At 41.2% G+C, this 144,179-nt stretch overlaps 1 protein-coding gene across 2 annotated transcripts; it reads right to left on the bottom strand.

The window, feature by feature from the left end:
• Positions 1-27,986: 27,986 nt before the first annotated feature.
• Positions 27,987-138,974, bottom strand: LOC134542714 (PI-PLC X domain-containing protein 2). 2 transcript variants are annotated; one of them, XM_063387187.1, is made up of 7 exons: positions 138,859-138,974; positions 120,997-121,084; positions 115,799-115,920; positions 93,929-94,103; positions 65,935-66,223; positions 51,862-52,049; positions 27,987-28,787 (listed from the first exon to the last, which is right to left on the bottom strand). In XM_063387187.1, the coding sequence occupies exons 3-7, from the start codon at positions 115,905-115,907 to the stop codon at positions 28,580-28,582; spliced, it is 969 nt and encodes a 322-aa protein (XP_063243257.1). In that variant the 5' UTR covers positions 115,908-115,920; positions 120,997-121,084; positions 138,859-138,974; the 3' UTR covers positions 27,987-28,579. The 2 variants fall into 2 exon arrangements, with proteins under 2 accessions (XP_063243257.1, XP_063243258.1); XM_063387188.1 differs by lacking the exon at positions 27,987-28,787 and adding an exon at positions 49,942-50,405 and having other exon boundaries at positions 138,859-138,961.
• Positions 138,975-144,179: the final 5,205 nt, after the last annotated feature.

Raw genomic sequence — 144,179 nt, 5'->3', positions numbered from 1 at the left:
ACGGATAAATAATCGAATCAACCATTATTTATTTTACATACTATTTTTTGATGATTTTTGGAATTTTCCCTGAATTGATAGGTTTTAATTACGAATTGCCAAGAAGGCAGCCATGATGGTATCGGTGGCGTACTGACGGCTGGTGGATGAGATATTTATGCCGTTTTTAGGATGTTTCGACATATTTTATTAAATAAATATTTTTTTACCTGAAATTATAAATTTACATTGAGCAAGGATTGAACCTAGGACATAAATAAATCTAATCAATAATTATTTCAATAAGAGATTTTTTTACGATTTTATTTCCGAATTTCTAGCTAAATAATTATAGATTTAAAAAAATGTGCATTCCAAGATGGCGTATGTGGCGTTTTCAAAAATGACCACCGAGGTCCTGATTTTTTTTTTTCCTAGCCTAAGTTAATTCTAAGTGTGTAGGGGAGGGTCCACGTTAGGGGAGGACCTAAGTGTGTCTCAGGCCGAAGCCTATACACTCTACCATGCGGGTTTTTAACCATGCAGGACAAGGGCGCGTGCATCATGTGCTTATTGGGGTTTATTGGCCAGCCATGGCTGCGATTGGCGCCATGACTGACGCCCCATTGGTCGCCTAGCTTAAAAGCTAGCTAAGTGTGACCCAGGTAAAACCTGCATAGACACAGGGAAAACCCTGGGCCGGTTCATGCGGGGATCAATTAACATGCATTAAGCAAGCAGGTAACTACTGGACAAGAGGAAGAAGGGTCCAGGTAAGAAGAGTTGGAGGGGCTGAAAATCAACCTTGGTGGAGTTGGGTGCTTGGGCCTTGCGGCCCGCATTTAAAGTTGGGAGCTCCTGGGTTATTATTAGCCAGGGGCGCATGCGCCCCCAGGGGCGGGCGACTTCACGTCAGCCCAGCCACAGCTGCCCAGGCAGCCACAGTTAAGACAGAAGCGGGCAGACGAGCCAGTAAACCGGCTCGAACTGCTGGCTCTCGGAGCGAAAGGCAGCCTGACGTTGCGCCATCTTCATCTTCCTTCTTCAGGTCAACAGCAGTACTTTTCAAGCCAGGGTGGGGGGAGGGAACCAACCTCGCCACCCAAAATCCCCGAGACGGTTGAAGGTCGCGCCGCTCGAGGCTACTGCTGCCACACCTACAGCAGCCCCAGCTGAAGGTTCCTGATGTCTTCCTTCAGAGTTCCGATGCATTTCAATTCCGTTGCGCGCGCAGCAGTTCACAGCTCCGCAAGTTCCAGCCCGCAGTTCGTCTACACTTCGCATTTTTTCAGCACATCGAGCTCCCCTGCGGTGCCTTCGCCGACGAAGCTGCTCCCTGCCACGCGCCGAGCTGCATTCAGGCTACCTTTCTCCCCGACAGCCGTGATAACGACTCCACAGGCCGGCCATTGGTCCGCGGACTGCTATTGGTTATTCACAGCCACCCCAGCGAGATTGCAACTCTCGGGCTGGTCTCCCGTATCCGCCACCCGCGGGACGCGGTCGGTAGCAGTTGGCGCTGCTAGGCCGCCCCCAGCACGCACACAAAACCCACACACACTGCCAGCCTTCGGTTACCCAATAGGGCGCAGGGAACTCCCAGCCAACAGCCCGCGAGAGAGATGCGCACGCCCCGAGAGACGACCACCGACCCGAGGTCCTGATCGTAAACCACGAGTGGCGGACATGCCCGAACATGGCCGATTCCTCACGATTGGTAGGCCACAACTGAATAAGCCACCAAGAAATACATTGCGCCAGAATGCTCATTTATATACTACTTGTAACTAACATTTTTTTAACCCGGTGAGAAAAAGAAACCAGCTTATTTCACATAATAAATTTAAATCTAAAGTAAAGGAAAACCATCTCGTATTTTCATTTAAGCTAACAGGTACGTGTATCTATGAAGTGTTTGTTTATTCATTAATAATTTATGGACCGTCGTTTCCAAATAAACATTGGAGTTTTAATTACATAGTCATTTTTTGTTTAAATTACTTGTGAAAATACAGTTTATTTTTATTTTAAGTAAAAATTCAAACAAAAATACCATTACTCAGTCAGATAATAATAAGCTCTGAGACATCTGAGAAGCACTAACAGGAAGGACGAACTTCCTTCTCCTTGGAGTCTAGCGAAGCCATCCTTCTTTTGCGATCGTTAGTGAGCATCCCGCATCTCACATAAACGAACTAAGTAATATTTACCTGCAAGCCAAACATGGCGTCATCCGTTGACAAGAAGCGACACTACTTGCAGCAAGTTTTTGTATGAGATAAATTAACTCTCACTGACGAAATATTAAAAAAAAATATTTAAGTAATGGTTCCAATTTAAAACTCTCAGTAAACATATGATATTATTCTCAGTTACTAACATGGATCCTTGTTCGATGTCTGCAGTTGTATCGAAAGGATACATGTGTAAGTTTTGCAGTAAGGAATTTATCTTGAGAAAGAATGGTAGACAACTGAGAAGTATGATTGTGTTAAAAATCCGCTACACAAAATGATAAGTTGTGATTTGTGTAGCAAGTCGTTTACACGAAGAGAGAGCTTAAAAATACACGCTAGAACTTGTAAAGCCAAGCCTGCATACAACCTGGAGGACAACGATGGATCTACAAGAGTAGTATATAATAGGGCATACTGGCACTGGCGCTGGCGCGTGGAGCCTGAGCCGGTGTCCGCCATATTGGATTGTGACGTCACGGCGACCATCATGGATGAGTGTAACGGGACACAGCGTAACGGGACAAGTTTGACCTTGACCTTTGACCCTCAAAATTCGCCAAAATTGGGCAAAAATTGCCCAGAATTACTCAAAATTCGTCAAAATTTACATTTCTGTGAAAAAAATTCCGCCAAAAAAAATCTCAAAAAATTCCTCAATTCAAAAATTAGGATTTCGAAAATCCTCAAAAGTCATTTTGTCTTAGAAAAAACCCAAATTCCTAAAAGAGGCTTAAGCATCCTTGTTTACAGCCTCCGATAAGCCTCTTACGTCATCTAGGATTACGACCGCCATCTTGGATTATGTCGTCACCGTTGCAGTTTCCGTTACGTCCGCCATCTTGAAAATCTTTATTTATTATCCGATTTTAATGAAAAAAAATTTTAAATTTATAAAAAAATTCACTTAACAAAAATTTTATGAAAAATATTTAAAAAACAAACATTAACGACACGGAGTACGGAGTCCTCGGTTCGAACCCGACGAGTGCAAAAAAAATTTAAAATGGCGACAGGCTCCTTCCCTCACAGTGGACGCAGGCAGACTGACTCCCACCACATGTTTCATAGCATATATATCGTCACCTAGTATGACGTCATGTACGCCATCTTGAAATTTGGACGCCATCTTGAAAATCTTTATTTATAATCCGATTTTAATGAAACAAATTCCAAAATTCATCAAAAAATTAACGTATTTGAATTCTGTTTGATTATATCGATGCACGTCCTTGGTTCGATTCCCGACGAGAGTAAACAGTCGATCCTTCCTCCATGAAAGCTACCTAGACTGATCTTCCACCACCAATACCAAGGTATATATCGTCAACTGGTATGACATCATGTCCGCCATCTTGTCTTCATCCGCTGGAGACCACCATCTTGTTTTCGTCTGCTAGAGTGTGCCGATACCATGTAGTATAATTATTTGGTCACCATACTTTTGTCCTCAACTGTTGACCTTGAAATTTGACCTTGACCTTGACCTTGAAACTTGACCTTGACCTTGAACTTTGACCTTGAAACTGGACCTTGACCTTGAAATTTGACCTTGACCTTGAAATTTGACCTTGACCTTGAAATTTGACCTTGACCTTGAAATTTGACCTTGACCTTGAAATTTGACTTTGTCCTTGTCGACCATCACGGACCCGACATTTTACGTTCAGTAGATGCTACCAGGAGCTACCACCTGCTGGAGTACGCCATCTTGTGTGTGTACTTGTATTATAGAGTACATTTCCATCTGGATAATTTTATTCTAACCCGCTACAGTGCAGTAATCATTTATTACTGTGACACTCGCCATCTTGAAAATCCGTAATTTTAATGCTAGAGATTCGGGAAAAAGTTCAAAATTCATTAAATAATTCACTCATTAAAGTAATGATTGATTGGATCGACTAAGGTCCTTGGTTCGATCCCTGGCCGGTACAAAACAACTTCAATTAAAAAAAATACTAAAAAAGCGACAGGTTTGAGAAAATAAAAACACCACAAGTTCTTTTAAAACAATTTTATTACATAAATTCAATACACTACTACAAGTACAATAGAACACTGACAAATTACCAAAGCCTTTTGGATTCCTCGATTCAAACAGTCTTCTTATTGTACGGACTAAGCCTTTTACATGACTTTAAATGTCTATCCGATCCGTCCATCACCAGAGCCAGAGACGGACTGAAGTTCATAGCACTTATATATATGGTCTCATTAGCCGGTACAACACATGAGTCAAATCAATAACCATGTTCATTATACGTCTCGGAGCATTTTTTATAATGGCGATGTAAGCTATCGAGACGTGAAATTAGTTTATTGCACTTATTGCACTGAAATTGTATTCTTTGAACATTATTAGAACAACCGCTTCTTTCATGTCTGCGAGCATTTGAGGTGATAGTAAATGATGCACCACAGTATTTGCACTGATGCGAAGTACGCTTTTCATTAGCGGAAGAATCCATTGCTGATGAAACTTCGGATGATGGTGGTATCACATCTGTTGAAATCTCCTCCAATGTTGACGTCGTCGTTGCCAACGGGATCTGCTCCAACATCGTCGGCGCCGACGTCATGGTTCCCGTAGTCGATGGTACATCCTCCATCGAGTACGACGGTACATCCTCCATCGAGTACGACGTTAAAGACGGTAAAGATGCCATCGAGGTCTCAAGAACAGCTAATTGACACGACTTATGCACCAGAAGAAACAAACTAGGTGATCCTTACACCGCCGACGTCAGTAACAAACTGAGCGTCCTGCTGTCTAGGACTCGCTTATATACATGCACCGTATGGAATAATACGCTAGTCAAATCAAGAACCATTTACAATAATACTAGAGTCAAATCTACAAATTAAAAAAGAGGTTCATTTGATCGAAAAAAAAATTCGATCTCTCCAATATACGCCAGGCTCCAAGAGCTACAATTAACGACATCAGATCCATCTACATTTTGCTCCTATGCTTCAATTGACCATTAGCTGCAAGTGCTCCAACAGCTCCATCAGCTCCAACACGTAATGTACGCAATGTACGCACAATACATAAAATTTACATGCAATAAATGTAATGATCACACAATACACACAGGAAACGGAACGCACACACAGTACACACAGGAAACGGAACGTACACACAGTACACACAGGAAACTGAACGTACACACAGTACACACAGGAAACTGAACGTACACACAGTACACACAGGAAACTAAACGTACACACAGTACACACAGGAAACTAAACGTACACACAGTACACACAGGAAACGGAACGTACAAACAGTACACACAGTAAACGGAACGTACACACAGTGCACACAGGAAACTGAACGTACACACAGTACACACAGGAAACTGAACGTACACACAGTACACACAGGAAACTAAACGTACACACAGTACACACAGGAAACTAAACGTACACACAGTACACACAGGAAACGAAACGTACAAACAGTACACACAGTAAACGGAACGTACACACAGTGCACACAGGAAACTGAACGTACACACAGTACACACAGGAAACGGAACGTACACACAGTACACACAGGAAACGGAACGTACACACAGTACACACAGAAAACGGAACATACACACAGTACACACAGGAAACGGAACGTACACACAGTACACACAGGAAACGGAACGTACACACAGTACACACAGGAAACGTAATGATCACACATACAGTAGCGGAAACACACACAGGCTTAGTTGGAAATCAGAATACAAGAAATAAAAACATTAAATTTTTACTTTCAATATTTTATTACTTCTCAACATTACACAAATACAAGTAAAAGAAGCCATTATTGTATGTAGCCAGCTTTCCTCAGTTCTTTGAGTATGAAGGTTATTTCTTTGATGCACGGATAGTTTCCTGCACAAAGCGAGCCATGTAGAAGTCTTAGCCGGTCAACCAATATGTTTGGATCTTTCCATGATGTGTAATCAATCTCTTCTACCACCATCTTACTTGCTTGTTTATTATAAATACTTTTAATATCACAATCATCCCAGTGATCATAATAAGCATTATCAGATTTATTTATTATAACACGACGTTTCCATCGTTTCGGTCTCAGGACATCGCCACATTCTTCGATCTTGTCAGCTCTAGGTGCTTCATCACAGTCTATGCCTTTGTCAACAGCCTCAGAGTCACTGTAACAATCACTGTAGAAGACATCCTCTTCACCCAGATTACCGTATGAATTCGCTATCGATGATGTCGAAGTGTCTTCATCGTCTTCATGCTTCCTTTTTAGGAGTCCATCATTTTTACAAAGAATGGAGGATCTACTGAATATAGGCTTGAATGTATTCTCACTTTTCACGGTGTTGATACTTCCATTAGTTTCAGTCTTCCCGAAGCCATTAGCATCCTTCAATTTATGTTCTTCCTCACGATCGGGTGAGCTAATACCATCACGCTCAGGACAAGGAAAATTATTGTCATAATGCAGATCACTCTTTTTTAGTCTAGTGGATCCATCGGTGTCCTCTATGCCGTAAGTAGTCTTGACTTTACATGTTCTACCATGTCTTTTTAAGCTGTCAATTCGTGTTAACAACCTGCTACAACGATTACAGCTTAACATGTTGCGTAGTGGGTTTCTAGCACAATCATTCTTCTCATGACGTCTAAAATTCCTTCTCATGACAAAATCCTTGCCACAGTATCTACAGCGGCTTCCTTCCGATTCAGCTATAGATAACAAACCACGATCCATGGTAGCTTCTGTGACTAATGTTAGATACAAACTGTCAGTTTTCTCCAATTGGAACCATTTCTTAAATAGAGTTTTTGAAATATTTCATCAGCGAGAGTTAAGTTATCTAATGCAAAGCAAATTGATGCAAGTAGTTCCGGCTGTCGTCAACAGATGGCGCCACGTGTTGCTTGCAGGTAAATAATATATATTTCATTAATGTGGGATGCGGAACGCTCACTATCGATCGCAAAGGGAGGTTGGCTTCGATAGTATCCAAGGAGAAAAAAGTTCGTCCTTCCTGCTAGTGCTTCTCAGATTTCTCACGGTCCGCAATCTTGGATTACGACGTCACGGCGACCATATTGGATGGGTGTGACCTTGACCTTTGACCGAAACCGCAGGAATGATCGCAAGCACACGGATTAACCATCAAAATATTGATAAGAATAATCAGGAGCACACAGAGAAAACCATCATAATATTGGCAAGAATAATCAGGAGCACACGGAGAAAACCGCCACAAGTTTTCTTTGATATCATTAAAATTTAAAAAAAAATTAATAAAAAATAAAAAATAAAAACGAAAAAAAAATTCAAACATTCTGGCTTGTACTAGAACTCTATCTTTGCTCAACAATGAGAAGTTCACAAGCTAGCAGAATGTTTGAATTTTTTTTTCGTTTTTATTTTTTATTTTTTATTAATTTTTTTTTTAAATTTTAATGATATCAAAGAAAACTTGTGGCGGTTTTCTCCGTGTGCTCCTGATTATTCTTGCCAATATTATGATGGTTTTCTCTGTGTGCTCCTGATTATTCTTATCAATATTTTGATGGTTAATCCGTGTGCTTGCGATCATTCCTGCGGTTTCGGTCAAAGGTCAAGGTCACACCCATCCAATATGGTCGCCGTGACGTCGTAATCCAAGATTGCGGACCGTGAGAAATCTGAGAAGCACTAGCAGGAAGGACGAACTTTTTTCTCCTTGGATACTATCGAAGCCAACCTCCCTTTGCGATCGATAGTGAGCGTTCCGCATCCCACATTAATGAAATATATATTATTTACCTGCAAGCAACACGTGGCGCCATCTGTTGACGACAGCCGGAACTACTTGCATCAATTTGCTTTGCATTAGATAACTTAACTCTCGCTGATGAAATATTTCAAAAACTCTATTTAAGAAATGGTTCCAATTGGAGAAAACTGACAGTTTGTATCTAACATTAGTCACAGAAGCTACCATGGATCGTGGTTTGTTATCTATAGCTGAATCGGAAGGAAGCCGCTGTAGATACTGTGGCAAGGATTTTGTCATGAGAAGGAATTTTAGACGTCATGAGAAGAATGATTGTGCTAGAAACCCACTACGCAACATGTTAAGCTGTAATCGTTGTAGCAGGTTGTTAACACGAATTGACAGCTTAAAAAGACATGGTAGAACATGTAAAGTCAAGACTACTTACGGCATAGAGGACACCGATGGATCCACTAGACTAAAAAAGAGTGATCTGCATTATGACAATAATTTTCCTTGTCCTGAGCGTGATGGTATTAGCTCACCCGATCGTGAGGAAGAACATAAATTGAAGGATGCTAATGGCTTCGGGAAGACTGAAACTAATGGAAGTATCAACACCGTGAAAAGTGAGAATACATTCAAGCCTATATTCAGTAGATCCTCCATTCTTTGTAAAAATGATGGACTCCTAAAAAGGAAGCATGAAGACGATGAAGACACTTCGACATCATCGATAGCGAATTCATACGGTAATCTGGGTGAAGAGGATGTCTTCTACAGTGATTGTTACAGTGACTCTGAGGCTGTTGACAAAGGCATAGACTGTGATGAAGCACCTAGAGCTGACAAGATCGAAGAATGTGGCGATGTCCTGAGACCGAAACGATGGAAACGTCGTGTTATAATAAATAAATCTGATAATGCTTATTATGATCACTGGGATGATTGTGATATTAAAAGTATTTATAATAAACAAGCAAGTAAGATGGTGGTAGAAGAGATTGATTACACATCATGGAAAGATCCAAACATATTGGTTGACCGGCTAAGACTTCTACATGGCTCGCTTTGTGCAGGAAACTATCCGTGCATCAAAGAAATAACCTTCATACTCAAAGAACTGAGGAAAGCTGGCTACATACAATAATGGCTTCTTTTACTTGTATTTGTGTAATGTTGAGAAGTAATAAAATATTGAAAGTAAAAATTTAATGTTTTTATTTCTTGTATTCTGATTTCCAACTAAGCCTGTGTGTGTTTCCGCTACTGTATGTGTGATCATTACGTTTCCTGTGTGTACTGTGTGTACGTTCCGTTTCCTGTGTGTACTGTGTGTACGTTCCGTTTCCTGTGTGTACTGTGTGTATGTTCCGTTTTCTGTGTGTACTGTGTGTACGTTCCGTTTCCTGTGTGTACTGTGTGTACGTTCCGTTTCCTGTGTGTACTGTGTGTACGTTCAGTTTCCTGTGTGCACTGTGTGTACGTTCCGTTTACTGTGTGTACTGTTTGTACGTTTCGTTTCCTGTGTGTACTGTGTGTACGTTTAGTTTCCTGTGTGTACTGTGTGTACGTTTAGTTTCCTGTGTGTACTGTGTGTACGTTCAGTTTCCTGTGTGTACTGTGTGTACGTTCAGTTTCCTGTGTGCACTGTGTGTACGTTCCGTTTACTGTGTGTACTGTTTGTACGTTCCGTTTCCTGTGTGTACTGTGTGTACGTTTAGTTTCCTGTGTGTACTGTGTGTACGTTTAGTTTCCTGTGTGTACGTTCAGTTTCCTGTGTGTACTGTGTGTACGTTCAGTTTCCTGTGTGTACTGTGTGTACGTTCCGTTTCCTGTGTGTACTGTGTGTGCGTTCCGTTTCCTGTGTGTATTGTGTGATCATTACATTTATTGCATGTAAATTTTATGTATTGTGCGTACATTGCGTACATTACGTGTTGGAGCTGATGGAGCTGTTGGAGCACTTGCAGCTAATGGTCAATTGAAGCATAGGAGCAAAATGTAGATGGATCTGATGTCGTTAATTGTAGCTCTTGGAGCCTGGCGTATATTGGAGAGATCGAATTTTTTTTCGATCAAATGAACCTCTTTTTTAATTTGTAGATTTGACTCTAGTATTATTGTAAATGGTTCTTGATTTGACTAGCGTATTATTCCATACGGTGCATGTATATAAGCGAGTCCTAGACAGCAGGACGCTCAGTTTGTTACTGACGTCGGCGGTGTAAGGATCACCTAGTTTGTTTCTTCTGGTGCATAAGTCGTGTCAATTAGCTGTTCTTGAGACCTCGATGGCATCTTTACCGTCTTTAACGTCGTACTCGATGGAGGATGTACCGTCGTACTCGATGGAGGATGTACCATCGACTACGGGAACCATGACGTCGGCGCCGACGATGTTGGAGCAGATCCCGTTGGCAACGACGACGTCAACATTGGAGGAGATTTCAACAGATGTGATACCACCATCATCCGAAGTTTCATCAGCAATGGATTCTTCCGCTAATGAAAAGCGTACTTCGCATCAGTGCAAATACTGTGGTGCATCATTTACTATCACCTCAAATGCTCGCAGACATGAAAGAAGCGGTTGTTCTAATAATGTTCAAAGAATACAATTTCAGTGCAATAAGTGCAATAAACTAATTTCACGTCTCGATAGCTTACATCGCCATTATAAAAAATGCTCCGAGACGTATAATGAACATGGTTATTGATTTGACTCATGTGTTGTACCGGCTAATGAGACCATATATATAAGTGCTATGAACTTCAGTCCGTCTCTGGCTCTGGTGATGGACGGATCGGATAGACATTTAAAGTCATGTAAAAGGCTTAGTCCGTACAATAAGAAGACTGTTTGAATCGAGGAATCCAAAAGGCTTTGGTAATTTGTCAGTGTTCTATTGTACTTGTAGTAGTGTATTGAATTTATGTAATAAAATTGTTTTAAAAGAACTTGTGGTGTTTTTATTTTCTCAAACCTGTCGCTTTTTTAGTATTTTTTTTAATTGAAGTTGTTTTGTATCGGCCAGGGATCGAACCAAGGACCTTAGTCGATCCAATCAATCATTACTTTAATGAGTGAATTATTTAATGAATTTTGAACTTTTTCCCGAATCTCTAGCATTAAAATTACGGATTTTCAAGATGGCGAGTGTCACAGTAATAAATGATTACTGCACTGTAGCGGGTTAGAATAAAATTATCCAGATGGAAATGTACTCTATAATACAAGTACACACACAAGATGACATACTCCAGCAGGTGGTAGCTCCTGGTAGCATCTACTGAACGTAAAATGTCGGGTCCGTGATGGTCAACAAGGACAAAGTCAAATTTCAAGGTCAAGGTCAAATTTCAAGGTCAAGGTCAAATTTCAAGGTCAAGGTCAAATTTCAAGGTCAAGGTCAAATTTCAAGGTCAAGGTCAAATTTCAAGGTCAAGGTCAAGTTTCAAGGTCAATGTCAAAGTTCAAGGTCAAGGTCAAGTTTCAAGGTCAAGGTCAAGGTCAAGGTCAAATTTCAAGGTCAACAGTTGAGGACAAAAGTATGGTGACCAAATAATTATACTACATGGTATCGGCACACTCTAGCAGACGAAAACAAGATGGTGGTCTCCAGCGGTTGAAGACAAGATGGCGGACATGATGTCATACCAGTTGACGATATATACCTTGGTATTGGTGGTGGAAGATCAGTCTAGGTAGCTTTCATGGAGGAAGGATCGACTGTTTACTCTCGTCGGAAATCGAACCAAGGACGTGCATCGATATAATCAAACAGAATTCAAATACGTTAATTTTTTGATGAATTTTGGAATTTGTTTCATTAAAATCGGATTATAAATAAAGATTTTCAAGATGGCGTCCAAATTTCAAGATGGCGTACATGACGTCATACTAGGTGACGATATATATGCTATGAAACATGTGGTGGGAGTCAGTCTGCCTGCGTCCACTGTGAGGGAAGGAGCCTGTCGCCATTTTAAATTTTTTTTGCACTCGTCGGGTTCGAACCGAGGACTCCGTACTCCGTGTCGTTAATGTTTGTTTTTTAAATATTTTTCATAAAATTTTTGTTAAGTGAATTTTTTTATAAATTTAAAATTTTTTTTCATTAAAATCGGATAATAAATAAAGATTTTCAAGATGGCGGACGTAACGGAAACTGCAACGGTGACGACATAATCCAAGATGGCGGTCGTAATCCTAGATGACGTAAGAGGCTTATCGGAGGCTGTAAACAAGGATGCTTAAGCCTCTTTTAGGAATTTGGGTTTTTTCTAAGACAAAATGACTTTTGAGGATTTTCGAAATCCTAATTTTTGAATTGAGGAATTTTTTGAGATTTTTTTTGGCGGAATTTTTTTCACAGAAATGTAAATTTTGACGAATTTTGAGGAATTCTGGGCAATTTTTGCCCAATTTTGGCGAATTTTGAGGGTCAAAGGTCAAGGTCAAACTTGTCCCGTTACGCTGTGTCCCGTTACACTCATCCATGATGGTCGCCGTGACGTCACAATCCAATATGGCGGACACCGGCTCAGGCTCCACGCGCCAGCGCCAGTGCCAGTATGCCCTATTATATACTACTTACAAGTCTAAAGAGTGGTCTGCATTACGACAATAATTTTCCTTGTCTTGAACGAGATTATGTTCCTAGCTCTTCCGATCTCGTCAAAAAACTTAAATTGAAGGGCGATGATGATTTATGGAAGAATTAAGACAATGGAAGAATCCTTAAAATGAAAAGTAAGAATACATTCAAGCCGAATTCAAGTAGGTACTCCGTACATTGTAAAAAATATGGACTCTTAAAACGGAAGCTTGAGGACGACGAAGAAGCTTTGAAATCAACGATTTCGAATTCTTACAGTAATCCAGGTGAAGACATTGACTTCTACGATAATGGCGACAGTGACTCTGAGGCTGGTGACCAACCAACGGCTGTGAAGGAAAGCTGACAGGATCGAAAGCTGTGATGAAGCTCTGAGACCGAAACGGTGGAAACATCGTGATAAAATAAATAATTCTGATCAAGCTTATGATGAACACTGGGATCATAAAGCTCTTTAAAAAAATTAAGAACCGACATTCCAGGAAAATGGTGACAGCAGAAGAGATTGATTAGTACTTATATTGTAGTATATTAGTATATTGATTAGTATATGTCATGTGAAGATACTAACATATTAGTTGATCGCCTGAGACTGTTGGTAACATCTGTTCGTAGAGGAAACTACTCGCATATTGAGGAAGTATCGTCCATACTTAAAGAACTGAGGAAAGCTGGCTACATACAATAATCACTTGTTTAACTGTCATGTGAGTATTATTGAAATATAAATAAATTTTTTAGATTTAAAAAAATATGTTTTATTGCTTGGCAACTGATTTTAACTAAGACTGAGATCTCGTAATACTGCTACCTCTTCGTTTATTGTGCTTCCAATTATATTCTCTTTGTCAAATGTGCTTCTGATTGTGCTTCCTTTACATTTATTGTGCTTCTTTTTCGTTGATTATGCTTCCAAATGTGCTTCCATTTTGTTGATTGTGCTTCTAAATATAATTTCCTTTTTGTTGATTTTGCTTCTAAAATATGCTCCTTTTTGATTGATTGTGCTTCATTTTCGTTTATGGTGCTTCCAAAATGCTTCCATATCGTTGATGGTGCTTCCATATGTGTTATCTTTAAAAGATTTGTGCAATGGGAGTGCATGACTTGATGTAAGTTTTTGGACATACGCCATTGCTAAGAACTGCGACTGAGTCGCACCTGTGTTTCCGTACCATGTGCGTCTCTGCCTGAGGACGGGAGCAGATAGCAGTTCCCGAAACGTCGCTTGTTTCTGTTCAGGTAAAACTATTGTATTTGTTTGTTTTTTCGCTTTGTCATGTTTTTTGTCTCGCTTCAACTGTTGTGCTGAATTATTTTGGGTTTCAATATTTTTGTGTTGTCATCATTTGTCGGGATTTTTTCGTTCTCTTAGTACTTTTTTCTTTGTTTTTTTTCTTTGCTTGCTGTCCATATTCCTGTTTCGGAATATTTTGTGGTGTTCATATCCTTGTTGACAACAGCAATTGTTTGCTTAATTTTGTGTGTTTTTTGTATCTTTTTTTGAGTATTTTTATTTTTATTTATTTATTTATTAGTTTTTCTTCAACAGAAAAAGTTCTTAGCAATGGCGTATGTCCAAAAACTTACATCAAGGCTTCCATATGTGCTTCCTTTTTGTTGATTGTGCTTCCAAAAGTGCTTTATTTTAGTTGCTTGTGCTTCGTTTACGTTGATTGTGCTTCCTTTTCGATGATTGTGCTTTCTTTTCGTGTTTACAAATGTGCTTCCTTTATGTTTATGATGCTTTCAAATAATGTGCTTCCTTTATGTTTATGATGCTTTCAAATATGCTTCCTTTTTTGGAGAGTTTGCTTGCAAATGTGCTTCCTTTTTTGATTGTGCTTTCTTTTCGTCGATGGTGCTTTCAAATGAGCTTCCTTTTTGTTGATGGTGCTTTCAAATTTGCTTCCTTTTTGTTGATTGTCCTTCCTTTAAGTTGATGGTGCTTCCAAATGTGTTTCATTTTTGTTATTGTACTTCCAAATGTGCTTCTTTTTTGTTGATTGTGCTTTTCTAAATTATGCTTACTTTTTGTTGATTGTGCTTCCTGTTCGTTGATGGTGCTTCCAAATCTTCATTTTTTGTTGATTGTGGTTTAAATTTGCTTCCTTATTTTTGTAGATTGTGCTTCCAAATGTGCTTCATTTTTTTTATTGTGCTTTAAACGAGCTTCCTTATTTTTGTAGATTGTGCTTCCAAATGTGCATCATTTTCGTTGATTGTGCTTCGTAATGTGCTTCCTTTCGTTGATTGTGCTTCTGATTGTGCTTCCCTTTCGTTGATTGTGCTTCCTTTTCGTTGATTGTCGATCATTAAGTCTGAACTCAGGACATTATTTGTCTCATGATTCGGAAATGTCTGGTCTATACGTCTGACATTGTTCATGAGTCGGTCTTGTGGTCCAAAGATGCTTGGTTTATATGTATAGCATTTTACATGAACTGTTCAGGATGTATTCTAAGGATTGAAAATATAATAAGACTTCCATGTTAGGCATAGCGACATCGTATTTAATTCGTTGGACAGTTATTTTGTCTAGTGATGATTTTCGTAGAGTGAATGATTAATAAACTCCTCTAAAGGGAATGGGAAACAGAATACAACATTTATTTTAAGCTTTAGTTATTCTTATCACTGGCCTAGATTTAAACCATGGACGAAAATCTATCGCACCAATTATTATTTCAATAAATGAATTTTTTGATGAATTTTGGAACTTTTCCCAAATATCTAGGTTAATTATTACGAATTTCCAAGATGGCACCTAAATGTCAAGATGGTGGGCACCACAGTTATAAAAAATGATTACTGCACTCTAGTGGCTAAGAATTAACCTAACATGATGGTAACACACTCTAGTAGATGGTGTGTGTACAATGTGACACTAGTGATCCTTGTATCGGTTACTGAAAACAAGATGGTGGCAATGTCTTCTACCAGGCGATGTATGTTAACCAGCACTCCATGTACCGAGTACTCAACACAAGATGGAGGATCCAAGACGGTCACCATATACAAAGTTACAGGTCAAAGTCAAATTTCAGGGTAAGGTCAAAGAACAAGGTCAAAGTTCAATGCCAACAGTCGAGGTCAAAGGTATGGTGAACAAAAAATTAAACTAACATGGCGGCAGCGGACTCTAGATAATGTAAAAAAGATGTCAGACTCCAGCAGACGAAACCAGATGGCAGACATTACGTCATACTAGCTAACTGGCGTAGCCAGGATTTGTGTAAGGGGGGTGTTATGTTGCATGCCCCCCCCCCCCCCCCCCAACACGCCCCGTGTTTAAGCGGGTGGCCGGGGGTCATCCCCCGGGGAAATTTGAATTTTAAGGTGTAAAATAGTGCTATTTTAGCAGTTTTCGGTACTTAAATTTAAATATTGTAATGGTAAAATTTTTATTAATTTTAATATGAAATTTGTTTCAGTGATGAATAAGAAATTAATTAAAGATTTGATGCTAGGGGGGGGGGGGGGTTGAACCCCTAAACCCCCCCCCCCCCTGGCTACACCCCTGCTAGCTGATGATATATACCTTGGCATTAGAGGTGTGACGTCAGTCTGCTGGTGGCTTCCATGGAGGAAGGATCTATCGACATTTTTTTTTACCTCACCGTGTTCGAACCGAGGACATAGGTGCGTTTTTATTAAATTGTTGTTATAATTTGATTGATTTTTTCATATTTTGAATTTTGTCCCGAATTTCTAACTAAATAAGTAATTACGAACTTCCAAGATTGCGTCTATAACGGAAATTGCATCGTTACAGAATGCAATACATGGAGGACATAACGTAAAGTGTAACGATAACGCCATACACATCCAAGATGGCGGGGCGTAACGAAAAGTACAACGGCATTTTAAATATTTTTTATTAAAATTTGATTAGTTAAACGTTTTTACAAATTTTAATTTTTTCCATTAAAATCGGATAAATAAAGATTTTCAAGATGGCGGCCATAACGGTAATTGCAACAGATACGTCATAATATGAGATGGTAGTTCTTTGTTCCTACAGAGTGCCAACATCACCCTGTATCATCACATAAGGTCGATGTTCCATTACCTACCAGAGCTAATATGGTCCATATCGACATGTTAAATTTAATATTTTATGCAAAATACATTGGAAACGCTGTGATTCAAAAATCGCAGGATGTTCTAACAGAACTTGTTTGATTGTTCTTTTGAATACCTATAGATAAATCGGTTATATTTGTGACATTTTGTGGCAATAACGACAAGCCACAGCCCGGCACAGCTCCTGCACCAGTCAGACCACGGCAGTAGCCTCGCAGCTGGGCAGCTGGTCGTAGAGAGCGCCACGACCCGTGGCCAGACAACAGGCGGGGAACCCGACCACACTCGGCCCTGGTCGCTGGTTGGTTCGCAGCCACAGCCCGGCACAGCTCCTGCACCAGTCAGACCGGGCAGTAGCCTCGCAGCTGGGCAGCTGGGCAGCTGGTCGTAGAGAGCGCCACGACCCATGGCCAGGCAACAGGCGGGGAACCCGACCACACTCGGCCCTGGTCGCTGGTTGGTTCGCGGGAAGCCTACAACTCACGTAGTTTCGGTTCCCTGCAAGAATTTTCGAAGATTTCCGAAGTTTTGCGTTTTGGTATTAACGCCACTTCAGCCACTAAATCAGAAGTTTCCAATGAAAACAAGCATGTTGTGACTGACCTAACCTAACCTAACCCTTCGAATTTTTTAATTTCAATTTTTGAGAGAAATCCGAAGTTGCACGAACGTGGTAGGGAACCGAAACTACGTGAGTTGTAGGCTTCCTGTTGGTTCGCAGCCCTCAGCCCAGCGATGTGGTGACGAGGAAAACACAATACCACCCTCCAGTATCACAGCAGACCCGAGCACATCGAAACTATCGTACCACCAATTGTAGTACGACCATTAACAGAGAAATTAAGTTAAAAAAGCAAGTTTTAAGCAAAACTTAGTACAACAAATAAAGTAAACATTAACACTAGAAAATAAACATTATGGAAAAGGCTTTAACCAGTTAAGCCAATAGACACTAAATTAAATGTCTTTTTTTTTTAAGTCTTTGAGTCATCAAACTAATAAGACGGGACCAAACGCCTCAACATATATATATGTAGACACACACACACACACACACACAAGTGCTCTAACAGGATATCAGATGCGAACGAACAATCACTAGAACTAAACTTGAATAGAGGAGAAAGCCATAGAACACCAAATGCAACAAGTAGCAATCGCTGACTACCAATCATTAGGTTGACGGATCAAATCCCAGTGGCTGAAATTTTTTTTGTACTTGTAAAAATAAATACGGCACGCACGACACTTCAAAAGTAATAAATATATTAGAATTAATGAATGCAAATAAAAGTAAATTTATCAATTAAACTGTAGATTTCATTTCACTCCTTCTTTGTATCCATACAAAATAGTGATAATTCAATAGCAATGATTCAATTTTATTCATAAAAGTATGCAGAGGTAGATTTTATCATACAAAAGATAGAAAAATTTAAAAAAAAATTCTTTCTCAAAGAATATATTTTTAATGCCTAAATGGTTTGGTTGCAAAAAACCAACATTTCATCAATGTTTTGTTATGACGTTGTCACGTTAAACTATCGTGCGTAAACCGACTTTACAGAAAACCAATTTTTTAAATATATTTTTGGACCAAACTTAGCAGAGCACATAATTTCTTGTTTCTGTCCATGGCTGCTACCGATGAAATCCTGGACCAATATGGTATACCGTAGTGTGAAAGTGAAAAAGTAATTTTCTTAGTCGGGCAATATTGCAATACGGGATCTGGACAGAAAAAAAATGGATAATGGGAAAGGAGCCATAGATGCTCGAAACTCCCTAAACATCCCAGGAAAATCAGCTGGACTGAACATCAGCTGGACTGAACTTCATTCCCTCATGAAAACTCATACTGAAGGCAAGGTAAAGGAAACTCAAAAGACTCATCCCAGCTCCTGTGATCCGTTTGATGACACCCTTGATATACTGCTCTACTTCTTGCATCCCTGGCCAGTAGAAGAACATACCATCATGTTAGTATTTCAAAATGATGTCCCAAACTTACCTGGACACATATATACCATTCCTCTTTTCCTCCTGTCAAAAATTCAAACTGTCTCCACAAACCTGAAAACTCTTAAGGTCGTCTTCTCACACTTTTCTCATCATTTCTTGAGCTTCGGAATCATTTGACAACCACACTGAATAAATAACTCGGGCTCCACACTAAACACATTACAACTGTACTTTGCCTAAATTCTTGTTCAGCAAACATATGCAAGAATGCATCAGTTACCACAATGTTTTTCCTTATTGCATGCGTGATGTTAATTCTGAATCGATTCAATCTCACAATTCACCATCGAATTTTACCCAATTGACGGGTATGAGCAAACAACCATGTGAGGGCCTGGTTGTTGCTTCAGAGATCAAATTTGTTGTGTACAAGAAAACACACACACTTGAGTGATTGGAATAAAGATATGAAGAAAAATAACAATTTAATAAAGCATGCCTAGACCTCCTCATAATAACTATACTCTTGCTTGTAGGGTTACTGAGACCTACTGGCATACATAATGAGCTGTAAGCCTGCACAAACACTGCTACTAACACAATGCTAGAGGAGCCCGCTTGCACCACAAACTTAAGTTCAAAATCTGGCAGTGCTAACACTGGGGGGAGGGAAAGGGCTCATTTTAATCCCTCAAAGGCTTTCCTTTATCACCCCCCCCCCCCAACTAAAACTTTAACACCATTTTTTTAAAAAATAATTCAAGGGTAGACATATCTGGGCATAGTTATCGATGAATCTACTGATGTACCCCAACATCCCCAAAAACTGCATCACTACTTTGGAGTTTTTGGGTTCAGGGAAGTTGATGATAGCCACTATTTTATCCTCAATCACTAACATTTTCTCATTTCCAATTATAAAGCCTAGAAACTTGATTTCCTTACAAGCCCAACACAACTTCTTGTGGTTTACTGCTATCCCAGATTTTGCAATAATAACCCATTTCATTTCACATGAACCTCAAAATTGGTGGAGTAGACATAGATGTCATTGTGGAAGTACATCATACAAGATGGCCGACATTAAAGATGGTGGACAACAACACACAAGTGACACCTACCTCCCAACTTGTCGACTTAGTTCAGAAGATAAAAAGGATTTGTATGTAGAGAGGTGGGTGATGGGGGAGGGGGTGTACACCTGCGAGATACAACAATCAAAAACATAACATTGAATTAATAAAAATTAATAATAATATTTCAGGACAGGTGAAAGAGGGTATTGTGGGAGAGCAATGAAAAAATAGGTTTGTTGATAAGAGGCCAGGAGGAGCAGAGGGGGTGTCAGTGATTGATTGCCCTAATTTGTATATTCATTGTGTGGTCCAGAACTGCCCTACTAATCCTACTATGGTCATTTGCCTTAAAGGCTTAGGCTCGTCATTACGTAATTGCACGGTGATCTTCGGTGGGTTCTCTAGGCGTCCCACACGCCTCGGTCCCTGTACAGGGGTACACATGGTTAGTAGACAAAATACGCATGATTTTGTGATAAGATCATTTTATTATAGCAGCTCATTGATCAATAGAACAATTAATACAAACAACATACATATTTAACTGTAAAAACACCAACGGGAATCCATGAGGCTTAGGTGTGGACCAAGACACCACGTGACCTGGTCTAAAATATGAGTCGCGTCGTTAATTCGAAACTTAGACTTAAGAGTGGTATTTGTGGAGTGGCCGGCCACCTCTTCATGATGCTTCTCGAAAGGCGGAGTTTTCGATCACCACCCTGTGGAGATTTGTTACGCAGTTTCGCACTGCGTAACTTTGATGAATTTCAAGACTTATTATTGAACTCAATATTCAAGACTCAATTATTGAAATTATTGATTTTCCTGGCAGTATCAGTTGGCATGTCTGCGGGCAGTGGTTTTTTTTCCATCACCACATCACAACACAGGTTTACATAATGAACCCGGGCAGCCGAGGGAACAGCACGTTCCAACGACTGTGCTTTGGCGCGCTTACAGAGAGCTAAACACAGAACACACAGTTAACAGGGTAAGAACAATACATAGACATAAGAATGTTAGGAAAAGTTATAATACATACAAACAACCTACTGTACAGCAAAATTTACAAAACAGCAAGAGTACAAAAAAAGATACACGCCTAAATGCAAGGTCAATAAACGGGGTTAAAAAACATGGCAAACATCAGGAGGAGCTAAAAAACAGGCAGGCAGGAAAACAGGTAGAGGCAAGGACCCGAAAAGCCAGGGCAGACAGACAGGAGGCATCAGCGTAGATTACAGGTCCCCACAAGGTCAGAGCTCAGCACTAGGGAGGCTCCCGAAGCAAGAAGTCGCGGATCCGGTAGTGGGGGTGTGCAGCCGCCGGATCGTAGACAGCGATGCCCTGGATCACCGGGTTGAGATGGCGCCTGCACTGGTAGAAGAAAGAGGCCACGATCCGTCACACAATAACTGCAGAGGGCTCCACACCGGCCAGCTGGTAGAGCAGGTCGACCGCGGTGCGGTGAGGGCAGGCAACCATACGCCGCAAACACCAGTTGTAGGCAGCGCGAAACGGCCGAAAGATGAAAGGCGGCACATAAGCCCATACGGCGACACTGTACAGCAGGATCGGCAGCACAAGGGACTGCCACAGGCGGACCTGCAGCGCCAGGGGCAGTGGACTGCGGTACGACAGGACCGCCTAAAGAGCCTGCATCGCCGTGCGGGTGTGCACGTGGTCGGTCCAAAGCAGAGTCGGGTCGAGTTGGACACCCAAATACTTCGCCAACGACGCCCAGGGGATAACGATGCCAAGCAGAGACAGAGGAGAAGGGGGCCTGCGGCATCGCTTCGTAAAGAAGAGCACTACCATCTTTCGCGGGTTGGGCATGAGGCCCCAGGACTGCAAGTAGGAGCTGAGAGCCCGGAGGCCGTGCTGCGCCCAGGCCCCGAGCGAAAGAGCGTCTGGGCCAGACAGCAGGAGCGCGGTGTCCTCAGCATACTGGAGCACCCTGGTGGACGGGGCGTCGAGATGTCCGCTACGAACAGGCTAAACAGCAGAGGACTGAGCAAGGCTCCCTGTGGCATGCCGGCAGCAACGGGGCGCAAGGCCGACAGGGACGCGTCCACGCGAATGCGAAAAGTCCGACCAGAGAGAAAACTGCCTAAAACACCCAGGAAATACTCCGGGAAACCGTAAGAGCGGAGTTTGCGAAGAAGGAACAAGTGATGGAGGCAGTCGAACGCCCGCGAGAGGTCGAGAAGAACAAGGACGGAGTGCTCCCACCAGTTGAAAGCCACGGTGATGTCATCGGCAACCACAGACATTGGATGGAGAGCGGAGTGCCGCTGGCGGAAACCAAACTGCGTCGGCGGTAGGAGCTGCAGCCTGCCCATGATGAGGTGCAACCGCGAGAGCAAGACCCGTTCGGCGACCTTCGACATCATCGGGAGAAGCGAGATTGGACGATAAGCAGTGGGCAAGTGTCCAGGTTTGCCGGGCTTGGGAATCGGCACAACCACGGCGGTCTTCCATGGGAGAGGGAAGTGTTGCAGCAGGACGGCATTGACGAGCTGGGTCAGGAAGACGACCCCTTTCCGCGACAGCTGGCGGAGAAGCTGTGCCTGCACACCATCGTACTCAGGTGCTGTCCCGCTGCGGAGGCGCCCCAGGGCCCGCTGCACGTCCCGAGGAGTGGCCAAGAGACGGTGGAGACCGGGCGTCACGTCCACAGGAGGCGGGTCAGGCAAACACGGAGGACGATGGCCAGGGGGCAGATAGTGGTGCTGGAATGTCCTGTGGAACACATCGGCTAACGCCTCGGCCTTAACGACTGGGTCCTCCAGGGGCCGGCCGTCCTGGCGCAGCGGCGGCATGGGAGAGTGGTTGGCCCACAGCTGACCAAGAAACGTCCACACCATGCCCCGCGTCAAGGAGAGTGACAGAATGCGGGTCAGCTGGACATGTGTCTGCCAGGCGGCAATCTCACGACGCGCCTCAGACTGGAGGGCCGGGTTTATCCAACAGGAGAGGGGCAGTACAGCATGCTGCCACTGGCCGCATGCCCCATTCCAGAGCATGAGGAGACTGCGAATGTTTACTGGCAGAGGCGGGCCACGCCGAGACGCCCGACGGACAGGAATGCCGACAGCGGCCGACATGGTGACAAGGGACGTGAAGCCCTCGACAGCGACATCCAAGGCCTGGGGCGAACGAGGCACAGCCGACAGGTCCAAGTGTGAATCCAGGTGGCGTCGGTAGGATCGCCAGTCAGTGCACCGAAAGACGAGACGCTCTGGAACACCCCCAAAATCAGGCTGCAGCTGGAGAGAGCAAAAGACAGGGAGGTGATCGGAGGCCAAGACCAGCGTCGTCTCGACGTTCGCGACAGGCAGCCCCGTGGTGAGGAAGAAGTCGAGCACATAAGGGCGCTTGGCAGCCCGCACCGGGAAGTAGGTCGGCGTGGGAGGCACGTAGATCCCAAGGCAAGCAGCGCAAGACAAGCGATAAAGGTCGCGGCCACGAGAGTCTGTGGTCGTGCAGTCCCAATGGACGTGACGACAGTTGTATTCGCCGGCAAAGACACAATGGCTGTCCAGCTGCATGAATGCCGCGAGCAGCACTGTGGGGAAGGCGACGTGAGGAGCAAGGTAGAGGGCGAAGAACGTGAAAGGGGTCATCACACCAGAGACCTTGATGGCGACCGCCTCGACAGATGGAGCAGGAGGCAGAACACGACGATGGTAGCGAAGATCGGCACGGACCAGCACAGCGACGCCTCCCCGAGGCCCAGGGACACAATCGGACCGGTGAGCAATGTAGCTAGGGACCTGGAGCCGGACACCGGGCGCGAGCTACGTCTCGTGACACTGACGATGGCAGGAAGGTACGTGCACAGAACCGCAAGAAACTCCGGGACATGAGAGACCAGAGAGTGGGCATTCCATATCAACAGCAGGTCACCCATGGACAGAAAAAGGGATTGTCGAGGAAGACGTCAGGAAAGAGGAGCACAGATCAGCAGCAGCTGCCAGCAGGACGTCCAGACGCACCGTCCAGGCATTGGCCGGGTGGTCGCCACAGCAATTGCAGCAGGTGGTAGGCTCGGACACAGGCCGAAGGCATTGCTGCGAGGTGTGGGCCTCCCCGCAGCGAACACAACGCGAAGCCTCGTGGGAAGTGTGCCCGAACTCCTGGCAGCAGAAACACTGAACCAGCTTCCCAACACCCGGAAACGGCTCAACCACAACACCAACACTGCATAGGTTGGTCAGCTGAAGGGCCAAGTGGAGAGAAGAAGTACCCTGAAGCACCACAATAAAGAGAGGCAGCGGCCCTGGAAACTCCTGACGAGACTGCAAGCGGACAATAGATGACTGCAGTATGCCGCGCTCCGTGAGAGCCTCAGAAATATCCTCAGTGGAGGTGTCAATATGCAGATGCCATAAGGACGATACGTACATTGCGGTCCTCAGCGCTCTTCCAGGAGCGGAACTGCACGCCAGCTGCACAAAGATGCTGGACCATGCGAAAGTGGTCCTCGCGATTCGCCATCTGGTAAGTGGAAGTGCGGCTGTAGTGCGTCGCCTTGAAGTCGGCTGTGAACAGTGAGCGCAGCGCAGCCATGTCCTTAATCGCCGACGGAGAAAGATCCCCTTTGCACACAATCAGCGACTGCTTCCTCGGCTTAGCCTGCGTGAGTGGCGGAGCCGCGGACGGCTAAGACGGCCACGGCGGGCGGCGCGCGCGATGGGCCAGCAGACTGGGAGGAGCGACGTCCACTGCGCTATGGGACAGATCTCCGAGGCTGGCGCACCACCCCACAAGACCAGGACGACACAGAGCGAGCAGGAGAAGCGTCAGCACTGCGGCCTCTGGATTCATCACTATACTGTAACGATGAAGACCGAGAGGCCCCAGAGGAATTCACATGCTGGTGTTTGGGACGCGCACCATCCGTCCACTCATCAGAGTCATTGTACCATGCGGTGACCACCGCACGCTTGCCAAGACGTCCCTTGGTGGCCTCCATCAGATCAGCAGAACCGTCCGCCATGCCAGATGGAGATGGGCATGGGAGGCCAACCAGGGCATTGGTGCAACGGTAGGCCGGCACTGGGGGCGGAGCCATGGCAGCCGCAGACGACTGGAGCGAAGGCGGCGGCGCAGACAAAGCAGACGGCACCACCACGGGAGCTGGAGCCGCAGCGACAGCAGCAGGGCAGGCAGCTGGGCGAGGAGGCGACAAGCACGGCGACACAGAGACAGCCGGCGATGGCGCCACAGACAAGGTAGGAGAGGTGCCAGTCGGGGTCAACAAGGACAGACTCGGACCAGGAAGGCCATGAGACTCGGCAGGTAAGACAGGACCAGACAAGGCAAGGGGCACGGTAGGCGCCAACTGAGAGACTGGCAGGTCAGGAAAGGTGGGGGCAGCACTGAACAGCGATGGACCGGGCCCAGATGGTCGACTGAGGCCAGAAGCAGCAGCAGAGGCCGACATGCGCGACGAGAACACAGTGGTTGTGATAGTGCAGGTCGTCAGGGTGATGGTCGGCGAGGAGGCGGGAAGACCAACCACAGCAGGCGGATCCCCCAGCACGGAGGAAGAGGAGCCGCCAGAAGCACGACTGGCCGCCGAACGAGGCAGCAGCGGAACCATCACAGGGCGAGTCGGGCGGTGGCCCTGGCCAGCTGCGGCTAAATAATCCAGATCAGAGTGTGCCTCTTGCAAGCGCGACAGCCTGCGGCCTCGGCGAGCAGCGCGCGAGCGCCGCGAGTTTTGCCATGACAGCGAATCGTCGTCAGAAAGCACCGCAAACCTATTACTGGTAGGCAGCAAAAACAAGGCATCAGAGTCGGGAATCGACTCAGGCACACGAACAGCAGGAGAAAAGGTGCGGCGGCCATCAGCCATAACGAAGCAGCAAAAAGGTCAGACGAAAAGCACACAGTAACAAGCGCGAAAACAGAGCAGCAACAAGCAAGGCAAAAAAGGGACAAAAATCACAAGCAGAAACAGCAATCACGAAAATCGCGTAAAGACAGGCACGAAAAAACAGAAACAGCCAGCAAAGGCAGTCCAAAGCACAGCAAAAACTGCACAAAGAACAAGACCAGAGAATCCGCAACAAAAAACCAAAACAGCAAACGAAAGAGACAGCAAAAACATCAGAAATACAGCAAAAGAAGCAGCAAAACCGACCGACGAGAAAACTTGCAGACAGCAGGCGAAACAGCGCGCAGGGAGTCCCTGCACGCCCGCAGAGACGGCAGCACAGTCGGCGGGCAGCGTGACGGAGGAGTTCGTTGGTGCGGGTCGTGGTCACCGCAAGTTAACGCAGCTGGGGTGAGACAGGGACTGACTGACAATCCACTGGAGTGGGCCGTATTTATAGTCCGCTGGGCCCTCACCGATCACACGGAAGAACAGTCCGGAAGCCCGCGGCGGAAGTTCGGCTCGTCGGTAGTTCCGGCGCCAAGCCCGCGAAGCATATCTGAGTCGAAAGGACCCGAGCGGGCCCGATGGCTTGCTGTCAGGCGCGCAGAATTCGAACAGTGCGCGCCCTTGTGCTGCGGTTGGTATCCAGGCGACAGGCAAGGGCGCAGTCTTGAAATTCATCAAAGTTACGCAGTGCGAAACTGCGTAACACCCTGAAAAGAACTAAAATTATTAAGTTAAACAATCTGCCACCCAGAGCAGCCTCTAAAGAAAAAACGGGGGTTGTCTGTAAAGTCGGTTTACAGACGATAATTTTACGTGATTACGTCATAAGAAAACAATGATGAAGAATTGCATACTTTATAATTTTCAAATATTATTTACAGTTTTTGCAAATTTAATTTAAACAATTTGTTTAAATATATTCAACGAACAATTGGTTATATAAATAAACTAAATTCAAATCAATATTAATAAATTGTTAATTTGAAATGAGGAAATTGGACAAATAAATCCAATTTTTTAAATTGCTGCTTTCAAAAAGCCCGCCTTAACCTGTTTTGATATTATAGAAGATTTTCTCGCACGGTGGTTGGCCGGTTCTCGCACGCTCGGCTCAGATGGAACATGACAATGAGTCATGCTTTTTCGTGCGTGCAGCCGGCGTTCATCAATTTATAAGACGTTATCACGTCAAAAAGGTTTAAAAATAAAGACAGAAGATGCTAATAGATTGGTCAATGCAACACGGCGAAGTCCTCGAGGTGCGGTGGCTGTTTCCTACTCCGGAAGGCTGGGCAGTGGTCAGGGTGTGTTGGCAACAGGAAGCCTCGGAATTACTGTTAGGCGTCGAACAATTATGTGAATAACAAGAAACATACCAGAACCCTTCAGGCTCCTAATAATAATTTGTCAGCATTTATGCTGAATTAAAATTATTTATATAGCTAGTAATTTATTCCTTAAATTCAAATGCACATAGTCAGCGTGGGAGTGCTTCCAAAGGTTTGTGCATGGTGCTGCTTCATCCTTACATACTATCCTGAAGACACATACATTTGAGGGATTTGAATAAAGATATAAAGAAAAATGACAGTTTAATAATTTACATGCTTTAAACATTAAGGGTGTGTGGCACAGACTCTAGTGAGCCTGTTGCAGGACTGTTGGCGGGAAGTTTGAAATGCGCTGAGGCCCTAGAGGGCGACCATATCGAGCTTGAGAGAGGCTGAAGCATGGGTCGACGTCAACGTAAAGTGAGTAAATCATCTCATGTAGGTACCAGGTGCCTTTGGCCTACGGACCATAGCATGTAAACTAACTGTATCTGTCAAGGCATGTGTTTTCACTCGTGCAACAGTTCTTTGCTGTAATGCAGCACATTTGTCGTTTGTCAAAACAAGTTTAGTGCATGTAAAAAAAGACTTTAACCTTTTCTTGTGTATTTAATTGTTTGTTTACTCTGTAGAATTCGCATGGTGTATCCTAGTTTGGTTTTTGAATTTAACTTTCAATGAAATGTGTAATTTACCCGGGCAAGCCAAACAAATGCCAGAGGATTCGGTTCTTTAAATATTTATGTAAATGTTCGTCTTGACATGCCATTTAATGTTGCTTTCCCTCTCTCCCTTCATGAAATAAATACTTGCTCTCAGGCACGACAGCAGCAACATTTAGCTATGTATTAATGACCTTGGTTGGATATCTGTGAACTATGTCATGAGTCACGTTAATCTGGTGCATCACACGTAAAGCATGGCGACAGCTACAACTGCAGCACAAAGTGCACATTTCTGATAAAGTGAATGGATTGAAACCAACTTCTGACACACATTACCGTCAACAAATAAATAATATATCATTTCAATACAACCAGTCTTAAATCTGTCTCAAGTTACAACACATCACGACAAGTAGTTTTATTTTTCAACACCTCATCAACTGAAATAAACCACTTAGCAAGAACTCCAAGTGTTCAGAATGGCTGGAGGGCTCTGTAATAAACCTTGTCACATTCACTGCTTGCACTACAGGACAGCACTGCAAATATACACCTCGACTAACACAGATTTACATGCTGCAGTGTACACTTTTCATTAATTGTAAATTATTTCAATTGCTATCTTGGATGGAGATTCACCATGTCAGGTACATACTAAAATAAATAATAAATTTAGTTACGATTTCACAAACACATTTTCAATGGAGAACATGACACTCTCCAGAAAACTAGCATTCAAAACTGAACATCCCCCCCCCCCCCCCCACAAACAACCATTGGCTAAGTTAGTGAAAATCACTGGTTGAAGATTCAGTATTATTATGTCATTACTTTAGAAAGCTGCGCATTGAGATCATTGGGAAAACTATTCCATCACATTCAATTTCAAAGGGGAAGTCTGAAATTGAAGACTGACTGCAAAAGGAATGCTTGCGAGAGCAGTGCACGGAAAGCACGCCGAGAAGAGAAGCAGACATGTGTTCACGAGGCAGGCGAGGCAGGTGAGGCAGGCCGGTTGAGGCTGATGACGGCGCGCGCGAGGCAGCAGGCGGAGCCCACAAAGTCGTAGATGACTACGTTGACGCCCTTGGGGCCCGGACGCAGCTGACGCAGCCAGGGCAGGATGGCCGCGTCGCAGCGCTGCGCCAGGCTGCGCTGCAGGTCTGACCACAGATGCAGCAGCACGAACCTGCAGTCAGTGCTCCTCCACGTCACTGACATACTCACAGTCTCAGTCATCACCACGCACACTAGTGTAGGCCTACATTACAACAAGTTCATTTCAAATTGAATACATAATATAAACATATCGTATGTTCATAATTAATGTCACACAAATGAAAATAATACATATAACTCGTACATATTTAACCATTTATTAAACTGACAATTTAAGACTCCACACACAACGTGTAAAAATTAGTGAAATAAAAAATGTGGTTAGTAATCAATAGTTTACACATTTCAAAAATATGTGACAAGATCTTTTTTTCTGAGTGTTTTAAAACTAACTTAAAAAAAAAATAACATGCAAATAACAACCCCAAATAAATCTGTTTTAAGAACTGTCAGCAATTTTTATGTAAGCACTTTCTCATTATTTAAATTCGACAGAATTAGCTACCATGAATATTTATATTGTCAAGGAGTAGACATATATAGTGTTGTAGAGTTGTTCAGTGCCGTGCTGCGACACAAGCCAGCCTGCGCGCGAGGCTAGGTGACGTCACGGCCTTCCCGGGAGGCGCGGCCTGACTTGGTCTGAGCGCAGTTGGCAGTACTGCGCCACGCGCGCAGAGCTCATTGCGAGCGACCGTTAGGACCGCTGGCTTTGCAGGTTGCTGGAGCGGGGGTAGCGGGAGGAGCAGTTGGTTCGTGTAGATCTGCTGCGGTTGTTAATGTCCCGCGAGGTCATGAATTAGCTTCCCAGGGAAGGGCAGGGTACTTGCCTGGCGGCCATGAAGCTGTGTACCCAGACGGGAGAGGTAAGCAATGGCGGCTGTAAAGGTAACATAGAGTTTAAGAGGACCTCGACTTGTTTTCCTTGTGTGAGAATGTGTAGAATCTATATATATAAAAATGAAACCCGTTTTCCTTGGTCACGGCATCACGCGTGAACGGCTGGACCGATTTCACTAATTTTTTTTGTTGTGTTTGCTATGGTCAGGAGAAGGTTCTTATGAAAGAAAAAATTAAGAAAATTGTGCGGAAAATTAGAAAATTTAAGAATAATGTATTCCTATTTCCCTTGGTCACGCCATCACGCGTAAATGACTGAACCGATTTCACTAATTCTTTTTTTGTTGTGTTTGTTATTGTCACGAGAAGGTTCTTATGAAAGAAAAAATTTCACGGAAAATTAGAAAATTTAAGAATACTGAATCACCATATATAAAATTATTTCCAAACTAACCCAACACTTTGTACAATATTGTCGCGTGGCTCAAAATTATCATTAATTTATTTAATTAGTTTATTTGTGGAAAATACAATTTTAAATTCTTTTCGATAGTTCAGGACTTGGTTTCCCTCACGCTAAGATGGGGTAACACCTTTGTTTGATTTGGGTCTCCGCGGGGCTGGAAGAGTGCGAGTCTTGCACGTCTTTGTCTGGGAACGCAGGCGTGACCGCGTTTCAGCCAGGCCAGCTGACACGTTGTTTGCTGCAATTCCAGAGAAACGCGGCGCAACTTGTTTACCGTTTTTTTTTTTAGGCCAGCTGGGAACGAGGTTGTGCGCACGCGCTTCGCGCAGGGCGAGTGTTGCAACCTGGTGGCCGGTTTTCTGACTACGTGGACAACCCGGCGCGGCCGACAGCGCGGCCGGCTTGTTGTAATAACTTTACGTGTTTGTAAAACACAGGAAAACTTCCCGTCAGGATGTTTTCCCCGTAGGGGTTTTGCAGCCAAGCAAATGGCTTAAAAGAGGTGTAAAATGTTTTCGCGGGGCTGTAATCCTGTGGAAGGCTGTCATGCTGCCCGGCCGCGCGGCGACTTGGTAATGGTTAGGTGAGTGCTATCGGAAATGGCGTCTGTGATGCCTGACTCTTAGTCTTCCACACCTTCATGTTTCTTCGTAGTTAACTTTAAATTTCTCGTCTGGTGTATTATTTGATCTTATAAATACTTAATTTGTTTGTAGAAACTTAGTGTTTTAACGTGTAATGAGTTGAGCTCTACCGTTTCCTTTTTATTTTCAAATATAACTCGGTAATTCGTTTGTATCCCGATCCTTCTCTTTTCATGTTTTTGATGACGTTATAGACTTAATCTAAATAATTTTTAAAATCAGTTTCGAGGTAGTAGATGTTCTTAATAAGTTTTAAAAATGAAGTTGTGGAAGAACTAATGAAGTTTGGTATCATTGGGTGGCCTGGAGGAAAGTATTAGGATAATGTTAATGTGTTAGTACTACTAACAAAATCTTATAGGGTTTATTGTTTTTTTATGTCGGAATAGTTGAGGTTTATAGCGGACATGGAAGGTGCCACCTCATTTGTCAGTTCTATTTAATTGTTATAAATAAATGTGATTGTTCTATTGTTTTTAGGTTTCTCTTATTTTTTTCTCAGTATCCTGATTTTCTATTCTTGTATAAGAATACACCTACTAAGATTCAATCCTCAGTGAAATGCTCTATGTCTAGTTACTGTTTTGAGTTTATAATTTATCTGAGCTACATTTTTGAAGAATTGAACCCCCCTCTGAAAGTGACACGTGACAGAAATGGTGGAGATCGCCGGTTAGTAGGTATAAAGAATGTTGGGATACTGAAAAATAAATTAAGATAAGAGTGTTATGTGTGGTCTAACATTTTGATTTATTTCAGTGAAGAAGAGCATGCAGTGCAGCTGGTGTATTAAGATAGATGTGTTTATAGGATTAATTGTTTAATGATAATAAAATTTATTTTAGGTTATTTCAGGAAACCAGTGGGAGACCAGGGATGGCTGTATTTGTCTAACAATAATTATTTTAAGGTGAAATGTGAAATGTATGCTTAAGTTAAGGACTAATGAAAATAATTTAAGGTGGAGTCTATTAGGAACATGAATTTTGTGTTAACAAGGGATGGCTAGTAAATACACAATTGAAATATTGGATGACAAAGTAAAAAACCCTGAGGACAGTGATAGTAGTTCTTCGTCAGATGATGAATCATTGAAAGCATTAAAAGATAAATTAAGCGACATAAAACCAGAATTAAAAGATCAGAATTTAAACATGGAGACAGGCAGATGTTTTGTGGACCCGGGATATTTTTTTAGAAAGAGATGTGAGGAGGTTGAGGAATTTTTAAAACAGTTTCGCAGAGCAGTGGAAGCAGTGTCGTGTGGGAGCACGAGGCGGACGTGTTGCGTTGTGCTTCACGTATTTTTATTAGTAATGTTACTATTGTTTTGTTTAAATTTTATGAATAAAAAGTTTTTGGTTTAGTCAAGTTAGTCACTCAGTCAGTCATGAGTTTTTTTTTGATCATGTCACCTATTAAGTGTTATTAATTTTAGCATTACGTAAATTTTAATTCCGGTTTAATGATTAATTAATTTTTTTTATTAAGTCACCATTAAATTTTTTTTGTAATGAATCTAAGAGTTTGTGTGGAATTTTTGGTTCAGGAACGATGTTAAAACTTGTATTATTAAGTAATGTTGTAGTCAGTGCTTGTTGCGGGCGAGGAAAGTCATGTGTCGTGGAGCTGGCGTACGATGACGAACGCGACGCTCAGCTGTGCCCTGACCTTGAGCGGCGCGACACGGCCCGGCAAGACTCGTTCCGGCCCGGTGTTTACCGGCCGGCTGGACGTCAGACAGATAAGAGTTTCACAGTTATTTTTTTTAATGATTTGGTTTATGTGCATCATTGACTACATAGTCTATTTATTTTACGAATTAATTTAGTAATGTTGAGAGTAATAATTTGAACAGATTTTATTTATTTTTCATTATAGTAATTTTTTTTGTTTGGATAATAATTAAATTTTTTTTTAACTTTGCGTTTTAAATTGTAGCAGGTACACAGTAGAATGGATTAGCTCTGAGAAAAGTGTGAGGTTTGTTTATTTGTGTGTTCAGGGAATTAACTCCAGGCAACAGTAAGGCATTATTTGTGTTTTTTTAATGTGAGAGTTGTTGTGATTGTCCAGCCAGTGGAGCTGAGCTGGGACAATTTGAGGAGTCCCTGGGAAGTAGGGAATGTAGAGCAGACCCATAGAAGATGGGCTGGCTACGTGATTAAGGGTCGGGAGAACCCTGAGAGTTATGAGTAGTTTGGGGCAGGAGTTCCCCAATGGTAGTACCGAAGTGGCTATCCCGTATGGGATAAGGGTACCACTTCAATGAAGTTTGGTGGTGGGGTTAGAATCCCTTGTTGTGTAGTGGGCCTATAGGAGATAGGCACTACAGCGAAATTTGTGGTTGTTCTGTTGGTAAATTCCCTGTGGGTTAAGTAAGATTGTTCTTAAAGTTAGGAAGTAGGGAAATGTGACTCATTGTTGGAGAGAGAGCTGGTGTACCTGCCTAAGTATTAAATTAAATTTTATTGAATTAATTTTTGAGAAAGTTTATTGTGTTAATAACAATGGAAGGGAGTTAATGTTTTTTTGAGTAAAGTGTTTTAAGTAATAAAGTTAAGTAATAAATTTTTTTTTGGTTTCTTCTTCTTGGAATGTAATGTTTTAATTTTTTTTCTCTTTCTTCTCAACATAATTAAAATTTAAATAATGTTTATTTTGTACGGTGTCCCTGATATTTACTTTTGACACAAGAGATAGTTCAAAGTATTTATTTTAACTACACGAAAATTTGTATTTAGCTTTGTGATACAGAGAAAACATTTTTTTTTAATGAGTTGTTTTGTTTGTGCTTGATTCTTATCGGTTTTGTGAAAGTAGTGTTACAGTACTCAGTTCAGTGGTGACTTGTGACGGGCTTCATGACTGAGAAGATGGTGCATGGTGTTGCTGGAGATTACATCAGAGAGGATCTGATAGCACCACCAGTAGCTGTTGTTTCGAGGTGTTGCTGTTTCCACCAGACGAGAACAACCAGCTGATTGCTGCCTACAGCATAACAGATGTTAAGGTGAAAGTATTTTTATTTTTTTTTATCATGTTCGTTATGTTTTTTTTAATTTTGGTGTAGGATGTTTAATACAATTTTTATTTCAGCTTCCATGGGTTATTAATAATAGGCAGATTTTAAGCGAATAAAGAAAAGTATTTTTTTTTGGCAGTCTAATTTTATGATTGTTGAGTTAGGAGTTTATTTTTTCTAAGAGATCAAGTTAAATAGTAAATAATGGTTAAAAGTAATAGACATAATTTTTTTTGATTTTGGCTATGGTCCTGGTTCGATGGGGTGGTTCTTGAGTTAACAAAATTTATTTGATGATGATGCCATTGTAGGAAGTTATGGAGTAATGTAGTACAGACCCTGGAGGAATGGGCTGTAGCATGAGGGTATGGAGGCCCTGGTTGTGACTGGGTTCGCAGGGTAGGCGACCCTTAGTGAATGAAGAATGAGCCTGGGGAATGTTGTGTCCTTTTGAAGTAGCAGTGGCTACCAATGTAAGAGGCACTGATGGGTAGAAGTGGTAGGCCAGGGAATTGGCACCACGAGGATGATTGGCCGAGCCAATCCTGCCGCTGAGAATTTTTGTTGTTGTTGGGTTAGAGTCCCACAAGGTGTGTCCACAGGAGGTGGATGTTAGGCATCTATTGGCTTTTTTTGTTTCGAAAATGTTGGAAGCATGTTGCTCAAGCGTGTATAGTCATCGATTTCAGGTCGGAGTCATTCTTGAACCAGGTGCCAGAGGTCAGACTGTCAGAATAATTTAAATTAGATTGATGAGATTATTGGTAAAATTATTTAGTTTCGGTGTTGAGGTTTGTACCTGTGGGTATGTTTAATAAGTTAATAAGTTAATAAGTTTTTTTTCTCTTTAAGACTTTTCAGGTGGCTATCCTGAAACCAGCTTTGTTGTTGTACTTAATAACAATGAATCTTTATTTTTAGGAAGTGGAGACATCCTCGGAGCTTTAGATATAGAAGTACCGTGTGATTGTCGTTTGTATTTAAACCAAGAACTTAAAATTAACGAGTTGTATCCATGTGATTCGTTAACGAAATCTAAATTTCAATTGGTACGTGTAATACCAGCTGCTTGGACGAAGTTACGTAAATTGAAAATTTTCCCTCATCCTACGTCTACACACACAGTTTTTCCATCTTTAATGGATTGTTTAGATGAAAATTGGCCAACTCTAATACCACATTTAAATTTTTCTTTGTCAAAGTTTGAAACCCCTTTAGACCCGATTCATTTAAGAGAACCCGAAAACGTACCTAGATTTGTAATGAAAAACTTACAGAGTATTGCGCTTTCCATTGTAAGTAGTGTATTATTATTAATTATTATTAAGAATCCATATCTAGTAGGTATTGGAACGCTACCAAGAGTATCCCCTTGGACAATGTTACTACCCTTGGCATAGAAATAAGTGTAACTGTAATTACTATATTGGTAATAGTTGGAATGTTGTTATTTCTGTTACTAAAATATCTGAGAAATCGGAAACCCCTCAGTATGTCTGTAGAAATCTCGACTACAGTAGAAAATGCTGTTCCTTCTACCAGTGGAAAGGTAGAATTAAAAGACATACTAGCCAGAGATAATGGTTGTGTAGCTAAGTTATCCAGTGAAACTGGGGAGGAATTGAAAGTAACCATTTCTGTTTGTGATGAATGAATTTTGTTCAATGTAAATGTAGTGAATGAATTTTGTTCAATGTAAAGCTTTACCTACGATTAGAAAAATTAGAATTTGATTAATGTTTATGTGAAGGGGCATGCGCCCATAAATAATTTTTATAGAACCAAATAACGATGGAGGGAGAATACCAGGTTCAATAAGGGGAAATTATGACATCAGGACAAATCATTGAGAATGTGAGTGGGATCCTTTCCGTATTCCCATTTTCCACCATAAATCCCTCCCCCCTTGTGTTTATTATTCAAGAAGTGACATTGATAGTTATCGTCAATCGAAGAAAATGACTTTTGAGGCGGACTTGTTAAGTGCAATTTCAAAAGGAGTGCTGTGGTGCAGCTCCATCCAGAACACTTGTCCCTTCTCGAGTTGGGAGAAGGCGCGTCGTTAAGGGTCAGCCAGATACCACGTGGGCGAATTGGGAGAAGAGGACAGTCATCTACCCATTGCTGCGGGCTGGTGCCCATATCGTCGAATCGTGTGGTGAAGCACGATTACCAAGCGTATCAGCGGTTTGGGAGTGGCCATGTCCCAGGACAGTGATTACGCATCGTGATAGGGTGTGGCCCCCCTAACAACAAATTTATCTAGAAGACTAGAATTATACGTAGTTTGGGACTACTGACCTGACTTTCAAAACAAAGTGTATAGCAAGACAATGCCAGTGTAATTATAAACTTTCAACCTACATGTGGACACAGTCAAGTTTTTGTTGTAAATTTTCCTATTAGGTACCTTACCTTATCCTTCCTCTACGAAATGTGGGGGGTAGGCTTTTCTTCAAGATGTTGAATATTGCAGATGAGTTACGAGTTTAGTTTTTGAATAGTTACGTGTTTTAAGAATCTTTAACAGTTATTTTTGTGTTGATACCTGGTATGACCCTCCTTGGTTAGTTGTGTTGATCTCATGAATATTCCTTGATAAAACACATGAAAATACGTCATTAATTTAAATAAGATAATTTAATTGTTTGATTTGTTCACTATTAATTTGATATTTGAGAGTTTTTTTTAGTTGTTTGTAATTGTATGACTCCTGATGCTGCTCATGTATTTTGTGTAGGAATGGTGTCGTGTGCCGTGGATGACGAGCAGTTGGGACGAACGACGTCGGGATGGACCGGGTGGGAGAGGCAGAAGTTGGAGTGGGGTGTGATTCTGCAGCTCACAGTTCCGCAGTCGTTCCTGTCTCTGCCCTGAGTTGGTTCATCTCTTCGCCGTATCCCTCCTGGCTGCTTGCTGTCCCAAGCAGTGCTAACATATGAAATTTTGTAAAACACACTTGTCCTCCGAGAGGAAATTGTCAATAAGTGCTAGTAGAACTTAGAATTGGTATTTATACATGAACAGCAACCACTGTAATCACTAATTTAAATTTGTAACTGGATCACATAGAAATGATAGGGACAATTGGTTTTTTTTTTGAAGCAAACTTAAATATTCCCCAAGCATTGTTGTAAGCTTGTGGGGCACAAGCTCCTGCCGCCCGGGGTGATGTCGCGTGGCTCAAAATTATCATTAATTTATTTAATTAGTTTATTTGTGGAAAATACAATTTTAAATTCTTTTCGATAGTTCAGGACTTGGTTTCCCTCACGCTAAGATGGGGTAACACCTTTGTTTGATTTGGGTCTCCGCGGGGCTGGAAGAGTGCGAGTCTTGCACGTATTTGTCTGGGAACGCAGGCGTGACCGCGTTTCAGCCAGGCCAGCTGACACGTTGTTTGCTGCAATTCCAGAGAAACGCGGCGCAACTTGTTTACCGTTTTTTTTTAGGCCAGCTGGGAACGAGGTTGTGCGCACGCGCTTCGCGCAGGGCGAGTGTTGCAACCTGGTGGCCGGTTTTCTGACTACGTGGACAACCCGGCGCGGCCGACAGCGCGGCCGGCTTGTTGTAATAACTTTACGTGTTTGTAAAACACAGGAAAACTTCCCGTCAGGATGTTTTCCCCGTAGGGGTTTTGCAGCCAAGCAAATGGCTTAAAAGAGGTGTAAAATGTTTTCGCGGGGCTGTAATCCTGTGGAAGGCTGTCATGCTGCCCGGCCGCGCGGCGACTTGGTAATGGTTAGGTGAGTGCTATCGGAAATGGCGTCTGTGATGCCTGACTCTTAGTCTTCCACACCTTCATGTTTCTTCGTAGTTAACTTTAAATTTCTCGTCTGGTGTATTATTTGATCTTATAAATACTTAATTTGTTTGTAGAAACTTAGTGTTTTAACGTGTAATGAGTTGAGCTCTACCGTTTCCTTTTTATTTTCAAATATAACTCGGTAATTCGTTTGTATCCCGATCCTTCTCTTTTCATGTTTTTGATGACGTTATAGACTTAATCTAAATAATTTTTAAAATCAGTTTCGAGGTAGTAGATGTTCTTAATAAGTTTTAAAAATGAAGTTGTGGAAGAACTAATGAAGTTTGGTATCATTGGGTGGCCTGGAGGAAAGTATTAGGATAATGTTAATGTGTTAGTACTACTAACAAAATCTTATAGGGTTTATTGTTTTTTTATGTCGGAATAGTTAAGGTTTATAGCGGACATGGAAGGTGCCACCTCATTTGTCAGTTCTTTTTAATTGTTATAAATAAATGTGATTGTTCTATTGTTTTTAGGTTTCTCTTATTTTTTTCTCAGTATCCTGATTTTATATTCTTGTATAAGAATACACCTACTAAGATTCAATCCTCAGTGAGATGCTCTATGTCTAGTTACTGTTTTGAGTTTATAATTTATCTGAGCTACATTTTTGAAGAATTGAACCCCCCTCTGAAAGTGACACGTGACAATATAAATATTTTTAAAGTAACCTTATGACGTTTGACATAGAATTGACAGAATGTTTGCTGCAAATATCTTCAAATAGGATGTAAAGAAACTGTATCGTTTAGGAAATATTTATCAACATTAACGTTTTACTACATATTGTACCGGTACATTCGGTACAGAGCTGCTGGCGCAGGCTATTCTGGCTGTGTACATTCTGCCTAGGCCATTGTCATGCCATAATTCGTTATTACTGTGTTGCAGTTTAAAAATAGAAAAACAAATCAATACATTATGTAAACATTTTCTATGTTTGTTTTTGTGTGATATACTTTCTTATAAAGAAGAATACAACCGTTTTCTTTAATTTACAGTTGAATTTTCATTTTTGAACTTTTTTAATGTAAATTTATGTCGTTTGACATATAATTGTTTTAAAGACTAAGAAGATTTTTGTTTGCTAATAAGTGTTTGTTAATCATGGTAAGTTCACAGCTTCATATTGATTTTTAGAACTTTTTGGTGACTACACAATACTATAATTTGGTATACATGGTTATACAGAAAATGTATGAGAGCTTTTTATTTTCAGTTGGATTTTCGTTTTTAACAATGCCACCAACCAGACGTACAAGCTTAGGCCGCAGAACTCGAAATACGGCAAGTCAAAGAAATATACGAGCAAATCAAAGTGATGAGCAACGCGAAGCGCGAAATGAACTTGAACGGAATCGATATCAAGATAGGAATGTTGTGTTTAATCCCCACAGAGCTGCATCTATATAAGATAGGTCAGCTATACAAAATAAAGTAGTGCATCATTGCTACACTAAGGCGGTACGAAGTTCGCCGGGTCAGCTAGTTATTTAAATAAATAATTACTTTCAGGGTGGGTTGATTGGCGGGCGCTGTCGCTAGACTAATAAACATTCTTAAATGTTATGCAAGCATAGCAGGACATACATGTGCATAGCGACATGGCCGAGGTTGGCGGCCATTCGAATGAGTTGTATTGATGTGTAACTAAAAACAAAGAGGTGTTTATCATGACATATATAATGAGATTTATTTTGTATTTAATGGTGTGAGTGGATGTGTATTTATTTATGAACAAATGTTTTTGTTGTCAGATAGTTTGTTTTCTTATAATAAATCGCGGAGGTATGCAGTAGAAATATCGATTTTTCTTCTTTCAGTTAACGATCTACGACCACCCTCACCCTCCCTGCACAGAGACAGATCTTCCCGAGTGCCTAGTTCTACCGAAGCTACTGTTCCCCACTTTTGGTAGCAGTGTTAAGGTGTTAGATTTTCTTTCCTGCTTCTAGTACCCACTCAGATGGACTGGCCATAGGCCTACGCCTCATTCTTGGTAGGAGGCTTGGGTGAGTCTTTTGGTGTAGGGTGTGTCGTGTTTTGAGTGAGTTATGACCATGTTTGTTCCTTAGGCCGAGTCAGAGTATATATGCAGACAGCTGATTGCTTTATTATTATGTTGATTATTGTTTATTTACGAAGGTTGTAGCTTAATTGTTTTGTTTTTTTGCCACTGTGTGTTACATTTGTTTTTTCAGCTAATGATTTTAGGTTCATGTTCATGTTGAAATATGATGGGTGAAATGTTGTAACAGCAATATTTTCTTTTTGGGAAGTGCAAGCAGCCAATCTACCTACCATGTTATTTTTTTTTAAAACTTATATAATCAATTTAGGTAGGTACCATACTTAAATTAAGTTAATTTTAAAATTTTATTTTAACTGACAGTTAAGAGTTTATTATTTACTTGTTTAAGGTTATCATTGCTTTTTAATGGGCATGTATGTACTGTATATTCATGTAACTTGTTTAAAATAATAATTTCTTTGATCACTACACTATAATGACTGGTCATGTCCCACTACTACACAGTCAGACTTTGTGAGGACAATAAAACAGGGATATGGGATTTCGAGACAAGCAGTAGATTGGATGGGAAACCTTTGGCAAATTTACAAGATAAATTACATTTTCTAGATTTAAGTTCCAATTTTGAAAATCCAGATACCATGGAAGCAGGACATTTTTTTTTATCCCAGGTTTTTCTGGGGCAAAGCATGTGAGAGTTTTTAAAATAGTTTAGGAGGGCAGCCAAAGTTAATGGGTGGAGTTACCAGAAATGTTTTTCTTATTTACCAAAATTCACTAAGGATGCTGCTTGACATTGGCATTATAGTTACAAGAAAAGAACTGGGAAACCTGAACACTTTTGAGGAGTTAGCTACAGCTCTGAAAGCAGCATTTATCCAGTTGGATAGGTGGAAGACCTGGATCCTAGACTACAGTCAAGTGTACAGTGTGTGGAGGAACCTTTTGAATATTTTGTTTATGATGTATTGCATCTGTGTAATCGGCTCGACACTAAAATGTCCCAAGCCAATAAAGTGAGATATTTGCTGAGAGGACTAAGACCCGAAATTGTACAAAAGGTTATGCTGTTCCCAAACGATACAGTTGATCAGTTGTTAGGGAATTTATGGAACATTGAAACCAGCTTATACTAAGCACAGATACATGACAGGTTGCAGGAAGGAAACAACAATACAGAACACATACATATTCGAAATGTCAGGGAAACAGACACAATTAATTCAAAAATTGAGAAAAGTTTAATAGAGTTTGGCCGACAGTTAAATCAGTTGTGTGGAGAAATGGAACCACTGTGTGTTCACAACTCAGCCAGGAATAAAAACAGATTTCAAAGTGAAACAAAAACATAAATTAGCAAAATATTTTGTCGCAGCCTGGCAGAAGCCTGTATCACAACTGCACTTTTTCTCAGCCACGCCAGACAAGCACTTTGACAAAATCTAGGCTCCAAAGTACCACAGAGGGTACACCTATCAGTTTCAAGTGTAACAAGCCTGGCCATGTGCAAAGAGACTGTCGCTCCCAACTGAGTAATCAGAAACAGGGAAACAAGGCAGGACGAGTTTTTCTCGGGGTATTAGCTCGTCCTGGGAAAATAAAAAGTCCCTATTTAAGTGTGATGGAGTTTTAAGTCAAAAGACAAAGATTTTTGTGATAGAAATCCCTGTGTTTATTCACAGCGGTGCTGCAGTATTACTTGTGGAGAGTAGATTGATACCAGAGTGCTACTGGAAGCCAGCAGAACATAGAGTGTTTGTATTTGAAACACATGATCAGGTTATTCTTTAGATTAGGCCAATTTTGATATTCTCACCCGGCGGGACTCGTAGATACTCCAATAAGAAGCCTTATTTTAGGGTGTGATTTTCTCACAAAATTTGAAGCAGTTATTTCTCGTAGGGGAGACATATGTTTCATTAACTTTAAATAATCCTGACATGTGTATCCCAACTCAAGGTGCTGAAGTGAGGGAAGCCAGGTATCGTAAGAAAACAAAGACTAGAAAGCTTTACTGCACTCGAAGGTCAGTCTATCCATTTATATTCCTACCCTGGAATCGTCGTGTAGCCCTTCGAATTGTCGCATCATCAGAATCTCTGACTAAACACTAGAAGCTCTAAGAAAACTGTGTTCTAATTACACCACTTAATGCAGATGGGCTCTGGGAACATACCGAACCCTCGAGAGCCATAGAGAATTATCCAGGCTCAAAAGGAAGGCACTGGGGAAGGGGAAGAAACAGCTAATAGGATTAGGTGTGTAGCATTAATTGTCGCTCCCCACCCACAGGCAGGTGAGCAGGCTGCTTGGCCAGCATCTTTGCAAGAGTCTTCATAACATTGGCCCCTCCTGGAGCCTGTTTGTGCTGAACAAACAATACACATCTCTCCCAGCTTTTTACTCAATCAGTTTAAATGTACCACTTTCATTAGACCCCTCTTTTCTCTCTGGATGTGGTATACATCATAATTTAGTCATTTTAACAATTCATACGTGCCTGTTCAAGATGCTTGCAGTTTAGGGAATTTGCCTTTCTTTAGTTATAAGTTTTATAGACACACGAAATCGGCTTCCAAAATACTGTCAAGTTAGTCTTAGGTAGGACCGTGTTTCCATCCGATTCACCACTAATTGAAGGTTTTATCGGGCCTCATCGTGTATGAGTGTCATATGCTTTTCAAGATGACTGGCATAGTCGGTGGTGCTTATTGGCTCTTGGCAGGGACAGTGGTTCAACAGAATTCTGTAACTGTTTAACGTGCTAAATTTACTCGCATGTACTCCCATTTAGGGCAGGGTTCTACCAATACAAGCTCCCTAGAGCCATAGGGAAATAGATGTTTGAGAATAAGATACAATGAGAGGCAGAGGCAAGTCATCCCAGCATCCCCCTTAACCTTTTGGCTAGCCTGTGGCTGACACAGATCATCCCCATCCTAAGAGTATCACAAAGCATTTAACCAAGTCTGTTCCATCTGTGGGATCCCTCAGACAACCCAGTGAGTCTAGGTCCTAGATGTCCAGGTTAGTACCAGAGCCAGTTAGGGTGGGGACCCTTCAGACATGCTCTAGTCAATCAGAGCCTCCAACAGCATAAGAGAGTCCTCGCTGTGACCTGGGCCAGTAGAGACATCAGTGGGGATTCCCAGTATCAATAGGATCACCCCACACTACTGCCTAGACTTTTCAAATACAAGTAAGCTTAAAAGGTCTGATAAAACATAAGCTAGTGTGGGGCACTGGAGACAGCTCGTAAACTGGTCCTGTAGGGTCAATCCCTCAGATACTCCACTGGTTTTGGTGCCCTGGAGCTTACAACATTCTTTCGTGCCCAGTTGCCATGTCCTTTGCCACAGCAGAAGCTGCACCCATACTGGCCATTCCCATTTCACCATTGGTTCTTCACATCAAGCTGAGGCCTTTGGGACCGAAATGCCTGAGGACCCAGCAGTGCTGAGCCCTGAGGAGAAGTTGCTATACCATCTGCCATTGTTGCCTGCGAACAGGGGTACTTCCTGCCAACATCTGAGGTGTCGAGGGACGACTTCTGGACATGGCTCACTTCAGTAAGACCTCTTGGTACCACAGTGAGGTTAAGAGTTCCACTGGTGTGGAGAGGCTATGTATTCGCTTCCATGCGAGGACAGCCGAACTTAACATCACAGGATAGTAGGATTCTGTCCATTCGAGTCATGAATGACAGTCCTATATGTCATAAGGAATAATTGAATGATTTGATCGCAATCTTATTGGTAGTCAGCTACAAATGGCAAAGTGACCCTCTATAGCCCTGTTCAAACTTTCCACCAATTCATCATGTTTAGTATGTTAGGCTGTAATCCTGGTTTTCTTTATCCCCAGTAACCGAAACATTTCCTGGATTATAGTCCATTTAAATTTGTGGCCTTGGACTGAGTGCAGCTGGTACCCCGAATCGGTAAATGCGGTTGTTAACTAGTTTCTTGGTTAGGGAGAGCATAAGCCTCTGGCCACTTACTGAAATAATCATTTGCCACTAGGATGTACTGGTTATCATCTTCAGTCTTGGGAAATGGCCTAGCAATGTCAAAGCTACCATCTCAAACATGGTTCCAAAATTGAAAGACCTCATTTTTCCATGACTATAGTACTGTGGCCCTATTCTGGCTGAACAGATGTCACATTGTTTACACCATGCATCTAAATACTGACGGCTATAGTAGCGCTGATGAATATTGGCTAGTTTTAATTACTCCAATCTGGCTACCCGAGGTCCGATCAAGCATTAATTTTAGCACTTCGGGCACTAGGCTTGTCAGGGAGAGAAGATGCTGATAATCACATTCCTGTTTGGATTATCACATGCTCTCTTCAATAACCCATCCACTACCCTTAAGGAATATCATTTAGCCCAAAAATGTTTAACACCCCTTCAGTCATGGACTATCTAATGCCAAGATGGATATCCTGTACCCCAATCTAACCTGCCTATGATTAGCCTTAGGTCAAAGTCTTGTCGCTGTGCAACTTTTAGTCTGGTATAGTCCCATTTATCCTCGCTTTTAACGATAGTCATACATCAGATGTACTCAATCCCTTCATCCTTATCTGCTCTTCTGCAATGGTTACAGTCTACATTGCATGGCTGGTGAAAGATTGTCAGCATTGTCGTTAGTTTGGTCCTTCCTGTGTTCGATTTGGCAATCATACAACTGTATCTGCTTAATCAACCTAACAAGTTATATTTCTGGGGTCTTTATTTGCTACAACCATTTAAGTGTAGCATGATAAATGCAAACAAGGAATTTTATTCCTTGTAAATACTTATGGAAATTCTGCATGGATTTTTAACTACAGCTAGAAGTTATATTCTGGCGATGCAATAGTTATGTTTGGCCTAGATAAAGCTTTGCTAAAGTAACCAAAGACTTGTTCGCTTCCATCCTAAACCAACTAAATACAACACCACTTGCATCTGGTCACGAATATACTCTCCATGCTGATGTGGGTAGGCAAGTATGAGGCTAAAATACAGTGTCTCCTTAAGGTTCTAAGAGGCAGCACCCCACACAGAAGTCCACATAAAATTTATAAATTTACTCTGCCAGTTGATGTAGTGATCTGACAATAGCTACAAACCCAAGTGCACAGCTATCCGAGGCTAAGGATGACGTGTGAGTGTGTGTGGGATAGTGTAGCAGATGTGTGGTCTAAGGTACCATGTAGGACACAACTATCTTAGGATAAGACCAGTGGCGTCTCGTCAGGGCAAGCAAGGCAAGCAGTGCTTGCCCAGGCAGTTTCCAGACATTGTATTTCTTAAATAAATATTTTATTCAGAATAGTATTTTACTTTGGCTCGTGCAGTTAGGTGTATGTATTTTTTACACTATCTTCTTGGGACCCAATACTGTGCGCTGTGCGCTATAAAAAAAGAACTCGTTGACACAAAAACATGCTGTTTTAGAAGCGTTGCTAGGTTTAGAAGCGCTGGCAGGACCGCTTTCAGCAGGAAGGCTGCCGCAGTAGTTTCCTTTCGGGAGGGGGGGTGGCATGGTACAAAGGTTCAGGGAGGGGATTGGCTGGAAAAATACGCGGTAGAAGCTACGAAGGTAACGCTTTCTTGCCGAACTGGAGCGAACATGGCCGAAGCAGACTGTGGAATTTTTCCGCCGACTGCTTCGGCTATGTCCGCCACAGTTCGGCAGGGCAGGTGGCGATGTCGCGTTTCAGTCGGCGGTCGTCTCTCGGGGCGCGCGCATCTCTCCCGTGGGCTGTTGGCTGGCAGTGCGTGGGGGATTTGTGGGCGTACGATGATACTCCACTCCCACTTAGTATATAAGTAATGTAGAGTAGGTATTTTACTATCAGAATAATGTAAGTCAATCATTATTTTTCAAAAATAATGTATTTAAAAAAAATGTCAATTTTTCTACCTGTGGAATAGTCAATGTTCAGTTAAGAAAACTACTTAAATAGCACCATTTTGTACCTTGAAATCCATATTTTCCCGGCGGAGGGCCCCCAGACCCCCCCCCCCCCCCAACCTCATCATGTTTTGGTGTGAATGGAGTTATTGCTTCCCCTCATGTAAACCTCACGCCTCGCCACTGGATAAGACTGAAGTGTGTGTGTGTGAAAGGTTAAATATGTATTGTTGAAGGTGCTGTTCTGCAAATTTGAAATAATTGGCACAAAATTAATTTTTCATCTAAAACCCCTAATATAAACTTTGTTCGCCAATTGTTCATCCATATCAAATCTTTTCTATTAGAGTCCCACTACTTTTTCCCAGCTCCGAAACCGAGAGCCTGGTGCGATTTTGTCAGCCTAGTATTATACATCATTTTTCTTCCCGCCTCATAACAGGAATGTGTCAAGTAACAGTGCCCGACTTCGTGACTGAGAGTGATTTTCTCAGCATCCTCCCAGGGTAGCCCTCTTCCCAGAGCTCAGCTTAGGTTAGCAGCTCCAGTCATGCCTCATTTTTATGTTCCAGGGCTGTTGGGCACATATCGGTGCCACCCTAACACATTTCTCACGAGCTAGCAGATCTCCCTCTTCATCTTTTTCAGGAACTTCACCGAGAGCATTGACCAGGCTTTAACCTCGGCTCTCGGCGAGCCGAAATCAAGGACATCTTGCTGGACAGCGAAAGGTCCACCTTCGCCATCTCGTGGCGAAGATGCCAACTACTTTACTTTAGTTCAACGAGTTGCGAGACCTCTAGCGGCCGCCACCACACCTCTCTCTATTTTCCTTTTAGCCCAACAGAGAGCAAACCAGTTGGTCCCATAAGGGACAGTCTGACGTTAGTCCCTCTTGTGGGACTTTGTGAACTAACCCCGAGTCTGTTTCGCCTGTGCCTCAACACAGTGCACTGCTTTCGGAGTGCAAGTGATCTCGGATACCCCTTAAGTTAGGCTACCAATCATCTTTTTTATTTTTTTATTTGGGTCAGTGGAGCGAGCCCTATACCGCTACCTTCAGCCAATCAGAGGCCAGTTCCCCCAATTCCTAGGCCTCTGGGCCCCTAGCGCGAGTTTTAACTACACGCAGCCCAAAGGATTGATTGATTCGTCCTTCTGCCGTCACCGTGGTCGTTTCATTCCGGTGATTCTCACACACGACCCCTTGCGCAAAGCAATCTCGATGCGAATATCTTAAGGGATGTGATCCCAGGGAGAGTCCGGAAGTGATCCCTATATTATTTATTTCTAAATTGATATTCACGTAGTTCTGATTCCTAGGTAATCTTTCAGCATGACTAGCAGGTGGCTACCGCGAGCGCTAGTGCACTTCCAGAGGGAGAGCTTTACATCATTCCACCCCCAGAATGGTAAGTGGGAAATTCTACTCATTTTCACCTACAGTTTATTTTATACTTAACTTTTGCCCTGATTTCACGATCCCTGTTTCTTGTCACCTATATTTCTATTGTTTACCACTGGACCTCCTTTTTCGGTTCGTTCCAGTGAGGTCCAAGAGATGGTCCAAGAGTTCGGATTTTTCTCCGGCTCAAGTTCATCGCCAAATTCATCTAAATTTACATGCTTCCTTCTTGAATGGACATGAATTCCACGCGTCTCTCCAGCCGGTCAACCTTTGAGCCACCCCCTCTTCTTCTTGCTTCTAGTCAGCGCCAGTGAACATTCAACGATATCAGATATCGTTAAATCGGAAATAGTTACCTAAATTATACACAGTCCCACATTGGTTGGGCTAACAATTATTTAACCATAAACTTTCCTAGTTAAATTATTTATGTTAGTTTTTTTTTTGTAAAAAATTGATTATGACATGTCTTGTTTGCTTAAAGGAAAGTGTTAAATTTGTATTCCAGGTATAATTAATAATCTATTTGTAATCAATAAATTTTGACGGCCGGGGCCTCAGTAACTTTGCTCTGTGTAATGTAGTAATTCTTGAAACTGTCAAAAGAAAATAATGAAAACCATAATTGACAATAAAAAGGGTAAGCATTAGGCAGAACTCTTCGTTTTTTTTTCTTCAAATACTATCCAATTTTCTATTCTACTTCCTCTTGTGAGAAGTAAATTTCCTTTTTTAGTGCTTCTCCCTTGTGTAACCCTGAGTATACTGTAGTGTCATTCGCCCACTCAAAGCAGCTTCCAGGACTTATATAACCAAATTAATATAAAGCTCTCTTTAACTACACAAGGGTAGTAACAGTGGCATGTAGCTAAGACTGATGTGTGTATAGGACAGTATTGCAGGTGTGTTGTCTAAGGTGCCAACTAGTGCATGGCTTTACGAGGCTAAGACTTTTGTGTGTTTGTGTGTGGGGCAGCGTGGAGGTGTGTTATCTAGTGACAGGTAGTGCACGGCTATCCGAGGGTAAGGCTGATGTGTGTTGTGAGGGACAGTATTGCAGGTGTGTTGTCTAAGGTACCATGTAGTGCACATCTATCCGAGGCTAAGGCTAATATGTGAGTGGGAACAGCATGGTAGCTGTGTTGTCTAAGATCTAAGGAGCCATGTAGTGCATGCTATCCGAGGATGCTAAGGCTGATGTGTGTGTGGGACAGCGTGGCAGGTGTGTTTTCTAAGGTTCCATTAGTGCAAGGCTAACTGAGGATAAGTCTGATGTGTGTCTGTGTCTGTGTCTGTGTGACAGGAGTTGCATGGACTGAAACCCTTGGAGGCATGCCTAGAGGCAGCCAAGAGAAATCTTTTCAAGCCAGGGGTAAATGAATGTGTAGGTCCGTATAGTATTAAAATTCCCTTTTAAATAAACCTACTGATTAAAATTTATTCAAAAATTATTCATAACTAATTGTGCATTAAAAATTAGTTTAAAGTGGGAAAGCTATAAAAGAACATCAGACATAGAATATCACTGACACTGTACCAGAAGTTAGTAGTTTGTTTCCAACAGTATACATTTACATAATTAATTGTGTTAAAAAATAAATACATTATTTCCTCGAATTAGTTGTGTTATGCTAAGTCTATGGTTTATGTTGTTGCCAGGCACCCTTTCAGTAGTAACATCATAGATGTATGCACGTTGGTTTTGTATGATATGCTGTACAAAACATATACCTATCATGAATCACTCATGACTCCATCTTCCAATTATTATCTTTGAACAACAATGTATGTAATGCTCACAAACGAGAGCATAATATTACTGTGTTTGTGGATTATCATAGTATAAGGCCATGGCAACAAAATAAAAAAAAAATCCATTAGTCCGATAATTAAAACAGGCATTAAATGATGGTGAAAGTAATTCCCTGATAAGTCATATTTTAAACATTTTGTTGCTAAGGAACATTTTGTAGTATTTACTCTTGGTTATATTCTTGTTTAACAATTACAAAGAAATTATTGATCATTATCTATATTAACATATAACTGTTTGTAAATAGTGATTATAATCATGCTTCTGAAGACAGATGTTTGATCTTGGTAACTTCAAGTATCAGTTCTAATAACTATACCTAAATAAATGTGTTATAAAATATAAAAATTAATTTAGTTTAAACTATGTTAAAGATAAAAAAAGGGGGGTTGTCTGTAACGTCGGTTTACGGGCGATAATCGTACGTGATAATGTCATAAGAAAACATTGATGAAAAATTGTATACTTTTTAATTTTCAAATGTTATTTACAGTTTTTGCAAATTTAATTTAAATAATTTGTTTTTAATTATAATCACGATCAATTATTTAAAAAGCCTGCCTTAACCTGTTTGATATTATAGAAGTTTTCTCGCAAAGGTGGTTGGGCAGTGTGCCTCCTTTGGATTTAAAGAAATAAATTTGCGGTTTATCTTCCCGTCGCCTGCGCGCGTCCTTAGTACTGGCTGGTGACGGTACAAGGTCACTGGGACGCCGAACCAGTCAGCTGATGCTTCCGCGCGCCGAGGGATGTGGACCGGGGGGGGAAGGAAGGAGATAGGGTACGAACGCGTGTGGGCGCTGCGTGCGGCGCTCGCTAACCTCGGCGGAAAGCGAACTCTGCTTGCTCAAAGAGCAAAATGAATTTTAACTTACAAAGAAATTAAAAATAAAGAAGGGTTCGTGCCAGTTTTAGGACTTACAATAATACTGTATAACAAAAGTCTTAAGTCAAACAAAAAAAATAAAGCATGCTCATAAATCAAACCAAAGCAGACAGAAAGTAAATAACGCTAAATGCTACCAGTTGTAGCAAAGAGAAAACCATGCTAACTGCTACCATTTTGTAACGTACGCTGGGCTGCAGGTAATCACACAATAAATTAATACGTAAAAATTAAGGCCTTGGAAGCATCTGCCCAGAAAACAAAACAACAACAACCGTAATCACAGAGGTGCCCAGACGTCGTACAAAGGAATTTACTTATAACCTACTAGCAACTCTAGGAGGCTATGTGGATCGAGGATGAATAATAATGAAATAACAAGACTGGTGGTTTGATTTATATAACTGCCCTTTTACTAAAATAATTTACTTAGTTTTTTCTTTTCTTTTATCTTTAACTTTTAAGTACACATGCATTAAAATATAGATACTAATTACAAACAGAAGGGAGCCCCGGGGCGACAAAATACATATAAAAGTAAAACAACCATATATCTTAAACTTGACCCTGGTTTTAAGTGAGCTCGCAGGCTCAAAAGAAAATTACATTTTGTTTTTAATTTTCTTTTGAAATGAATTTAACTCAATCCTGTGTCCTGAAAACTGGCGGTTTCTGTAGATTAAAGTCTAGAAGAATTCGTTTTATGTAGAAACTTGTATGTCGACTGGAGAGGGAAGAAAACTTGTGACTGCATGGTAGCCAATCACGGACTGCTAATTTTGGCAGAGAAGTTCCATTCTCATTCTTGCAGGCTAATCTTGCACATTATTCTTGCACATTATTCTTGCACCCACCTGTAAACAAAGTCCCAAATTGCTTAGACTGGTTAACAGGCGGCTAAGGCTGGGAAAATCTACGTCCAGGGAAAGGCCAAAAAGAGGGGGGAGGTATGACGACCACTTACCCAAAGTAGCGGGGTTAAGTCACGTTAGCTGGCTCTAGGAGTAGAGTAGGCAACTCCTGGTGCGAAAGTTCGCGGAAGCCATGACGAGAAACGAAGAAATAATTTAGATTAAAAAAAACTATTACGAGCAGCCAAACAAATACAAATTAGAAAAATAAGGCATCTATACCTCGACGTTGGAGACTATATGATGTATTGTCGAGTCTTGGAAGTACAAGTGAGATGGGCTCTCGCGAATTGCGAGCGTGATCCGTACTGACCAGATGCTGCCCTCCGAATCTTCGAAAATGGCGTCGGGGCGCCTAATTAAAGCAGGTAACTGCCCCCATCCAAATAAGGGGGGGTGGGGGTGGTTATTGTCCAAAGGTGTCCGGAGATGCCCGAAGGGGCGAAGCAGACTGCAAAACGCTCGCCGCGCTTTCACGAGAGTCGCAGGCGAACTAAAATCGCAATTGCACTGCGACTCCTGCCAAGGTCGATTGTGACAAGCTGTCTCTTATGGGAGGGATGAGTAGTGCGCTCTGGCGGCCAAGATGAGAACCTGTCTGGAGGGTCACAGAAACGTCCGCTAGAGTGCTCTGGGCGCCATCGCAACCAGCGGACAGAGCAAGGTTAAGGATTTTTACCGCCGCTAGGCTTTGCTGAGGGCTCTGTTTGACAAGGGCGAATGTCTTTGGAGAGACCATGTACCCTGCGCGAGTTCACTGGAGGTCGATGCTCTGGGTTGGAATTCCCAGGAAGGCACAGGTGGGAGATGAGGGAAGGGGGGTCAGAACTTGCTAAGTCGCCTGGGAAAGGCGTCGTGTGGACCGTCCCGAGGCTTCGCCGAGGACTGTAATAAGCTCCTCGACGTGCTGGCAAACAGCTTACCTATGCTTTCTTCCGAGAAATGAAAGTTGCTAGCGGTGGGCTTGGAGTAGCGTTCGCTAGCACGAAAAGTCATACAGTTACAGGGAGAAAACGTGATGCAAACTGCGGCCGAGATGCTGCGATCACCAAATGTCAGCAAAAAGTATCTAATTGAGCCTGCGAACAAGCGCTGGTGCACTGGGTTGCACAAGATTACGTCGGAGTGTACAGCAATGCAAACAAAATTAAATAAAAAATGCAACTTTATTTTTTTTGGGTTTCCTTCTTTAAAAAATTAAAAATTAAACTTAAAATTCAATACTTGTGCCGAAAATTATGATAAACGACACCCCGGTTCTTGCATGTTCGGCTCAGGCGGAACGTGACAATGAGTCATGCTTTTTCGTGCGTGCAGCCGGCATTCATCGATTTATAAGACGTTATTACGTCAATAAAGAATGAATGCCGGATGCGCGAGGTAGCAGAGACAGGCTGACCTGACGTCGGGTGTGAGCACACACTGCGTCACCAGGCCACAGTTGGCGGGTCGGGCAGCCATCTTGTCCTCCAGGAAGGCCAGCATGGCGGGCACAGATGTGGTGTCTGGCCAGGGCGTAGGCCAGCTGCCGGCCGGCCAGAAGCTGGGGTCTCCCCGTGCCGCAGCGCTGCGGTACACCACTATCACCTGCAACACAGCGCCTGTCTAGCTCCACACAGCCGGCCGGCCAGAAGCTGGGGTCCCCCCGTGCTGCGGCGCTGCGATACACCACTATCACCTGCAACACAGCGCCAGTCTAGCTACACACAGCCAGCCGGCCAGAAGCTGGGGTCTACTTATAATCTGTTTCACTCGTGCGGAACACAAAATTATAATGTCTGCAGAGGTGATAGCCTGGAAAACCGGAAGGGGAGAGAGGAGTGCATGTTAACACGCGCGTGATAGTAGGTATAGACCGCTCAGGTTGTCTACCGGCTCGGCACTGAGTGTGGCGAAGTAAAAGGACGTGCATGATAAGACATGTTGTGTGCAGGCTGTGAGTGGCTGGCCTATGCTGAGGTCAACGGACAACATGGAGGCAGCGAGATGCTGAACTAAATTTGGTCTTCTGGTCTTAAAATGTCAATATCTCCATGGGCCGGAGGTTGATTGTGTGAAAATTTTTAATGCCAACTGGATGGAGTAGTATCGGCCAAATCGAAGGGCAATGCAGCCGAATTTTTTTTATGATAAGTGGAAAAATTTTAGGGAGTAAATTTTAGTAACATGAGGTGAAAATACTATCTGCCAGTTTACAGTTTACATAATATTTACTCTATAGAGATTAAACATAAAATATTAATAACAATTTAAAAATATTAATTTTTTGGGGTCTACTATAACACTAGGGTGTGCTTATAAGCAAACCATGCTCTGCTACCATCTGTTACTGCTCTTGTGTAGTTAAAGAGAGCTTTATTTTAATCTTGTTAGAAAAGCTCTGGAAGCTGCTTTGAGTGGGCGAATGACACTACACAACAGTATACTCAGTGGTACACAAGGATAAAAAAAATTAAAAAAGGGAACTTACTTATCACAAGAGGAAGTAGGAAATGGATCGTATTTGAAGAAATTTAAAAAAAAACGAAGAGGTTTGCTCAAAGCTTACCCTTGTTATTGTTAATTATAGTTTTCGTTATTTTCTTTTGACAGTTTCAAGAATTATAAAATTACACAGATCAAAGTTACTGGGCCTCGGCTGTCAAAATTTATCGATTACAAATAGATTATTAATTGTACCTGGAATACAAATTTAACATTTTCCTTTGACGAAACAAAACATGTCATAATCAAGTTTAAAAAAAAAAACATAAATAATTTAACTAACAAAGTTTATGGTTAAACAATTGTTAGCACAACCAGTGCAGGACTATATATAATTTAGGTAACTATTTTAGATTTAAGTAATTCTGATATTGTTGATTGTTTATTGGCGGTGACTAGAAGCGAGGATATGAGGTGGCGTTCAAAGGTTAGCTGGCTGGAGAGACGTGTAGAATTCATTTTCATTCAAAAGGAAATCATGTAAATTTAGTGGAATTTGGCAATGGACTTGATCCAAAGAAAGGAAAATAAGCAACCCCCACGGTGAACTACTAGGTGTTACACCTAAGGAGTGGTAGACACACTGGCAACTGCACAGGTAATTACACCATTTGTTCAGGTTGCTGGAAGTGTAGTTATAACCCCATGGATTTGAATGAATTATCTAACTGATAATAATGAATTTGGAATCACAGGGCAAAGATATGAGAACACTGAGTACACAGTTGGGAGCGCAAAGGAATTGTATACATACACAGTTTAAATGCTAGATACAGGTTCAAAACTCTGAATGAGAGGTTGGAGGAAATCGAAACCCAGATATCAATGGTCAAACAGAGGTTTAATGAGCAGGGTGAAGAGTTAGCGAAAGTTTAGGAAAAAGTAGGTTTGCTAATTAACCGCATGTATGAACACTGCCGCCAATTAGCATTTTTCGGCACAATTGTAAATTAAAATTTTTAAATTATTATTTTAACAGTAATTTTGTAGCTAAATATAAACTTTTTCTACTCACTGCTCATTCTCAATCTTTGTCAGGCTAGTTCCCCAATTTGTTCTCAGCGATGTATCTGATTTTCTCCAAGCATCTCACAAGCCAGCATTCAGGTTCATCTTATCCTCACTTTGGTGCATGCCCGTCGCCAGTAATTCCCTTGCAGCTGTGACAAGAACTGCTATGCCCTGCAAGCTATCAGAGCACCCCATTTCTAAGACCACACCCTACGCGAGCAATTTCAGTCATACCCCGGACTCAGTTTCCCCAACGTCCCGGCATGTCCCCAGGCTCAGCAGAGCACATTTCCCACTGCAGCTGCAAATTTCCTCACTCTCCACTTTTCCTGGGAACACTGCCCCGAGCTTTGACCGGTCATTAATCCCAGGCAGGGACGACCTGTCTCAAGGTCTGGACACGAGCATTCGAATGTACAGCCTCTGACCTCTAGTGCCAGTTTTGTGAGTTATTTCCCCTAGGTGTTTGAGCACCCACTAAACGTCACTGACCCCTAGCGACACACGGAGCCAACACTTCCCTGTGTTTCTCTTCCGAGCCACCAGAGTGCTTCACCAGTCTCCTCCATAAGCCCCAAGCTTTTGAAGTAGTCTCATGCGATATGTACGAGTCGACTTCTCGGTTCGGCCACTCCTCAGTAGGTCGCGCTGCGAGCGAGTGCCTGAACAAACGTGGAGATATCTAAGTCCGTATTTCTCGGCCACCCCTTCGGAAATCTTCGGAAACTTTCGGCCCTGAAGCCGAAGCATACCCTCTTACTTCCTAAATCAAGAGCCATTTTTAGTTAAGGGCTCGGTTCAAGGTCACGGTTGTGATTCTGTCCCGCTGGAGAGCGCTAGTAGTCGCGATCAGTTGAACACTCGTTATCACAGACATATATTCTTCCCGGGCGCCGCTGTCATCCGGGCAGAAGCGGGGGGACACGATAATTACAACGCGGTGTTGCCAAGCGTTATCTGACACGTGACGCTCGCACCAAGGGCTATGGGCTACCGAAGACAGGCGGTTCCGCTGTCGCTCGCTCTGCTAGCTATCCGAGGGCAGCTAGGCAGTGCCTTCTGCTTCCGAATGGGCCCCAATTTGTGACGTGTGCTATTTGCTTGCTGGTTTAACCATGGATATATTGAATAGCAGTCCGTGAACCATTTGGCCGGCTGGTGGGAAAGGCAGTCTGGTACGATTAAGGAAAAGTTAAATAGAATATTACGTACAAAATTATAATCAAATTTAAAAAAACACAGAACTAAGGGCAAAATCCTAATATAGTGATACAAGAAATAAAACAGAATTATTTTTTTGTTATTCTCAGTTTAAAGTTATTTCCATAAAGGACATATATATTTATTTCAATGGTTTCGATTTTGGCAAACGAGATTTTAATAAGTTAACGTAACTTTTTTTAGTTTCCTGATATCATCATCCAATCGGTTTTAAGTACAATAAATATTTGATACATTAAGCAAAATACGTACCGTTTGTTTGTTTCAAATGTTACTATATTTATATAAATTTGAAATTGTACCGTATTAAACTAACACTGGATTGAAAAGAATATGTTGTGTGACAAACAGAAATTCTTCAGTGAAATATATACTAATCCAGGCTAATACTTTTTTACCAATAAAAAATTTATATTGACTCGCGTTTTGATTAGGCTGGGACAATATGTTACAAAACGCAAGCAGAATTAATAATAAATAAACGACATTTTGGCATTTTGTCTACAGTTTATTTTCATCTCGTGGTTCCGGAACATTTAATGCAATACTTTACTTAACCCAATATTTTTCACCCAAGATATATGTAGCCCGCGATTGCATTGAGATCCTTACAATCTGGAGCCTCGGCTTATAACTTATATTGGACAAAAAAATATTTCCTTCATTGCTGCGATGAACCTCCCCGTTTTTCACAGTCATTCGAAAGGAAACTTGACATTTGACTACTGTAAACGTAAACACTGCTTTATATTAACATAATTCCATGTATACAATTTAGTATTTATCGAAATAATTTAGGCATTGAATAAATAACGCCCAAAAGCACCTCCTGTACTTTGAACCTCCGGAAAATCACGAATTCTACTTATTGAAAACAGAGACTTTACCACTCGCATCGGAACTACACATGCAGGTTTTATTTAATTTCAATAAATGATTGATATAAACTTAACCACGCAATGTTATGATTTATTTTCATTACCTACTTCATTTTCTTAAATGAATATGACTGAATTATGCACAAATAAATACCGAAGTGTCACGTTCATCCGACCTTTTCTTATCCAACATTTCGTATTATCCGACATCTCAAAAATAAAAACTATTCTATCGGAAACATAAACGACAATTTATGACATAATAATTTTTGTTGATCCCGACTCTAGGTACCGCAACTTATTATTCAGCCAGATATTTTTGTTATTTTTTGGTTGTCAAAATGTTTATTAGGTTTGAAATGTTTAAAACATTAGCAAATTTTTACTTTTATAATGTTTTTATTAGCAATTCCCTATTAATCCGACATTTTAACTATCCGACTTTCTGCTGACCCGTTTATGTCGGATAAGCGAGACACTACTGTACGACAACACCGGGACGGCCTCCACTGGGTGACTGAGGGGTCCCAGTGTGATGTAGGCGCCAGCAGTGCTGCTCTAGGGGCTGAGGTGAGCTGAGCGAGCAGGGGGCCGAGGTGGTGGACATGCCTCAGCCTCTGTGCATAGCCGGAGCTCTAGCGGCTTTTCCGATTGCGTATATGTCGCATCCATATCCACGCCCGTGGGGGCCCGGGGCGGCAGGGCCTTATGGCTAAGAGCGCCGGGTCAACAAAGAAAAGGGGGGAAACCCCTGAAAGGTCTATGTACGACCACACCAAATATGTATAATGATTTTGTTATAGGTATTCGATGAAACTCAAGCAATATTTAGTTTCCCAGGTAAACTTGTAGAGTTACAATGTAGATGTAAAAAAAATATATATATATATTTCTCCATGGTGCGATTTTGGTTTGTGATTATTTGAAGTATCACAATTGATTTGTCTACTATTTATATCAAATATGATGTATTAATTACACTTAGCTTTATGCTAAGTAAAAAATTGGCATTCCAAACATATAAATTCTCGTCAGTGTTGTAATGTTACACAAATTTAGGTAAGTAAATATAAAGATTTACCGTGATAAATATTTCAATTTTTCAAACATCATACATCTCACTGATTACAAAACCTAAATTCAATCACAGAATTTGATTTAGTCTCATATTACAATAAATCCAGCTACAGCTTCCTTAAAAATAGAATAATTGTGGTAATAGTTTTAAGTTGTTTTCTAGGAATTGTAAGAGGCCTGAATTGGTCTGCACTTCAGAGTCAAGATAAATCTTCTACCTGTGTCGCTGTAGTTACTTCGGGATCAGGAGGCTGGAAGTGGGGTCAGTATAAGAAATACTGGAAAATTCGTGAACACAATGCACAGTGATACAAATAAGGCCACAACTGTGATTAATTAATTGCACAAGTACTGCAGTCTTCCTTACTTTACTCTCTAGTTTTGAGTTCATTTCAAAATCGTAGCAACTCAATAAACGTTACCCACTAATTTTGTGAAGCTACGTAGTAAATAATCAATATCCATGTTTAACTTGAGTAAGTCCCATAAAGAATACATTATTATCAGTTAAAAGTAATAGGAAATAAATATAACTAAAGACCATGACGAATTTCTTTTTTGAACTGAATGGTTCCTGCAGTGCACTGTCTTGTGTGCTTTTCTTGTAGGTTTAATAAATATGGTATTACATATGAGGGTCTGAATATCCTGTTTCCTTGTAAATTTATCCATGAAGAACTCTCAATTAGGCTGTTTTCAACAATGAGGTTTGGTAAATGCTCATTAAAATCTTCACAAACAGCCGAACTGTAAAATAAAAATAAGAATAAAATGTGCTTAACAATAATAAAATAAGAAATTAGTACAAATACATATTTTAACTAAATGTTAAATACATGACTATTGTTAAGAAAACATGCTTATTACACAGTTATGATTTGGCATTTGATTCGGAAATATTGTTTTCAGACAAAGACGTGTTAAGAGGCCGTGTCAGTAAATTTTTATTTCCAATATTCTGGTCTAGAAGTTCTCTCTTTTAACAGTGAGATTTAGTGGCTTATTCAACCGAAGTAACTGTAACCGCAGCGCGTGATAAAGCTACTATACCGCCAGATTACTCGACGAAAAATGTATCTGGTTCCTCGACAATCTGAGAGGATGACAATCTGACCGGCGGCTCACTAGGAAATTGCGGATGCAGGGATTCAGAATCAAGAAATCTCACATTTACAACTGTAGTATGAGTCGTATCTAAAAATTTTAATACTTTAAATGTATCGGAATACAATTAATCTTCAAACATGTGGTAATTATTCTTTATCTGGATGTAATATTCCGTGAAAAATAATGGTAGTTGACATTAAAAAGTATACGAAATTCATAGTGTAACGTTTTAAAAGGATAATAACATAAATTCTTATGCTTAGATATTGCATATGCATTACACACAATCTAAATACAATCTCACTTAAGTCAGACTACCTAATTTTTTTACAATGCACCATCATACAGTTTAACAGAGGTAGGAGAACCTCTTATCGATGTTGTTTCAAAGAATCTAAATTTACAAATATTACTATTTATCTTATTATGATATGTATCTTTATGAATAAGAATTTACAAAAAAAAATAAATTGATTACATTACACTTTAACATTACAAAAGACTAAAACACTAACAAAACTTAGTTTTATATATTGTTGTAGCATATTAGAAGACGAAATAACTCACTAGACTAACATTAAGAGGGCTGTATCACAAATTTACTTTACAGAGGAGAAAATATCTTTTAAAGATATTTCATTACCTCATTGATTACATAATACTGCCGTTGATGTGATCGTAGATATAAAGTATTGAAAAATTAGATTTCATTATGTTTATGTAAATATTTAGAAAACGTTATTGCTTATAGATGCTCATTATTTAAATAATAAAGAATCTTTTACTTTTATGTACTGGACAAACAAAATACTTATAAGTTAATAAGCTTAGTTGAATAACATCTTCAATTTGTATTGAATTCAATGTACAAATTGAAAATCATGTTCAATGAATGCAACTGATTGAATTCAATAAATATTTGATCTTGTGAAACGGCCATAATGGTGATGTAGATAATTATAGATACTCACATGCATTTTGAGAGTCCTTATAAAGCCTATTACAATTCTATAAGTATACATTAAAATGATTTTAAAATAGACATGTGTAATATAATTAAAACTTGTTTAAATAAGATCATAACAAAAAAAAATGAAAATCCTTCAACAGTAAGTTATGTTTTATAAGATTTTAACAAAACACACATACCATAAGAGAATATTAATCATGCCACATAATTCAACACAAAATATTCATTCCAATAGGCGCTACGTAAAAATAACTTCTATTTTTATGCTGATAACTTTGCATTGTTTTATATATATCATTATTTCTAACTTTTAATATTCTCCACACTTTAACTGAAATTAAGTATTTTCAGAGCCTTAGCAAATGTTGGTCTGTACCACATACAGTTCGTACTATATCTCTACGTGAAACACATACAGTTCATTATTTGTAATTTTAATTATATTTCCATGAACATAATGAAATTAGTATAGGGCCTAGGTTGTTCACTGTTGAGTACTTCTGAAGTATTTTCATTGTGAGTTAACATACATACCAAATGCCATTCTTCCAGTAAAGTTACAAAGAAGACAACAAGATAATATATGTATAATATATATAATATGTATAATATATATAATATGTATGTAGTACCATATTTTAAACCCCTATTAAATGAATAATAACTCAATCTCTTTTCTGGACTATTAAGTAATAGTTTTTGATTACTGTTATTTGTAACTTAAATAAAATGACAACTAACAAATTAGTAAAATATATAATTACATGCGATATAGTGTGACAGTTTTACTTGGACGGCAAACGAATATAATAAAATGTCTATGACAATGTTAACTTTACTCATTATTATGGAAAGAAACAAAATGGGCAGATAAGCATATTCTACGCTGACATTTAAAAATGCTCAATTCAAAATGAACATTTCTTCCCGATGACAAACAAAAAAGTTGTATGGTCGCGAATAATACATTCGTATGGCGTCACATCAGCGGAATATTCCCTTGGCATAAATGTGTGAAGTCTGTGACACAAAAACAAATGAACGAACAGCTTTTTTTTTATCGGATGTGCAATCGGAGACCCTTGTGGTGGTTGAAGAGTGTCAGGTCGGTCGCCAGACCAGATAGTGAAAGCTCAGGGGCTTAGGATAGAAAAGGCCTATCTCCAAATTATTAAGTATAAATGTTGTCATGAAATAGTTAAAGACTTGATTACAACCAGGTTTTTAAACCCATCATGATCATGAAGACACTGATCGGAAGGTAATGTACAATACATTTCAATGGCTTTTTCAGTTTTTGCTAAATAATTATAAATATAAGCAAAATTCCACTGTATCTGGACAAATCAAAATATTGATTATATTTTTTTCATCACAGAAATAATATATGATATGATAACTAAATTTGAAAAAAGCGGTTATGTTAAATGTATTGTATACTTTCAGTAGGCAAAATTTCTGGCCCCTACCTCTTATAGACTTTGAGAAAAACTGCCTTTTAAAATAACATTGATATAGATAGGAGCGCAAATTTGTGACACGGCCTCTTAATGATGCAAAATGGTCATATGTTAATGAAATGTATCGCTACAAAACCTCGATATTGTATAATCCTATCATCTTATTAAACGTTTTAGGGAAAAACTTTTTTAAAATGATTATTAGTTCTGATTTTACTTAAAGACTTTATTATTAATTAAATGCTTAGGATAACATGCTATATTTTGTTCTTATGTTGAGAATGACAATGGAGAATATTCTGTATGAAAACTAAAATTATTCATAAAATGTTTGTTCACATCGTAATTATCACTGGAGACAAGAATGATTCATTTAAGTGCATTTAAAGTAAATCTTAATTTCCGCATCGTAATAATGTAAGATGTAAACTAGCCCTATTATGTTAAAATTTTCCGTAGCAGGTTTCCTTTAAAAAACTTACTGAGATATACATCTAAATAGCCTCAGTTATATTTATAATTGTTAAATTATTTCATGTATTAAAAATAGCAAGACGAATAGTGGAACGATAATAATGCTGTGGCTATCAGTCCTCGCGTATCTTTATATTATTTTTTTTCTGTCGAGGTTTTCCCACTACTATGCCGAAACACACAAGACCTTAAAAATCACAGTGAAAACCTACAGCTATAACGAAAATTTCTCTACTTCTTAAAAATAAAAGTAGCTATTTTGTAGAGTTTTTTTTCCTATGTATAAAAAAATAATTAAGAACTTGTGGTTCCCAGATAAAAATGAAATAGCTTCACACGAATTCTTAATTCACACTTTTCCCCCAGCTCTATTTAATTCTATTTTAGCTTTTTAGCTAATTTCCTCAACTCTTTCAGCTCTAATACATATTGCAGTTGTATTTTGTATGCGCCGGCTTGAATATATGTTCTTTTTGGGGGGAAATAGTTATTTGCACTGATCTGACCTGAAGAATAAAATTTAGAATACATTTAGATTTTAAATGCTCAGGCACATTATAAAATGTTCATAAACTAATTCTATCAGTTAAATAGTTCGTTCATGTTTATCTTTTTCAAATACATGGTGAACAGCGTGCGCTGTGGATGTAAAAAACATTTATTATTTTATTTAACAGTCTGAAATAAAAGATGGAAATATTCAGTTTACCTATCTATTTACAATATTAAATGAGTTGTACAATTTAACTTGCTTTACATGTCATTTAAAAGATCAGTATTTTGAATATATATATTCATAAATTAAGAGGTAAAAAAAATCGCTGCTACTAATAACTGTCCAAGCAATGTCACAACGACTCATCCATCTAGTTGCTCACTCAATGGTCCTCAGAAAAGCACTGTTCACCGTAGCTTAAATTGCTAACAGCTCGGCTGTAAGCAGACTATTACCAAGATAACGACTGGACATTGAGTCAGAAGTTCTTTGATGTGGTAAAGCACAACATCGCGAAAATTCACCCGCTAAGAAGTTTGGCGCAAATTATACTGAAGATTATGGGAGAAAATAAACGTAATTGCAGTTACTAAGTGACCACTTCAATACATAAACATAAATGTAATTTATATATATATATATATATATATATATATATATATATATATATATATATATATATATATATATACACACACACAAACATAACTATATTCCAGCCTCATGAACCATCTAAATTAACTTACAATTAACTTTGTTTAACATAGGCCTAATAAATGGCTACCATATCAAAATTATTTTCAAGAGCCTGTCGAATTACTACAATTTCGTAAATATAGTTTGTAAAGAAAAATAATTTTTTCCTGCTGTTCGAATCAAATACAACCATGTTATAAAAAGAGCAACATAATAACATTGTGCGTATTATAATTGTAGTCATTGGCATGATGATAGTATTACATTCTCTTGTAAGTAAGAAATTGTTTAACTGATAACAATGTATTAATATCCTACTTAGTAATATTCATTTTAAAACATCCAATATTTCAACTCTATTAATTTCAGCACTGACTAGTTTTAAAAATTTTTATACCTTATTTTATTTTACAGGTTTCCGTGTGCCGGCGGGTTTGTTAGGGCTCGGCGTATCAACTACCTAATCTTAAGAACACTAAGGCCTAAATTTATTGGCCAATAAATGCAAGACAATGGCCGCGAAAGCCGGCGGAATCTTTATTACTAATGCCTAAAATTTGTTTCAAAATCTCTGTTTCAGATTAAGACGTCCATAGGTTTTTTGATAGTTTCAATAGTTTCATCGCATTTTTATGCAGTAATTAAGCTTAGATAGTTTCTTGTGAAATTGTTTCTTTTCAACGCTCGCTCTTTACGTCTGCCTTCCGGGGTGGAGGACAAATAAATTATATAAAGAAATTTATACAATTTTAACTAAATTCATGGCATACCCGAAATTCTGATCCAAATTCCTTCCAAAAGTACATAGCGACTTCAGCTACGGTCACCTGAAATAATACTGGGGAATATCGCATAGAGTAGTCATTTCATGTTGCACATTTAAACTGTATTGCTTGCAATCTTTTAAAAAGGCCTGCTGAATTTATAGGCAGGCAAAATAATAAAACTTTAAAATGTGTATTGTTTTTCTTGTAAGGCTGCATGTACCATACACAACCTATAAGGCCAATAAAAACATTTTACGAATGAAATATATATTCATTTCCCGCTGGAAACATTTAGCTCTAAGCCGGTTGTTCACTACATAATTATATACTGTACTGACTGTGTTGATTTCAAAAGCATACTCTAGCCGTAAAACCCATAAAAATCATATGGACGAGTGGCCGCTAAGCGCGTTAGAAGTGATGTATCAATATATGTAAGTGATAGGGGAATAATAATGTCTACAAATGTGTGGATTGTGTGCAAGTATGCAAGTGAGCAAGTAGTCAAATGCGCAAGTATTCAATTAAGCGAGAGTGCTATAATGCAAAAATTTCATTGAGCACCTCACTCCTGAGCCCCGTTCCCCTATCCTCCTTCGAATACGACACTGCTGATAGTTAGTTACCCTGTAAGCGTTACGCTTTTGTTATACTGATTACAACATCGCCTCATATTACTTTACCAGCTGTAAAAATGTTACAATTAAATTTTCTTAAAATAATTGTTGCATCATATAAATATATACCATTTACTTTAACGTTTAGATGCTAGAAGAAGCTTCATTCGATTTTTCATGGACTTTCTACTGTGAGATAAAGGTCGCGAGATCTTGGAACACTTACGCCAATTTCTTCCCATGGCTGTAGCGTAGCAACTGGAGAATTGAACCGAGGAACCAAATCACTTGAAGTGCGGGTTTACTGTCTCGTGACAGCTGAAGGTAAGGGGTGGATGAGGGGGAGATAGGCGAAGTGGCAACTAGGCCGTTCCTTCTCTCATTCCACGCGGCCCTTATCTCTTGTCCGCCGCCGGCGGAGCACGTCATATTACCAGCGTGCATTGCAGCCTATACATCAGGCACTTCCACAATATACATTTAAAAAATTTGGTGTTGCTTGTATATTTAACCAGATACATTGCCAAAGCCAAGGACTTTTCATGAGATTGAGATATGACCAACGTTGTTACGAGATGATTATGGGGGTAGAAAATACTGACTGATAATTGTGACAAAATTAAAACTTAATTTTACAATATCAAACTTAAAAATTTAAATTAAATTGAAATTGTTTTTGTAGAAACCTGTATGCTTATAATATCTACAATTTGGCGTTTGTTTTAGTTTTCTATTACAATAACTTACATAATCACGTGCATTTAAGTTTAACCTGTAAATCCCTATCCCGCCATTCGGCTAGCATGGGAGTGAACCGAGCCCTTAAGCGTCACCTCGCTCTATGAGGGACTTCTTGGTGTGATGTAGGGCTGACTACTTCGCTTCTCTGCCAGCCCCCAGCAAGATTCCACTTCTGTCGTCATAGGAGAATGCAGTCGTCTCGTCAAGGGATGTTTCCCTAAGTTAGATAGTAGTTAGTCAGTCTGTGTGTTCAATGTAGATATTTTTATTTTTTGGATAAATTTCAATAATTCTGAATTATGAGTGCTTCCCCATCAACCGTGCTTGTTTCGATACTGTTTTCGCTCACCTCCCGGCGGGTCCACTTCCTGAGCGCTAGGAGCAACACCCTGTTTTGGTTAGTTTCAACAACCTCTCTCTTCCCTGACCATCACCATTTTTGTGAGCACTTTCGCCCATTTAATGACTGTCTGTGAAGCAGGTCTAATTTTTTTTTGGATTTGGCTTGTTCACAGACAGGGTCCAAGAGCCTGGAGCCGACATGGCGACCACTAGCTCTTCCTCGTCCTCGGTGACCAAGGACTGCTACGGCACCCTGGTAGCCCATATGTACATAATATAATACATTTTCATCGGACAGTTAGGCTATTACTTCGACGACCCTGAGATATCGAAAATTATATAACTACAGGACTTTAACTATGCTAAGTGCTAAGAATTAAAATTATGGGATTGTTTATTTTATTTACTATGGCGAAGAGAACATCTCATATAATATTTTGATTAGGGCCGGCCCATATAGCAAATTTTATAGTATGCATATATTAGTCCAACTATATATTTGAAGTAATCAACTTCTTTATCCAACCCAGGTATTGTTATTAAGATGTTTTGTTTACTCATGTTCCATTATCTATAAAAGAAAAATAAATAGAGGGACAGATATAGATGAAACAGCACTTGTTATTTATGCATTTGAAACATAAAGATCCACAGTCTCCCAAAATGTCCCCAGGGAGTGTAACAACACGAACTAAAGACCTTCACGCAATTGCAGCAGGCGAGACATGATGTCCACGAAGTTGGTAAAGCATGTAACGAGAATAAGGAAAGGATTAGGCAGGATTTAAATTAATTTAAAGACAAAACAGATAACCAGAAAGAACACAATTGAAATTAGCCTCATTTAAGCTCAATAAAACTCCGAAATAATGGCTAGTGCGGCGATAAATTAAAAGATACAAGAAATTAGAAAAACAATATGCAGGGCACAGTTCAACCATTAACAAGACAGGACGAGTCTTTTTATACACATACCTTTCATATTCCCTCAACTAACATGTATTTCTCTGCAAATTCTCTTCGTTTAAAGACATTTCTCAAATTCCTTTATTTTTCTTTAATTTGCCCTTCCCGCTTATACCGAACACCTGGAGATATGGTGTGACCGAGAACAAGGGAGCAACAGCCTACCTGAAAGCCTCGGGCGCGCAGCCAGCTCAGTGTCACCTCCTCCAGGGAGCGCACCACAGGGCAGAGGCGAGGCCCGAAGGTGCGCACCACCAGCGCCAGCAGCGCCGAGTGGTGCTCCGGCGTCATTTGGTAGAAGTGCTGCAGGTCAAGAATCACAGCCTCGTTCGGCCGCTGCAGCAGGAAACTGTTCACCTCCTCCAGCACACCGCTCACCGGCGCGCCATACATGCCGTGCACCACGTACAGCTCCTTCTGCTCTGGCTTGGAGGAGACTCGCAAGTCCAGGTACCTGCCACACACGTGCTCTAGTTGTGACTACACCAGCACTACACGACTGCCCACCTCCTCCAGCACAGCGCCATACATGCCATGCACCACGTACAGCTCCTTCTGCTCTGGCTTGGAGGAGACTCGCAAGTCCAGGTCCCTGCCACACACGTGCTCTAGTTGTGACTACACCAGCACTACACGACTGCCCACCCACCTCAGTAGCACTGGCACAGTTGCAGGGGTGTGCACTATGGATGTGGCCAAAGTCCGATTGACCTCTGTAGTTTTTCAACTAAGCTCGTACAGACCTCTCGGACAAACAAGAGACATTAAAGATAAAGATCTGCACACAAAACACGTTTAAGCAACGCTTTTTCGACAGAATTTTTTAACTAAGCTTGTTGAGAACTCAACTTACATTTAAGCGAAGTTAAAGATAAACATCAGCAGTAAGAAAATGCTTAACCAACACAGTGTAGATGCAGATCCTGTATGCTTTCTAACTAAGCTCATCCAGCTTTCTGCCGACATTTCTGAGGCAATAAAGAAATAACAGTGGTTAAAAATTGTTCGCAGGCTTCACCAATTCCTTGGTGAATTATTCGCCAAGGACGCGGCTACAACCCAGAAGCCAAGCTATAACAGTGGTTAAAACTTGCATAAGTTGCATATTTTAGACACAGAGCATGTAGTTTTTCAACCAAGTTGTTTCAACCCTCGGTCTGGCATGTAATGGCACAGTGGTGGTTCTTGGTGTGTACAAATATCAAGAACAGTATGAAATATGACAATTTATTTGTGTATAAATTCTTGAAAAAGACATAAAAACATAAACAAATCATGTTTAATCTTCAAAACATCATAATTCACATTATTTTTAGAGTTCATTGCAATAGCGATTTTTCAGGTTCCTATGCATTCAACAGTGAAGGTGAGGTTATGGGAGGTGTTAAAGAATGTTTATACTTATTGCTACTGATGAAGGTAAAAATATTATATTGAGAAATTATCGGAGATCATCTAGTGGGTCAAAAGAAACGTAAATGAATATCCCTACCTTTAGGCAGTTTGGAGTTCAGCTGGTAATTGGGAGATTTTTTTTTAGTTCAGTAGAAATATTATTTTTTTATTTAGCTAAATAAATTAATGTTGTCAGAATTTCTTTTAATATTTGCAAATATCTTTTGAAGTGCAGGGCCCATAAGGCAATATAGTAATTCATTGAATTTAACAATTTTTGACATTTTCATAGTTTGTATACAGCTGCTGTTGTGGAGAGGTATTTATGTGTTTATTCGGAGAAGTGATTGGGAATATAACCCCAGTGTGCCGCTAATTTGGATGTTCCTCAGAACAGTTTTAAATTTTTTTAAATTCATGTTTTTGATGAGCATCAAGTGGCTCATCTTTAATTTTCTTTGCTCTATGTACCCCATGAAACCCTTACAATGTAAACTTTAAACAGTCTGTCTGACTACTGTGACCAGATGCATCATGCCGTTTCCACGCCGCGTGGAAGCGCACCAGATTTTTCCCATCTGCCATCATGTACAATCTTAAGCACCCTGTGCAAGCGCTGCATCTTTCGTTACATATAGCCTCCTGTTCCCATTTAACCAAACAGGCACAACACCATGCATAAATTAACTGGTACAATTATGGTTCAACATTATAATTTAAAACTCTGCCAACAAATGTTAGTTGACGGCACAACATTTACATTTCAAACCTGGTACATATAAGTAGTATGTATTGGGTGCTCCGGAAACAGGCACCAGACAGTGGAGCTGGAGCCGACCGCAATCTTGGATTATGACATCACGGCAGCCATCTTGAATGGCCTTTACCTTGACCATTCATTGACCTAGACCTTGGCGGCCATTATGTATTTGGGCACCAATTTTTGACATCATCGCAGCCATTTTGTTTTCCGCCATTTTGGATTCTGGAATATTCCGCCATTTTTAAATTTGCCGTTGCACTTTTTGTTAAGCCCAAAATCTTTAACTTTTTTATTTATTAACAAAAAATTTGGACATTATTATAAAAATAATAAAATCATTATTAAATAAAATTCTAATAAAATTTTAATAAATGTTTTGTATAAAAGACTTACAATAAAAAGTCCTCGGTTCGAACCCGACGAGTGCAAAAAAATAATGGCGACAGATTCCTCCCCCATGGTGGCTGCTGGCAGACTGACTCCCCACCACTTTTTACCATGCATATATTATATGAACTTACAACCCCCCCCCCCCCCCAATTCCCCCCTTACCACCAAAAAAATTATTTCTCTAGCGAAATACTATTCCCCCCTCCTCTTCATCACTCACCATAAATTATTTCTCCCCCCCCCCTTCTTCTCACCACCGCCCCCTAAAAAAATTATTATATCTCGCACATTATGCTTCCCCCTCCCCTCTCCCTAAATAATTTTTATCGTATAATTACCGATCGCCAGCCAGGGAAGCCTTCAGTTTTGCAGTAGCTCCCAGCCTGAAGAAAAGACGATGTTTACGTGTTGTGTGAGCGGAGCAAAGATCTTGTCGGTCATCTTAGCATATGGTAAAGTGCGCACGCTTGCGGCACTAGATAAGGAGACGGAGTTGACGTACTTACCTACAGAGTTTCTCCTGGTCTACGCCCCTCATGAGATAAGATACGTGTACAAGTTCCTACCGGTGTACCTGCAGCTAGATGTAGACATTCAAGACTGTCTACCATGCACCGAGTGCGACAGAGGAAGCTCCAGCGTCCCCAACACACTGCACATGAAGTCACGCTGCAAGAAGCGGCGAGATGCGTGCAGGCGGCAGCAGCAGCCTAGATCTTGAGCACCGTGTTGCCGCAGACATAATCTAGGTGCCACTCAAGCATTTGCAGAGTCTCTTCATCCGTACATCGTGAGTACAAGATATGGCATTGTTTCTGTGCAATGTGCAATGCCTTTCATCACAAAAGGGTTACGTCTTTAAGCATCTGTCAGTGATGTCCGTCATTGGTGGTGAAGAAACTAGTACTTATGAATACATTTTTAAACCTCCTTGTGACTGGTCGGAATTGGACAGATCCTCTCAACGTGAGAACCGTCGTCTAACCTACGAAGTGCATTCATTAGCGTGGAATGATGGTGATGTGGACTATGACCAACTTACATCTGTGCTGTCGAACCTCGTCGACCGAGAAGACGACGTTGTTTATGTCCTTGGTAATGAACAGAAACGTATTGTGAGTGATTTGTGTAGTGCCAAAGTAATTGATCTACGTAAACAAGGCAATTGTCCTGGCTTCAACATACTGTTAAAGATGTACGAAAACCAAATTAAAAGTGTGATAAATTTTATAATGGTTTCCACTGTGCACATTGTAATAGTCAGTTACTGAAGCTATGGCTCTATGAACATCCTTATTACTACAGTGAAGATTAATATGATTTCTTATATTTGAAAATATTCCTCTGTAAATGTTATATGTGTGTAGAATGATGAATTTTATTTGTAAATAAAAAATGTATGCCATTGTATTAGTTTCTTTTTTTCACCTTTATTACATTACAGTTTTTTTTGTGTGATGTAAAGTCTCTTAATTCCACTATTCAACAAATAATATGTACGCAGAAAAAAAATTAAAATATAATAATCATTTTAATTTTTTCAGCAATGTATTTCAAGCATACTGTTACGATCGCGCTTGGCTGCAGTGCTTGGCGTCGCCGCTCTCGTTCGGCCTGTCTGCGCCCCCTTCCACCCGCATCCTCTCCCTGGTATCTCGTGTCATACTATCTCGCGACATCCTGACCTTCGCAGCGCGCACCTGCCTCAGATTGAGTTACTTAAAAGAGGCCGCAATGCGGCATTAAAGGACTCAGACATGTTTATCGGCGCGTTTTGTGGGAACACGATGCTTGTTGCGTTCATCGGTGTTCTTTGAGCAGTCGCCGCGTCCTTCGACAGAATTCACGACACGTTTCTGGACATTTCGACGGCGAAGGTCGCGCGATATCTTGGAGACATTCCCGATTGTTCTGGACGGGAACCCAAGGGCTATATAATGAGGTTGGGCCGACCTTCGAGTCAGTCTGAGTCGGAGACTGAGTGAGTTCTCCCGCGGCGGAGATCCGGGCGATAGTGCCGCGGGTGCGGCAGAGTGGCGAATTCCTTGGACGAAGGTTCCAGGGCAGGGAGTGAGTGAGTTGTGGAGTCGGGAGTTTTCCCGCGGCGGAGTTTCTGGGCGATAGAGTCGCGGGCGCGGCGGAGTCCCGAACGAAGTTGCGAGCGAGGAATTGAGTGGGATCTCGGTGAAGAGGAAGTGAGTCTCGGCGGCGGCGGAGTGTGGCGACGGAGTTCCGCGGCGGAGACCCACGAGGGGTGCTGTGGCGAGAGTTGCATCAGAGGTGCGGCCCAGCGAGGTGTGTGGAACGAGTGACTGGGGAATAGACATTTCTTTAAGTGTAGTTAATTATTTGCCATCTTAGAAGATTAATTGTAAGTGACAAGTAGTGGTAATAAATAAAACTGTGTGTGAAATAAAATCTATTAATTGGGCTATCCTTTACGAACCCGCAGGGAAATCGTAACAATACATTATAAAAAATATATTTTATTTCTCATCAAGAAAAATAAATCAGCAAATAAAAAAGCAAAGATATTAGTACTATAGAAATAAAACTCAAAGTTCAAAAATTTTACACATATATATATATTCGTTAATATATACATTTAATTTTTTTTTCATGTGCGAGAGTGTAGATTCGCAGGTCTCTCTCTTCCCCTCTCTCAGCAGGCCACGCTCGTCCCAGCCGTCTCTCCATCTCCATCTCACCGGCTCTCTCCATCTCCATCTCACCGGCTCTCTCCATCTCCATCTCACCGGCTCTCTCCTCCTCCTCACACCGGCTCTCTCCTCCTCCTCACACCGTATCCCTCCATCTCAGCAACTGCTCACCTGCTAAATACTTAAACAGCATGTTAGTCGCTTAAACAAAAAGCTTGCATCACAGCTCTCTGAGGTTGGAAGGGGCTGGGACCGACACCGCTAAACAGACTAGTCACACACAAGCCCTTGCCTTCATATGCAGTATACTCCACATATGTAAACAAAGTACTTATGAATGTCTTTTATTTAGCTGTGGCCCATTACAACGATGCAAGCCTACGAGAAACAACTACCATACGATACATTGACACAAAGCACGTGCTTAAATTAACATGACACATTGTCACATACCAATGCTGAAATTGCCCAGTCACAACGATGTATCAACGCCGAAATCTTGTGTAACAGCGACTTGGAAAAACCCATCGATGTAAAAGTCCATATACATAATAACCACACCGATGTAAGAGCCCATCGAAGCAACAACTCCACCGATGTAAGAGCCCATCGACGTAAGAACTCCACCATTGTCAAAGCCCATCGATGTAATAAAAATCCATCGATGTAAAAAAATCGCATCGTTGTAAAACGCATCAGTGTAAATCAGCGTAAAAAATGCCTGCACTAAAAACAACGTAGGTGCAGAAAACCAATCACCAACCATCCAACCAAGAAAATGCAGCACCACAAAACAACATAGGTGCATAAAAAACCAACCAACTAACCAACCACCAACCACCAACCAAGAAAATGCAGCACCACAAAAAAAAAGAGGGTGCATAAAATCCAACCAACCAAACACCAGCCATCCAACCCAGAAAATGCAGTACCACAAAAAAACATTGTAGGTGCAGTAAAAACCAACCAACCAACAACAAACCATCCAACCAAGAAAACGGAGCACCACAAAAAACAACGTAGGTGCAGAAAAAACCAACCACCAACCATCCAACCAAGAAAATGCAGCACCACAAAAAACAACGTAGGTGCATAAAAAACCAACCAACCACCATCCAACCAACCAAGAAAATGCAGCACCACAAAAAACATAGTAGGTGCAGAAAAAAAACAACCAACCATCAAACCATCCAAGAAAATGCAGCAGACAAAAAACAATGTAGGTGCATAAAAACCAACCAAGAAAAAACACAGCACCACAAAAAACAACGTAGGTGCAGAAAAATCCAACCACAACCATCCAACCAAGAAAATGCAGCACCACAAAAAACAACATAGGTGCATAAAAAACCAACCAACCACCATCCAACCAACCAAGAAAATGCAGCACCACAAAAAACAACATAGGTGCATAAAAACCAACCAAGAAAAAACACAGCACCGCAAAAAACAATGTAGGTGCAGAAAACCAATCAACCAACCACCAGCCATCCAACCATCCAAGAAAATGCAGCACCACAAAAAAACATAAACCAACCAACCACCATCCAACCAACCAAGAAAATGCAGCACCGCAAATCAACATACATGCATAAAAACCAACCAACCACCATCCATCCAACCAAGAAAACGTAGCACCACAAACAACGAGGATGCATGATTAAAAAACACAACGAAGAAAAGCATGATAGCTCGAACAACGACGCAAAGATCAAACAACGAAAAATCCATCGATGCATAACCCATCGACGAAGTCAATGTACACCAAATCAACAGAGACATGGGTGTCTACCATGTGGCATCACCAGCACCATACTCGTAACATTTCTGTAGGTATTCCTGACGGGCCTTCTCGGCTACCGCCTAAAGTCCCCACTGTGCTTCACCCCATAAGAGAATCCTACACGAAACGTACGGGCACAGACACCAGTTTCAAAATTTCATGTTATAAGATTAATTTCCAGTCATTATTTGTTATGTATATATATTGTGGTATAATAATAATTAATTATATTCATTGTATTCACATGGTAATGTATGTATTCCATCATCGCACATTATGCAATTATCGTCGTGCTAACTAAGTGCTAATTTATTCATAGATTCCGTGTACAATATCATTTGGTGCGACCTTATGGACCGGACTTGTGCACGCTTTGTTGTGTGGTGCTCCAGGACATCAAGAAAATCTTCAAACGTAATTTTGTCTTCACCACAAATTTCTGAATTCCTTTAGCTCTCTTGGATATATTATCACCATATTTATACGTATATAATTTTGCTCTGAGGCCGACAATCTCCTCCATCGCCACCCCATTGCACTCATCTTTGAATTTGCCCACCACCTTTTTATTGGTGGGCGAGTAGCAGGGGTGACCAATGGGATACGCGCTCGTGTCAAACACGCTCATGAGCGCAGAGTCGTCGGCCAGATCCTGGTAAAAGTCGTGCGTCTTGATTTCATAGATGAAACTGTCCGTGTCCATGTATGCCAGCGTGATGTTGTCCTTATATTTCTCCTTCATGATGTCATAATGGAAATTGTACATTAGAGTTTTGGACAACACCAGGATGGCTAAACCCGCATATATAGGGCGGTCAAAGAGGATGCTTTCATGCTGGAGTTTGATAAGAGCCAAGTTTTCATCAAGTACTGTCCTGTCCTGGAACACTGGCTTTGCCACAACTTTCCTCAGCCTCTTCTCGCTGCATACGCGTTCCATTCGCTGCCTCTTCCTCTTGTTCTAAAAGCTTACCAAAACATGCATTGTTTGCCAGCTTGAAAAATTCTTTTTCAAAATCATTTGTAGCATTCTGCTTCATAATTGTATTTTTCATAATGAAGGGCTTCATCCACGCACGCTGCTCAAATTCTAGGACTCTATGTATTTTTGTAATTCGCAGTCCGTGCTGGAGAGCCTGCTTCAGGTTTCTGTAGAGAACTAAATAATTACTTTTCTTCTCGAGCATCGTCATCAATTTGGCCAGACGCGAGCCGGGCGGGCACTTGTTGACGGGCAGGAACGGCAGGTCCTTGTGCTTGTCATGCAGGGCGGATGGGTACTCAACATCCACTTGTAGGATGTACCCCATCCGCCCCTCGTCCGGCATGGTCATGACGTCAATGTCCGTGCCCGCCCACCTGAAGCCGCTGGCGGGAAGAGGCAGAGACATGGCCCATCCATAGAGGTTGTTGGCGTCCAGGTACATGACGTGGGTTGATGACTGGCTGGGATCATAGGTGCGGGGAAGGCAGACGTTGTTGACCTTACAGTGGTGCTTGACCACTTGAGCAACCCCGCCCCTGATCCCAGCTTCAATGAACATGTGCATATCGTACTCAGTCATCAACTCCAGCTTTACCTTTGTATGCTTCAGCATTGCATCGAACGTGAACCCTGGCGCGCTGACGTAGTGGCTGCAGTCGATGACGTAGGTCTTGAGGCAAAGCTGTCGAAAGTTCTCAAAAACATCCGTCAGCAGAAGCACGTCCATCTTGAGGTATGTCACTGTAGTCACCCAGGGTCATGCAGCCGAACTTGCTCCACACAGCATGCGTATGCCTGTATTATGTTTCACTGACATGGCTGTCATTTAATATATTGTAAAATTCTTCTTTTGCAGGCAGTTGTGGCTCGTCCAATTTCTCCCAGCAGGTAATGTAGTCGTATGGGAACACACATTTTCTTGTTACTAGATTCCATTCATTTTGTGTGAAGAATTTAGATGTTTCTATGAATTTGTCGGCTGAAAGGTACGACGCGAGGGATGCCAAACTTTGTGCCATGAACCTGAATGTATCAATAAACTGTACTGAAAATTTGTCGCCCAGATTCTTAGAGAATGTAATCAGCTTTTCCTGCGTGTGGGGAACAATAACTATATATCTTTGTTGTCGTAGCCCAGTTTCTTGATGATGAACTTTTCATCGTAGCTCAGGTTGTGGAAGTACACAACAAGCTTCTTAGGCCGCCTGCGCAGAAGATTGCAGCTATTGCAGGCAGCACCAAGGTATTTTCCACTAAAATGGTCGTAGTCCTTTACTTTGTTGTTGTAAGGCATGAATGACTTTTTACAGTAGCAGCACTGATGGGCTGCAAAGAAACTTACATATGCCAAAGCTGTCATGGGCATCATGGGCAGGCTCGTCTCGTATATTTCCTTCACCTGATTTCCAATATTAACTATGGTCTCCACGAATTTTTCTTCAGCATCGGTACTCCTGTATAGTATTGGCTCTTGCGGCAGCGAGGAAGTGAGTGTGGCTGGGATCACATCATTATCCACCTTGACATATATACAATAACTATAGGCTTGGTGCTTCTGGTAGGCCTGTGTGCTCGATTGCTGGGGGTCCGGCTGGCATGATTGGATGGGCACGAGCATGGCTTCAAAGTCTGCGTATACGACGATCGGCATCTTTGTCATGTGGTGGTAGTTTTTAAATTCCAAGACAGGTGGCTTGCCGTTCTTGTCAGCTTTCGGCATCTCGACGCGCACAGGAGCGTGAGTGTTGCAAAACGTTTTGTGTGCGTCGAGACACTGTTGCCCTGCAAGACCTGAAATATGCTGTCTTTCACCATAGTAAGTGAAGGCAATATTTATGCTTTATAGAAAGTAAATATTTAATTTCCTTTGATATTAATTTAGTTTCTTTATATTTCATTTCTTATGTTTATTTGGACAACCCAGGCTGTAAATTTATTTCGTTATCGTTTGTCTATGTATTACTCTATATTTATTTTATTTTTAAATATTGCCAAAGTTAGCATACCAGTAGTATTTTGAATTAACGATTAATTTAAAGATGAACACGTCAGAAATGTTAGTAATTTTATTATCTTTTATTTAAATAAAATATAAAGAAAATCGTTTATTAGTAACGGAAAAATATTCTTTTAGAACGAAAGGAGACTTTATCGAGACAGCAGCAAAACGCAAAACATTTGGGAATGATTTATAATTTAATACATTTATTCGAGGATTGGAAATAACCGCTACTGCAAATATTAGCTGAGTTTGGAAGCATATAACGATTTTAAGCTACGCAACATTATACTCAGAGGTCAAGATTTTAAATAATTATTTCTAAGAAGAGAAATCGTAGTAAATCCGTATTCAAGAGACCGCCAAATTCATTTGATATTCTATGACTACTACGAAGATTGAATACCGTTTGTAATACGAAGAAAGAATAATCCTGTCGAAATGAGAAGTCACAGTTCGAGCCCAGGCCCATATCCGGAAGGACGGAGGTGTTACGGCTCGTATTCCTGCCGCACGCTAGAGGACAGAGGAGCTACACAACTACCGCAGTCCTTGACGTGTTGAACCAAGGAGTCTCCGATAGCCTTCACGTCTCGTGGGTATCCTGCAGCAAGGTTTGGTCCCTTACCCCATCAACCGAAGACTCGCCGTATAGAAGTCCCTGAACTAATTTCAGTTTAAGCGCAATGAACATTGTTTTGACCAATCTAGACTCTTTAGTATTATAATGTATATCCTCTGTAAAGAAAACATTCTTAACTTGTTCATCTTTAGATTTAGAATCAAATCCCGGAATCGCGATCCCGATCATGATAGTATAACTCAGTATAGATGGAATTTGGTAGTGTAATAATGTGTTATTATCTTTTGCTGACAAGTACTGCTTGAACGTACCTAGTGGTCCACGCTCTACAGGACTGATTTTAGTTAAGAATTGATAACTTACTAATTTTACCTTTCATTTTAATGTGACTTTAATTGTACGAAATACTTTAAATTAGCCTACACTTAAATATTTAACATTTGATAATGAAAACACTCACTCAAGTGTTAATAGAATTGCTTGATGCTTGAAGTTGATAGTCATATCAAATTCCATCTGTAGCTTAGAATAAGGTAGTTTAAGGTAATATTCATGTTAAGTGTTGTTTTGTATATGTCAAAGTGTATTGTCACCATCATAACACGCACTACACATGAATATGGACAGTACATTTGGATTTTGATTACACTTTATTCCAAGGTCTAAAGTTACGATATTATTTAACGTACCTTCGAAACACCATAGGTACCTTGACTTTTACACTCAAGTATCGTAACACAATTCTTGATACTGGGAGAGTTCGGCTAGAATTGAGGAAATTACTAAATAAATTAGATAATTTCATTTTAGGCACTAGCTGGCTCCACAGTTTGGCGCCCAACGTTGAAGCTCGAGTAACGGTAAACTTGCAGTTAACACTATGTCGGCAGAAGAAAATAGGACATCGTACTTCCTCAGAAGAAACAAGGATTATATTGGTAGCAGTTCTAGTACAGACGTAGCTGACGAAGAGAGGTTAGTGACCGAAGAAATGGAAGCGGGCACTAGATCAGGAATTCCTAGCGATGTGAATACATCGAAAGATCATCAGCTGCGACAGGAGGAAGAGATAGCATCCGCGGTAAAGGAATCTCAAACCGCTACCATAGAGCAATTGTTCAAATTCTTGCAGCAAGAGAAAATTAAGGAGAAACAGGAACGCGAGCGTAAGGAACAGGAACGCGAACGTAAGGAAAAACAGGAACGCGAACGTAAGGAAAAACAGGAACGCGAGCGTAAGGAACAGGAACGCGAACGTAAGGAAAAACAGGAATGGGAACGTGAGAAACAGGAACGGGAACTTGAGAAACAGGAACGGGAACGTGAGAAACAGGAACGGGAACATGAGAAACAGGAACGGGAACGTGAGAAACAGGAACGGGAACGTGAGAAACAGGAACGCGAGCGTAAGGAACAGGAACGCGAGCGTAAGGAACAGGAACGCGAGCGTAAGGAACAGGAATGCGAGCGTAAGGAACAGGAATGCGAACATAAGGAAAAAGAACAGAGTAATAGGTTAGATAATATTGCCAAAATTTTAAATACTGTTTTGAATAAGATTGCAGCAGAAACAGATCAAATTCGAGCAGAAGTAACACAAACACAACAGCAAATGGAACAAAACTTTTCTGTAGTGGGAACACGATTAGAGACAGTAGAAAATGCCATATCTCGCATACAAGATAACATTAATGAAACTTTACTCGAGCATCAAAATAAATGTAAGGAAAATACAGTTGCAATAGTCCGAAAAGAACTAGATCAGTTACTAAAGAATCTGGAAGGTAAAGTAAATAGGGTAGAACTTAGGATAAGTAACGTGGAAAAGGAAATGGGACAGCACACGAATGAACTACGTATTAGCAACAAGGAAACCGTTAGTGTAGCTAGTTCTACGGATATTAATCTTGTACAAAACACCCCAAATAGAAATATTTTACCAATGACCACTGACCTTATTTTAACATTGCACCACCCTGCCAGAAAATGGTTAGATAATGTGCCAACTTATACTGGAAAGAGTACAGAAAATCCTAAAAGATTTTTGAAACAATTTTAAGAGTATTGTAAGGTATTTAATCTTTCGGACGAAGAGAGATTGAAATGTGTTAGTCATTGTTTAAAAAACACTGCGTATTTTTGGTGGGAATTACTCCGAGACACCGTCACCAATTTTAGTAGCTTCGAGAATTTATTTTTGCAACAATTTTGGAATACTAGGATTCAAAGTAATCTCAGAATTCAACTACACTCGGAGAAATTTGAAAACAAGAAATTTCAAAATTTAGAATCCCATATCAGTGACAATTATGAACGAACCAGATATTTAGATTGTAATATGGAAGATGAGGAATTCATTGCCATTATATTATCCCAGTTACCGTTAAAATATCAGTTGCAATAACAGGACGTCAGTATAAAGGAATAGTTAATTTTAAAGAACAACTATTAACCTACGATCGACTGGAAAAACTAGATCGCTCCCACAATCAAAAAGAATTTAGCGAACGTAAGAACGCGAGTCAGTCGACATCGTTATATCAGAATTGGAGAAATAGGAAAGACAACCAGAACCACGGACGTAAACCACCGCAAGTTAATTCGTTACACGTTGAATACTCTAAAGATAACTGGAACAATAATAGTTATCGGGGTCATCGGCGTTATAACAATTACTGGAACCGAAGATACGAAAATCAAAACGAAAAGAGACAAGATAGCCGAGAACCAGAACAACAAGATAGTCCGCGTCAGGAAGGGACAGTTTGCTTTCCATCCAAACGATTACACTCAGAACGCGCAGGTAATCAATTTACAAGTTCCGCGGGAACATTACATAATCCATATAGAGTCGATGCTCAAACTTTTGTACCTTTGCAAAGGGATAATGAGTTTGCGAGTGTAAGCTATAATACGAAACAAGGAGAAAACACACTTTATTCTATTCCACCGAAGGAAGAGAGTAATAACACAAAATGGCCGCCGAGACAAGCAAATGGAGAAACCGAAGTAATGCAAGGAGAAACGTAGGCGTTTTCGTCACCTCAGAATAACGGAACTTTATCGAAAACATGGTTACCAAACCAAAGAAAAGGTTTTGTCGGTAATGACGAAAAACAGCTCCGTACATCATTCCTAATGATAAAATGAAAGGGGCTAACACTACGTCTAATATTATTTAGGAATCCAAGTATAACGACGAAGCGTGTTCACACAATATTATATTATTCAAAGAAAATGAAAGAGGATTTCTTCTTAGCGAACCAAGTGAAAGCACCGAACATTGCAAAGCAGCTTTATGTCCGGAAATCACACTTTCAGTTAATGGCGTTAAAACACCCATATGATTAGACAGTGGCGCGGAAATATTGTCACAGTGAAGATTGCGTCAATATGATAGAATCTACGGGAGTCAAATTACTAATAATGCCTGTACCCAGTTTAAAAATTTTAGGAGTAACTTCTAGGGCTAGTCCCATTATAAACAAACAGACAGAGATAGAAGGCTTGGTAAATAAAAAAAACATGTACCTGTATTAATTGTCAAAGGTTTAGCCAAACTTATTATTTTAGGAGTAGATTTCCTTACCGCATGTAAAGTAATACTGGATTTCAGCAGATGGATGGTTACGGCCATGGATGAAATAGAAAAACCAACGACTACTGAAAATTGGCAAATTACAGACAAGTGTGTAGCACTTATTCGTAGGGAAGACCCATATGCATTTATATGCGCCAGTAATCTGGATAATTTAATTGCTACAGAAGAGGACTTTAATGACGATGTTAAAGGAATCACGATAATTAACGATCATGATAAAGAAGCCCTTTTCGGAGTGTTATACTTGTATCGAGACATTTTTTCCGATAAGCCCAGCTTAAATAAAATATATCAAGCTAGCATAGAGGTAAAACGAGGCGAACCGTTTCATAAAAAATGTATCCAATACCGGCCCGATATTTAAACGAAGCACAAGAATATTTGAAACTTATGCTAGACTGTAATGTAATCAAGAGAGCACCTAGTCCATATACCAACGCGATTCTATGTGTTAGGAAAAAGGATGGTTCAGTACGTTTATGCCTGGACGCGAGAGAGATTAACAAGATCACCGTTCGTGATAGGGAGAGTCCACGGTCGACCAATGATATCTTACGTTTATACCACGGAGTGAAGTTCCTTACCACCTTAGATCTGTCGGCTGGATACTGGCAAACTCCGTTGAGAGAAGATTCGCAGAAATATACATAATTCCTGTTCAATAACTATCAATACATTTTCCAGGTCATGCCTTTCGGTTTATGTAATGCGGTGGCCGAGTTTACCAGATGTTTGGACAAAACTTTAGGACCAGAATGTAAAGAATTTGCAAGAGCATATGTCGATGACATATTAATTACATCGTCTACTTTCGAAGAGCACGTCGAACATATTAGTATAGTGTTAACCAAGTTGTGTGATGCCGACATGACTGTAAAATTAAAGAAATCATTATTCTGCAGGCAAGAAGTCCTTTTTCTAGGACACATACTGTCTCCCACAGGTATCAAGACAGCCCCTGATAAATTACATAATATTACCAACTTTCCACCGCCAAAGAATGTGAAGCAATTGAGAACTTTTCTCGGAGTTATTGGTTTTTATCATAACTATAGTAACCAGGTAGCCAAGGTAGCAGTACCTCTATTTGATTTGCAAAAGAAAAAAAAATCTGGAAATAGGGTGATGAAGAGGAAGAAGCTTTCGAGAATCTAAAGCGAATATTTATGAAGGAGCAGGTTATACACCATCCTATGTTAGGCCGAGAATTTCTGTTATACACGGATGCTTCCGCGTATGCGTTAGGTTCCAAATTATCTCAGGTTGATGACGAAGGTAATAGAACGAACAGTTGCGATGGCAAGCAGAACCCTGAATACGGCAGAAAGAAACTATACCGTCACGGAAAAAGAAACATTGGCAATCATCTGGTCATTACAGAAATTTCGAGATCTACTATTAGGAGAGCACATTAAACTACTAATGGACCAATCAGGCGTTAATTAGAACCTACACACAAAATACACAGGAAATATTGTTTATCTAGAGAGTTAACGCTGTTTTACCAAAACGGAACAAATTCAAAGTTTGAAAGTATTTGAAAATCAGTGATACCCGACGCGGTATAAACACTATAATTTGAGGAATTCACTCGAACTGCGCACAACTGGATCAAAGAAACTACTGTCGGCATTAAGCAGGCAGATTTATTGTCCCAATTTAGTTAAAAGGATAGCTTCAATTACCCGCTCCTGTGATTTGTGTCAAAAGGCCAAACATTCGCATAAAAATTTGATTGGCGAAACACAACACATAATTCTTGACAAGCCCTTACAGCTGGTATCGGTGGATGTATTGGTACCACTACCCAGATCCACCGCTGGTGTTAAATACATTTTTGTAATGTTAGATATATTTTCAAAATTTACCAAACTATATCCTGTCGTCAACGCCACAAGTAACATCGTTTACAATAAAGTTAAACTGTTCGAAGCTGAAATAGGACATATTGAAACAATTATATCGGACCATGCTACCCAGTTTGTCAGCCGAGTATGGTAGGAAGGATTAAGAGGGTTGAATATTAACCCAACCATGTCTTCAATCTGACATCCGCAAAATAACCCAGTAGAACGACAAATGTGAACTTTATGCAATATGTTACGTATGTTTTGTCATGATGCCCAGCAGAGTTGGAGAAATAAGTTGCCATTCATTGAATGTGTCCTTAATCATACCGTACATAGTTCAACTACGATTACACCATTTGAAACTCTGACTGGAAGCAAATATTTTAATAATTACCGAATCCATATTTCCGAAGTTAAATAGAGAAATTTCCAACGAAGAGCAGATGGAATTAGATGAAATAAGAAAGGAGACAGAAAAAATGGTTAAAGCCAAGCTAACATCGGCGGCGAGGATTCGTAAGAAACAACAGAAAACCTCGAGAGACATGATTTTTAAATGTGGAGATCTTGTTCTCAAAAGAACAAACCCTGTCAGTCAGTTTTGGAGATTTGTCACAAAGAAATTATTTCTACTTTTCGAAGGACCTTATGTTGTCACGAAAATAATTAGAAACAATTGTTATGAAATCTCGGATAGAGTTACTAATCAAGTCATAGGTTGCTACAATATCACCCAGCTCAGGGAATATTACACACCCGTTGTCCCGTAATTTCCTGTAAATATGTTAATACGTCACAGACGTTTACAATACACTTGTTAATAATTATATGTTTTGTTGTAAATATTAATGTATAGGTTTATAATTTGTTATGTTTATATTATTGTTTAGTGTGTGTGTACATGTAATGCCACGAACAAACTAGTGATTAGGTTTCGACAGAATCGAACATTTGATAGCGGAAAGTGTAAGGACACTTCAAGTAAATTTGTGAGAAATGTCATGATGTCTTTATAAAGAAATTGCCATTATGAACATTTTTGAAAGGGGCAATTCTATAAAGGCAATATTTACACTTTATAGAAAGTAAATATTTAATTTTGTTTTATATTTATTTAGTTTCTTTATATTTCATTTCTTATGTTTATTTGAACAACCCAGACTGTAAATTTCTTTCGTTATCGTTTGTCTATGTATTACTCTATATTTATTTTATTTTTAAATATTGTTAAAGTTAGCATAGCAGTAGTATTTTTAATTAACGATTAATTTAAAGATGAACACGTCAGAAATGTTGGTAATTTTATTATCTTTTGTTTTAAAAAAAAACTAAAGAAAATTGTTTATTAGTGACGGAAAAATATTCTTTTAGAACGAATGGAGACTAGATCGAGACAGCAGCTAAAACACAATGCATTTGGAATTGATTTAGAGTAAGGTGGGGCAAGATGACGCATCTAAGATTCTCATGCATTTTTCTCGCATGTAAAATCCAATAATGACATGTTACTTTAGCTATATATATTATACTATATTTAGTTTATTATACTAAGACAACATAAACGTTACATCTAATCTAATTATAGAAAAAAAATTCAGAAATGTGATGCAAAAATGCACTTTTACCCCATAGTGGGGAAAGAGTGCATTTTAAGTGGGGCATAAGTGCGCAATAATTCAAGCCACACACAAACTGCTACAAAAGTAAATGGCAAAATTATAAAAGTTTTTATACATATTTTTATCCAATTAGTTTCATTTTTATGGTTATAAATTCAGCTACTACTTTGACATATCGATAAATAATAACAGTTTCACTGGTGACTAGTTCAACTGTTCATATGTCAAGAAGTACTATCATAATTAAAAGTAGTTGTAGACTTATCTGTAGACAAGGTTACTTTAACAATAATCACAAACAAAGTTGCCAATATTCTCATAATTAGAACATGATTCATGCCACCATTCCATTTACATACTACACTGGATCCAGTCCTCTGATGGTGAATCACGATATTGTTCCTCACATGCTGGACAAAAAGTATCAGTTCTCAAGATTTCCTCTGTTGACTTTGATTTTACTTTCTTACTTAAAACACTTTACCACTGTTGTAGTTTCAAACAATAATTTCTTTGTAATTGGATTATTTCTTGTTGTCAATTTTCCAGAAGCTGAAGTCTTTTCTTCTGTCTTTGCTTCTAGTTCTTCTTTAAATGGTGTTCCAGACACAATTTCTGATTTCTTCCCCTTCTTCCTACGATTCTGTTTTTCCTTTCTTCTTGGTAGGGGCAAAATATCTTGTAGTGAAACATCAGTTCTTGGTCAACTACAATAGTATCGATTAGGCGACTTCACCACAACAGCTGAGCGAATGGAACATTAAGGTTTTTCTGCTGTAGTACTAGAAGTAGAAGTGGATGATGATGCTACCCCAATATTAGAGAAAGAAGGGGAAATATCACAGGTTGTAATCTCAGAAGGGGATGAATGCTCTTGAACAAATTGATCAGTCACAGATGATGGCAAAAAGTCTTCTTCAGTGAAAATGTGGCGATTTAATGGGTAAATTCCACATACTTTAAAGGCTTGTATCGATTTGTTAACTGTTGCACATCTGTTATACGCAATACCGAACAATTCTACTATTTGAAACTGAGTTATACAACGGCCAGGGTTGTTCAGCAACCATTGGTCGGATGCTTGCAAGTAGAATTCCTTCAATTCCTTGAAGAAACAACAATCTAATGGGTGACTACTATGGGATTGAATTGAAAGCACATGATACAGTGCTCCATGCAGTACAAAATTGCATTTAAACTGAGATGTGAAGAGTGGTTTTCTAAAATAAGTAGAGCTGGATTTTCTTTAGATGCTAGGACATGTTTCTGAAAATGCTTTAACCACTCTACAAATAATTCTGAGTTGATGTAACCTGAGTCTGAAAACAGCATTTTTGTCCCTGGTGGTGCCTCATTTAATAGTTCTTCCTTTAGCCTTTTTCGCGGAAAGATTACTGCTGGAGGAACATAATTTCCACCCGCAGACATGCAGCAAACCGCAGTGACAAGTTGGCCTCTCTCTGCTGAAACAACTTTTCCTACGCACCTTTTACCTCGTTTACTCACCACTTTAGGAACCTTATTTGCAACAGTTGTGAGTCCTGTTTCGTCCATATTAAAAATTCTATGGGGAGGAAAATTATGTCGAGTTATTAAAGCTGAGAGATTAGTAAAGAAAATGTTAACCTGTTTTTCATTGAACCCCATAATCTGTGCCAAACTCATCTTCTGAGGAGTGCGAATTGTGAGCTTATGCCTTTTCATGAAGCTATATGCCCAGTCCTTACCCGCCATTTTTGTGTTTACATCAAAATCATTTGGTATTTTATTGTGATCAGCATAGTCAAAAGCTAAACGTCTCAAACCCCTAAATGTCACTCCATAAAAGTACTCATCTAAATGAAGACAATGTTCAGCCAGTTCCAGGGGGCAAGTTACGAGATTCCAGCTCCTGAAAGCAATTTCGACCGACCTGTCTTTTTTGACGTAACTTAAAAGTCTGACTCTTTCTTTCGTGCTGACGGTTATGTGCGGAACAAACCACTCGGTGCTCGTAACGGTGACTGCGACCGGCTGGGGGTAAATTCCGGGTGCTCCCACGACAGCATTCAGGTGCGATGTCGCTAGAATTAACACAAGTTCTTGGCGGGCTTGAATTAATATTTTCTTGTAATCCTCCGCGAAGCCGAGAAGCATCGAAAGCGGTATGCTAACTTCGAATTTTCCAGATTCATAGATGGGAATTTTGAAATCGGGTTCCATTCCAAAACCTGCGATGTTGGTCGCGCTCGAGTCGTTTAGTGTTAGAGACAGGTAATTTTTCATCGTGGCAGTAATGCCCAAGTCCCACGATTCGTCGATCGCAATGTTATTCAATTCGAGAATAACTCGTTCGAATAAATGCAATATTCCGTTTCGTCCGAAATACGCAGTTGTAGGATGTGTTCCGCCTGCCTTTGTCAGCGTGCCTCTTATACGAATAAACGACTGGCAAGGTAGGGTATAGACGTCTTGTCTCTGTACCGGGATGCGTATTTCCCTACCGGGCATATACGGCCCTTGGAGGTAGGGAGCGTAGCAATGATATTCAAATGTATTTACATCGTCACTAAACTGTGCTTTTTCTGACATGCTTAAATAATATTCCATGCTTGTGAACTTTATAGCCTCTTCCACGCAGATATTTCACATTAAGAGGTGTTAGCGCACCGCGGCCTCGCAACAGACTGGACCTGGGTTCGTGTCGCTTCTTTGATTTATAGGCCTTGAAGATCAGTCCCATAGCTTCAAGTGTAAACATAGTGTAATTTCTTCGTTTATAAAATTTACTAGTTTATCGTTTTGATCGACAATGTCGACTACCACTTCGTGTACTGTTTTGGCGAGCACAGGGGCGTAAATGATACTTTGCGGTACATCGACCAGTTTATATCCAGGCGGAACCATTGGCAAAAATTCTTGTAGCATATTGTTTAGTCTTCCGTTGAGGTACGTTCCACTTGCCAAATTGCAGTTTATGCGTATTACATTCACGGACATTATTTGTACGGGTAACGAGGAGACGTGCAAGGTCTTGGCTGCGTATATTTTCGGTTCGAATCCGAGCATCAAACCATTGGTTCCCGGTATTGTAAAGTCGACATTTTCACTGCAATAAAGTTTGCGTATTTGGATTATCTCGCAATTCGAAAATTGAGTTTGGAGTCAAAGCTTGCTTGATGTAATTCGTAATATCGATCAACTCGTACGCCCCGGTCGGTATGGAAATTTCCCGAGTTGATGTTCCATCACTTTTAAAGAAGCACATTTTGCAGTTTTCGTCGTCAATGTTTGGTATGGCATTATATGTTTGAAAATCTACGAGCCCGATGCTCCATTCTCCGTTCAAGTCCAGGGCGGGTAGAATGTGGCTCGTAGCTGCGAGCTACGACCTGACAATATGAGTGTTACGGACATGACTGATTTATTTTCGCTAATGTACATTTTATAAAAAAATATTTATAAATTTTTTGTACTTAAAAATTAGTTAGAAATCTCAAGCAAAGCACAAGTGTCCGCAGTTTGTTTGATTGAGCTTCTGTTCCATTTTTTTAATTGTAAAACATCGAACATTGGCGAAGGTACTGTCGCAGTTCAGGTGGAGGTCTCAAATTACCGAAACTGTTGTAATAAGTAGCTTTTTTTTCCAGATTTTACATAAGCCACCCAGTGCGTGCCGCGACCTGCCGACGTGTCTAAACTAATGATGGCGCTTTCATTCGTTTTTGGTTTGCTGGGCAAAGTGTCTCGCATAAACACGCATCGGAAATTTGGTATTTTCAGTTTGCGTGCGTACTTTATTAAATCTATGTTGGTGAGTGGTTGTTTCGGCAGAGAACTTAGGATTTTCGTTTCGCACGTTTCTTTTTCATGCCATGGCCCGCCTTGTGAGGTCGTAAGTACAGTCCTGCGCCGTTTTTTTTACCAATGGCAATGGCTTACATGCTTGCATTATGTCTACGTGCTTCCTCCAACTGCTTTCGCCGGTTCTTGGACGTATTCACAGCCCCAGCAATGTTGGAAGCGGCTGCTGCGATCCCGCCTAGTGTGCCTATAGCTGGCACCAGCAACTGTAAAAATTCCCCCTTTGTCTTATTGGTTCTTTGTATCTTGCGCTTCTTGGTCTTGCGAATTCTGGGTTTACGAGCACCCATTCCTAATTTCGTCTTGACCTTCATGAATTTAGAAACGCCCCAAACTGCGATTTTTTTCTCCGAGTCTCGCGTCCGGAGATTTGCTTATTTCTTCAGCTTCCTGTGCCAATATCTGATCTGCTCTGTGCCTAGATTCCAGATCCTTGCTGAGCGAGTAGACGATATTGTGTTGTTTGCACTTTTCGTCCAGAGAATTAATGCCCACGTCACCGCACGCTAGTCCCTTGGCCAGTTTCGTACCTAGGCCGCAAAATTTGTATCCAGGGATGTGTAACTCGAAAGGTAGATTGTTTATCAGCGAGTTTACGAGTCCCGCGCCAATGTGTTGTTTGTTCCTGCCTCTTCGAATCATTACATGTAACTGACCTAAAATCAGTAAATACGATTGCTCTTATAGGATTTTCGTCAGTAACGATGGAGGTAGTCAAGCAAGATGTTTGTTTGCCAGTGAGCATTATGCAAGATGACGAAGCCAGAGCGTGCGAATCGCGGCATGGCATATTATTACCGTCTACCGTACATTGCATCATAGCAGGACTGTGGCAAGACGTGTGTTTTACTGAGTTTAATGGAGGAACCAAAAGGTCTTCAGTTCTAGAATGTTTACTTGTATTCCAAGTCGTTGCAGCAGCCAAAGTACCAGCGCTTGTTTATTGTTCTATGCTCGGTGGAAGGACTGGAGTATTTTCGGTTAGCGATAATACTGATGTGGTGACTACCAACGAAGCAAAGCCTAATTCCGTGTTTGTTTTCGATGATGAGGCTTGTGAGAAGCAAGGTGTGATTAGGGACTTTTTTCCATGGGCAGACACTGCAAAGTAGACTGCATATACCTGTGTCAGACATACAGTAGAATACCCAAACAGTTGCTGTGTGATAATGCGTCACGCCTACGACGACCACGTAAACACCGACATGACGTTTCAGGAATTCAAAGACATGTGTTCTTTGTGCTGGAAAAACGAGCATGGATTCATAGTCATTGTAAAGGACTGGCTGCTATATAAGGGCAGATACAGACGAGGTTTCGATCAGTTTATCGTCAAACATGAATCATAGCATTTCTAAATTTGGTCGTAGCAGTCGAGCTCCAAGTACCGAGCTATGCGCCGTGAACCACGATGCTGAAATACGTAAATACATTTCGCTATTCGGCCAATAAATAAAACGAGCAAAAGACGAAATAATAGTGTACCTTGTGGCCTTAGACCAGCGCATGGAGGCCTCGGATTCACGAATTCGCGACATGATCGAAGTTTCAAATGCACAAAGGCGTGATGACCTAAAGTCACTTCTGTCCAAACTTAGTTCATGCCTGGTGTCTAAAGGTGTTTCGAAATAAAAACTATGGATGTTAAAACCGATTTGGCTAAGCAACTGCATGATGTCATCAAAGCCATTCGTGCAAAATACCTGCTTGCCAAGCAACACAGATTAAGCAACGAGGTTCAAACAGAGGAACAATTGAAGCCCTTGAGTGCCCGTCTGGATAGTTTCATAGCCAGGCGAGGGGGCATCGAAAACGAGAAACCAACTAAAATTGAAATAAAAAAAGAGGCCAAACTACATCCACAGGCAAACGAAAGCGAAGTCCACAATTAACAGTCGATTCCAACGTTTCTAATAGTGAAGACGAAGTTCATTTCGGACGAATTCTTAAGAAGAAACCTCGAAATAAAAAATGTTTCGAAGTCTGTCCTCTCGCTAGCGAATACCTGGCCTCCTCTGTGCCACGAAACAGCGACGTGACGTATGGAGTGCACAAGTGAGGCCTTAAGTGGATCCTTGGTTCGAAGGAAATTCATTTCGTGTCCGATGATAATATTGAAAGAGTAAAAGAGGTCATAAAACTTACTCGTGGGTTATGTGAACTTTTGTTTCGTAAAAAACCGCGGCGATATTCAGAGATGGATTTGCGAAAATATAGAAGATTGCTAGATGCTTCCAAAGCCATCTACGCAAAAAATGACCCGAAATCGGGTCGATTCAAAGATTATGAACATGATAAATATCCTTTGATAGCTAGTCTTTTTTTAGACATCGAAGGGGCCGGACTTTTTAAACTCGACACGAATAGCAAAATTGATTTACAGTATTGGGACGACCCCAAAGAATTAGTTGATCGCCTTAGACTGCTCCCGGAATCTCACAGAGTGTAGGAAATAATTCACACACCAACGAAATCGCTTCCATACTTGAAGAACTGCAGGAAGCTGGATACATACGATGATTCGATCTGGTATTGCACTCGAACTACACACGCCTGCGGACACAATTATCCACATCGAAAAATCAAAATCAAAGGTTGGACAATAATTGGCAGTCAGACCTGCTCGAACTGTGTGAATACTCGCGTTTTAATAAGGGTACGTTCTCATAGTCATAGACATTTACTCAAAGTTTCTGTGGGCTAGGCCCTTAAAACGGAAAACCGCTGTGGAAGTTACGAGTGCTATGGCGAATATTTTGAAACAAAAACGAAGACCTTCATTACTGCAGACGGATGACGGGAAAGAATTCTTCAATGCATCATTCAAGGCTTTGATGAAAAAGTTTGACATTTCAAATTATTCTACATTAAGCGGTGTCAAAGCATCAATAGCAGAACGTGTGATTCGTACGATAAAGAATAAACTGTATACGATGCTTACCGCCAACGGAAATTACAAGTGGCTGAATTTACTTCCTAAACTTGTACGAGAATACAATTCTACTGTGCATTCTACTACGAAATTAAAGCCGGATGATGTAAAGAATAATCGTCTGCTTTGAACTGTGTACTAGACGAATATACTAGATTCAGGAAAGAAAAAAGCTAATATCGGCGACATTGTGCGAATTTCGAACAATTTTTGGATTTTTCACAGGCCTTACAAGGGGAATTGGACTAGTGAACTTTTTCGTGTACATAGAATAAAAAATACGTATCCACGTACTTATTTTCTCGAGGATCTGAAGGAGAAACGTATAACAGGGGCGTTTTATGAAGAAGAGATCATGAAAACTAAATATCCAGATACTTTTCTCGTTGAAAAGTGTTAAAACGCAAGAGAGGTAAGATTTTGATATGCTGGATGCATCATGGACCAGAGTTTGACTCATGGATTGATGAAAAAGATATTTTAAAACAATGAGTTTGTGTAAAAAAAAAAATTGAAACAATGAGTGTAAAACATATATTGTATAAATAATAAATGTGTATGCACTAACTTGCATGTTTATATTTATTTATTTATGTACGTGTATAAATGCATCATGCTTGGAGTGTGCAAGGAGCATGTCTGCACCGCGCCCCGGACGAATGGAGAGTAAGGCAGCTTTACCCCCTCCACAGAGCCCGTGGCGGTGGTGGCGGGTGGTGGTGGTGAGAATCTTAGTTCGCAGAATATACCGACACCTCTCCCCTGGTCCACGCAGGTGCATCTGCCCCCACCATGTCGCTCGCCGGACCGTGGGACAGTGCTCTGAGGGCAGAGACCTGATGTCCGCTTCAAGGTCACGTGTGCTGGTCGCCACGTGCTAACAATATATTACAAAATTATTTTATTAAGAATAACTATTAATATAATTTAAGTATAAAGTTATAAAGAAAAAGATTATTCCAAGTATAAAGATGAAAAGGAAATTTTTTTCCAAGTATAAAGTTATAAAGAATTAATTTTTTTTCAGTATGACGGTGAAAATAAATTGTTTTTCCAAGTATAAAGTTATGAAGAATTAATTTTTCCAACTATAAAGATGAAAGTAATTATTTTTTTTCCAAGTATAAAGTTATAAAGAATATTTTAAAAAATTGTGAATAATGACTTGGGGATTTATTATAATGATAAAACACACACATTTAATTTTTTTCCATTTTATTTTAACATTTTTTTCTCTACATAATCATACATACATATATACACAATTCCTCATACATTAGTTTTTGCACATATTCCCACACCCCCACCAAGTACCTTCTTCGTATCGCATAGATGTAAATTAGTTTTTATATTCATTTGTTTAACAAGTTTTTTTAAAAAAAAGATACATCAACAACAAAAACATAATATTTTTAAATTAGTTTTGAAAGATACATTGAAAACATATACAACAATAACATTATAAATATTTTTTAATTAGTTTTTATAAAGATACATTGAAAAATGTATTCATTAAAAAGTTTTTTTTCTTCAAAGATACAACAAAATAATTATAAAGAACATGGTTATTTTTCATTTTCGTTTTGTTTAAAAAGATACATTGAAAAAATATACAACAAAATAATATTAATAAAGTATATGATGGTTAATTTTTGCATATTCTGTGAATATGCATTGCTGCGTTAAAGTTAGCGTCACACAATAGGTTTGATCTGGCCACGGGGAACAGTTCCCGACAGCAGGGTGTCTCAAACTTTGAAAAATAATTTAAATCATCGTAGTATATCTATAGACAATGTTTTAGTCCACCGCACTGTTCACTGTAGCGGAATTTACGACTACTGATTGACGATGTCTTTAGTTCCTCAATCAAACATGGAAAACACGCGTGCGGATGGCATAGTTTAATTACACAATTTGGGTTCGTACAGTCAAATGCAATTATAGGTTTCAAGGTACCGAAGGGGTCTTTGGAATCCCATTTAAGTCTAAAGTGCGTGTCGTCATGGCAAGATCAAAGTAAGTAATGTCCGAGGCGAACATGTGAGTCGTGGTATCATAATAAAACACTCGATATTGAACGCAGTGCTGTCCTGATCGTACGATAGAATAGTTTTCTTGGCCGATGTCGAACAAGGCACACTTTTCAGTCTCGTGAGGGCGTGGATCCGGACAGAGGTCCCAGCACCACGTGGTGACATCTTCTTTGTCATCGTCGTCGTCGTCGTCGTCGACGTGGTCGACAAAGTCTGGGTACCTGACAGAAAATGTCCTCTGGGCGAACCACATTGACGATCTCCGGGGCAGCTGTCGCGTCACGACAGCTGAGACGTCCTCGTTTGGGACGTGCAGCTGCCACGGTCCCTCAGCGAACAATGCCCAAAACGTGTCGGACGAAGGTGACGTCGATGGGCTCCGACGGCCCTCGTAGACGCGGTCACCCGCCACCGACATGGAGATGATGGTGATGCTAATGAAGGTGGCATCTCACTCTTCGATTCCAGAGTCTTGGTCTTGTTGCTGCTGCTGCTTGAGCTCTATAGCCGCCTCCACCGTACGCAGGATGCGGTGGTGTAGATAAAGAATGAATTCCTCGCTTCCGGGAAATGCTTCAAGAGTACTTAAGATGGTTACAGTTCGCGATTGTCGAATTTGTTCATAAGTCATTCCTTCGTATCCCGTAATTATTTTCGCAATGAATTCGTGCATTTCGGCAAGCGAAACCATGATCTCCGCGGCACGATGAAGGTACTCGGCGTCGACGGAGGAGGAACCGAGGCAAAAACTCGAAGGTTTAACGGCCCCCGACAGCCGTATTTATACCCTAAAAAATAGGGGTGAAGTGGGTAGGGGTGAAAAGGGAAGGGGTGGGAATTATGGTAAAGAGAGGAAAGGAGGGGGAACAACAACAGGAGTAGTGAGGGTGTTGCAGGGTGGTATTTATGCGATAAAAAATATAAAATGATAATTATTTGAGGGAGAGGGGAGGGGGAAGAATCATGTGCGAGATATAATAATTTTTTTAGGGGGCGGTGGTGAGGAGAAGCAGGGGGAGAAATAATTTTAAGGGGAGGGGGTGGAGAGTAGGGGGTAAGAGTATTTCACTAGAGAAATAATTATTTTTTTGGTGGGAAGGGGGGAATTGTTGTGAGGGTGGTGGTGTGGGTTTTCTAAGTTCATATATGTGCATGGTAAAACGTCAGCAGCCACCATGGGGGAGGAACCTGTCACCATTTTTTGCACTCATCGGGTTCGAACTAAGGACACTTTATTGTAAGTCTTTTATATAAAAATTTATTAAAATTTTATTAGAATTTTTTAATTATTTTTTTTAAAAAAAATCAAATTTTTTCGTTAATAAATAAAAAAGTTAAAGATGTCGGGCGTAACAAAAAGTGTAAAAACAAATTTCAAAATGGCGGAATGTTCCAGAATCCAAAATGGCGGAAAACAAAATGGCTGGGATGATGTCATAAACCAAAATGGCGCACAAATACAAAATGGCGGTTCAAAATGGCCGCCAAGGTCTAGGTCAAGGTCATCCAAGATGGCCGCCGTGACATCACAATCCAAGATGGCGGTCGGCTCCAGCTCCACCGCCTGGCGCCTGTTTCCGGAACCCCCAAAACATACTACTCGTATATTACAACCTCAGGTGTTTAATGAGTAATTAAGCACTATTAACAAAAACATCTGTTAAAACAGCGCTTGCTAAAGGCAGGAAGCAGTGTTACCACTGTCATGACGAGCACACACCTGATGCCATGAGCCAGCTGCTGGGTCACGGACAGACGCTGCGTCACCGACCAGCGGTAGATGCAGCGTTTCACGAGGCGACAGAACACCGCAGCCAGACGCCGCACCACGGGTAGAGAGTCAGGAGACACGGCAGCATCAGGCGTGATGGTGCAGCTGCCAGAGTCGTGGGAGCCTGTGCAAGCACCACGGGCAGTCAGGAGACATGGCAGCATCAGGCGTGATGATGCAGCTGCCAGAGTCGTGCGAGCCTGTGCAAGCACCACGGGCAGTCAGGAGACACGGCAGCGTCAGGCGCGATGGTGCAGCTGCCAGAGTCGTGGGAGCCTGTGCAAGCACCACGGGCAGTCAGGAGACACGGTAGCGTCAGGCGCGATGGTGCAGCTGCCAGAGTCGTGGGAGCCTGTGCAAGCACCACGGGCAGTCAGGAGACATGGCAGCATCAGGCGTGATGATGCAGCTGCCAGAGTCGTGCGAGCCTGTGCAAACACCACCAACAGACAGTCAGAAGACACGGCAGCGTCAGGCGCGATGGTGCAGCTGCCAGAGTCGTGGGAGCCTGTGCAAGCACCACGGGCAGTCAGGAGACATGGCAGCGTCAGGCGCGATGGTGCAGCTGCCAGAGTCGTGCGAGCCTGTGCAAGCACCACGGGCAGTCAGGAGACATGGCAGCATCAGGCGTGATGATGCAGCTGCCAGAGTCGTGCGAGCCTGTGCAAGCACCACCAGCAGACAGTCAGGAGACACGGCAGCGTCAGGCGCGATGGTGCAGCTGCCAGAGTCGTGGGAGCCTGTGCAAGCACCACGGGCAGTCAGGAGACATGGCAGCATCAGGCGTGATGATGCAGCTGCCAGAGTCGTGCGAGCCTGTGCAAGCACCACCAGCAGACAGTCAGGAGACACGGCAGCGTCAGGCGCGATGGTGCAGCTGCCAGAGTCGTGGGAGCCTGTGCAAGCACCACGGGCAGTCAGGAGACATGGCAGCGTCAGGCGTGATGATGCAGCTGCCAGAGTCGTGCGAGCCTGTGCAAGCACCACCAGCAGACAGTCAGGAGACACGGCAGCATCAGGCATGATGATGAAGCTGCCAGAGTCGTGCGAGCCTGTGCAAGCACCACCAGCAGACAGTCAGGAGACACGGCAGCGTCAGGCGCGATGGTGCAGCTGCCAGAGTCGTGGGAGCCTGTGCAAGCACCACGGGCAGTCAGGAGACATGGCAGCATCAGGCGTTATGATGCAGCTGCCAGAGTCGTGCGAGCCTGTGCAAGCACCACCAGCAGACAGTCAGGAGACACGGCAGCTTCAGGCGCGATGGTGCAGCTGCCAGAGTCGTGGGAGCCTGTGCAAGCACCACGGGCAGTCAGGAGACATGGCAGCATCAGGCGTGATGATGCAGCTGCCAGAGTCGTGCGAGCCTGTGCAAGCACCACCAGCAGACAGTCAGGAGACACGGCAGCGTCAGGCGCGATGGTGCAGCTGCCAGAGTCGTGGGAGCCTGTGCAAGCACCACGGGCAGTCAGGAGACATGGCAGCATCAGGCGTGATGATGCAGCTGCCAGAGTCGTGCGAGCCTGTGCAAGCACCACCAGCAGACAGTCAGGAGACACGGCAACTTCAGGCGCGATGGTGCAGCTGCCAGAGTCGTGGGATCCTGTGCAAGCACCACGGGCAGTCAGGAGACATGGCAGCATCAGGCGTGATGATGCAGCTGCCAGAGTCGTGCGAGCCTGTGCAAGCACCACCAGCAGACAGTCAGGAGACATGACAGCGTCAGGCGCGATGGTGCAGCTGCCAGAGTCGTGGGAGCCTGTGCAAGCACCACGGGCAGTCAGGAGACATGGCAGCATCAGGCGTGATGATGCAGCTGCCAGAGTCGTGCGAGCCTGTGCAAGCACCACCAACAGACAGTCAGAAGACACGGCAGCGTCAGGCGCGATGGTGCAGCTGCCAGAGTCGTGGGAGCCTGTGCAAGCACCACGGGCAGTCAGGAGACATGGCAGCATCAGGCGTGATGATGCAGCTGCCAGAGTCGTGCGAGCCTGTGCAAGCACCACCAGCGGACAGTCAGGAGACACGGCAGCTTCAGGCGCGATGGTGCAGCTGCCAGAGTCGTGGGAGCCTGTGCAAGCACCACGGGCAGTCAGGAGACATGGCAACATCAGGCGTGATGATGCAGCTGCCAGAGTCGTGCGAGCCTGTGCAAGCACCACCAGCAGACAGTCAGGAGACACGGCAGCGTCAGGCGCGATGGTGCAGCTGCCAGAGTCGTGGGAGCCTGTGCAAGCACCACGGGCAATCAGGAGACATGGCAGCATCAGGCGTTATGATGCAGCTGCCAGAGTCGTGCGAGCCTGTGCAAGCACCACCAGCAGACAGTCAGGAGACACGGCAGCTTCAGGCGCGATGGTGCAGCTGCCAGAGTCGTGGGAGCCTGTGCAAGCACCACGGGCAATCAGGAGACATGGCAGCATCAGGCGTGATGATGCAGCTGCCAGAGTCGTGCGAGCCTGTGCAAGCACCACCAGCAGACAGTCAGGAGACACGGCAGCGTCAGGCGCGATGGTGCAGCTGCCAGAGTCGTGGGAGCCTGTGCAAGCACCACGGGCAGTCAGGAGACATGGCAGCATCAGTCGTGATGATGCAGCTGCCAGAGTCGTGCGAGCCTGTGCAAGCACCACCAGCAGACAGTCAGGAGACACGGCAGCGTCAGGCGCGATGGTGCAGCTGCCAGAGTTGTGGGAGCCTGTGCAAGCACCACGGGCAGTCAGGAGACATGGCAGCATCAGGCGTGATGATGCAGCTGCCAGAGTCGTGCGAGTCTGTGCAAGCACCACCAGCAGACAGTCAGGAGACACGGCAGCGTCAGGCGCGATGGTGCAGCTGCCAGAGTCGTGGGAGCCTGTGCAAGCACCACGGGCAGTCAGGAGACATGGCAGCATCAGGCGTGATGATGCAGCTGCCAGAGTCGTGCGAGCCTGTGCAAGCACCACCAGCAGACAGTCAGAAGACACGGCAGCGTCAGGCGCGATGGTGCAGCTGCCAGAGTCGTGGGAGCCTGTGCAAGCACCACGGGCAGTCAGGAGACATGGCAGCATCAGGCGTGATGATGCAGCTGCCAGAGTCGTGCGAGCCTGTGCAAGCACCACCAGCAGACAGTCAGGAGACACGGCAGCTTCAGGCGCGATGGTGCAGCTGCCAGAGTCGTGGGAGCCTGTGCAAGCACCACGGGCAGTCAGGAGACATGGCAGCATCAGGCGTGATGATGCAGCTGCCAGAGTCGTGCGAGCCTGTGCAAGCACCACCAGCAGACAGTCAGGAGACACGGCAGCGTCAGGCGCGATGGTGCAGCTGCCAGAGTCGTGGGAGCCTGTGCAAGCACCACGGGCAGTCAGGAGACATGGCAGCATCAGGCGTGATGATGCAGCTGCCAGAGTCGTGCGAGCCTGTGCAAGCACCACCAGCAGACAATCAGGAGACACGGCAGCGTCAGGCGCGATGGTGCAGCTGCCAGAGTCGTGGGAGCCTGTGCAAGCACCACAGGCAGTCAGGAGACATGGCAGCATCAGGCGTGATGATGCAGCTGCCAGAGTCGTGCGAGCCTGTGCAAGCACCACCAGCAGACAGTCAGGAGACACGGCAGCATCAGGCGCGTTGGTGCAGCTGCCAGAGTCGTGGGAGCCTGTGCAAGCACCACGGGCAGTCAGGAGACATGGCAGCATCAGGCGTGATGATGCAGCTGCCAGAGTCGTGCGAGCCTGTGCAAGCACCACCAGCAGACAGTCAGGAGACACGGCAGCGTCAGGCGTGATGATGCAGCTGCCAGAGTCGTGCGAGCCTGTGCAAGCACCACCAGCAGACAGTCAGGAGACACGGCAGCGTCAGGCGTGATGGTGCTGCTGCCAGAGTCGTGGGAGCCTGTGCAAGCACCACGGGCAGTCAGGAGACATGGCAGCATCAGGCGTGATGATGCAGCTGCCAGAGTCGTGCGAGCCTGTGCAAGCACCACCAGCAGACAGTCAGGAGACACGGCAGCGTCAGGCGCGATGGTGCAGCTGCCAGAGTCGTGGGAGCCTGTGCAAGCACCACGGGCAGTCAGGAGACATGGCAGCATCAGGCGTGATGATGCAGCTGCCAGAGTCGTGCGAGCCTGTGCAAGCACCACCAGCAGACAGTCAGGAGACACGGCAGCTTCAGGCGCGATGGTGCAGCTGCCAGAGTCGTGGGAGCCTGTGCAAGCACCACGGGCAGTCAGGAGACATGGCAGCATCAGGCGTGATGATGCAGCTGCCAGAGTCGTGGGAGCCTGTGCAAGCACCACGGGCAGTCAGGAGACATGGCAGCATCAGGCGTGATGATGCAGCTGCCAGAGTCGTGCGAGCCTGTGCAAGCACCACCAGCAGACAGTCAGGAGACACGGCAGCTTCAGGCGTGATGGTGCAGCTGCCAGAGTCGTGGGAGCCTGTGCAAGCACCACGGGCAGTCAGGAGACATGGCAGCATCAGGCGTGATGATGCAGCTGCCAGAGTCGTGCGAGCCTGTGCAAGCACCACGGGCAGTCAGGAGACATGGCAGCGTCAGGCGCGATGGTGCAGCTGCCAGAGTCGTGCGAGCCTGTGCAAGCACCACCAGCAGACAGTCAGGAGACATGGCAGCATCAGGCGTGATGATGCAGCTGCCAGAGTCGTGCGAGCCTGTGCAAGCACCACCAGCAGACAGTCAGGAGACACGGCAGCGTCAGGCGTGATGATGCAGCTGCCAGAGTCGTGCGAGCCTGTGCAAGCACCACCAGCAGACAGTCAGGAGACACGGCAGCGTCAGGCGCGATGGTGCAGCTGCCAGAGTCGTGCGAGCCTGTGCAAGCACCACCAGCAGACAGTCAGGAGACATGGCAGCATCAGGCGTGATGATGCAGCTGCCAGAGTCGTGGGAGCCTGTGCAAGCACCACCAGCAGACAGTCAGGAGACACGGCAGCGTCAGGCGCGATGATGCAGCTGCCAGAGTCGTGCGAACCTGTGCAAGGTTTACATTCTTCTTTACACAGGTGGCTGATAAAAAACTTTAACAAATATAAAAAAATTATACTTATTAAAAATTAAGTTCTTTTAAATTGTATTGCCAATTCTATAATGGCACATACCTAATAATCTGAGATAAAATTCAAAATATAATATATTATGGCACTGAAATTTTAGACTGTATAACAATATTTCCCGAAAACCTTTTACTTTTTTACTGCTTACATAACACAAATCACAGAGCCTGCGATACCCACAACAAAAAATACTTGCATTCAAATTGAAACAGCCATGTTATAGTAGTTTGAAATAACAATAGGGTAGGGTGGGGCTATTTGAGTACCCTAACATTAAAATCAAAAAATTTACATCTTAAATAGATTTTAAAAATTAATTTTTGTTAAACATTGTAATTGTGCTTATTGAATTACATGTATCTCTGTTATAGAAGTCGTATCTATCAAAATGCATACTACAGAAATAAAAGTCAAACCCATTGTAAAATATGTCAATAATAGAATATGTGGGGGTATTATGGTTTCGCAAGGGGCTATTTGAGTCGATAAAATTATATTTAATTCTGGAGTAAAGGAGCTGTTAAATAACATAAATTGTGCTTCAAAGTTATCTGCAAGTCCCTTAAGGCAATCTTTCGCGTACAAATGTTTCCTACTAAATAAAATGTCCACTAAGACCATGTTTAAAAAGTAAACAGAAACACGAGTTTCCATAGGCATTAAATGCATTTCCCACAAACAAACATTTTCTGACCGACAGCTCCAACACAAACTTCATGATACCAGCGAGCACATTGCTGACAAGCTATCCAGTCACCTTTCTTCAGCGATTCCAAGGAGTTATAACGTAGGCTACAAAAACTACATGGTGTGTAATCAGTTCCTTCGCAGTGCATTGATACTTTGTTTGGATCATCCTTAAAAGATGAATTTGAAGATATGTCACGTATATCTTCAGCTGGACAGGGAACACTTCTTGCACTGGAATTTTTTTTTAGTTTCTTTCATGGTTGTCCTTTCAATAGTTTTATTTGCCTCTTTGCTCTACGGTCATAAATATTATCTTCTGATGTCAAAAGTCGAGATTTTTGTTTTCTGCTTTCTTGCTTTTGTTACTATTTGTTTTAAATGGCGTTGAGAGAATCTGTGAAAAATCTGAAGACTTTGAAGACAACTACTTCGTGGTTAAAGTTACAGTAGATATCTCGGAGGAATCACGATCTTTTTGTGTAGAAGCAGATTCTCCAGAAAGTGGAGTCGATGGAAAAGAGCTCTCTAGCCCAGGTGGTTCTTGCTGTGTGTAGAATAGTGTCGATGGTAAAAATTTCTCTTCAGGGACTATTTCATGATTGTATGGATGTATTTCTGTACTTTAAAAACCTTTTTCTGCAAGAGCTGGCGTTGCAGTTCTGAGCCAGGCCTTTTTGAACAGTTCTCCAAAATTGAACTTGCTGATTTTTCCACCTGGTTGGCTATAGATAAACTGCGTGGCTTCAGCATGATAGCGTGTTTTGAGAGTCTTAAACACAGTTCTGTCCATGGGTTGAAGCACATGAGTTGTGTGTGGGGCAGACAAAGAAGTACAGTGTCATTTTGTTCTCAAAACTCCAATCATTCGAGGGAGCAGTGAGAATAATGTCCATCCAGCACGAGAAGACATTTTCCAGGAACCCAAAAAACATAAAAATGTTTTAACCAAAAGAGAAATATTTCCTCGTTTATGTACCCAGACTCTGACATTTAACTACCATTCCTGATGGCATGTACTCGTTATACTCTTGTCGGAAACGAACACCCTTAAATTTCACCATTGGTGGAATATACTGACCACTTGCACTGCATGCTGCAACTATTGTAACATTTTCCCCACATTCTAAACTGGTGATTGATGTTATTCTCTTTTCCCTTTTGGAGCTACAACTTTGACTGGTCTATTGTTCATAGGTAGGCCACTTTCATCAACATTATAAATGTTCTGAGGTTTACAGTTTACTCCAATTTTAAGAGTTGTAGTTTGAAGCAAAGAATAAGTCATTAACCACACCTTTATTCACCCCTGCCGCACGAACCTTTGAAAGTCCTTCGGGTTTTCTCAACGATAATTCAGGATGACTTTTCATAAATGAAAGGAACCAATATTTCCCTGCGATTCCAGATTCTCCCCATGGATGTTTTATACTATTTGACACAACATACTTGTAAACAGCACGACACACTCCTTTAGAATCACATCCTAATCCTCGGTTTGATAAGTTTATCTGTCTCAAAACAGTTCCTTCTCTTGTTCGTCACTTAACACTTTTGGGTGGCCAATTTTTTTCTTTCTTGAAAGATATTCTTGGAGGTAATGCTCACAGTACGATTGTCGAAGTCTTTCTGTATACACACTTCTCCTCAAAGTTTCATATTGTTATGATTTACTGTGGGTTCGTAAAGGATAGCCCAATTAAAGATTTTTATCACACACAGTTTTATTTATTGCCACTATTTACATTACTAGCTAATAATCTAAAAATGCCAATTAATCAATTGTACTTAAAAAAAATTGTTGCTTCCTTCAGTCACTCATTTCTCACAATTCACACTCCTCGCTGGGCCGCACCTCTGGCGCAACTCTCGCCGCAGCACCCCACGTGGTCCTCCATCGCAGGACTCCGTCGCCGCACTCCGCCGCCGCTGTCGCACTTCCCTTTCGCCGAGATCCCACACGACGCCTCACTCGGAACTTCGCTTGGAACTCCGCCGCGCCCGCGACACTATCGCCCGGAACAGAACTCTTCGCCCTGGAACCTTCGTGCAGGGACTTCGACGCTCTATCGCCCAGAAACTCTGCCGCGGGAAAACTCCTGACTCCACTCTCTCGCTACTGACTCCTGATGGCGTCCTCGGGCATATATATAGGCCCTGGCGCAATTCCAGAACTCACGAGAGCAGTCGAGGCCAATCCGCGCTGACACGACAGCAGAAATCTCTCGAAACACGTGTCGGCGACTCGCGTAACTCCCAGCTGTCCAGTGTCAGTTATGTGTCAAAGGCAGGGCGCCACGCAGGGAGTTGTTGGGAAGGAGGGGAAAAGCGACAATCCTTGTTATCTTCCAGGCGCGCGCGGCGAATATCATGTTGCGGCAGCCGCCAGCCAGCTCTGCACCTGCATGTGTCCCGGCCTTGCTCACATTCGTAACATTGCCCCCTCCTTAAACCTGTTCGTCCCGAACAGGTAATGCATCCCTTCCTGCATATTCCTTCAAGCGGTCCTAATGTACCACTTTCATACGTCCCCTCTTTCCTCTCTGGATCCTGTAAACCACATCATTTAGGCACTTAAATACCTCATAGGGGCCTTCCCATTATGCTTGAAGTTTAGGGCACCTTCCCTTTCTTCGTTGCGGGTTATACAACCACACTAAATCACCCTTCTGGAATCCGGATGAATTGGCTTTCAGATCATACCTAGTCTTCATTCGATTCGTCGCTAATCGAAGATTCCTGCGGGCCTCCTCGTGTACAAGTAACATTCGCTCCTCTAGATGATTTACATATTCAGTTGTGCTGGTCGGCTCCTTGTGCAGACGACCGAACTTGACATCACAGGGCAGCCTCAACTCCTGTCCAAACACAATACTCGCAGGGGTCTGTCCAGTGGAGTCATGGATGGAAGATCTATATGCCATTAGGAACAACTGGATGTGTTGATCCCAATCCTGTTGATGCTCGGCCACAAATTTGGCAAGGTGTTCCTCCAGAGTTCTGTTGAACCTCTCCACCATGCCATCGGACTGAGGATGTAGGGCTGAAGTCCTGGTTTCATTTATTCCCAGTAACCAACACACCTCCTGAAATATTGTCGACTCGAAATTGCGGCCTTGGTCTGAGCGGAGCTCCATTGGTACCCCAAATCTGCAAATGAAGTTGTTGACTATTGCATCTGCAACAGTGGAGGCTTCTTGATTAGGAAGTGCATAAGCCTCTGGCCACTTGCTGAAGTAATCCATTGCTACCAGAATATACCGGATACCATCTTTAGTCTTGGGAAATGGTCCAGCGATTTCGATGGCTATCCTCTCAAAGGTTGCCCCTACATTGTATGCTCTCATTTTCCCATGACTCCGGTGTTGTGGCCCCCTTTTATCCGAGCATGCTTCGCATTGTCTACACCAAGCCTCCACATCCTGGCAAAATCTCAACCAATAGAAGCATTGACGGGTCTTGGCTAGAGTTTTGTTCACTCCTAGATGACCACCAGAGGTACCATCATGAATTTCCTTCAACACCTCTGCCACTAGACTCTTTGGAAGGAGTAGTTGCATGGTAACTACTTTTCCATTCGGACTCTCCCATGCCCTCATTAGTAGCCCATCCACAATTCTTAAGGAATCCCACTGTGCCAAGTAAGCTTTCACCACCCTTCGGTCACTGGAGATTTCATGCCATTTTGGACATCCAGCACCACTCTCTAACCAGCTTATGATAGGTGCCAGGTCAGGATCTTGCCGCTGCACTGCCTTCAAGCTGGCACTATCCCATTTTTCTTCCCCGTTAGTTATCATTGTTCGCCGAATATCTTCGATCCCCTCATTTTTCTCTGCCCTGTTGCAATGGTTACAGTCTACCTTGCAAGGCCTTCGGGCCACTTAAAAACGGCATGGTCAGTGCGTAAAAGAAATTTTCTCCCATATAAATATTTGTGGAAATGTTGCAAAGACTTTACTACAGCCAAGAGTTCTAGTCTTGTGACACAATAGTTGCGTTCAGGCTTAGACAAAACTTTGCTGTAGTATGCTATTACTCATTCATTTCCACCCTGAACATGGGACAGGACAGCACCCAAACCATCTCCGCTCGCATCTGTGTCGAGGATGTACTCTCCATGTAGATGGGGGTAGGCAAGTATGGGGCTAGAACACAGGGATTTCTTGAGGTCTTGAAATGCAGTCTCGCATGCTGAGGTCCAGATAAATTGTCTCTTGTCCTCGGTCAGCTGATGCAGTGGTTTTGCGATTGTCGAGAACCCGGGCACAAACCGTCTGTAGTAAGTACAGAGTCCCAGAAAACTTCTTACTTCATGCTTGTTCTTAGGTTGATGCCACTCCATAACAGAATGGATCTTCTCAGAATCTGTTCGCACTCCATCCTGCGATACGATACACCCAAGGAATGTTACCTCATGCTGGAACAAGAAGCACTTCTTAGGACTTAACTTAAGTTGGGCATGGCGAAGCCTGTCGAATACATCCTGGAGATTTTGCAAATTTTCCTTCACTGTATTACCTACTACAATAATGTCGTCCAGATACACTAGGCATGTTTTCCAAGTCAAGCCATGCAGGAAAAGCTTCATCAATCTCTCAAAAGTTGCAGGAGCATTACATAACCCAAATAGTAACACAGTGAACTGGAACAGACCACTATCTGTCGTAAAAAGTCTTCTCCTTATCCTCTGGGTGTAGCTCCACTTGCCAGTAACCACACTTCAGGTCCAATGCAGAGAACCATCTGGTGCCAGAGAGTGTATCAAGTGTGTCATCGATACGTGGGAGGGGGTAGCTGTCCTTTTTGGTGATGTCATTCAGCTTCCTGTAGTCCACACAAAACCTAAGTTGGCCATCCTTCTTTGCCACTAAAACAACTGGGGAAACCCAAGGACTTGCCGATGGTTCTTACACCACCTTCCATCATACCCGCGCTCAACTTCTCAGCATCTTCCTGTTTTGCTAGAGGCAGCCGTAGTGGTGCCTGTCGGATCGGCTCTGCATCACCTGTGTTGATGCAATGATAGACCAGGCTTGTTCTCCCAAGGTTAGTATCCCCTGAGGAAAATACATCCTGGTTTTTTACCAGAAAAGCTGCTTCTTCTTCTATTTCCCCATCTGTCAGATTATTTTGGCATCGCCTTAGTACTTTCTCCAGATTCGGGTTCAGTGTTTGTGCATCATGTCTAACAGGTGAGGTAGACACGCATTGGCCTACCCAAGAGACTGGTTCGCAGCTAGCTATTGGGTCCCCTGGTTTAAGGACCTTTGTTCGAGAGTCGAAGTTGGCCACCCTGACTGGTACAACCTCGCCGCATCTTGCAATGCTTCGAGCGACCAGGAGTGTCTTCAATCCTAGCTTCATAGCTGGCTCTATCAGGTAGCTCATGTTGCCCCTAGGGTCTCCTGTAATCCTAGCCAGTATTATCCTTTCATGATTTGCTGGAATTGAAACAGTTTCGCTAACTACAACTTGCATTACAGGAACTTCTAGTTGGTCGGGAGTAAACAAAGCCACCTCTTCATCTTTAATATGCAGTACCTGTCCTTCCATGTCAATAACGAATCCATATCGATTCATGATGTCTACTCCTAATATTACCTCATCGGTGATATCAGCAACAAGAAAGGTCTGTGATAAGGTCCAAGTTCCAATCCTTAACTCCAGATCCAACTGTCCATGCTGTTTTGAGTCTGTATGGAATGGATGTTATCTTTAGTTTTCTCTATTTACAATATCTGTGCGAATAATAGATGCCGATGCTCCTGTGTCAACAGTAAGTAAACACTGTCTGTCATTGATCCATCCATTGAGCAGCAAACTGTCATGGCCTCTACGAAATACGGATACAGGAAAAACCCTAGGGGCTACTATTTCCTGTAGAGCTGGCATGCGCCCCTTCATACCAGCTATTGCTTGTTTCCCTGTTGATCTTGTTTTTCTTCCTGTTGTGTTGTCTTCTTGCATGTCGGACAGTCCCACTTGATGTGTCCTAGTTCATTGCAGATGAAGCACCGCGGGCGTCGTCCTGCTCTTTTAAACAGGTCACCTGGAGCAGCATTCAGCAGCTTCTTCAATGCTCTTAGAATATCTACTTCATTAGTGGTGTTTCTAGCATTTGCTGTATTGTAGGGCTCCAGTCCAGCTCTCCTTGTTCTGATGCTTGATTCTACGGCACTGCGTGCTGCCTCGATTTCCAGGGCATGAACCAAGGCCTCGCAGCTCTTCTTGTGTCGGGCCAAACGAAGAGTTTGCTGAACCTCCGCATCTCTAAGCCTGTCTATAAAAGCACTAGTGGCTAGCTTCTGGCGGAACTCTGTTGGTGCTTCTGGGTAGGCGAGGTGCACGATTCGTTCGATGTCGGCTTCGAACTCTTGGAGGGTTTCTGAAGATCTCTGTTGACGTGTATTCAGGGCTGTTCTGTACGCCTCGCCCATGTGTCGGTCACCATACCTCAGCTCAAGGGCCTCTACTAATACCCCATATTCTTCCTGCTCTGTAACTGGTATGGTCTGCAGCAGCTCTAGTGGAGATCCTCGCAGGGCCAAGACGAGTGCTGTATCCTTTTCTTCATTGTCCCACCCATTTACTTCAGCAGCTACCTCAAACTGTCGCCTGTAGACAGCCCACGACGATTGGCCATCAAAGGTGGGTGGCTTGAATTTTGGGTGACCGGTTGCACCTTCCACCTTCACATCTCCAGAATTACTGCTCCTTTTCGTAGCCGATGCAGCTACTTGATCATTCGATGGCACTCTTCAGTTACAGCAGCTACTTGCTGTTCGGTGGTCTGTTTAAGCTGAGCTAGCTGTTTTGCCATAATTTCTTCATGTTCGGCTAGCTGTTGCTCTTGTTCTGCAAGATGCTGCTCCAAATACTGCACTTTGCCTTCCAAATAGATGCTGGTTTCATCAACCTTCTTCATAATTTCTTCTTGTGCAGCAACTATTTCGTTTCGCATCTCTTCTTGGTTTTTCTTGATGTCTTCGATCTCGGTCTTCATAGCATTCTTCATCTCCTCTCGGCAGTTATCAATTTTATTCTTCATTTCTTCCTGGCTATTATCAATTTTATTCTTCATTACTTACTGACCTTTATCAATTTTATGATTCACTTCATCCAGCAGACTCTTCATTTCAGCCAAGAATGCAATTAAGTTTTTATTCTCGTCGGCAGCCATCTTATACACAAATACTACAAGCCTAACACTAATGTCCTATGACGACACTAATTTCCTCTACAAGATAACCAAGACTCCTACTAAACACTAACACTAATATCCAAACTACTTCACTTAACTAACTACAGTTCCTAACACTTGTTGCAATCTCGAAAATATAATTAAATTTTAATTCACTATAAACTAATCCTAAATTCTTTCAATTAGGGCTATCCCACTTCTGACACCAAAATGTTACAATTTACTGCGGGTTCGTAAATGATGCCCAATTAAAGATTTTTATCACACACAGTTTTATTTATTGCCACTATTTACATTACTAGCTAATGATCTAAAAATGCCAATTAATCAATTGTACTTAAAAAAAATTGTTGCTTCCTCCAGTCACTCGTTTCTCACCGCAGCACCCCTCGTGGTCCTCTGTTGCTGGACTCCGTCGCTGCACTCCGCCTCCACCGTCTAATTTCCCCTTCGCCGAGATCCCACTCGATGCCTAGCTCGGAACTTCGCTTTAAACTCCGCCGCGCCCGCGACACTATCGCCCGGAACAGAACTCTTCGCCCTGGAACCTTCGTGCAGGGACTTCGCCGCTCTATCGCCCGGAAACTCCGCCGCGGGAAAACTCCCGACTCCACTCTCTCGCTACTAACTATTGACCGGCATCCTCGGGCATATATATAGGTCCCAGCGCAATTCCAGAACTCACGAGAGCGGTCGAGGCCAGTCGCGTCAATTCGCGCCGACACAACGGCAGAAATCTCTCGAAACACGTGTCGGCGACTCGCGTAACTCCCAATTGTCCGGTGTCAGTTATGTGTCAAAGGCAGGGCGCCGTGCAGGGAGTGGTGGGAAGGAGGGGGAAAGCGACAATCCTTGTTATCTTCCAGGCGCGCGCGGCGCATATATTGCGGCAGTCGCCAGCCAGCTCTGCATCTGCACGTGCCCCGGCCTTGCTCACATTCGTAACAATATGGTATGCTGAAATGAACTGCTGCCGCTCTGATGCTTAAATGACACTCCAAGACAGCTTTGGATGCTAAATTAAGCTGCTCACTTGTCCACTTTAAATATGCACCAGTCCTTTTGTAAGTGCGAACCATCTGAAAATAAAACAGTGAGATATAATTACATAATATGGTGTGCAACAATACTTTTTCATATAAATGTAATGTAATATAATAAATATTCGCAAAAACCATCTTTACATATAATAAATATATCCTTGGTATCACAACAATCACTTTTGTGTTGACCCAAATAGCACCAGAGAAACTACTCAAATAGTCCCAATTACTTTAAATCACAAAATTAGCAAAATATTAAATTCATTAAAAAATAATTTTTCTGTGAATATACTAAGAGACTCACAAATTCTTCTTCTTTCGTTTGACATATAACACTTACGATAACTTCGGATAATGCCAAGTGTTTTCAGTCAGTGGCATATAAGAATGTGTGTTTCGAATGGGCAATTCGACCAATTTTCAGTACTCCATATTTTCCCAAGGGTAACATGGTAGAACGATTTAATCGGAACCTTAAGTCTTGTCTAACAATTTTTTATTATAAGGACCATACCCTTTGGGATGAGGATCTGCACATGATTAATCTGGGTTTCAATGCTGCTGAGCATGGGTTAACAGGGTTCCCTCCTTCCCTGCCCTTCCTTGGTAGGCATCTTGCACATCCTCTGCTCAATGAGTGGGGCATCCCTTCTCCTTCACTCCCGCTAGATGATGCTTCCTGCGAAGAGCTTTTTGAAACAGTGGTTTCTAATTTAAAACGGGCTCAAGCCATTTTAGCAAGGCGTTATGATGCTTCACATGAACAGCACAGTTTTCGCCCAGGAGACTTGGTTTGTTGCAGGAATTATGTGTTGCCTGATGCTGCGGCTAAGGTCAGCAGTAAGCTGATACCTCGTTTTGTTGGGCCATTTGTCATAAAGAAGTTTTTAGGTAAAAATACTGTGTTGCTTGTAAACAGAGATTAAAAGGTGTTTAGAAAAGCTCACACTAGTCAGATAAAAACATTTGTTAAGCAATTTGTTACTATGGTTCTATGTATCTAAAATTAACGCATTTTGGATGCTTGATTTATTATGTGGGAAAGGGCTACTTTCTCTGTTTAGCAATTCTCACGGGTAATGATATTGTGTATGCTTGACACATATGTAGTCATGATAGTTGTGTATTTCTGTCAGTGTCATGGTTTAGTTTTAACTGGTTAGGTTAGAAAGGTTGTTAGTGGTCATAATCTTGTTGAGATGCTATTTTGTTATTGAATTTTTGGACGATTGGTAAGCATGCGCTTCTCCCAGTGTTTTCCCCTTGTTTCCAATGCCTATAACCTGATTCCCATTCTTGATATGGATCGCCATGCTGTAAGAAGTTTGGTTGTTACATGGAACCGCAATGGATGCTGCATCATCGAAGAAGATTTTGGATTCCCTTGCTGCCGACACCACCCTCGTCTAGACCGGAGGACGCTCTGGATGACGGATACGACTGAACCCTGCTTGCTGTGGTGCTCATCTCCTGAAGTACATCGGGGGTCTGCCTGCTCTTGGAGCATGTTCCTGAACTCAGCGTCCTGTATGACACCGCTGTTCAGCGGTTGACGAACTTCTAGGTGCTCTTTGCCTAGTGCTACTTTGTTTCTGTTTGCAGCGAAGTAACCTCTTCTCTATTCTTCTGGACTTCCTCTGCTCAATTCTTCTCTTCGTGAGCGTGCTATGCTTAATCTTCAATGGACGACAGACTTAGACTTGGGAGAGCTGAGTGTATAACTATGTGGCTAGGAGTGGTGAAGCATCAAGAGGCAGGATTTTAGGGTTTCAAACCCTAGTCAGGGTTTTAAGGGTGGGTGGTTGTGCAGGCAGCAAGAAGACATTTATGAGTGTGACGTCATCGCTAAACAAGAATCTTCCCTCCTTCCTCCTCTCCTTATTGTCCCCTCCCTGGTGGTATGTGCTGCCTCCCCTCCTTTTTCCCTACTCCAGTCTTCTCTCTGCGCATGCGCTCGAGCGTTCGGTCTCCCTGGTAGTTGAAACGACTGTTTGACGTCCTTCTTATTTCAGGTTTAAACGAGGTAACATGTAACTAATTGGGTAGCAGGTAGTCCGCTGTTTCCGACGTGTGTGGGCAGCACGAAGGGGGTATGTGATTGATTAACTTTGGATTAGGTTTTTTCTAAATTGGTTTTCGGATTGCCTTTGGAAATTTTGTTTGGCTTATCATTACTTACGTGTAGGAATCATTTTGTTTAATAATGTTGCTCAGTCGTTTTGATTGGATGTTGCCTTTGCCCAATATTATCAATTTTTTAGGTCAACTTTAAATGTTCACGAGTGGTCGGTGCATGGCACTCTCTATGTAAAAGGAGTTAAATAAAACTTTGCGAGTTCAATGCTTTAATGTAACTGTATATGTGGTGCATTTACCGATGCCACGGTGTCGTAAATATGTAATGTTAGTAATTTAATTGTTTTATTGTATTGCAGTTTGTACTAACGATGGTTCGTGAATCTATGACATGGTTCGGTTAGGCTAGGTCGTCATGTGCAATATTTGTTGTAACCTTTGTCAGATGCGATAATTGTATCAGGTTTCTTCCTTTTGGTATAAACTTTGACCAGTGTACTAATTGCTCTTGATATCGCTCTTGCATAGTTGCGATCGTATGTATGAATCTAGCGAATTATTGTATTGCATGAATTGTTCAGTATATTGCATTTGCATGATTTAAAGGTTAGTCATGGCTATTGCGACTGTACTCACGAGTGTTCTTTAGTGCTGTTAAGCTTTAATTGTTTTATCATGATATGCAGGAAACTTTAGTGTATTGCATGAATTGTTCAGTATTTTGCATGTGCATGATTTAAAGGCTAGTCATTGCTATTGCTACTGTAATCACGAGTCTTATTTAGTGCCATTAAGCTTTGTTTGATTATTATATGCAGAAAACATTATTGTATTGCATGAATTGTTCAGTTTGTTGCATCTGCATGATGTAAAGATTAGTCATTGCAATTGCTACTGTTCTCACGAGTTTTTTCTACAGCTATGCCTTAATTATTTTTGGTCATTATTTGTACCTTTATACTTCCGACTTTCGCTGTCATTTTCATAGTTGCATGTTACTTGTTTTGAACAAATAAATTTGTTGAACGAAATTGAAAAGTATTATTTTGGTAAGAGTTCACATGTCCTTCATTAGGCGCCTTGCTTACTTAATGTTCTATTGCTGTTTTTATTTAAATTAATTGGTAGAAACTTGTACTAATCCCCGAGGTTGGTACAAGCAAGACAAAACCTATACACAAAACTTTACTACTCTTTATGCTCACACAATGCTTCAGATGTGTCCCAATATCTCGTATGTTGACCAAAGCTTTAAACACGGCTTCACACTACCTGCAGCATGTTAAGCACTATTATGCAAAGAACTAACGTGTTTTACAAAATAACAATAATTTATTTTGCCCCTCAGATTTTATAAACCATAGGTTACAAAGAACGGTGACAAAAACAAATAGTTCTGGGCCTTATACAGTTTTTAGTTCGTGCTAGAATAAACCCTAACCGACCTAAGAGTCAGCCATTGTTACTGACGATTTTGTCGATCCCACCTCAATATTGCTGTTTTCCGGGCGCCCGCGACGATGGGTTCGTTGCGGCCGAGTTACTGCTGTTTACGATGTTCCTCTCCAGCGGCACGGCTGTGGCGGTGTGTTCTCGGCAGGTCTCTCCTTCCAGTGCTGCCCTAGACGAAGCTCCTCATGTAGATATGCAACAACCAGGATACCCATTTGCTTGTTCCCCTGAAGACACAACCCGCCGTGCTGTGGAACTGTATGGTTCCCGGGTCACCCGATGTATGCTGCACGACGTCAGTCCTGGTCTGCACGAGCCATGTCACAGCCATTCCCTGCCGACCCTTGACCATCACTCCTCAGCCCTGCACCGCTACTCTGCCGGTGACCTCCCGATGTCGCCTCCACACCACTACGTCCTTCCGCCGTCGCTCCGCCACACCTTTTCTCCTACTTGCCGCACAATATGGCCCGGCCTCCGCCAGACTGCACATGCGCCGTAGCCACCCGCCTGCGCGCACCTCTACTGACGTCACTGGTCCCGCGTGACGATCAAAACGGAAGGTATCCGTTTTAATGTTCACTTGTGGGAATAGTTTAAAGCGCCTCGCGCAGGCCGTAGGAGAAGCAGAACTGTACGCGCGTCTCGGCACGCACATCTCGGCACACGTGTCTCGGCACACGAATCTCGGCACACGGGTCTCGGCACACGAATCTCGGCATACGAATCTCGGCACATGCATCTCGGCACACGGGTCTCGGCACACGGGTCTCGGCATACGCATCTCGGCACACGCATCTCGGCACACGCGTCTCGGCACACGCGTCTCGGCACACGCGTCTCGGCACACGCGTCTCGGCACACGGGTCTCGACACACGGGTCTCGGCACACGGGTCTCGGCACACGCGTCTGGCACACGCGTCTCGGCACACGGGTCTCGGCACATGCGTCTCGGCACACGGGTCTCGGCACACGCGTCTCGGCACACGGGTCTCGGCACACGGGTCTCGGCACACGGGTCTCGGCACACGCGTCTGGCACACGGGTCTCGGCACACGGGTCTCGGCACACGGGTCTTTGCACACGGGTCTCGGCACACGCGTCTGGCACACGGGTCTCGGCACACGGGTCTCGGCACACGGGTCTCGGCACACGGGTCTCGGCACACGGGTCTCGGCACACGGGTCTCGGCACACGGGTCTCGGCACACGGGTCTCGGCACACGGGTCTCAGCACACACGTCTGGCACACGCGTCTCGGCACACGGGTCTCGGCACACGGGTCTCGGCACACGGGTCTCGGCACACGGGTCTCGGCACACGCGTCTGGCACACGGGTCTCGGCACACGGGTCTCGGCACACGGGTCTCGGCACACGGGTCTCGGCACACGGGTCTCGGCACACGGGTCTCGGCACACGGGTCTCGGCACACGGGTCTCGGCACACGGGTCTCAGCACACACGTCTGGCACACGCGTCTCGGCACACGGGTCTCGGCACACGGGTCTCGGCACACAGGTCTCGGCACACAGGTCTCGGCACACGGGTCTCGGCACACGGGTCTCGGCACACGCGTCTCGGCACACGCGTCTGGCACACGGGTCTCGGCACACGCGTCTCGGCACATGCATCTCGGCTGTGCCGTTGCACTCCGTAACGTTGCATGTACTCAACCTGTTGTTATGTTTTTTTAATTTTTTTTTTTGCAAACTGGAGATCATGTAGGCTCAATTTTGTGAATTTTGAAAATAATTACTTTCTTATGTAAGTTTTGTATTTTAATCATATCTAAATGTAAATTGTGAGAAAAGTGAAACCTATTTATAATCTAAAGTGAAGTTCTTCAAGATAGTCATACAACAAAAGTAAAATTTTTGATTTAAAGGACTTTATAAAAATAAGTATTTGTTTTAAACACTAATATTTGATTACATTGATCTTTTTCATTTACTTGTGATGTATTAGTGATAATTTTGGAACTAAACCTGTATTGTTTCAATTTTTGCTCACCAAGTTTGACGTCTTGTGGTAATATCTATGGTGTAGCTTCTTAATGAGATGATCTATTTTCCTCCTCCTTATTCCTAATCGGTCTGCCATCATGTAATCATCATTATTCAAATTCTGTTTTAATCCGCTGGATTATGCGGTGAATTGACTGCCGCTTACCACCTTTTAGCGGTCCTTGTGAATGGCGTGAGATATCCGGGCCATGCTTGATGTAGTCCCCTAAGTACGGGACGGGAGTAAGCCTTTTCTCCTCCGCTATTGGCATCAGGATGCAGCCTACTGAATAAGGAAAGTTTACTTATTTATCTTTCGGCTTCCAGCATGTATAGGCTTGAAGTTTATCTGCTTTCGGCATCATCGGCTGTATCGCGTATACATATAATCAAGTGAATGGAACTTTCCGTCGTTTCGTTAAATGAATAAAGTACATTTTAGTTATTAACCTCAAAAATATTTTCTGTTGTAATTGTCACTGGTGTAACCAGCCATGTGCTTATTGTCTTTTAAGGTGTTGTAATAGTACCGGGCCCCAAGCTTGCAGTTTTAATAATTTAATGTTTTGTGAAACTGTGTACTCATATCTTTGTAAGTTAAGTATGTGCATGATATTATATAAATTATTTAAATAAGAATAAATGGCCTGAACCGAAATAAAAAGGTATTATTTCATGTAAAATCAGTTCCTTTCGTAAGTTAATTTATTATATATATTTGTTGAGTTCTGTTGGTCGTAAGAGCCACGTGATGAGCCAGTCGGCGTATTCTCTCTACTTGTATACCTCTACACATACAAGGCAGTGCCATTGAGCCTAAGATCCTGGAGCTTCCCTGTTGTGTCCCCCCACAAGGTTAACCTAACCGACTGAGGTGGATAGGCAGAATACGGCACCCGCGTTTCGGCAGACGCGTCTCGGCTCGCTGTCTCTAAAAATAGTTTCTTTTATTACGTTCGCATTGTTTGAAGGTCACTGCGAGAATGTGATCCACCTCCGGCCATGTCGGCTTCCAGTATCTCGGATGCCTAATTTTTTTGTAAATTTCGCCCTTGTGCGATTTCCTTTCTTGGCGCGGTTAGCGTCTTGCGCGATCTATACTGTGACTGATTGGTGAATTGAGTCACTTCTTACTTTTACTTTCCCCTTAGATTAGGGTTCGCGTGACGTTTCTGCCCTCGTTTTCTAGCCTTGTGCAGACTATTGGGAAACTCACGCTTCCTGTAACATAACTTTCTACGTTTCGAATCTATGTTAATCATGTTTATTCTGTTTAATTTTTTTGTATGATCGTATGTTAAATTTTTATATCTATATGTTAAACGCCCGGGCGTAACTCTTGTAATTCTTGTGCGCTTGTTTCGCGCTGAACTAATCATTGTCTTTGACTTGTTTTGTGATAGGCAAGTCATTGTCTATTTTAAGCTATGAAGCTTTTTCTATGGAATTTTGAGATTTGTTAACATTTATCTAGTCTCTAATAAATTTGTACCCCCGACCCACCGATTTTTGTCTTTCTGTCACAAACAAGGCACACTCTGGATCCTAATACAGCTTAGGTGTTTAATTTTGTCTTCCTCATTTCGGGCGTCTTGATTTTGTAGCCTAATGGGACGGAGCGATCCCGCCCAGTACGCTGCAATTTAATTAAGTAATTTTTAATTTTTTTTTTCAATTTTAATGGATTTTAGCTTACAAATTACGGATTTTCAAAATGGCAAATGTGACATCCAATGTCAAGGTCGAGGTCAAAGCTCCCTTCCGAGGCTTATTGGAGGTTTGTAAATGGGAATTTAAACCTCAGTGGGAAAAATTGAAGCCTCTGGCATTTTAGGGCAATGAAATGGGAAATTTACTCTTAAAACAGGAAATTTTCCCCTCAAACTAGGGATTTTTTTTAAGGAATTTTGAGTCATTTTTGAGGAATTTTGAGGAAATGTGACACCAAGATGGCCACTGTGACATCACAATCCAAGATGGCCACTGTGACATCACAATCCAAGATGGCCGCTGTGACATCACAATCCAAGATGGCCACTGTGACATCACAATCCAAGATGGCCGCTGTGACATCACAATCCAAGATGGCCGCTGTGACATCACAATCCAAGATGGCCGCTGTGACATCACAATCCAAGATGGCCGCTGTGACATCACAATCCAAGATGGCCACTGTGACATCACAATCCAAGATGGCCACTGTGACATCACAATCCAAGATGGCCACTGTGACATCACAATCCAAGATGGCCACTGTGACATCACAATCCAAGATGGTATCATGTTGTTGGAACGGTGGAGACGAGTCTCACCGGGGATGGCCAGGTGAATGAGAGGCACTGCCCTCAGGGCCTCCGGCAGCCTGCCCATCCAGTTCTCGGTGTCGGCCGCCAGGTCTGCAGTGTCGCCCATGTCGCCCATGTCGCCTACCAACCTGCCAGCACACACGGCACGCCATCACCCACCCACCTGTCTCCTCGTCACAACGGCTGCTCCACGTTACGGCTCCACAAAATATAACATGACAAGATATAGTTGTTTCATTGTACTAGCATGTTGTGCACATGCTGTACTGAAGAGAAAAACTGGCTGCAATAAACTGTTAAAATAAAAAATCCCCCCCCCTCCAAAAAAAATCGAAGTGTAATTTAAATAACAAGAAAGCTAACAATATGTGAGAGAAAAACAAGGTAATAAAAAATTGTGTTAAGCTAACTTGTGTAAATATTTATGAACTCTCTTAAACAGTTCTTGAATATGTATTTGTAAAATAATTATAATCAATACAGACCACTTTCTCATACACAGCTGATACAAGTTACAATATTGTTACGAACGTGGGCGGCCAGGGCGCGACGCCAGGCGGGCCCGCTTGGCCACCGACCTCACATGCATACCTTCGGGGATTAATGAGGCCAGGCCTCGAAAGCCCCTCCCCCCCCCCCCTCCGACCAGCCCACGCGCCAACCTTCCTCGGCGCTGTTATCTATCTCTTCCACTGTGTGGAATGGTGTGAGTGACGCGATGCTATTCTGGATGCTTCGAACATCTGTTCGGTCCGGGATGACGAGACATGTCATAATCACTCCAGTCTGTTCCAGAAAGACTGCCAAGGGTATAAAAGCGGTGACGCCGGCCCTCCAACAGGCGAGTGGAGTGCAGTGCGAGTTCAGCGAGGACGAGAGCGGCGCGACAGGACCGTGTGAGAGCGACTGAGTGGCGCGAGACTGTGTGTGTGGACAGGCGCGAGGTGAGGGGCGAACCACTGTTCAGCCTAGCTCCAGTGAGGAGTGCGAACTGCGGACTTGACTAGTGATTTGTGAACAGACATTAAGTGTGGTGATTTAATTAGTAATGTAAAAATTGTAATAAATAAAACTGTATAAAAATTAATTGCGATATCCTTACGAACCCGTTTCCCCCACTCGTAACACTAGAATGTGTAACACGAAGCAGCGATACAGGTTCAGCAGTAACATGAAAACATACTGGTTCATTGATATTTAAATTGATTGAACTTAACACATAAAAATAATGAAAATTTTGCAGTACAAAATAATAACGTTAGATGGCTAGACTGTAAGCCAGTTTCCACTGTGCGTTGTTGAATTATTTCGTGAGATTTTTTATTCCTGGGATGGAAACTAAATCAGGAAAATATAACCAATTAGAAAAAATCTTTACACAGCTGGATTATACAATAACCACACATTATCTATATCTAAATAGTACAATGTCACTTTTGTAAGACAAGTTGTACCAAGTGATGTTAACCAGTACATATATCACAAGTTTGTAGTAAATAATACACACACCTTTTGGTGATCAGTGTCTTTACAAGACATTCCAATTTACAAAGCATTTCAGATGGTATAGGATACAGAACATCAAGTATGCGCTACCAGGCCTGTGGTTTGTGAAAGACCAGAAGGAAGCAGTGTTGTAGAAAAGAAAAACAAATTTCCAAAGTGGTTGTGTACTGTGATTGGCAGAGGAAAATAAATAAGCCGATCAGTAGCTTTGGATGGACAGATGTCAGAAGTGGCTCGCTCTTATCCGCCACTGGTTTTTTAAAGCAGAAAACTGTTAATGACAAGGTAAAAGTGGCAGGTAGTCTGTCTAGATCTTAGGAGGAGCGTTTATAACTTTGTCGTACAAACTTTGAGCATACAAAAATAACTGCAAATAGAACGAAACATTAACCCACAAAAGACACCATGAGTCTCCCTTACCTGCAAACACAACTGATCTTCCTGATTAGCATTTGTATTAGTGAGACACTGATAGTGCACTGATACACTCCTGCTGTCTACAGGCGAGTAAAGTATTACACAAAGTATAACTATACGTGGTTTAAATGCATGAATATGCTTAGAATGCTTTTTAGTATGAGTGTTTCGTACACTATATGGTGGTATAGTAACACATCACTACATCGGCCATGGTGTTATCAATGCAAGTTCATTTCAAACAGACACAGTATTTTATAGGATAATTTTTATGAAATGTTAATTTGTGCTTTCTGAGATTTAAAAAAAAAAACTGTCCACAGGAACTCGCGGCCTTTTGAACACAAAACTTTATGTTGTGACTGAGGATCGCAAAGTAAATTACTGCCCACCTAATATGTTGCCTGCCTCGAAGCTAGCACTTCGAAGGGAACCACGTGAAGTGAACTTGCGATCACTGACTCTAGCTCCTAACTGATCACATGACTTCCACACTGGCCCAGCACCAGACTGCATCAACATGCTTGCATGAGCTGTCCGGCAGGCTGCTTTCAACGCGAAGATAAACCTGGCAAACTGCATTGATAACTCATTGCACTATAGGATGCCTGATTCTTGATACAGTTGCACTAATAGAGGAAATGGTCCATAAACTGGCTAGGGTCTGGATTCAAGCTACTTGCTGAGAGTGGGGGAAGGCGCGAGAATGGCCCCGAATGGAACATCAAGAAGTGGGAGAAAAGTAGTGTGGCCCTGGACCCACATGCGTTGGCGAGAATTGTTTTATCAGAAAACCTAATTGTTAGGCACTCATAACTTTTCTAAGTCAGTGAACCTTATTTCTCTTTCTTAGTTGTTCAGTTAAGTAAGTGTGCTTCTACCTCGTGTCAAAGTATATGACATGAGCTTCATGCAAGGCACCTGTTTTGATTGATTTGTTTGTTTTGTAACGGCTTCCGAGATCGTCAACTTGAAGTACTGGATGGTATAAAAACTGGCTATCATAGATGGTTAACATCAGGCTAGCCCATTTTTAGACCAACAATGGTAGCCCATTTTTAGACCATGCAGTTATTGCAAAGTTTTAAATAAATTCGAAGACGAAAAAAATATTGACTAATTATAAGCATAATTTTAATTAAAATTGAAATAACATATTCAAATCAGTAACGAAAAACAAAAAAAAAAATCATTTTTATAGCACGGAGAAAGAGGAGGAAGTAGGCTGATTTTTGTTACATCTGTTTTTAGGATGCCCATAACAAAGGACAAACATGAAAAAAAAAGACTGTGAGGTCGAAATGGGATCCAGACAACATGAAGGAAGCCATCAAGGTGGTTCGTGAACGCAAGATGGGAGCTTTGAATGCTAGTAAAACTTGCAATGTTCCTAGAACTACACTCAAAACTTTGAGTTAAAAAAATTGGAAGTTGAGCTCGTACAAGCTGCTCAAGTCAAACTGGACAAGAAACCTTTCTTAGGGAAAGAGTTGGAACTCAAAATGGTGGATTACTTGCTCAACATGGAAAAAAAAAATTGTCTCGATGAACCCACAAAGATTTGAGGCATCTGACTTCTGAATTAACCATTTGGAATGACCTGGAAACACCCTGGAAAGATCTGAGGAAACTGGCAGAGTGTGGCTTGATTTGTTCATGAAAAGACACAAAGATCGTTTGTCACTACGAAAACCACGTGGAACCTCTTTTGCTAGAGCCCTTAGCTTCGACAAAGAAAATGTTGCAGCCTTCTTCAATATTTTGGAAGAGCTCTACAACAAATTTAAGTTTCCACCAGAAAGAGTTTTTAATAATGATGACACTTGTTCAGAGTAAATATCCTTCAGTCATTTCAAGAAAAGGAAAAGAAAAAAAGACTGCTTTGACATCTTGATTGCATGAATGCTTCCAGGATTTTCATTCCTCCTTATGTGACTTTCCCAAGGGTGAACATGGCCACAATGCTTACGAAAGGTGCTCCTCCTGGGCCCACCTGTCTGGCTGGTTCAAACTCATCTGTTCACTGGATGGCTGTCTTTATTTACTGAACACACTCAACCAACGTAACAGTCCCCTGTGCAGCTTGTTTTGGACAGGCATTACAGCCATGTGCGGAATATTGGAGTGATCGACTTGGCAAGGGCTAACTTTGTGACTATTGTGGGCCTCCCTCCTCACTCGACCCATAAACGCCAGCCACTGGACAAGAGTTCACAGTGGTTCTTTGAAGGCACACTACAGTGAGGCAGTAGTGGTTAAGGCATTCTAACTGTCCTGTCATACCTAATGACACAATAAAGCTCTTTGGAAAAGCCTATTAGAAAGATCAGACCAGAGAGATTGCTCTAAATGGTTTCAGAACAACAGGGATATATCCTAATGATAAACATATTTTCTCAGAAAATGATATCTTGGCTGATGCACAGGAAGCTGGCCGAACTTGCAGCCCACCACTTTCTGCCAATTTCCTGACCCTTCAACTACACACAAATGGAATCAACTACCAACAAGAAAGCATCAAGATTTCAGCACCCTGGATAAGCGACCAACCATTGAAACTTCAGCATCAAAACGGGTCAGTCCATATGGTGTGGCAAAAAGCAATCGTGGTCGCAAGAGTGCCAAGACTTGCATCATAACTGGTTACTTTACAAAGAAGAAATGAAGGAAAGTGTAGAGTTTACAGCCTTTAAAAACAGTCGGAAGATTGTGAATGTGGAATCAGGTTTTCGAGCAAAGAGAAAGAACCCAAAAGCACAAAGATGGAATCTTTTTAGATGATGTTAGATGAGATGTGCGGATTCAGTGCTACAAATATGAAGGCTGGGCACAATTCAAATGTACTGGAATGGAAAAAAAGGTATACATCTGGGACTTGTGCAAGTAATAAAAGAAGAAATTGTTTTTAATATAAAATTTTAAGGTTGTACTTAATAAATTGTTTGAACAAAACCTGGCATTTTATATTATGTTATTAATAGCTTTTTATTTACAAGTAGCCCATATTCGGACCAGCATAAAAAAATTAACATTTCAACCTCTTTTTATTAACACATGGTTTTGGAAAACTAAAACTGGTTATTTGAATTTAGAACCTTCAATTCACTTTCCGGAATGTTTCAAGATGTGACATCAAAATTATCCATTTTAAGTGAGCAGGTAAATCGGTAGATATTAAAAAGAAATTGGTAACCCATTTTTGGACCATTTCCTCTAAAAATGTTTTTCAGAGATCTCAAGAAACGGTCGGTAGTAACATATAGAAAATAAGATGCAATTACCTTCAAACTCTCTTTAATGACATATCTTCATGCAGCTCTCCTGCATCGAACGTAGTTACCACATCTCGAAAAAGCACATTCACCACACCTAAACATATTACAAACATGTCAAACCTTCATGTGTTTCAATGAAAAAATAATTAATCTTAATGGGCTGTAACTAAGCCTAAATGTTCTTGTCGAGGAGGGATGGCAGGGTCCTGCTTGCTCTCCACAGCTCGACCACGTGCGTGCCAGCGTCGACCTCTGCACGCCCAACCTCCAGACGGGAGACATATGCGACGAGGGGTGGCAGTCACTGTGACACAGGAGACAGATGATATGCTTGTGTGCTGTTATTCCTTTATTATTATGATAATGTAAGCTGAATGTTTGATTATGTTGAGCGTTACAGAGTAAGAAGCAAACTGGAGTGTGCAATGCAGCACGGTGAGTCTTGTTTGGCTCAAACGTACTCTCGCACCGGTCATAACTCTGCTGTTGTGGGCACAGATAGTCACGCAATTCATATTCTCCCTTCAGCAGCTCATCACGAGCTTCGAGACAACTGGTGACCACTAGGACAGATTTTGGTTTCAAAAGTAGGAAAGAGTGTTGTAACAAGGTAGTTACGACTGTGCTGGCTTCGCGGTCGTGCGGTCGACACACGTGTCACGCCCATGGCAATGTCCCCTCATCGCATGGCTATGGCATGACGGCCACCGACTGGAAAAGTGAGTCATGGCACGTGAACTGTTTCAACTGCAGCTACACTGGCACACAGATGGTCGGAAGGCATTACAATTGATTTTACAATGATTTGTCCCATGCTTTGAACTGACCAACTGCTATTAGCATAAATATGTAACATTGCACAAATACTTATGAAGTAGGTACGGGTCAAAATCATGGAGGTGGAAAATTTCATTGCCCACGATTACAAATTGAACTTTATTTTATAGTGGGTTTCGCTGAAATTTTCGTTTAATTTATCATTCATCAGAGAACAGCCCACACAATGACATATTATTTTCTATTTATCGCCAAAACTAACGAATAGTGCGAGAGACATTTTAAATAATACTAGATTCAGTCGAAAAGTAGTTCAGTTACATTAATTTAGTTAATATTAGTAAGAGATGTAATCATTACTAATCATTACAGAGAAAAATCACCTAATCTATTTAAATTAAATTTTTTTGGCACGTGTTTGTTGCTCATTTCACTGACATATCAATTTGTACAGGAAATTTAATTAATTATAATGATTCCTAGTTTTAAATTACTTATTTCATTTATTTGGTATTTGGCTTTAGCGGCACATAAATTAAAATTAAATTAATCTATAATATATTTAATGTTTTGTCATTACAGTTCCCCGAGATGATTTGATGACTGTTATGTAGACCCTTTCTTATGTGCGGACCCTTCTTGTACACTTGACTGGTTTTGGTGTATGTCTAGGCCCCACTTTGAGGCGACAGGTAATATGTGGGGAAACTTCTTATTGTTCTCTTACAAATGTCCCCACTTTGATGGAGACAAATTAATTACGTTGGGCTTACTTTCTCTGTATAAGACAATACTGCTTGGGTAACACTCAGTTGGCATGTGTTCGAAGTATTTAAGCCACAGTTAGGTATTGACTTAAAAACATAGACATAAATATACACTTGAATAGCTGAGAGAATGAATGACATAAAAATAACACACAATTAAAAATTTTACTTATTTGTTTAAAACAAAAATATGTCAAATTTACTCTTATTATTAATATTTTACTTATTATTCTCAAACTTCCTGTCTATTGGCACCGCATTACACATAAAATTACCAACTGACAGGAGTGACGATGCGCACATTTCATTACCAAGCAAAAGTCTTTGGTTCGGGTTCGGCGATATTTACAGTTTTAATTCGTTGAATTTGGGTTCTTAATTAATTTTACCTCGGCTAGATAGGTTCAATTAGGTCGGTTGAGCTCAGAGTCTCTCGCTCATCAGACCTCTAAGTTAAGTTGAATGTGTGTAAAAATAAAGTAAATTGTATCAAAAAAAAGTCAGTTTCTCATAGACAATATTATTTAACTTCAAATTTCATTGTTATAGTTCGTTTAGGCCGCGATGTGACGATTTTGAGAGGTACGTGGTGATAAGCATAGAAATGTGGTGACAGATTCTTGCAATTATTTTACTCACGTAATTATCACTCCTAGGGTCTTTATCTTTGTAGATAAAGCCTACTTAAGTATGTATACACCCTAATAATACATAATTACCATCCTTAGTCCAGGATGCCTACTACTTTCCAGCTATTTCGTAGGATTTAGATTCATCGACGTCACGAAGCAGTTCCAGCTTAAGCCGGCCATTACATTCTTTTCAAACCTTCTCAAATTAAGCCAGTTAACAATGCTTGACTTAGTTTCAAATGGTGGGCCGTGATTGGCAGATTACCAAAAACCGTAACATTAAGTAATAACAAACTCCTGAAATACGCGCGCAACAATAGCGCGGAACACAAAATTTCTCATAAATCTTAAATAGATAAATATTAAAATAATAATTTACATTACAAAATAATGGCGTCAACTTTACCGTTTACCGTTTTAAAGTCAATAAATACCACCTTAGAGGGGTCTCGGCTATTGTTCAATTTCAAACGTCTAATTCAGTCCATAGAGTAACATTCTCATAGATATGCATTTAAAAATAATTACCGTTTTTTAAAATAAATTAAATATCTGACATAGAGTACACATTCAATAAAACATAAATATGTAATAACTTAATCTGTTAAAACATTAAATGTTGCAGTACAGTGGTATTTACGAAATATCGGCAGTGTTAATTGTGCACTGTTACATCAAAATGATACATACACCTTTACTAATCCAATGAAAACTTTATTTCTCACAAAATAACAAATATTACGGGTTTTTTTATAGTAAAATGAGCTTATTTTCTAACTGTTCTACTACATATAAATTTTATAAATTGCCATTTCAACTTATTAAAACTATTGGATATAACCTAATAGTCTAGGTATTACTTTTTATTGGTACTAACATACAGTAAAATAAATAAGTTCTAAGAAAAATCAGTACTATTTAACTAAAAAACTGTTTTAAATATTTTAAAATCATCACTGAAACAATAGCAGAGGTGACCTCCTTTCATTTTCAACTTAGGTTCCGGAAGAATTTTTACTGTTTGTTCGTAGGAAAAAAATATTTACTTATTTTTATTTATAATTTGACACATGCACTCAGACAAAAGTAGTCAATGCAAACACGTGAACACTCCTCTCATGGCCAGCAAGAGCAGGCAAGGGAAACACCACAGCAGATCAGCACATCCACGGTTGGCCTACACATGGCATACCACATACCTGCAGTGACCACAACAGATACTCACAAATGCTACAGTAAAAAAATATTAGGAAAGACAATGGGAATTACACAACCTGAAAATACAGAACAAGGACAATGGACAAACAATGCCAACAACAATTAAATTCTACAACCTGTAACCAAGAATTGAGAGATAACAAAAATAGGGTTTATCTTGCTAAATGAAATGTTGACAAGATTACAAAATTATCATGATATCTAGATTAAAAATATGGTTGATATAAAAATATAACTAGCTTAAATGGTAAACTAAATAAGTAATAGTTGTGACTAGGTAACTAGAGGTAACAGTAATTGTGGACAGTTAACAAATAAAGTTTATTTACTAAGTAGGTAATTTTTGTATGTCCTGGGACACCGGCTCATGGCTCGATGATTCATTTATTCACGGCGGCCATATTGTATTAGGTCACTTTTGGTGGCCATCTTTCTTATTCTTATATCATTCAAAAGTTAAATCAAAGAAATAAATTAAATTTAAATATTACAAGCCAAAGGGTGAAAGTTAATTTCAGTTGCAAGCAGTATAAGAGTTATACCTCTATGTATCAAGCCTCTAATGACCAAGCCAATTCCTCTAATACCAGGTTAATACCTCTAATAACCAAGCTAATGCCTATAATTTGTGCTACGTTACAATCTTTCTTATCATTTTGAATAGCTTTGTTCTTTAAAGCCTTAAGTCCTTATAATCTTTCATGTCTTCTGGTTCTGATGGAGTACCTAATTTTATTCTGAAAGGTTGCTCACTTAACCAGTTCCTCTTCTGAAACACTTATTCAACATGAGTCTTAAATATTATATTTTTCCTAATGAATGGAAAATAGCAAGGGCAAAAAGGAAAAAAAAAAGTGTTACCAAATTAAATGCTTCTAATTATCATCCAATATCTCTTCTTAATTGTCATTTCAAAATTTTGAAAATTTAATTTTTAAAATTATTAATTTTTCAATCAAAATAGCCTGTTGCTCTACCAACATTGGTTTAAAACCGATATAACCACTGCAACCATGCTCATAATTTTTTCAATCCCATCTTCAATGAAGTCACTAATAAGGATCAAGTCGATGCCTGCTATTTTGATCTAGCAAAAGCTTTTGATACTGTTAACCACATAATTTTACTTGGCATATTCTTACGTGATTGTTTTGTAAACTGGTTCTCAATTTATATTAATAACAGCTTTTTTTGTATCCATTAAAAATTGTAATCATGCACATTTTAAAGCCAATTCAGGAGTACCACAAGGGGTTACCTAGTACCACAAGGGGTTACCTTCTCACTCCTATGCTTTAATATATTCATTGATGACATATCACATTCCCAATCCCTCCACTGGGGTACATTTACAGATGATCACAAAATTTATAGAAACATTAACTCTCCTAATGATTGTTTATTAATTTAGCTCGACCTCAACAAAATTAAAAATTGGTGCAAATAAAATGTAGTAGCTCTCAATAAAGAAAAAAACCAAAATTATATCTTTTACTAAAAAAAATCTATCAATTAAATTTGTTTATAAATTAAATAACACAATAATTATCATATCCGCCAATTTAAAAGATCTACGCATTATTTTAGATTCTAAATTATATTTTCATTAGCATGTAGATTACTTAGTAGTTCAAAAGAACTCTTACCCTAATTAGACATATCACATTTTATGCCACTGATCCATCCTATTCTTTCTATTTATTTATCACTAATCAGGTCTAAATCAGAATACTGTTCAGTAATTTTGAATTCTATTAATTCATCCGATAATATTTACATTACTAATAAATAATTGTACTTAAAAATGTTTTAATTATGATAATACGCACAAAGAATTCTCAGAAATTTCTGGGAATAAATTTAATTGGTGGCAGTCAATGACAAAACAAGTTATTTTTGTTAAGAAACATATGTCTATAAATGGAACCCTGGAAAGTTACTGATGTGAAGAGTACGGCAAGTTTGAATAATGCGCACATTATGCCCCACTCCAATGGCTGAGAAGACACGCAATCTAAGCGCTATGACTTTCACCTGTTCTGTGGAACGAAAGCAAGGAGCCAGGCTTAGATGTTTGTTTAGAGTTACCCATAATAACTAGCCTACCTACTCCTTCATGGTATGAAACTACCAATTTCAGGTAGAAGCTGGTTAAGACACATGGGGGTCTTCCTATTTGGTACACGTCTGTTCGGAAAGTGTCTGTGGTAAATGATACTGCTTCTGCTGCAATACCGGTACCTCTTGCTATCCCATTGCTGGCTGATACGGCTCTAGCAACAACCGGTATGGTTCCTCAGCAACTCAGTCCTTCAGGCAAAATGTTCACTCATTCACAAGTGATAAAGACCCAAATAGCAGAGTGTAAAATTGTTTCAAATATTTATAAACTGTATAATTCTTAAAGGGTAGCAAATCTCTAAAAACCACGCAATAATTAAACATATAACTAGCAGAGAACAAAAGTTTAAGTATCCGAACTTTTCCACTGTTTGAAAATTTATTTTGATAAATTTTTACACAATTAACAGGCTACTTGGATCACTATTACCAAAAAATAATATATAGGTACTTTGTTCATAAGAAGGATTATTTACAAAACACAGTTGCGCCTTTAAACAAAGTTACGTTAAATGGATGATGGTGCAAGATTATGATATATAATAAAATTAAAACTAAATCTTTTCTATTGTTTGAACTAAAAAGTAAAAAATAGTATTTAAATTTAAATAATTTGTTTAGCTGTAGAATGAACTACAACTCTGTGTACCAAATTTTTTTATCAATAACTATTTAGGACAGACTCATTATGAAAATGAAAGAATAAAGCAAAGCACACTTGATATCAGTTGTCTTATATTTTCTACAACTAATGGCTATTCATTAGAGCATATTACAAAAATGAAAGAAGAGAACTCCCCAAACTTTTTTTTCATTATAATTATTTTGTTTATTAGGTACTTACTTATTATTTTAAGCTTATTAAAAAAAATTATATTATGCAGAGTCATAGTTAATTCTGCCGCTGTTAAATAAATTACTTAATTTTAAAGATTTTTTTTTTACTTTTCAGTTCAAATAACAATAAACAATTTTTTTTTACTTTTTTCATATAATTTTATATTTTACTTTTTATATTAAAATTAATTTCTCATAAATTCCTTGAAATGCACCACAAAAGAGTCCCAAAAATTGCGGAGGCACCTGACACCCCACCCAAGGGACCCAGAGACCTCCGGATCACGTATAAATCAATGTACTTCAATCTGACTTGAAGGATGCTTCAACCTGCCTAATCAATATAGGATGGGGGGGGGGGGGGGGGGGGTTGTGTTCTTCTAGTAGAACCTGTTGCAGCTAGTTTATAGGTGTACATAAAAGAGTAGGTATACAAATAGACGGGATCATAAGGAACATGAGACTAGTGTATTAAGTATCCTTATACACACAAATGAATATATTTTCTTTGGAATAATGAGTACAGGTTAAAGTGCACAAGTACAAAAAAAAACAAGTTACTGATTATGAAGGTACATCGTGCGCCACAAGCGGTACTACTGAGCGAGTTAAACGCGAGCATAAATGAACTAAGTTAAAGTGCGCACCTACGCTCGGACCAATTCCTCCTCTAGAATGTTTGAATCGGCATGGCATGGCCCAACGTAATTTGAGACCGTCGGGGAAGGAAACGTACCCAGAAATTAAGCACGCTGCACGAAAACAAGAAAACCCGGGCTTTAAGGCGTACACACAGACGTCTCGCACACGTGCGGCAGAACCAGTAGAGCCTGCGACCCCATACCGGGTGTTCAAATAGGGGAAGGGGTGGCCAGCCAGGAGGCTTATGAAAACCACACTTTCCAAAGGGCACGGGAAAAAAAGGCAGAAAGAATGGCAATACAAAACCATCCTGCAGCATCCAGGTCGGCAAGCGACGTGTGTTTCCATGAAAGGAGCGAAAGACAATTTCAGAGGGTGACAGCCAAAAGAACGTTACAGTTAGATTATGGAAACACACGATTTACTTTATGCTAGTTCCACGGTCACCTCGCGGACAATCAAAGCATCCAAACACATTACCGACCAGACGAGAGAGTGGACGACCACCACCGAACGCACGACCGACCCCAACGAGAGCTAGAGGTGAAAAAGGCCCAGAGGCGAAGAGCCTCGGTCGCACATCGACTTGCCACTGGAGGCGCCACCATCGCAGCGCGGGGAGAAGGGGAAAAGAAACGCTGCGTCACAGCCCCAGGAGTGAAAAGGAGGGAGGGGAAGAGGTGCAGAGGGGGGAGGGGGGGTAGGCACGAGGCGTGACGTTTAGGCCTAATAAACGAAGAGGTTCTCTGGGCCTCTTCAGACTTTCAAAAAATCCAGGCTAAATGACCTCCCTTCAATAGACATGGAGGAGGGGGGGGGGGGGGGGCAGTCGAAACCCGGGCACAGTTCCCACCAAGCCCCGGCCTTATGGATACACAAAAAGCATGGTTTTTTGCCAATAGTTCGAAAGCACTGTCGTATAGACAGGTCTGGCCACTTGCCTTCATTCTCCGGCTGCTTGGTGAAGCTCACAGTGGCCAGCCTGCGAACTAACGGCGCTAGCAGTATTGCAACCCATTGTTAACATTGTGTGAAATGGGAGTTTTGTATATTATATAATGCAATTCCTAGTCCCATCTTCATTTTGGAAATTGTTTTCCAGATAAGTATTTTTTCCTTCTTTTGGGTTCTTGAAGTGCTGAATCCATACCGATACCTTAAAATTTCTCAGAATTTGTCAGTTAAGCTGAAATGATGAGAGAGAATGCTATGGATTTGTATTGCGCTCGGTTGTAACGAAGGTTACGGCTCAGAACCATCATGTTTCTGATAAACCTTATATTTTAAATCTCATACATAGCAATAAATGGGAATATATTTGGGGTAAATTGTTGTTATTAATAAATCTATGTATTGATTCTTGTATGAATCCATCTGTAAAGTAATCCACCATATGTGTTAGCTTTCCTTATAGACATAACATGGGTGAAAATTTTATAACCATTCTTAATAAAAAAAAAATTTTAATTTTAATGTAATTTTCAAGTAAAGTCTCAATATGAATTTAAATTTTTAAAAAAAAAATTATAAGCACAAAGTGCAATTAGGGTCATTCCATGAGATTTCAACCAGGGTTGGTTGCTGCAAAAATTCTGAAGATTTGTCCATTAATTGGTACACATTTTGAGAGATCAAAACAAATTTTACAAAAAATTATTTCCTTTAATTTTTGCCTAGGCACCTGATTGAAGATGGTGGCATGTGAAAATTTAAGCATTTTCAAGCATTTACGAAAAATGCTGTAGGTCCCTCAATTTTTATCGTAACAACTTTTTAAAAAATACATTTTACTCAGCTCCAAATGCTGTTTAATTTTTGTTACAAGCATTTTCTGCTGTGGTAATTAACATATTGTCTGTTAATTTTCAAAGTTCACCAACAAAATTAATATTTTTTCCAATTTTAAGCCTAAAACCTTCCAGGAATGACATGAAACATTCCAATGATTTCTTGTATGCGTATACTATAGTATTAGTATTATGTGGCAGATTTGTGAAAATTGGGATGTTTTGAGTCCTTTCATATTTACAGGCTGTTATAAATCCAATATTTCTGAAATTTGCAATTTTCAGCGGGATTATGACAATATGTGGGACACGTGAAAAATTTAATATTTACACAGAATGTAGTTCTATTGAGGTACTAACATACATAAAATTGGTGAGGGTGTTGTGCAAATTAAAACAAAAACAAAAATCCTTAATTTAGCAGAATATCACTATTCACTGACTCAGCATTAATGTTATTTTCAGACTGGGAATCGCTCATTTAACACAATGCTTAAGAAGATGTGCAAACACTAAAGTACAATGCAGTGAACAAATAAATTAATAACTGTAATAATGTTCTCTGCACAGAAAAATGAATGACCTAATGAGAATGCATCATGTCACTTATGTAATATCTTTCTACAGCTACTGGTACATAAAACACAAGGAAAACTACTACAACAACAGTGGCTTTGTAACTGATGTTATTCCTTAAAATGTAAACAAATTTTAAATTGCTATAGGGTGTGTTTTTATTCTCTGTCAACAAAGCAAAGAGATTGTCAAACAGAAAGAAATAAGTAGTGGGAGGTAGTAGTAATGGTGAGTTGAGGAATGTAATCTCTATGAAGGTTTGCAACTATTATTGTCAACTCTTTGACATCCTGCTTAATCTATGATATTAGTGTCTCTTTTTTTATATACAGCTAGAGGTGCATTGTTTTGGTTGATGAATGAAATGAAAATCCTAGTGAGTTTTTCTATTGTTTTACATGATTGTGTTAAAATGAAGTGTTCAATTGGACATTATTTGAGTGAAGACTGCCACAAGAAAGACTATGGTAGGAATATTACAGACCATTTAAAAAGGTTTAGTGAGTTGAGTGAGAAGAATCAAAACCTTTTGAATCTAAGGTTAGAGCAATGTGACATTGAAACAATCTGTGCTTTCCATGAGAAGAAGTATTTGTAAAAATTCTCTCATCTGTTTGGAACAACTTGTTCAGATCCATTCAGTGTACATAAAAAAATCATTTCTAAGGGTCTCAAAGATATATCTCTGAATTTTTCAACAAGGTATTCAATACCTAATTGATTCCTGGTAAAAGTTTGTGAATTTCCTGCAAGAAAAGAATAGTATAGTTACAAACATGTCAAGAGGAATCATCTGAAGATGATCACTATCATCCTGTTGAAGAAATTTTAGTTGAGGCAAATTTGATTTGCGAGACATTGGGTGTGTCACCTGTTAAAAAACAAAAAATCAGCATTGAAAACCGACTTCGAGCCTTAGATACAAAAGCCAACAAAATTTTATCAGCTTTCAAGAAAAAAATCTCCACTTCTCTTGAAATCTGCAGAGTGGAGGAAAGGGATACACTACCACCAGAAGACGATTACAGTACTTTATTGAACAGTTTAAAAGAAACGTTCAAGCAACCAACCTCTTTTTCTGAAAAGGTAAAGATTCTAAGTTTGGCACCAAAATCCTGGTCGATTGCTAAAACGTGTGAATATTTTGATGCTACCCCCTACCTTGTCAAAACCACAAGGAAACTTGTCAAGAAGCATGGAATTCTACCTGGCACGGATCGCAACAAGTGTAACAGACTAACTAATGAGCCATAAATTTTCATATTCTCCTGACTCATCTTTAGACTTAGCATAATTTAAATAAATATTTTAAGTATTTTTTCTGTAGCCTGTTACAGCCTATCAACATTTTATCCCAGTATTGTACTCTCCTACTTAATGTTGTCTCCGGCCGTTTCATCCACGGGCTCCCACACCACTCAAGTCCTGATTAAGCATCGTCTCATGTCTCCCCGCTCCTCTGCACGTATGCGAGTGAAAACTGCGCCCCTTCAGTGCTCTGTGCACGTCCTGCCACACGTTACCTTAGCTTCGTCAGGGCTCCTAGGCACACCCGTAGCTCAAGCTACAGTTGACCGAAGCAACTTTGGTCAGGTTCGACGGCACAGGTTACAGTCGGTCCCGACACGCCTCGGGAGTCCTGTAGGCGGCCTTTCCCACTAGGCAGCACTACCCCCCTCCCTTCCCTTTTCCCCTCTATCCATTCCAGATCCTTCCATCTGGATAAACTACCTCCCGGTCTCTATAGCAGACCCCAGGCCGGCGAATGGACAGCTTGCGCCTTCTCCGGGCGGCACGGCAAACTAAATTACTTTCTCTTAGGCGTCGGAGTGAGCGCTCTGGCGGCCGCGACCATACTTAATCTAATTTCCTTTCCTCCCAGACAGAGCTCGCACCAAGAGGGCTCCATATGGTACTACCTTTCGCTAGTCCCCCCCCCCCCCCGCGGGATACCTTGCGTACCAACACAGAGTCAGTTCCTGTTGTCCCCAACAGAGTGCTCTGCTTTGCACCTCTGAGGCCCCTTTAAGTTAGGCAATTAGTCCTCTTTATATCTTTTTTTTTTTTTTTGGAGGGCTGAGCAAGTACTCCGCTGGGCTTATTCTAGCCAATCAGAGGCCATTTCTACCACTCCCTAAGACTACGGGCCTCTCGCTCGAACTTAACTTCATGTCACCTGGAAGAGCGAGACTTTCTTCCTTCGGCGGTCACCGCGATAGCATCTCGTGCCGGAGCTGCATCGCCCGCGCCGTTTACGTATTCAGCCGCCGCAACCTAGCTAAGAGAGTGATCTCTCAAGTTCGGGAGTGTTCCCTAACGTTTATTTTTTTTTAATTCTTCTGGTTGGCTATTTGCCAATATTTTAGCCAAGTAGTAATTTCGTATAATGTCTCGCGACAGTTCACCGCGACCACCCGCGCCGCCTCCTCTCGGGGATTGACTTCACTTATCTTCACTTCACTTCACTTCAACCCCAGATCGGTAAGTGGAAAAGTCAACGTCCTGTTTGACTGTTGTTGCCTCCCCGTTATCCTTTTGCCCTAACTTAATTAGTTTACTATTCTTGACCACTGGATTCCCTTTTGGTTCCAGTGGGGTTCAAGACTTGAGTCAAGAAATGTTTCAAGACTAGGGTGAAGTTTCCTTTCAAGACTTAGTCTACCAAATTTACACCGATCCTTCGGAGATTGACGCCCAGAACCTCCTAATTATGCTCCGCCAGTGAACAGTCCGCTATGGATCATTTTGAATATGTACTCCAGTACAAATCAGAACAATTAATGTTTTTATAATCATTAAATTTATTAATGTTAAGTCTATTATGGTTATTTTCATAGTTTCATTTATGAAATGTATCATTAAATTGTAACTAATGACTTCAAATGGCCCGGGCCCCCTTTAAAATAATTAATTATTAATTCCAATAATTGTAATTTTGTAATTTCAATGAACATCAAAATAATATAATGCAGATTTTAATTAACAATAAAAAGGATAAACTTTAAGCAAACATATTTGTTTTTCACTTCAAATACGATCCTCCTTCCTAGTTCGCATTGTGAGAACTAACTAATATTTTTGGTTGCTCCCTTGTGTCCTCTGAGTATACAGTAGTTACTGTTTCGCCCACTTGATGCAGCTTCCAGAATTTTCATAACTATGAATAAAGTTTCTTTAACTACACAAGGGGCACAATAATGAAACAGTCAAAGAGGTTGCGAACTTCTACGAACAGAATGACAACAGCAGAATCTGTTCAGGTAAAAAAGAGTACATTTCCATAAGAAATAAGCAAGGACAAAAGGAACACAAAAAGAAAAGGCTAGTTCTGTGTAACTTGAAAGAGCTGTATGCAAGCTTCTGCAGTGAATACACAAATCACACAATTGGATTTTCTAATTTTGCAGAGCTTAGGCCTAGGTGGTGTGTGTTGGCTGGTGAAGTGGCACTCACTCTGTGTCTGCCTCGCTCATCAGAACATTAAGGTGATGTTAGATGGGGCAAGGCTCAACATAAATTACAAGGATTTACTTGAATATATTGTGTGTGATGTAGAAAAGGAAGAATGTGTGCTTAGTGACAGGTGCCCTGGACCAGAGGTGTTAACATATTTGTTGCAACTGCAACAGAAAGCCATGAATGAAGGCTCTTAATTTAGTGAAGGTGAAGGAAAAAGTGGTGAGTGTAGCTATAATGATGACTTTATAGAGAAAGTCACTTACACTTACAAGCAGTGGGTGAACACAGACAGGGCAGATCTCATAAGTGTTACTAAAACTTATGATGAGTATATTGAGGATCTAGCTAATTACAAAGCTGACGAACCTAAAGAGACATCATTTTGTACCAAAAACTCAATCTGCTTACCTCAAAACCAAAATAGAGAACTTGGATTCGACATAAGGAATTGTTCTTGCAGATTTTTCAGAGAACTTTTTTCTTTCTTGTGCAAGATGCCATTCAAGGATTCCATTGGGTGAATGATCAGGCTACCCTTCACCCTTTTATCTTATATTACAGGGCAAAACAGTCCCAGGAACAAGACAGAAGCATAGATATTTACCACTTGAAGTTCGAGTTCACATCCAAATCAGTCAAACACGAGGATGTGAAGGTCGAGCACATATTGGACTCCCATTGCATCCCGGTGAAACCACAGGGAATTAAAGAAAGAGATTTCGTTGCATGCATCTACGTTGAAAACAGGTGGGTTGCCGAGGTTGTGCAAGTGAACATGGATGAAGAAGACTGTGATGTTCATTTCTACCATCTTCAGGGTCCAGCTGCTTCATTTTTTACATCGAGAAACGACCAAGTTCGGATGCCTTTTGTCAACATCCTACTTAACAGTTTGTGAATTTCCACTTATGACGGGAAGAGGAAGACGTCTTGATGTTGATGCAAATGTTGGAAATGAAGTTACTGAAGTTTTGACACACAGACTACAATCCAGAAAAAAAAAATTTGAAGAAATAGACTGGTAACAAATGTTTTCCTAAAGTTGTGCTAATTAACATTTCCTAGGTTTGTCAATAACATTAAGACTTGTCATAATTGACTAAAACATTATGAAGTTATGAACTGCTTGTTGTAAAGTAATTTGGAGTTTTGATGTTGGTATCATTACACGTTGTAAATAAATGTTTTGTTTTCATGGCGTCACAGTTGTTGTATTCCAGACGGCTTTGTGTTCAGATAACATGTAAAAAACAACAGATTATGGGCCCAGAAGACGTGCATTTTTCTCGGAGGTGTACAATTTAGTGATGCAAAGAAATAGATTAGGATAGACCACTTGCTTGATGACCAAAAAACAAAAGTCATCAAAAACACAACGAATTGGTTAAAAAGAATCGTGAAATCTTGAGACTTTTGAAGATGTTTGTTATCTAGCAAAGCAGGAACTTCCTTTCAGAGGTCACAACGAAGAACATGACTCAAAAAACCAAGGGAATTATGTTAAACTAATTAACCTCATCAGTCAGTATGATTTAATTTTGAAACATCATCTTGAAACGTCAAAATTTTTTACAGGACTATCAAATCTAATACAAAATGATTTGATTTCAAGTGTAGCCACCGTAGTCAGTGAACGCATTAGAAATAAAATTGAAAAAACTAAGTTTCTATCAGCCTAGCGAAACAACAGATATAAGCAATCAGGCTCAACTTTCGTACATATTTCGATACATTGGAGAGGATGGTAAAGTACAAGAAAGGTTTATGGTTTTTTTTTTATGTGTCTGAAAATCGCTCTGCTGAGGCCATTTACAACATTGTTGACCAATTAGTGGCTGATTACAGCTGCGAGAAAAGACTGGTAGCTCAAAGCTATGATAGCGCTGCTGTTATGGCTGGTCATTTGAATGGCCTGCAAGTGAAACTATCCTCAGGCTACATTTGTTCACTGCATGACGCACAGGCTAACTTTGGTGTTATCACAATCTGCATGTTCAATAAAAGACTGCAGAATATTTTTCAGTACATTAAGTGGATTGGCTGCATTTTTTACGAAGTCCACAAAACGTACAAAGGCCCTTGATGATGTTGTAAATAAGAGATTGCCTCGAGTTTCAGCCACACGTTGGAACTTCAAGTCGCGCTTAGTTGGCTCAGTACATGAATACTGAGACAAACTTATTTGCCTGTTAGACAAAATCTGTGACCCTGAAGAAAACTGGGATCAAGAATCTGCCATTAGTGCCACAGGCTTTCTAGCTTCATTGAACGACTTCAACTTCAATTTTCTGTTAAAGGTTTTTGCTGACATTTTCCCTCACACCGATGTTTTGTTCAGTATTCTGCAGACTAAGCTGCATGACATTGGGTACTGCACTTCAAAAGTAAAGTAGTTATCACAACTTCTTCAAATAAAACGAAACAATTTTGAAACTATTTGATTTGGAAGAAAACAAAAGCTGAAGTAAATTCAGAAGCACAAGAACTCAAAAGGAAACATTTTGAGCACAGTGATAGTAGTGATCTCAAAACATTTTACAGGCGTTTGTACTATGAAATTATTGACACTGTTATTCAGCAAATGAGTGAACGATTTTACAGTTTAGAATCTCTGCAGTTCCTAGAACTTCTAGAACCAAACAACTTTACAAAACATCGAGAACGTTTTCCTTAAACTAGTTTGCAATCTGTATTAAATCTGTACATGGTAATTTATTTGATGTTGTTTCACTGCGAGCACAACTTGTTGCAGTTTATATGGCCCAGGAATTTTCACGTAAAAATGTATGCAAAGTTTTATAATTCATACTTTCTAACAACTTAAGAGGCAGCATATTCAGATGTGGTTAAGTTGTGTAAACTGACTAACTATTCCTGCTACTAGTGCCTCCACAGAACGAAGTTTTTCAGCACTGAAGCGAATAAAGACATACAGCCGTAGCACACAAGACAGACTTTCAAAACTGGCATTATTGTCCATTGAAAAAGATTTGCTGTGTGAAATGCAGAATGACAAAATTGTCATGACTGTGTAATAAATGAGAGAAGAATCAAGCTTACATATAAGTAACTTTTTTTATTTGGTGCCTTGTATTATGTTTTCATTCGTTTTGCACAAATTTCAATTGTTTTTTATAAATATTATGTACCAATTAATTTATTATTGCATATTACTTATTTTAGTCTATAATAGATAGGTACCTATTGTGTTTCTGACCTTTATAGTCGTTAGTGCCTTGTACTACATTTTTTTTAACTGCACGTTAAAGTGTTTCTGCCCGCCTTATCCAGAGACTTCGCATGTCCGTGATTGAAAAGTAAATAAATAAAAAATGTTTGAGAAAAATATCGCACTTAGCTAGTTCTAATGTAATCAGTAGCTAAATTGTAAAAACAAAACTGTTTTACTTTTGTCTTTACTATCCAAGTTTAAAATGGTGTAAAAAATATTTCTCAACTTGTGTGAAAAATCTCGTCAAGTTAATTTTTGTGTACTCAGTAGTGCACTTTTAAAATAGAAAATGTTTCCCTAACGTTGTCTTTATTTTCTAATTTTAAAGTCGTGTAGTAAAGTTTTTCCTTGACATGTGGGGAAAAAAACTCTCGTTAGGTTTACCCCGCACATACATTCCACCTCATTCCCCTGATCGCCGGAGTTCTGCCTAAGGACTGCGTATTATATTTTTGTGAGAGTATTTGTATGTTATGTTATGTAATGTAATAACCCTCTCTTCATATTGCAGTTTAACTTTAATAGTTTTCTGTCTCTGAAAAGTTAATAATTTTGCTCCTGGTTGTAGCAGCTGGAGTAATTTGACAGGTACAAGAATGTATAGGCCTACTTAGAATAAAGTGCATTTTAAACTTCTACCAGGAAAACTGCAAAAATAGCCACATTTTTCACCTAGAAATCCAAATTTTTCCGGGGGAGGGCCCCCGGACCACCCGTCTTAAGGTCGGGGATGGGTGAGACAGCTTACCCACACAATAACTCCACCACACGCCACTGCCTCACAAAAAGTGTAAACAGGATGTGTACACGGAGGTGGGGACTAGTGGTGGGCTTACCTGTTACTTTTGAGTATCAGTGAAATCGGTTCCAGTGAAATTTAGGTTCCTGTGAAATTAAACGGTGAACGGTGAAATCTCTCTCTAGTAATGCTCGTAATCGTAAACTGCTTCCTCGCACCGAAAAATGGTGAAATAAAGGGGATAAGTGAAAACACTGCCTCTCGGTGAATGATGAAATTAAATAAATGCAATGTTTTTCACAGAAACCTTTCATTTTGTTTTGAGTTTATTTCGAGTTAATATTGAAAAATACTACATAATTATTTTAATATTTTTTTAATAATATTGATTCCATATTTATATCCCTGTCCTTTCAGTTCAATAATATAACAAACACATATTAATTTTAAAACATTTATGAGAATTCATTATCTTCCGTGATATTCTGCTAGGCTTTCATTCGGTGAACAGTGATTTTTTTTTACTGTAATTATTACAAGTATGCAATTCGTATAGGTACTCCACATACAGTTTTACTTCAAAATATATATATAAAAAAATGATTGTACTAAGACTGAAAACGTCAGAAACTTAATTCAACGATTATGTGGACACTAAATGCTAGTGGTCGTATTACTGTAGGTAATCAATTTCACCGAATTTCACTGATACTTGTAGAAACTGGTCGCAGGTATACCCGTGAAATTTTGATATCAATGAAAAAGTAACAGGTATGGATTTCACTGCCCACCACTAGAGGGGACATGTACCATAGTGTGCAAATGGCCACAACAGATGATGGGTCAGTACAGGCACTCCTCGTCTTCAAAAGAATAAAACGAAAAATTAATGAACATAATAAGTAATTAGACTGATGCTAAATGAGGGAAGTTAAATGAGGTTTAACTGGGTCGCAGTCTCCTTAGCAAGCTGAAAGGTTAGATAACAGAATGAGATTACACAATTATAATTATAATTAGCCGTGGTTAAACCAGAATTTTGTGAAAAAGTGTGATAGTTTTTAAATATTCCCTTACTCACTTATGCCGACGAATCATTTAAACAGCCTTACTTTCGAGCAAAACAATTATAATAACTTATTTAAATAACAACTAGCACAAGACATTCATTTGAATTTGTTTCAATGTTCCCAAACTATAAGCGAGAAAAAATCTTTATATTATTCTGTGGCTCTGGTTATTATTACAGCCATAACATTAAAATAAGGTTTTATTAGAAATTGCTACAATTGGAGCGGGATTCTTGACGCTGTTGGAAAATTTCACTAGCGGAATTGTTCAAGTTCATCAGAAATTTGCTAAATCACATTCTTAAACTATCACTAGCGAAATTATGTATCAGAATTATGTCCCAAACTGTTAGAATTATTCCGCTACCTTCTTTACTGGAGGAATCACAATTCCGTTAAAGAGTTAGTTGTTATTTAAAACTTCGATGTGTTAAAAATGAAGGCTTTCTTGTGGTTCTGAAATACATTAAAATCACGTGGGTCGTTGGTTAAGTTAGGCAAATTTTTTTTTTTTTTTTTTAAGTGTGGCCGGCTAGTTATACTAGTTTAGCTACATTTAAAACTAGTAATAACTTATTCATCTCGTTATATTACACGATGTATATTTGGATAAAAAATGCGATGTGATATTGTATATATGCCTATCACCGAGTCGTAGGTTATTCAATTGAGATTTAATTCATTATTTATATAAACTCATTTGCGATGGTTTTAAGACAATTTCCAATTTACTACATTTAAAATTTACAACACAAGTGCCGTTCCAACCTTTAAAATTCGTGTGTTCGTGAGAAATAGCTAGTATTTGAACTACAATTTAAAGTCTCAGAATATTATATTTGTTTTTGTGATCGGCAATGTCAGTTTCATAAATATCAACGAAAGTTATATTTCCTCGGCCTAATTGTAATACCATGTAACTCCAAAAAAATTCAATTATGGGATTTTTGTCTTAATATGTTGGTATTTTTGTTCCGCACCTACTGTTAAAATGCTGTAACTCCACAAAAATTATGAAGCTTCTTGAAAAGGATTTTTCAAACTTTGTATCTTTTAACAGAGAAATTTGTTATTACAAACCTGCTAACTCCAATCAACATTGGACTATTTCAGACAAACTACCACTGCTCATAGAAGTTTGTATCTGCAGTGTATTTGTATTGTGTCAACTCCTGCAGGTGTACAGATAAATAGGTAAGCTATGATTTGTGTTGCCATTGATTTGCAAACTCTGAACAGTTAAATAAAGTGAATAATCAACAGCTGGAGTTATGTGGTATTCCATGCAGATTATAGGTTATGGGGTAGAAAAATAAAATAAGAGAGTTATATTTTTATTTTTATACTTTGACGCCAACCGCCGGTGCTCCCTCTGGTCCGCAAAGGTCGTTATGCCACAACAACACTGGCTCCGGAGTGCGTCGAATACGCCCGAGCGTGAGTGTATGAAAGTGCGCCGCGACGAACATCGAAGCGACGTCAGCGCCCGGCCGGGTGTGGCAATGCGCCTAACTAATTATATATAATTATTTGTCAAGTTTAAACAACTAAATTAATAACAATTTAAAAGAGGATTCATGTAAGGGAAATTATGTCTAATTGTTTTATAAGCATATATTTTGTAACTTGTCTTTAAGTCCAAAACTGGCCGGGTCGGTTTTCCCGCGTTTCACGTGGTTAGGCGCGAGGCCGCAGGGCGGTCTCGCGCTCAGTTACCGTTCGGGACTCGAAGGGGTCGGACGCTCCGCGAACGTCGTGTCATCAGCTCTAGCATCTCTTCAACATTTCAGCAATAGTGTAAGTTTTCGGAAACCTTTTAATTATCTCGGCGCCGACCCCAACCCAGTCGCACGATATTTCGTGCGGCTCTTAATTAATTTAAATTCTTCCCACCAGGGAACTTTACTTTTCATACGTAATCCATGTCCAGTTTAAGGACCGCGTAGTAGTGGTACGCAGTTTTCGGCTAATGAGCCAATTAATCGTTATCGTCGTAGATCCTCAGTAATAAGTGTTGAGAATAACACTGACTAACTTTCGTCTTGCAACTTTCTCCGTTTTTATTGTGCAAAGTGTAACGTGTATTTAAGTGACTAACTTTTATGTGTAAGGAACTTTTACCTGTACGCCTTCAGTCGGCGTGCCCACGTAATTTCAGAGACGTTAATCCCGTAGCAGGCTAGACTGCAAACTATCCTGAACATAGGATCTTTTCTACATATTTACGTACCAGTCTAAGTTGCGGCAACAGTCATTCATTTACTTGCTAAACCTTTCATAGGGACGTAAAGCCACTGTTTCAGCTTGTCAATATAACTTTGCAATCTATCTTGGTCGCGCGAACCGTCACGTTTAGAGATACGCGTGTCTTAGCGGTCCGACAACGGACGCGGCCAGTCTCGGGGCGTATGAGTGTATTGATACTGAATAAAGTGCAGTGTCCTGTAAACCGTTTTCCATTCATTTACGAGGCGTCCTGGGTGGCCTAAACAGCCCAGGTAATTTCTGAACGTAATTTTCAAACTCCGAGACGCACTCCTGCCTGCAGCCACGAGGCCGAACCCCCGTTAAAAACCCTGAGATATTTTACAACACTAATAATTAATTTAAAAGCTAAAGACAGGCAGCGGGAGGGGCATCAACTTTTCTTTATTTATTATCACGTTTATCTCATGTTCTTTGGCTTATAGTTTTAAACAAATGCCTTATTAAAATATGATGCAGTGATAATAATATACACTACCTATTATTGAAATTTGCGAACAGTTGTATATAAAATGTGAGTTACCTGTATTGCAAGAAGCCAATTCCTGGAGTTATGTGCTTTGTAATGCAATTGTGGATTGAGCTATATGTATGTGAATCCCTTTTTGTCAAATATGCGGAGTTAAGTGGCGATGGAGGAATCACAAATTTTATGTTATTTTTGTTTCAGAAATTATCTAGAACCTGGAACATGTCAACGAACAATGAAGAAAATGAAAATGAGCAATCTAGTTTACACCAAAACATGTTAATGAACACTGAAAATAATGACAATGAACAATCTACAGTGTATCAAGATCAACTATCGGCCTCAAAAAAGCACAGTGGCAGTGTTTTTTGTGAGACAATTGAGACAGCAGTGATTGATTGTGTAGATTATTTTACTGTTAATGACTTACAATATAGTCAATTCTTTGATGTACAGGCAGACAGAACTCTTGTGTGGATAGACGTTCCTGATATAGTGATTGTTAATGAAAGTATTGCTACAGACTCTTCCACCAAATAATCCAGTGAGCTTCAACAATCGTGAAATTGCTATAGGTAATGTTAAAAATATTGAAGAGGAAATCGTAAATAGCAGTACTATTCGTAGTGAAAATGAGAAGAGTAGTGAACAGATTGAGGTAGGAAATATGAAAGGTTTTCATTCTAGTGTTTTTCAACTTGAATCTGATGCAAATCTCGTTACAGACAATAATGAAATATCAGAGGGTCCTGAACGTCCTAAGCGAAGCAAGAGGCACCAGGTAGTTGAAAGTGAATGTGAGAACAAGAAAGCTAAGATATGTAGTGAAAGGGGCGAGGAATACAAAGTAAGAAAGTTAGTAGATGGCAAATCACAATTTGTTGTAGTCAAGCCTAAAAGACAAATAAAAGCCGTTACATGTAAATGTAAATACCCTACGTTCCACTGTGGTTCACTATCTACTGAACAGAGAACACAGACTTTTAACACATTTTGGGAACTTTCGTGGGAAGAAAAAAAAATGTATGTGAGAGGGTTGACAGACATGCATTTAACAGGAAGAGCAAGAGAGAGGAAAGTGTCGGGAAAGTCTAAAAGAAAATTTACGTATAAATATCAGTTGTATGACAGCTACATAAAAGTCCGTGTTTGTAAGGCCATGTTTCTGGCAACACTTGATATTGGTGATTGTGATGCCGACTGCCAATGCTCCTCTATGTCGCATAGACCGCTTTGCCTCATCAACGTCTCGCAAAGACGTGTGCACCGAACGCGCACGTGATAGCACCAAAGTGTAGATCGTGCAACGAGGCGAACGCCAGGCAACCAGTGGTACGTCGGCGGAAGGATCCGGCCGGGTGTGGCATATCCCTCCGCCGAACTACAACAAATTTAATTATGTATATTTTCCACAGGTTTTTATTAGACATTATTTTCATCATTTAATATTTCAGTCCTCTCAAAAATTATGTTTCACTGTGCGCCTTGTCCCGAACCTGGCCGGTTCAGTTTCCCGCGAAAATCACATGTTTCCACAGGAGAGCTGGCGGGGGAGGGGGGTCGCGCGCGGTGACAGCGGCAGTGTCCTTCAAGAGCTCGGAGAGGCCGGCAGCTTCCACGCAACACGGAACCAGCAACTTTTGTTTTCACCGACATGTAGTTTCAATAGTCGTAATATGTTTTGTACAGTTCTGTGGTCGGCCTCAATTTACCATGTGGTATTTCACTTAAATTAATCAGTGCTCCAAGACGAGTGTTCAGCATTATACGTAAGTACTGTGGGAGTCTAATAGAAGTTACGTCGGCGCTTCACGCAACAACCTAGCCGACCGGCTAAATAGTTTCAGCCCACACAGGGCAGCCAGTAGGCGACACGTGCCACCAAACTTATTAACGAGTCAATATCTGGGACAATTCTAAGAGTCAGGTAGAGTCGCCGGAGTTACTGGCCTACGTCTCAATAGCCCAGTGTAATACGTAAAGTGTAATAGTGAAGTGTTTTATTCGTCAGGGTATAATATGTCATATTATTAGGGTTTATTTTGTAACCGCCGCACGGTATCGTGCCACAAAACTTACTAACGAGTCAATATCTGGGACAAGTCTAAGAGTCAGGTAGTGTCGCTGGAGTTACGGGCCTACGTCTCATTAGCCCAGTGTAATACGTAAAGTGTAATAGTGAAGTGTTTTATTCGTCAGGGTATAATATGTCATATTATTAGGGTTTATTTTGTAACCGCCGCACAGTATCGGGCCACAAAACTTACTAATGAGTCAATATCTGGGACAAGTCTAAGAGTCAGGTAGAGTCGCCAGAGTTATGGGTCTACGTGTCATTAGCCCAGTGTAATGCATAAAGTGTAATAGTGAAGTGTTTTATTCGTCAGGGTATAATATGTCATGTTAGGGTTTATTCTGTAACCGCCGCATCATGTGCAAGAGTAGGTGCTTCATGCATAGTAAATCGTGAGCCGCCACTGAGGAAGTGGCTGAGCGTGTGACTATTCAATTCGGGACAACCGTTATGGCCAGGATGGGCAGCACTTTGTATAGGACTGTGCTGTAATAAATTCATCAGACATCAATCAGTAACTTTGT

The sequence above is a fragment of the Bacillus rossius genome, assembly GCF_032445375.1.
Source record: "Bacillus rossius redtenbacheri isolate Brsri chromosome 9 unlocalized genomic scaffold, Brsri_v3 Brsri_v3_scf9_1, whole genome shotgun sequence".
Taxonomy (NCBI): Eukaryota; Metazoa; Arthropoda; class Insecta; order Phasmatodea; family Bacillidae; genus Bacillus; species Bacillus rossius.
The sequence above is the reverse complement of the archived record's forward strand: the minus strand, read 5'-3'. Positions and strand labels throughout refer to the sequence as shown.

What these genes read in the sequence shown, in the direction of transcription:
- LOC134542714 (XM_063387187.1), bottom strand. Translation starts at nt 115,907, where the DNA reads ATGGGCGACATGGGCGACACTGCAGACCTGGCGGCCGACACCGAGAAC. An exon ending in CAGCTGGCTCATGGCATCAG is followed by an intron (nt 66,224 to 93,928) that starts GTGTGTGCTCGT and finishes CGTGTGTGGCAG; the next exon opens with GTACCTGGACTTGCGAGTCT. An exon ending in TGCGCGCCCGAGGCTTTCAG is followed by an intron (nt 52,050 to 65,934) that starts GTAGGCTGTTGC and finishes GCTGTGTTGCAG; the next exon opens with GTGATAGTGGTGTACCGCAG.